The 144,179-nt window shown below is 36.9% G+C and overlaps 1 protein-coding gene across 2 annotated transcripts; it reads left to right on the top strand.

Moving 5' to 3' along the window:
• The first annotated feature begins 59,610 nt into the window (after nt 1-59,610).
• On the top strand, nt 59,611-142,996 carry CLVS2 (clavesin 2). Of its 2 annotated transcripts, none has more exons than XM_044249628.1 (6): nt 59,611-61,195; nt 70,623-70,797; nt 109,711-109,821; nt 117,954-118,174; nt 125,616-125,740; nt 142,523-142,996. In XM_044249628.1, the coding sequence occupies exons 1-5, from the start codon at nt 60,807-60,809 to the stop codon at nt 125,701-125,703; spliced, it is 984 nt and encodes a 327-aa protein (XP_044105563.1). In that variant the 5' UTR covers nt 59,611-60,806; the 3' UTR covers nt 125,704-125,740; nt 142,523-142,996. The 2 variants fall into 2 exon arrangements, with proteins under 2 accessions (XP_044105563.1, XP_044105553.1); XM_044249618.1 differs by lacking the exon at nt 142,523-142,996 and having other exon boundaries at nt 59,611-59,784; nt 60,272-61,195; nt 125,616-130,456.
• The last annotated feature ends 1,183 nt before the right edge of the window (nt 142,997-144,179 follow it).

The following is a 144,179-nucleotide window of genomic DNA, read 5'->3' as shown; positions in this document are numbered from 1 at the left end:
GGGCCCAAGGGCTGAACTTTCTCCTACTTTGCTTTAGTTCTAAGAACCCCCACCCTGCTTTGGTTCCAGAGACTCCCACCCTGCTTTGGTTCCAGAGACCCCCACCCTACTTTAGTAACATGAATCCCCACCCTGCTTTAGTAACAAGAGCCCATAAATACCCCTGCCTTAACTAAGCTTGGGGTCCAAGTCCCTACTCCGCTGTGTTGGGTATACTTGGGCCCAAGCTTAAGCTTGTCAAATAAACCCTCGTGTGATTGCATCGGTGTTGGCTTCTTGGTGGTCTCTTGGACGCAAAAACTCGGGTGCAACAAAGAACATTCTGGAGACAGAGGAAACAACACACAAGAAGGCACAGAGGGTGAAACCAATTGGTGCTTTCTGGGAACTTGAAGTAAAGATATTAAGTTATTGAGTGACTCGAGCAGATTTGTATTTTAAAAATATCACCCTGCGGCCAGAGAATGGGCTGGTTTGGGGGGGATCTTTGGCAGCTGAAGGTTTGTCAGGAGGTTTCCAAATGGGAAATGGTGAGGGCTGTCTGTGGTCGCAGGGGAGGGGACAGTATTAAGGATGAGAAATAAACAGGATTTACTGATATATCAAAATCGTGAGTGAAAGAGGGTGAGATTAGAACACTCTCGTTTTCGTGGCAGCTTTCATTTGGCTATCTCCAGAAGGGTTGTAAGGGGCCATTGGAAGTCTTGGTTGCTATGTTCTGGGGTAGGGGAAGTACAGGGGAAATAAGAAGGGAAAATGAACCTTAGACCAACCACTTGGAGGAATGAACACTTGCTTGCATTTCTCCAAGACCAGAGCGAACTCGGAATGGGCCTAGGTATCCACGGTAGAAAGGTGGCTTGCTTTGGCATCAGGCTTGGTTTGGAGGGCTTCACTTACTTTCAAACACCAACTTTTTTCCTCTCTTTTTTCTGCCTTCACTCATCTGCACACCTCAGCCACCTCCTTTTCTTGTGCTGAGAGGAACAGCACCCAATGAAAATTGGTTACTTATATTTTTACTCTCTGAGGACATATTTAGTACTACATACACTTAAACAAAGTATGTTGTTATCTTTGTCTGGTCTCTGGAGTTGGGAGTCTTTCATTGCTGTTCTACGAAGAGTTAGTAGAAAAAACCAGAAACACTAGGGCTGATCTATGGGAAATTCCAAGTTTCCTTGTACTTCTTTCTATCTCTTCCTCATTCAGCAGTGTCCCTGAGGCCTCTCTGCTCAGGACACTGAGCTATCCTGGGCTTCCCTCCAGGGTGCCACCCTCACATGAGCCCTAAGCTCTCCCAAGTACTGCTCCCTAAGTGACCTAGACATTAATCTCCCAATTCTCTTTACTTTCAATCAAAAGCAAGCTGATATATATATAATTAACAGCAAGGACAAATCCATACTTCTCACACATAAAGAGAATATGGTCTATTTTTTTAAAGTAGATTTTCCCCATGTTGACTTTATAATTACTATCACAATATTATTTTTAAAATCTATAAACATATTACCCAGTATAAATTTTTTATACTTACTGGTTTTAATACAACTATAAATTATAACCATAAAACATTTATAAATCAAATACAAACAAAGCCAGAAAATTCAAATAACATTAATATTATATAATGAATGATCTTTGGCTGAAATTAAATAATTGATGTTGGGTTTAATAGTAGAAAAATGTTATTGATGTATTTTTTTTATTTCACTTATTATTAGCTCAATCCTTCAGATTTTTGAAGATGAGACCATTAATGGTGTCACTTGTATTTTTATTAGTTTTCCTTTTCAAAAGGAACTAATTTTTTTAACCATCAATCATTATTCTGAAGAGCCAATTCACTTAACAGTGTATCTCAAAATAAAACCCTGAAAAATATTTTGTTTTAAAGATTTTATTCATTTATTTGACAGACAGAGATCACAAGCAGACAGAGAGGCGGGCAGAGAGAGAGGAGGAAGCAGGCTCCCTGCTGAGCAGAGAGCCCGATGTGGGGCTCGATCCCAGGACCCTGAGATCATGACCTGAGTCGAAGGCAGCAGCTTAACCCACTGAGCCACCCAGGTGCCCCAAAACCCTGAAAAATATTTTTCTGTTTTAGTGGTAATCAGCTGTTATTAGTTAACATATTAATAGGCTATCCGAAGTTGGTACTTAAAACAACAGAGTCTGCATGGTACATCTATTCTTCTTGGGAAGGAGGAAGGGCTGCTGTGAGGAAAGTTCTTTGGAATTTGATCATTCCACCCCACTCTGAGTTATGCAATGACTCCATTCTCCCATCAGCTTTATTCTACTTGAGCAGCAGAGAAAGTCTGTTCAAATCCTTGTAGGGATTCCCATTTCACTCAAAAACTGTCAAGTACTTACAAGTATCCGTGAGGCCATTCACAATTTACTCCCCTTCCTCCATGTGTTACCCTTCTGATCCTAAGTCCCAATTTTCTTTGAAGGCCTCTATCTTTCCTTTTTTCACTGTAGAATTTTATTGTCAGTCTTCTGCTATACTACAAGCTGCACAAAATCATGGATCATTGTCCATTTTGTTCACTGATATATTACAATAGAATAGTGCCTGTAATATATAGATACTCACTTTGACCCAACCATTTACTTAATGATAGAATTTCCCCTACTTACAGTATTTCCTTACAGTATGACCACCTCACCTCTATATGAATACCTCTAATGAATAATTTTCTTGTAAATCACCTCATTCCACCACTAAATGGCACTGTGTGAAAGTCTTCTCTAATATAAAACTAGATCTATTCCATCATAATTCTAATGATTAATTCTCGCAAATTCTCCTAGAGCTACTTCTAATAATTTGAAGACAGCTCACATTCCAAGATACAGAAGAGGAAATACCAGGAAATGAAACAAGAAGCTACCTTATATTAATGGCTGGAAGGAAACAAAGGTACATATTGACAGAACAATGAAAGGAAAAGAATGAGACTCAGAGCAAGACCAAAGGCATGAGATAATCTGATGAACTGGAACCAAAGAACATGTGGGAGTCCCTGAATTCACAGAATGACACTTGACCTTCAGGGGGTAAAGCTGAGTGGAGCTCTGCAGAGCTTATTGGGATGTCTAAGGGAAAGCAGAATCAATCAGGTGGTTAGTGAGTAAAGTGACCATAGAAAGGGTGAGCTGATGCTTTGGTGACACAAGGTAGATTTGTCCAACAAAAAGAGATGTTCTGTGATGGTCATGGCACCCCACTGTCAAGGCAACTATATCATCACCTAGTGAGATTATCGGGAAATGTTTCTTCCTCTTCTTTAAGCAGGCATATGGGATGAGAAAGTGTCCTTATATAATTAAAGATAATGCATTTGTATTAGGATTATAATATCCTATATTGATATTCATGGTTATCAAATACACACACACACACACACACACACAGACAACCAACAGACTGAATAGAGTTTTCGTTACCAAGAAAGTGTGGGCAAGCATATTTTGATGATGTACACTCTTTGAGTCATAACTGAGCTAGGCAGGCAATGACGCAGATCACACCACTATACGTCTGTATGTGTGGCTGTTTTCTCCTAAAGGTCTCTTCTCAAGAACACTTTCTGTTTCCTTGAATTTGGCAGCCAGCAGCTTACCACCACTTGAGTATTCTTAATCCCCCGAAGTAGGCTGAAGGCTGGAGGACACTGAAGACTTCTAATATAAAAGACTTCTAATATAAAGAAGATCAGAAGTCCCTCAAGGACCTGGGATTATTTAATTTAGGTTATACTTAGTAATAGGTGGTCTAGGTGTTTATGATAAACACTGGCCCCTGAGAAAGATCCACATCCTAATCCCTGGAACCTGTAAATGTTACTCTAGATGGCAAAAATAACTTTGCTAATATGATTAAGAATTTTGAGATTGGGAGAGTATTCTGGATCATCATGATGGGCCCTAAACGTAATTATTGCTTGTAAGGGTAATGCAGAAGATCAGGGCCAATACTAGAAAATGTAAAGAAGGAAGCAAGAAATCCAAATTGTGTGGCCAAAGGACAAGGAATGCAGGCAGCCTGTAGAAGTTGGAAGTGTCACGAAACGGGTTCTCCCCTGGACACTGAAGGAGAAACAAGCCTTTTCAAAACCTTGATTTTAGCCTTGAAAGACTTATTTTGGATTTCTGTCCTCCAGAACTATGAGAAAATAAATTAAAATTTTTTAAATCTCTAAGTTAATGGTAACTTGTTAGGGCAGCACTAAGGATAAATACCAACACAATATTTCATATGTTTTCTATGGACTTAACTTCTTTCTATGATTCTAGTAGAAGAGCATTTGTTTCTACATCAGATGTTCCCAGGGTGCTGTGAGAGGAAGTAGTTTGGAGGACTATGCATTCAATCATACAACAGTGCACGAAACTAAATTGTATCAGTCAAGGTCCATTAGCTGTAAAGGATCACAAAGCGAATCTGACAGATTTAAGCAGAAAATGAATTTACTGAGAGGATATTGGGAACATTATTGACTGTAGGATTTGAAAAATAAAAAGAACAAGGAATCCAGGCATCAACTAACACCTAAAAGTTTCCATTAGGCTTTTATTTTATTCATTAGCTTTCTGAACTCTATCTAACACACTTGGTTTTGAGATAGTGTTTATTTAAAATTTTAGCTTGGGTATTGAGACAATTACAATGATACAGTGAGATTAAATTACACTTGCACATTTAGGTGGAGGGTGGGAAGGGTGCTGCAAAGTCACTAAGTGAATTCCATGACTCTCGTCTAATGAATTAAATTGCCATTGAAGACTTTAGTACTTAAGAATATTTATAGTAGGTAAGGTATAACTCATTCTTTGCCCTTCCTCCTTTCTCCTGTATTCTTTGTCAAAAAAAGCTAGGCTATGCTGGTTTTATTTCTTCAACTTGCTCTACCCTCCCAGCACATCTCTGAAAGTTCCTCAGACCTTGGGGACTCAAGCTTCTGTGTGTGTGTGTGTGTGTGTGTGTACTGGGGGGAGGGTTTGAAATTTCTTTTTTTTTTTTAAACTTTGTAATTGGAAAATATAGCATACATGAACAATAGCATTGCTAAATATCTGTACCCTTATGACATAATCATCTCCCAAAGTCCCCACCTTCAAATACCATCACATTGAGGTTAGGATTTTAACATATAAATTTCATGAGAGAGGGACACAAACATTTAGTCTATAGCATACACACCCAGTCCATCAACAAAATATACTCAGCATCTACCCATTTCTCATCATTCCTGCTTTTACAACCCTGTAACTAACCACCATTATCTTGCCTCTGGATTGATAGAATCATCTCCTAATTGGCTTCATTCATTCCCCATTCCTTCTTTATACAACACAGTATAGCCAGAGGATCTCATTAGAAAAAAATTCAAACCAATCCTTTATTGAAAACACTACAACAGTTCCCATCTCATGGAGGGTAAATGCCAAAGTCCTTGCCATAGTCTAGGAGGTCCTATTCAGCATGCTACTCTATCTCTGACTTCATTTCTTGCTATCTTTTCTTTGTATTGCACCAGCCATCTTGGACTCTCTGTTGTTCCATGAACAGGCCCGAAGTGCTCCCACCATAGGACTTTGTTATTGGAATTCTTGTCCTTAAGGTAACCTCATAATCCATCTTCTCAACTCTTTTGGGTCTTTACACATTCCGTCTTTCCAGTGAGATTCTTTCTTGACTCCCTACTTAAAATTGTACCTCCGAGGGGTGCCTGGGTGGCTCAGTGTGTTAAGCCGCTGCCTTCGGCTCAGGTCATGATCTCAGGGTCCTGGAATCGAGTCCCGCATCGGGCTCTCTGCTCAGCAGGGAGCCTGCTTCCCTTCCTCTCTCTCTGCCTGCCTCTCTGCCTGCTTGTGATTTCTCTCTGTCAAATAAATAAATAAAATCTTAAGAAAAAAAATTGTACCTCTGATTCCTACTAGTCTCAAATTGTATTTACCAAACCTTCCTATAATCTTGATAGAATGTATAAACTCTTCTCCCCAAGTAACCACTTTTTGAAAAAAAAGCTATCATTTATATAGTCAGTAAACATCTACTGAATGCATACCATGTATTATGTACTATGTTAGGTTCTAGATAAACTGAATGTATGAAACTTACTTCTTATCCTCCATCTTCTGGCATCACAATTTTTGGCTCAAGCATTAGCAATATTATCACTATCATTTCATGGATGAGAAATTAAGACTTGGAGATTTTAAGTAATATTTACCCAGATTCCCATGGTTATAAATATAGATGCAAGATTCAAATTCAGGCCTGAATCCTCAGCATCTACATCAAATTTTTATGGAAATCTTCAATGGTGTTGCATTTCCTGCTTTTCTGCCCAGTGGAGAATTAGGTTCAATGGAGGATACTAAAACTTGTTTGTCTCCAAAAGTGATAAGAAATATTTTATCAGATTGGTATGTCTGACAATCACAATGTAAATGTAAAGTTATGATTTTTTTTTTGGTCTCAGATCTTGTATATAGGCAATTGAAAAAGAAGTTTCAAATATATATTGAGTACTGACAGCCTCCCTGGAATGAATATGTATATTATAGTTTTCCAAGGTGAATTTTTCTTAGAAAAATAGCTTTCAATAATATGTGCAAGTTCTCTGGTTTCAAAAAGATATCTTATTACTATTTAGTTTTTAAAAAGAGAGAGAGTGGGGAGGGGAGGGGCAGAGGAGGGGCGAGAGACAATTTTACACAGATTCCACACCCAGCATGGAGCGCAAAGTGGGGCTCAATCTCATGACATCATAAGCCAAAATCAAGAGTGAAGCTTAGTCAACTGAACCACCCAGATGCCCCAGAAAAGGTATCTTATTTTCTCACCATTAGTCCAGGAAGGATTTTAAGAAGAAATAACTGAACTCTATTACTCATCATTACCAACTTAGGCCAATTAGTTTATATTAATTTCTGTTACTTAGACAACCCAAGGAGAATGAAAGGACAGCAAGCTTTCAAACACTAAGCAAAAGACATTCTGAAATATAATAGGTCTACCATAATTTTGACATAAATGTGTGTTTGTGTAATTGGGTAATAAAAAGATTAGGATCTATAGCATCTCAAAACATTTTTTTTTCAATATTTTGATTTGGGCTTTGGATCAGGCTTCTTTAGACTGTAGTGTTTTTAACAGAAAGAAAATGTGCTCTTTCTTTGTGCTTTTTTTCTTTTTAGCACATAACATTTATTTATCTTCATTGTTTGCTCACCATGTCATTCTTAAGGTGGTTTTCTGTCCCTTCATATCTTTCTGGATCATCATTTCAAATATAATAAATAAGTGTCCCTTCATTCTTGTTCAGAAGCACAGACAAATACCATCTGTTCCTTGAACTGTTCCAGGTACAGTGACCACCTATTGGTCTCCATCTGTCAGTTGTACGTTTATCTATGGCATCTGTGCTCTTTGTTTGTTCTACACTTGAAGACACTAACAATAGTTTTCTGCATTTCATTTTATGTTTGGTAAAGTGCAGAATTTTCATTTACAAATAAAATATGAAACTATAGGACAATGAATACAGTTTCCCAAGTTTCCTGGAAGGACAGTTCGAAGGAGGATTTCCAAAAATGATGACAACCCAACTGGCATATGTGTTTAGCATTTCAGTGTGAATTGTTTGGATGGTGACACTCACTGGATGTTTACTGTTCAGTAAGTCAAGCTTTAAAACAGTAAATCTTTCTGTTTTATTATCATTACTCTAGAAGTAAATACTATAATAGTAACTATATTAGACAAACTTAAATAAAGGTAAGCATTTAATAAACAAAAATTTAGGATTGTCCCCTCCCAATTTTAAGTAGCTCTTATTAGAACATTAAAACTGCTATTGAAGCAAAATTCAAATTTAAAATTTTGTCTCAAAATTTAAGTTAAATGAAGCTAAGGGTGAGTACTCTACAAATCATAGGGCAATTGACTACAGTGTTTAGGCTTTTAACAATCTATTAAAATAACTCTATTTGTCCTTATAGTTGAATAAGTTAGAGATCTTTAAAAAGTTATAAAATGTATCTTTACAGAAGGAGTTCATGAACAAAAGGGTCCCACAAAAATGGCAGAACACAAAGTCCCAGGCTTCATTGTCCACAGAAACACAATTTAACAATATTTATGAACCAAATAACTTTACAAGAAGCCCAGAATCCAGTTTAAAAAATTGCCATAATTCAGATGAGTACAAAACTGAGAACAGCTATGTTAAAATGGGTAAGAGTGATCGTACTTTTCCTGCATCAGCCCCTCCCCAAGATGGCACATCTCTATACTTGGGATGGAGAGAAAGGAGCATGCCTCCAAAAGCCCAGTCTGTGGTGCAATACCCTAGGTCCAGTTTCTGTCTCATTTCACCTGGAGATCTGATGGAATTAACCTAGTACAGATGCCTCCATTCAGTTAAGAACAAAGAAAAAAGAGCAAGTAGCTTTAATGGCTGACACAGATCTGTGAGATTAAGAGAAGACATAGAACCTGGGGCGTCTTTCCCAAGAGGGAGTGTCTGGAGCACTCCCCCACTAAACCTAACCTTTCAGGGTTTTGCCTGAGGGCCTGGTTTCTGTCTCGTCTCACCCAGAGCTGGACAGAACCTGCACAGTTTGGTGGGAGCAGCTAGGAACAAAGGAAAAGAACCCGAGACTTGCTGCACCCACCACAGCTCTGTGAGATTGGGAGAAGGCACAGAATTTGAGGCTTCTCTCCACAGGGAAGGAAGGAGAGGAGTAGAATAAGTATCCTCCCACATCTCAGCCCAGCAGCGTGGTTAGACACTAGAGGGAACAAGAGATTATGGACTCCTGAGGAGGAAAAACAAAAAGGAACCCAGTAAAACCCCTTTAATTCTGAATCTACATACATAAGAGCCAAGAAGACAGTATCTATAGAAAAGATATGAGGATTCCAGAGTCTCTGGGTTGGCTGATTGGCGAAAGGAATTTTCTGTAGAGACTAGTTCATAAAAACCAGGAGAGGTGACTGTGCTTCAAAATGCAGGCACTAAAAAAATAAAAAAATAAATAAATAAATAAAAATTTAAAAAATGCAGGCACTAATGCCAAGCTAGAGGGAATAAAAAGAAAATCAGAAAAACATAACAAAATCAAAAGAACAGAATACATCTCCAGTAAATGACCCCGGAGATTGAAGAGCTATTCATTGCCTGTCAATGAAAAATAATTGTCTTAAGGAAACTCAGTGAAATTATAAGAGAAAACCAGTAGGCCACAAAATGAATTCAGGAAAATGATACATGAACAAAAGAAGAATACCAACAAATATTTAAACTATAAAAAAGGAAACATACAGAAATTCTGGAGGTGAAAATGTAATAATCGAACTACAAAATAGACTAGAGGGCTTCAGTATTAAACTAGGTTATTAGAAGAAAGAATTAGTAAACTCAAAAGTCATTTGATATTATCCAGCCAGAGAAGCAAAAAGAAAAAGAATGAAAAATGGTGAAGAAAGCATACAGAACTTTGAGACACCATCCAAAGAAACTGTATGTGCATTATAGAAGTCTCAGAAAGAAAAGAGAGAGAGAAAAGGGGGCAGAAAGCTTATTTGAAGAAATAATGGCAAAAAACTTCCCAAATCTTGGAAGGGAAATGGACATCCAGATTTGTGAAGCCCCCCCCCAAAAAAAAACCTGGAACAGGATGATTTTAAATAAATATACTGAGATACAAATGATAATCAAACTGTTGAAAGTCAAAGATGAAGATTTTGAAAGCAACAAAAGAAAAGTGACTTCTTACATAAAAGTGAGCTCCCATAAGACTCAGTGGATTCTCAGAAGAAACTTTGCATGCAAGAAGGCAGTGGGATGCTATATTCAAAGTGTGATAAGAAAAAAAAAATACTGACAAGCAAGAATATTATATCTGGGAAAACCGACTTTGAAAAATAAAGGAAAGATAAGTTTTATTGAGACAAACAAAAGCTGAAAAAATTTTTTACTACCAGAACTGTCATTCAAGAAATGCTAAAGAGAGCTCTTTAAGTTGAAACAGTGGGTGCTTAACAGCAATGAAAATGTATATGAAAGTCTATAACTCACTGATAAAGGTAGATGGAATGACAAATACAGAACCTGTGGATTGACCTACTCTGTATTTTCCAGGTGCACTGGAAAACTCTAAAGGTGGTATATAAATTACTTTTAATCTAGTATTAAAATTAGAAGACAAAAGAATTAAGAATAACTATACACAAACTCATTAATAATTACACAATATAAAAAGATGTAAATGGTAACATCAAGAACAAAGTATTGGTTGAGAGAATTAAAAGTGTAGTTTTGGTATGCAATTGAAGTTAAATTGCTTCAGCTTAAAACAGACTATTATAACTACAAAATATATTATGTAAACCATGATAATGACAAAAACATACTTATAAAAGATACACACAAAAACATAAAGGCATCAAAGGACATTACTTAAAAAAAAAAAGTCAATGAATCACAAAGGAAGACAGAAGAGAGGCAAAGAACAAAAGAACTACCAAACAGACAAAAAATATGAAAAAATAGTGATAGTGAGTCTTTAATCATGTCAAAAGTAAACAGATTAAACTCCCTAATAACAGCCATAGAGTGGCTGACTAGATTTAAAAAAAAAGAGAAAAGGAAAAAAGATCCAACTAAATGCTGTCTACAAGAGACTCACCTAATTTAATTTTTTGAAGATATTATTTATTTATTTGAGAGAGAGAGAGAAAGACTGAGCATGAGCAGAGGGGAGGTGCAGAAGGAGAGGGAGAGGCAGACTCTCCGCTGAGCAGGCAGCCTGCCTCCCATGGGCTCAGTCTCAGGACCCCAGGGCCATGAGCTGAGCCAAAATCAGAAGCTTAACTGACTGAGCCACCCAGGCACCCCTATAAGAGACTCCTTTAGATTTAAGGACACATACAGCCTGGAAAAAAGGGAATATATATACATACATATATCAGAAAAAATTACTCATAACTGTCAAAGGAGATAAAGAAGGTTATTAAATGACAGAGTCAATGCCCTGGAAGATAAAGCATTATAAATATATATGCACCCGACATCAAAGCACCCAAATATATGAAGCAAACATTGGCAAAAGCTGAAGGGAAAAATAGACAACAATACAATAATAATAGGTTTCAATACCCAACTTTCAATAATAGGCAGAACATCCAGCTAGATGAGTCAGGACCCAGAGGACTTGAAGTCTATAGACCAAAGGAGCCAGTCTTTTACTGTTTTAATTTTATGGCTCTTTGTCTTAGATATGCCCTTAGTTTTGTTTCCTTTTCTCTAGTCTTTGTGAAGAAGAGGAAACCAATGTATAATTTATTCCAATTCATATATCAATTGGCATACACCAATTATGCCAATGCATAGATACATTTGAGAAAATGTTACAAGAAGGGTGAAATAGTACTTATTTCATCATGTTGCTGGAAATAAAAGTTCCTAAAGCAGGGTTCTAAAAGGAATGAACTACTTCGTGTAGATTTTGCTGTCATTTTTGAAAGCTTGAATGATCTCATTTGTTTCTCCTTCATTTACTGTCATGTTCTACACTGCTCTCCATCTTTTACTGAAAAAGTTGATTCACACTCATGGTGGAAGTAAAGGGTATTATAAGGCATGTCAACTCTGAGATACACAGTTCACCAGGGATTTCTGTTCCAAAGTCTTTTACTCTATCAGAGTCAAATCAGAGAATTTACACCAAACGCTTCAATGTTTGGGCTTAGATTATTTGATAGGAAAGTCTGCTGACCACACAACAGCAGATGTAACAACATAAAAGACATCAGGAATAAATAGACAGTCAGATGGCACTGAGATGTGTCTTAAGTCTGCCTGTGTTATGGAATTAAAAGGAAATTCTTTCTGTAATATTTCTTTTAGACCTATGAATAAATTAGAACCCCAAGGTATTTATATTTGGGTTCAGTATCCTTCAAAAATTACTATTTTTTAATTAAAAGCGTATTTTTTCTTCAGGCCTTATCTTTAATCAGTAAGTGAATCCTTGTTACTTCTCCCAGAAATATTAAGCTCAAATGAAAACACCTTTTTATTATGAAATCAGCAACAACCAAAAACCCCTCATTATGAAAAGGTAAGGACATTGGCATACTTATAAATAAATGTCTTTTTCTTTAAATTTCCTGTTTTCTATAATAAATTTAAAGTCTAGATCAAGCTCTGAGTTGGCTGTGAAAGAGTAGGTCAACATGGCAGTAGATGAATCTGTTTCAGATTTATATTCTTAAGCCCTTGGAAAAAGTATTCAAGGCAGAAAATACCAGTGAGGCATTCCCTGAAGGATAAGAATTCATCCAGTTATTGTATTTATTGTGTAAGAAATGAAATTGTGGCACCGTATTCCCCAGTTTATGATCTTTAATCTCAACATTAAAGAAGACAAGTTTAAGTGGTTAAAAAAGTGGATTGAGGGTAGTAAATGTCATCACAAAGAAAACACAGAAAATTTTAAATATAGTCTCAAAAACTATGTATAAAAAATCCATATTTGACTATTAATAATGCCTTGTTAAAAGACAACTTGATGACTTTTAAGTCTTTGAACTGTTTCTTCTATGATTGTTTTTAATGTCTAAGGAATATCCTCCTATTGATATGTTGTATGTTATCTTGGGCCTCATATTCTGATTTCTTGCTATGTTGGCTTATTTACACCATTTCATCCCCCTCCTTCATTTATTCATTCAGGAAATATTCACTGAGGCATACTATGACCCAGGTTGTGGGGATACAACTAATGAGACACATAGGTTTCCTTCTCTGAAAGAGCGTATGGTCCAGTGAGGAGAGAAATTAACATGTAAGTGAATTAATCAGAAAATTCAGATGTTAGTGAGCGAAATGAAGACAACACAGCATGGTAATTTTCAGGGAAAAAAGTGGTTGAAACCACAGTACAGCTTTACATAGGCATGTCACTGAAGGCTTTCGTAGGAAGAGCTCTTGGGCTAGGGCCTGAGTGGAGATGGATTCCCCTTACATAAGTCTGGACAGCACATTAAGACTATAGGGACAGCAATGGCAAAGACTCTGCGATGGGAATTTTCTATCAAGATTATAATTACCTATTCCATAAATTTTAGTATATTTCTATACTTACTTTTTTTGGTACCAATTAAAGATAGCATATCTTCATTGCTCAGTATCTAGGGTAAGGATTTCAGTGTTTTCAAATTTCTTTTCCATCCTTTTCATTTAACGGTTTGTCATCTAAACTTTTAAATTGTTAGTAACAACTCTGGTATGCTCTGTAATCAAAATTAAGTCATTCAGTTCTTCCATGAGTTAATTCTAAGAATTCAAAAGAAGTGTTTACCTTATTGTGAATCATACGATCTTGTTCTTTACAGAACCACGTGTTTTCCATGAGATGTTTTTCTTGCGTGTATAGTCTGCTTTCTAGCAAGTTCTCTTGCCTTTTTCCCTTCATACCATTTGGTTTCTCATATTTTTATTTAATTTAACTTATTTATTTTTTTTAAAATATTTTGTTTATTTGAGAGAGAGAGAGAGAGAGAGAGAGAATGGACAGGAGGGGCAGAAGGAGAGGGAGAATCTCGAGCAGACTCAAGGCTGAGCATGGAGCCTGACCTGGGGTTCCATCCCAGGACCCTGAGATCGTGACCTGAAGTAAACCAAGAATCAGATGTTTAACTGACTGCTCCACTTAGGTGCCCCTATTTTTTTTTTTTTTAATTTCATTACCAAGTGCTTTTATCTTCTATTTTAGTTTTCTTTTTTAATGTATTTAAATTCTAATTAGCTAAAATACAATGTAATATTAGTTTTAGGTGTACAATAGAGTGATTCAACACTTATGTGCATCACCCAGTGCTCATCACAAGTTCCCTCCTTAATTCTCATCACCTATTTAACACCCTCCCCCACTCCCTTCTGGTAATCATCAGTTTGTTCTCTGTAGGTAAGAATCTGTTTCCAGTACTTTTATTTTTTGATCTCCCTACCAATCAAGAATTCTATTAACATCCCCTTTTCCCTAGAGACTCTCTTCTGAATGCTTGCTGTCCTTGTTTGCTTCCTAGACCTATTGCATAACTATCATTTTGAGATTTTCTTTATCTTCCATCTTTTATTTCACAGTTGCCTGAATCCCATACCTTTATCTTGTGTCAGTAGAATAATGGGAACAAGTAACAGGAAAACATACCCAGGTGACTTAAGTGATTACGGAAATAATCAGTTCACACAAAAGGAGGCCCGAGATTTGGTAATTCCAGGGTTGTCTACTTAAGCAACAAAATGAAACTAAGATCACAATTTTCTTTCCATCTTCCTGCTCTGCCGTCCTCAGCACATCATATTTGTCCAACTCTTTTATTGCTGTCCGTGTGAAAACCTGGGTGCCATAGTTCTAAGTATCACATGTAGGCCATGGACATATCCAGAGTTTCTTTTTTTTATTCTCTATTTCAGGATTAACAAAACCTTCCCTAGAAGCCATTGTGCAGATTTCTGCTCATCTCACTCCTAAGCCAATTATTGGCAAGGAAAATGGAATTGTTATGGTGGTTTAAATAATCAAAATTTACCCACAAGGTAGGAGCTAGAATCACCATTCCAAGATCATCTGGAAGAGAGAGAGAGAGAGAGAGAGAGAGACAGCCTTCTGGTGACCTACCCCAACCCCACCCCCGCCAAAAGCAGGGATAATAGAAAGATTGGCTTTTGAAATGTGACCGCTGCACTTGTCTGTGGCTGAGATCTTTGTTGATTGGACCACAATGCCTTAAATAACATCCTAAAGAAAAGTGTGTGGATGTGAGGTTTTTGCATTTCTGCATTTGTGAAAATGTCTCAATTTTATCATTAAAAGGATTGATAACTGTCTAATTTTGGACTCCTAGAATTAAGAAGTGTTTCCTCAGAACTTTGAAGGGATTGCTCTATGTCTACCATGCTCTAGTGATGAGAATTTACATACAGAACTTCGCAAGTGATCAACTTCATCCTCAGGAAGCTTTCATGAAGTGTTCTTTTTTCTTGGTGTGGTATGGTTTCATAATGAGGTGTCATGTTTTGTTTTTTCTTTCAGTGCTGTCCATCTTTGAATCTAAGGTCTTTTATCCTACTTCCACTCTGGGATATTTGTTTTTTATTGTTTAAATGATAAGTTCCTCCCCCTTTTTTCTTCATTGTTTCTTTCTAGAATTTCTAATGACTGCACGTTTGTATTATGAATTGGTCTTTCTCATTTTTTTATCTTTCCTCTCACATTTTCACTTTTTTCTAATTGTTCTGATTTCTGGGAGATAATCTCTGTTATCATTTAATTCCTAATTGAATTTTTATTTCAGTCACCATATTTGTAAGTTTTATGATCATTTTTTAAAATTTACTCTCGGGACGCCTGGGTGGCTCAGTTGGTTAAGCAGCTGCCTTCGGCTCAGGTCATGATCCCAGCGTCCTGGGATCGAGTCCCACATAGGGCTCCTTGCTCGGCAGGGAGCCTGCTTCTCCCTCTGCCTCTGCCTGCCTCTCTGTCTGCCTGTGCTCGCTCTCTCTCCCTCTCTCTCTGACAAATAAATAAATAAAATCTTTAAAAAAAATAAATAAAATAAAATTTACTCTCATTTTTCCCTTTCTCATTGTACACAAAATTTGTTTTAGTTATAGACACAGAATCTCCTCTAGTCTAAACCAGCCTAAAATGTATATTAAAGTCAAACCCTCTCATTATTTACTACTAACATACAGAGAGTCTGAAAGGAAACTTCAATGGCTCTATTTCTATACAGAGGTATTGCCTCTATAAAGCTAGTACTCCTTGGCAGACAAGACTAATTCAGGCAGAGTGAAGAATGTTGTATATGGGGATCAACGGTGTATGCCGGATTTGTGCTGAGAGTTCTTTTGGTTCTCTTTTCCATTCTGTATTGGCATTTCCCCAATTTTCTCCTCAAACTGGTTACTGCTGTCAAATTGTTTACTCCGAGACCCAACATAGGCCTTTCTTTCCCCAAAGTCCACCTAGCTTATTATTCTATTCTTCTTTTATTAAATCTGCCAGTCTGTTGCAAGAAATATATCAAAATTAACTTATTAATTCATGCATAGATGTGAATGATTGATGGTCTAAAGAGAGGACTTGAAAACTTCATAATCTTTAATTGACATAACTGAGAAGGAAGAATATTTTTGAGAGCCTTTCCAGAACCTCTTTTTTTTTTTTCTAGGCAGACTCTCAAAAGCTCTGTCCCAGACACATTAAAATAGTACTCAGCAACTTAATGTATTAATTCTGAAAGAGGTTTATATTACCACACGTGGTGTGTAAATTCATTCAGCTGCTATAAATCCGTATATACATTACATAGACAATCATAATCATCCTTTATTTTAAGTCAAAATAGTATATTTGCCTTTGCAAGTTTTTCAAGATCCAGGTAGAATTATAGCTGATCTTTTTACAATAAAGTCTGCAGAGAGAAAGAGTTAACAATAAATTGTTATACCTGGTATCTTTCCTTCCCAAAAGTATTTAACACCAGGGCGCCCGGGTGGTGTAGTCAGTTGGTCCCTGACTCTTGGTTTCAGTTTGGGTCCTGGTCTCCGGGTGGGGGATGGAGCCCCCTGCATTGGCTCTGCTCTCAGTCAGAGTCGGCTTGGGATTATCTCTCCTTCTGCCCCTCTCCCCTGCACACGCTCTCTCTAAAAGTAAATAAATAAATCTTAAAAAAAAATCTAACATCATTTTGATTACAACTTGCTGTCCTCTCTAATACTGAATAAAGGAATCGACTAGCTAGATGATAAATGGGAGTGCTGTACTTTGTCACGTACTGATTACCGACCTAGGAGTGCATTTGGAAACATAAACCTTGTTCAGTCTGTTTATTATAAACAACTTGCAATATAGGAACCACAGCTGCACTGATGAATAAATGTTAGTTATATAACCAGAACAGAGTTACATGAGTAACATGAAACTAAGGGGTTTCCTTTAGTTGAACTTGCCCTTAATTAACTCATTATCCTGGAACTTCAATATTTCACAGTGTGGGAAGTGGACACAGGAATCTGGATCCGACAGTTGGAAGCCTCTGTTATATTGATGCTGGACATGGTACTTTAGTTGTCATATCTTTTGCTAATCGTCAGCGAAGCCTGGTTGCTGGTTAAGACTTAAGTTTTGGAACAGTCTATCTGATGTTCTCAGCCCTTGTGATTATACAGTCTGTGTATGTGCAGACATCTGCTATTTATGGTGTCTTTAGAAGAAAAATGTATTCAGGCAAATGCATACATCCCCAACTGTTTTGAATATAAGCACAAAAGAGAGGAATTGTATAATTTGAAGAATAAGAACTTTGTAATTGGACTTAGGCTTGAAAATCACTTTTGTAATTAATGAGTGTGTACATTTTAGCAAGCCACTTACCTCTCTGGATGTCAGTTTCCTCATTAGCAAGAAGAGGACAAACTAGTAATCTTATGGCAATTAAACAGAATAATTTATTGATGGTACTTCAGTCTCATCAGATAGTAGATTCTTAAAATGCCTAATTTTCTCCTTCTCTTTATTCCTCACAGGTTACACTTGGAAACCAGGCTTTTCTGGTATTGCTGTTATGCTGTTGCAGACTGGTATATATAAATACACCGAATTAGGCATATTCTGACATAAATGTATGCGCTTATATTTATTGGAGGCATTTGACGACCGACCATAAATAACGATAACGAAATAGGTAGAAAGCAAAGAAAAATTTCTTTAAAATACAAGGATCAATGATGTGCAGTAGACTCAATTGTCAAAAGCTGAATATTAAGTGAAGAATCAAGCTTTTCCATTACAATGCAGCTGTCACCAGATAAGAAATTTGAAAAGATAGATCTAGGTTTTCAGTTTGGAATTATTTTTAACCATGCACTCTATCCATTTCTATACCTAACCCATTTGTAGTTCATATGCTCATGTCATGCCTCTGCCTATCACTGCATAACCTGGGACAACACAGGGCCTAGAATGGCCTTCTTGGTGCCTGTCATACAACTAGAGTGGGAAGTTTTAAAATGCCGAAATCTGTTGGCTGCTAGATGATTAGGAATTATTATAATTAAGAAGTGTCAGCAAAAGATAGATTATTTGTCATTGTGATTACTGAAAGCATATTAGTGTTACTGATGTTTTTTGGAAGAGTTGCCTTTTTTTCCCCTTTCTCCAAATTCTTATTTAAATTCCAGTTAGTTAACATACACCGTGGTATTAGTTTCAGGTGTACAAGATGGTGATTCAGCAATTCCATACAACACCCAGTCCTCATCAAGATAAGTGCCCTCCTTAATCCCCATCACCCATTTAACCCTTTCTCCTCCTTCTCCCCTCCTCTCTGGTAACCATCAGTTTGTTCTTTATAATTAAGAGTCTGTTTCTTGGTTTGCGTCTCTTCCCCTTCCTGACCTTGTTCATTTGCTTTGTTTCTTAAATTCCACACACAAGTTTAATCATATGGTTTAAGCTATTTCTAAGTTATTTCACTTAGCATAATATTTCCTAGACCATCCACATCATTGCAAATGATAAGAATTCCATTCTTCGAAAGTTTTGTCTTGACATCACTTCCGGAAAGATATAAACCTAAAAATCATAATTATATGGGGTATATAGTCTAGTAAGTACAGGATACTTAAAATTTCACATGAGTACATATTTTTAAATGCTTAATTGTTTCCAATTATAATTTTAGTTATAGTGTGCATTGAACTATTTCTGGTAACTCCTTTGCTAAGAAAACAAAACAACAGTTTACATAACTTGAAGTACTGATTTTGACTGATACAGTGGGAATTCCCACTTGAGTTCAAACTATGTTCTTATCTGGGAATCAGACATATATGCACATTTCTGGAAAACTGGTGGAACAATCATATGAAAGTCCATTTTTAAAAATTGTAATTCATCCTAAGAAGGGGAAACAATGCACAAAAGAATTGACTTAGTAAAAAAGCTTAAAGTAAGAGTGAATTTTTTTCTATGAAATATCAGATTCCTATGGAACTTTGGCATTTTGAAGACAGCAGTGGAGCTCCTTTGGTGGAGAAAAAGTGAAGATTAGATATTTTAAGATACAGGAAAGAATTTTTGGAGATCATGTCAACTTGGAATCACTTGCGAAACAAAGACCTGTGTGGAACCCAGTGAGCACAGTCTGGAGAGGGAAGCTATGAATAATCCAGACCTTAAAGTGAATTTTAATTTGTTCTGTATGTGGAGGGAACTCAAGAGGGTACTGCTAGAAAGCAGAGGCTTTCCCCCAACACATGACTCAAACACACTCTCCAGGATCAATCTTTCCTTTCACTTTTCAGCATTTGGAAATGATTTTACAGCTTTTCACTCATTTTCAGATACTAAAAAATAAAATTGAGTGTAAATCAAAATTCCAACCTTAGCTGCTATTTAATGTTTATCTCCTTTCCTTAGTTCAAGCCTACCCCAAGGCTTAAGAAAAAGGATAGGAAAGAGGTTGAGAAAGAGCGAGAGAGAGATTGAGAGAGAACATGTAGGCTGGTGCTTAAGGTGAGGTTACTATTTAAGAAAGAACCACACATGGATGCAGAAAACTTTCCTTTAGTACGGCAACAGAGTGGCATTTATAACACAGTTTGAAAAAAAAAATAATCCAGACATTTCTGCTTAGATCATTAAAATGTAACAACCGAAATCTGTTTTATTCCTTCTCAAGCCATTTCTCCTGTGGCATTGTGCAAAATGATTTAAATGAGTGATAATGAGAGCAGAAGGTTTTCATAGTATACCAAATGTTTAGAGTGTATATGTGAAAACATAAATAATACACCCTCATCCCTGCAAAATTGAAGTGTGGAAAAAGAAAGCCTGAAGTTGGTGGGTGGTGATATAGATTGAGGTTACCCTGGAGGGAAATAAGACAAGCTAATAAATATTTATGTTCTCAATAAATATGTGAAGAATTTCTACTATGGGTATATGGTTAAAATTCCTATACTGAGCTAAAGTTAGAGGCAACAAGAAACAGAAACATTTGAATGTGAATGATATTCAATTGGCAATAGCTATTTTACAAACATCTAATGAGCATTCCTTCCAGAAAATAAAAATTAATGTTAATGTCATGATGCATACATATTTAAATTTTTGTGCTTTCCCTGTAAATGTTTGAATTAAGGTTATTTTTTCCTGGTCTTAAAAATTATATGTAATAATGCCCATTATTTACAATTAGGAAAAAAATTTAACAAAAAAATTAGGGACACCTGAGTGGCTCGGTCAGTTGAGCAACAGACTCTCGATTTTGCTGCAGGTCATTATCTCAGGGTCATGGGATCCAGCCTCATGTGGGGCTCCATGCTCTGCACAGAGTCAGCTTGTCCTTCTCCCTCTGCTCTTCCCCCAACTTCTCTCTCTCAAATAAAGAAATAAAATCTTTCAAAAAATTTAAAAATTAACATCACCTGGATTCTACCTTTGAGAAATAACAAATTTATAAATAGTGCTACAGTAAAAACTCTTGCACATAAACCTTGGGTGCTATTGCGATCTGAATATTTGTATAAGGGATTTTGTCTTAACTTTTATTTTGTTTAAAATTAACATGCTACTGGGGCACCTGGGTGGCTCAGTCAGTTAAGCGGCTGCCTTTGGCTCAGATCAGGATCCCAGGGTCCTGGGATCGAGCCTCATATTGGGCTCCCGGCTCAATGGAGAGCCTGCTTCTCCCTCTCCCTTTGCCTGCCACTCTGCCTACTTGTGCTCTCTCTCTCTCTAAAAAATAAATAAAATCTTAAAAAAAATTAACATGCTGCTTTGACTTTCTTTTGGTTAGTTTTTGCAAAATATGTTTCCCCCATCATTTTATATTCCATGTATATGTATACATGTATATGTATACATGTATGTATATGTATATGTATATGTATATGTATATGTATATGTATATGTATGTATGTGTGTGAGTGTTCTGGATGTTTCTTTTGTCAGTAGCACAGAGGTGGATTTCTTTAAAAAAATCTAATCCAACAATCTGTTTTTGTTTTGTATTTTTTTTTCCAACAGGTGGATTTAAGCCAATTATATGTTTTGGAGCTAATGATTATAATTACTGGCTAATTATATGGATTTAATTTTTGCAACTTATTTTGTATTTTCTGTTTTGTATTTTCTTTTTTTTCCCTGCTTCCCTGCTTTCTGTTGGTTCTTTTTAATCCTCTATTATTTTAGAAATTTCATTCAGTTCAATATTAATTTGACATTTTATGTGTATTACACTAACTATATATTAACTAATCATTTCAAAGAGCTCCATGAGAATACACTATTGGTATGCTCATTTTATGGATAAGGGAACATGAGTTTTAAAGAGATTAAATAATTAGACTAAAGGCATGCAGTCAGTGGTAAAAGAACCAGAATTCAACTCAGACATTTTTGCTCCAGAATCTATCTATGCCCTTCCTAACCACCAAGATAAATCAGTGTCATGGAGCGAAATACAGGGTTTTGGACAAGGTTGTGGGAAGGTCTCAATATCACATACCATAATAATAAATAAACATGGTAAGAAAGGTCTGACTCAGAAGGTCTTATTTGAGCAGAGATTTGAAGGAGGTAAGGAAGCAAGTCATAGAGATATCTGGGGAAATAGAAATCTGGGTAGAAACAAGTACTAAACCTTGTGGTATAGCCACAAACAAGGAGTCTTGATGTTGGTGAGCAAGCAAGAATCCAATGATGATAGCGGGTAAATAGAGGCTAGGTCAGAGAGCCTTGTCGGTTACAGGAAAAACTTTCGTTGGAACACAGCCACACCCATTCATTTGTGTATTGTAGATCTAAACAGACACTATAGGGTCTCTTCAGACCTTAAAATATGTACTATCTGACTTTTTACAGAAAAAAAAAATGTCAACCTGTTTTCTTCTCCACAAATGGTTGTTGAGTGACTGAGTAAAACAACTAGATTTTGGTGCCTTATCACAAATTATTATAGACGATAAATGTATATTACATAATAAATGTATATTAAATGTAAATAAGCAACATATACATATATACATATAAATATATATGTAACTATATACTACTTGTATATTAGACACATCAAAGTATGTTATATAATATATAAATAATATATAATTATGTAATGATATGTTACATAATTATCTATAACTATATAATAATATATAATTATAGCTCTATAAAACTCTGTATAAAATATATACACATACACATATATATCCAAAAATTTTATCCTCCTTTCTCAACTAAATTCTAAAGGAAGACCTATGCCTTATAATTTATTACTGTCTTCCCAATTTAGTCTGGAGCTACAGTATTTCTTTCTATTTTTCTCTCTCTTTCTTTCTTAGATTTTATTTATTTCTTTGAGAGAGAAAGAAAGAGAAAGCACGTATGCACACAAGCAGGGGGAAGGGGCAGAGGGAGAAGCACACTCCCCATCGAGCGTGGAGCTCGATGCGGGGCTCAGTTCCAGGACCCTGAGATCATGACCTGAGCAGAAGGCAGAGGTTTAACCAACTGAGCCACCCAGGACGCTGGTGCTACAGAATTTAATAAATAGCTCAGTTGACATGAAATTGTTTAAACTATATTAATTCTTAACCTATTGACCTATTATAACCTTTTGCTCCTAAATTGAAGGCATCTATCAGAGATCTGGAAGACAGGTATGAACAACTATTTATGTGCAGGATAAGTACAAGTTCCTTTGTAAATCATGAGTAAGCAGTCTCAGATTAATGAATTTAAAATGCCTTATTCGCAACAGTTATACATGAGGAGGATCCAGTTGATAGGCTCTGTCAGACCTTTCTAGGTTAGGTTTATATGCTTCCTTTCCACAGAGGTTTCGGTCCATTTTAAAAGGTGCGGACATTGATGGATTAAAAGATAATATGATCAATATTTGAAACCATGCAGTCTCCAACTGGATGTTACATTAAAGCTGCTTAAAGAAGTGTAGCTCTTGTCTAAAAAGAAAACGTAGGTAGGAAAAATAAAAACAACTTTGTAGGAAGCTAAATCTGTAAGTGAAGGGCAGTGATGTGCATTAAGTTGGAAAAAAAATACCTTTGATAATGCGTTCTGAGAGCAAAAATCTATAGCAGAGTTATAGTAGAGCTAGCTGTCTCTTCAATTACAATTTGTCACTAGCTGTGTGGAAGTTTTAAAGTATCATAAACACAGCCTGACAACACACAAAATTAAGAATCTTCTCTATGTTACACAATGGGCACCATTTGTATCAATGTCATTTATCCAATGACTCCACAAACCATATAAATGATACAGTTCATAAAGGCACTAATCTTTCATGAGGGGGCATGAAATGTTAAACTTTAATTACATCAGCTTAAATCTGTTCTAGCTTATTACCTGGCATAGTGTCCCTCTATGGTTGACGTTCCAAGGTCTCTATGAAAAAAGGTGAGAGTTTATATCAGGGTGGAAGTTACAGAACCAATTGATCCCTCATACTACAAATGGGAATCTGCAGGACCTCAAATCTCCCACTACTTTTGCATTTTTGCATTCTTGTGCACTAAAACCCAGGGTCTAGTCCAGTGTCTACCATCTTAGTACTTTTTCTTTTTTGCTCTTATGTAAAAACTGCTGCCTAAATAGAATCTGTCGGGTTTGCTGGGAGAACTTTTTTCTTCCCTTAGATTTGGAACACGAACTGTCAGCTTTAGATGCTACACCCCAATTTTTATAACACAATGAACAACAATTCTTTTGCACATAGAGACTTAAAATTTTGTTAAAAAAAAAAAAAAAAGAATGAGTCTGAGGCATAGGGGTGGGAATTGACAAGGGATTTATACTAATCTTGTTCCTGGGAACAAAAGAGAAAAGAAAATATACATTTTTTTCTGTCAGAGAAATTGTACTCCTTCCTTTTGGGAACCATGTGAGATTTGTTTTTATCTTAGCAAACAAGAAACAGAAAGCACTTCCTTTGATAAGTCTAAAAGTATGTGGAGAAAGAAATACTGAGTTTCATTATACAAAAAAGAAGAGTGTACTAATACTTAATGAGAATTGAATGTGTGACACTGATAGAATCTTTGCAAATATTATCCCATTTAATCATGACAAGGGCCTTACAGATCAGAGAACTGAGCTCTAGAGATATTGACATTCTCTGATTCATCCTATGCATATGCTTTGGTCTGCAGCAATCCGAATAGATGACTCAAACTTATACAAGAAGTTTCCACACTCCATGAAATCCAAAGCTAAGTGTGGGCTTTCATGTTGATGGATTCAATAACTAAATATGTTATCAAGAACTCTGGTCCCTTGGTTTGTCTGTGCAGTGATACACAGTTTGGGTTTTGACCCAAGTCCAGTTCTTTCATGGCCCCAAGATGCCTGCAAGTAGACAATGAGCTTTATGCTTCCTCATTCACACTCAGGAGGAGTGAGAGAGAGCATCACTTCTGGAGGCTCTCTCAGAAGTAGGCTGACTGTCCTAGAAATTTCCAACAATAGTAGCCTTTTGTTTGAAATTCATTGGCCTAAACCCAACTAACCTTATCACAGGCAAAAGAGATGAGATGATTCCTTTAGGAGTCAGATCCACTCCTGAGGATGGTGGGTGAAGTCCGTTCTCTTGAGAGTTGGGGACTGAATGGATGGAATTGAAAAGTGAATAAAATTGAGTTCTGTTAGAGCAAGATGGTAGACTAGGAGGCCCCAAACCTACCTTCTCCTGCAGAGACACTGAAAAACACAAAGACCAATTTCCTTTGTGATAAACCTATAAACGAGTTAAGAAACTCCTGTGCTCCCGGCAAGTATGGAAACTGCTGCATGGAAGCTGGTGCTCACTCACCATACTCCCACCTCCCTGGTACAGTGCAACATGATCGGGAGAACACTCCCAGCTTCTGGCTTCTCCCTGGGGGGAAGCTGACAGGATCTGGCACACTCTAAAAGCCTTGGGGCCACTGAGAACACTAGAGGGTGGCTTGTGGTAGCTCCAGAGAACCTATAGTACTATGTGCAGACAACAGAAGAAACACGAGATTACAAACTGCTAAGAAAAATGGAAAATCCCTATAATTGGGAATTTACATATCCAAGTTCAGAGATGACACATCAACAGGAAAGGTTTTAGAAGCCCCTAAAATCTATAGTTGGACTGATTGGTGAAAATATTTTCCTGTATGAAGCTAGTCTGTAAAGACTAGGAGACCTGGGTGTTTTTTCAAATGTATAAATTCCAACACAAAGGAGAAAAAATATTTTTTGAAAACTGACCCTAAAGGTATGGAGGCATATGAATTACCTGACAGAGAATAACTGTCATAAAGTTGCTAAACCAGCTCGAGATAATGATGTCCGCACCAAATGAAAATGTCGACCAAGAAAAAGAAAACATAACATGGAACAAAGCAGAAATTTTGGAGCTGAAGAATACAACTTCATTGAAAAATGAAAGAAAAAGCATGAAGACAGCCTATGGGACTTAATGAAATATCATCCAGTGAATCAATATACTTTATAGGCATCCAGGAAGGAAAAGAGAGAGAAGAAAGGCAGAAAGATTATTTGAGGAAATAATGTTGAAAATCCCCAAATCTGGCAGAAGGAAATGGACATCTAGATTAAATAAGCTGAACAGATTCTAACTAGAATGATTCAAAGGTGTCTGTACTGAGGTACATTATAATCAAGTTGTCAAAAGTCAAAAACAAAGGTCTAATTTTAAAGGCAGCAAGAAAGGGGATTTGCCAAGTATAGGTAAACCCCCATAAGACTATCAGATTTCTCAAAAGAAACCTTGCTGGTCAGAAGGGACAGAAATGATATATTGAAAACTCTGAAGATAAAAGCTGCCAACTAAGAATATTATATCCACTAAAACTGTCCTTCAAAAATGGATAAATAAAGCCTTTCCCAGATACACAAAAGTAGATGGAATTCATTATCACTAGACCTGCCTTGTAAAAAGTGCTAAGGAGAGTCCTCAAGGTGAAATGAAAGGGTACTAGGCAGCAACACAAAAATATGAAAGTATAAAGTTTGCTGATAAAGATACATATGTAGAAAAATACAGAATACTGTAATGCTATAGATGACACATAAGTTATATAATGCATTTTTGAGACACATTTCGCTTAACACATCCTGTAAGAAGTACTAGCCATCAGGGAGATTCAAATTAAAACCACATTGAGATATCACCTTACACCAGTTAGAATGGCCAAAATTAACAAGACAGGAAACAACATGTGTTGGAGGGGATGTGGAGAAAGGGGAACCCTCTTACACTGTTGGCGGGAATGCAAGTTGGTGCAGCCTCTTTGGAGAACAGTGTGGAGATTCCTCAAGAAATTAAAAATAGAACTTCCCTATGACCCTGCAATTGCACTCCTGGGTATTTACCCCAAAGACACAGATGTAGTGAAAAGAAGGGCCATCTGTACCCCAATGTTTATAGCAGCAATGGCCATGGTCACCATACTGTGGAAAGTACCAAGATGCCCTTCAACGGACGAATGGATAAGGAAGATGTGGTGCATATACACTATGGAGTATTATGCCTCCATCAGAAAGGATGAATACCCAACTTTTGTAGCACCATGGATGGGACTGGAAGAGACTATGCTGAGTGAAATAAGTCAAGCAGAGAGAGTCAATTATCATATGGTTTCACTTATTTGTGGAGTATAACAAATAGCATGGAGGACATGGGGAGTTAGAGAGGAGAAGGGAGTTGGGGGAAGTTGGAAGGGGAGGTGAACCATGAGAGACTATGGACTCTAAAAAACAATCTGAGGGGTTTGAATTGACGGGTGGGTGGGAGGTTGGGGTACCAGGTGGTGGGTATTATAGAGGGCATGGATTGCATGGAGCATTGGGTGTGGTGAAAAAATAATGAATACTGTTATGCTGAAAATAAATAAAAAATAAATTAAAAAAAAAGAATTATGTGTAAGCATTAGGGAATGGCCATGTTTTCAGTCACATGCTTATACATAATTCTTGAAGAACACTTCTTACAAGATGTATCTAAGCTGCTATTTGAAAGACAAATTAAGATACATTAATTGCAGTGTTATTGCACTGAGTTAAATACAAGGTATGGAATTTGAAATTCTAAAGTATAAAAAATAAATATAACTCTAAAATATGTTAATGGATACAAAATTTAAAAAATGGTATATGTGATATCATTGAAACAAAATGTGTGATAAGGGAGTTAGAAGTAAAAGAGTAGAGTTTTTGTATGTGAATCAAATTGTTATCAGCTAAAAATGGATGATTATAAGATGCTTTATGTAATCTCCATGATAATGCAAGAAAAGTTACTGTAAAAGATGTACAAAAGAAAATGAGAAAGAATTCAAAGCATGTTGCTACAAAATATCACCAAATACTAAAAGAAAAGAACTGCATAGGAAAAAAAGAACAACAAATCTACAGGACAGAAAGACAATTAATAAAATGGCAAGATTAAGTCCTTCCTTTTCTGTAATTATTTTAAACATAAACAGATTAAACTTTCCAATCAAAAGACATGGAGTGGCTAAATGGATTTTAAAAAAAGAGAGAGAGAGATCTAACTATATGTCGTCTAGAAGATACTCACTTTGGATGTAAGGAGACACATAGGCTGAAAGTGAAGGGATAGAAAAGATATTCCAAGCTAATAATCACCAAATGAGAGTAAGAATTGCTGTATTTGTAACAGACAAAAAAAAAAAAAAAGTCAGAAACTATTGCAAGAAACAAAGAAAAATATTATGTGATGATAAATGGGTCAAATCAATAGGAAAATCTAACAGCAATAAATAAATATGCACCCAACATCAGAGCACCCAAAATATGAAGCAATCATTGCCAGACCTACAGGCAGAGATAGACAGCAACATAAGAATAGAAGATTTTAATACCCAATTTTCAGTAATAGATAGAACACCAGAGAGATCAAGAAGGAAATGAAGGACTTGAAAAACACTAGAGATTAAATGAATCTGACAGATATATACCAAATGTTCCACCTAACAGCAGAAGAATATACATTTTTCTCAAGTACACATGGATATTCTCCAGGGTAGATCACATATTCAGTAATGAAACAAATCTTGACAAATAAATGAAGATGGAAACTCATACTATCTGATGATACGTGAATGAAATCAGAAATCGATAGCTAGAGGAAAAACAGAAGACATACAAATGTTTGGAATTTAGATAATACATCCTTGATCAACAAATGGATGAAATTAAAAAACTAAAAGGAAATTAAAAATATTTTGAGACAAATGAAAATAAAAACATAAAATCTCAAAACTTATGGGATGTGGCAAAAACAGTACTAAGAGAAAAGCATATAGCAGAAAATGCCTCTTCAGTAAGCAGAAAGATTTCAAATAAACTAAATTTATATGTCAAGAAACTTCAAAAGAACAATAATCTAAGCCCAGAGTTAGCAGAACAGAGGACACAATAAAGATAATAACGGAAATAAATGAAATGAAGAATAGAAAAACAATTGAAAAAAATCAATGAAACTGAGTTGTATTTTGAAAAAAACAACAACAAAGCTGACAAATCTTTAGCTAGATATTAAAAAAAGAGAGAGAAAACCCAAATAAATGAAATAAAAAATGAAAGAGGATCCATTACAGTAGATACCACAGAAATAAAAAAGCATTATACAAACTTCAATGAATAATTATAAATCAACATATTGGATAACCTAGAAGAAATGAATAAATATGACCTACAAATGCTGAATTATGAAGAAATAGAAAATTTAACAGAACTTTAACTACTAAAAGGATTGAATCAGTAATCAGAAACTTTCAACAAAAAAAAGAGAAACTTTTTTTTAAGATTTTTTTTAATTTTTAATTTTTTATAAACATATATTTTTATCCCCAGGGGTACAGGTCTGTGAATCGCCAGGTTTACACACTTCACAGCACTCACCAAAGATTTTTTTTTATTTATTTGACAGAGACAGATTAAGCAAGCACAAGCAGGGCGAGATGCAGTGGGAGAGAGAGAAGCAGGTTTCCCGCTGAGCAGAGAGCCCAAAGTGGGGCTACATCTCAGGACCCTGGGATCATGACTTGAGCCAAAGGCAGATGCTTAACCCACTGAGCCACCCAGGTAGCCCCTTCAAGTAAAGAAAAGCTCAAGACCAGATGGCTTCATTGGCAAATTCTACCAAAAACTTAAGGAAAAGTTAACACCAGTTCTCCTCAAGTTCTTCAAAAAAAAAAAAGAAGACAGGGGAGGCAACACTTCTCATTCTATGAGACCAACATTTCCCTGATATCAAAGCCAGACAAAAGTACTTCAAGAAAATAAAACTAAAGCCAACAACCCCAATGAATATAGATGCAAAAATCCTCAGCAAAATACTAGCGAATGAAACTCAGCTGCATATTAAAAGGATCATAACCATGACCTTTTGGGATTTATCCCTGGAAAGTAAGCATAGTTAAACCTATGAAATGAATCAGTGTGATACACTACATTAACGGAACAAAGGATAAAAATCACATTATAAGTAGACACAGAAAAAGTATTTGACAAAATTCAAACATGATTTCATGATAAAAACACCCAAGAATCTAAGAATAGAAGGATATATGTCAGTTTTTAACACACGCACACACACACACATAAACTAACTTTATCTCAGGTTAGAGATAAAGAGTTCATAGCTAGCATCATTTCAGTGGCAAAACCTAGAAACTTTTATTTTAACATCAGGAATAAGGCAGTGATGCTCACTGTTAGAACTTCTACTCAACATAGTAAATAAAAATCCTAGTTAGAACACTCAAGCAAGAAAAAGAAATGAAAGTTATCAAAATTGGAAAGTAAGGGGACTTCTGGGTGACTCAGTTGGTTAAGGATCTGCCTTCTGCTCAGGTTGTTGTCTCAGCATCCTAGGATTGAGCCCCATGTCAGGCTCCCTCCTAAAACGGGAGTCTGCTTCCTTCCTCTCTTTCTACACCCCCTCCTCTGCTCATGCTTCCTCTCTCCTTCCTCTCGCTCAAATAAACTAACTAAATAAATAAATAAAATCTTTTTAAAAATTGGAAAATAAGAAGAAAATTTCTTTCTGTTCACAGATGACATTATCTTATATGTAGAAAAACCTAAAGACTAATAAAAAACCTGTTAAACTTAATAAATTCAGGCAAGTTTACAGTTACAAAATCAATATATAAAAATCATTTGTGCTTCTATACAACAAAATGAATAATTGTAAGAGGAAATTAAGGAAACAATCCCATTTACAATAACATCTAAAAGAATAAAGTAGGTAAGAATAAACTTAATCAAGAAGGTGAAATACTTGTACACTGAAAACTTTATAACATTGCAAAAGAAATTAGACAAATAAATGGAACGACATTTATTTTCATGGATTAGAGGAGTTAGTATTGTTAAAATATCTACACAAGTGTGCCACGACTACCCAATGGGGGAAAAGGTAATCTTTTTAACAAATGGTGTTGGGAAAGCTGGATTTCTGCATATCTTTTGCATGATATCCTAATGTGAAAGAATGAAATCGGACGCTTATTTTATATCACATGTTAAAATCAACTCAAAATGAATTAAAGACCTAAAAACTAGTCCTGAAACTATACAACTCCTAGAAGAAAACATATGGGCAATGCTCATAACGTTACCTTGGCAATGATTTCTTGGACATTACACCAAAAACACAGTTAACTAAAGCAATAAAACAAAAACTCCTCAAAACCCCAAGTAGGATTACTTCAAACAAAGTTTTGTATGGCAAAGGAAGTAATCAACAGGGTGATAACGCAGTCCATTGAGTGGGAGAAAATATTTGAAAACTATATACCTGATAAGAGGTTAGTATAAAAAAAAACTGGGACTTCCTACAACTCAATAGTACAAAAACAAAGAAACCAATTAAAAAGTGGGCTAAGGACCTGGATAGACATTTCTCCAAAAAGGAAATGCAAATGACCAAAATGTGTATTTAAAAAATGCTCAATAACACTAACCATCAGGGAAATGCAAATCAAAACCTCCTGCCATCTATTAGGATGGCCATTATAAATAAAAGGAAAATACAAGCCAGTGTGAAGAAATTGGAAATTTTGTATGCTATTGGTAGGAATGTAAAATGGTTGTAGCCACTATGGGAAACAGTAATAAGTTTCCTCAAAGAATTATGATCCAGTCATCCCATTTCTGGATATATATTCAAAAAAATTGAAAACAGGATCTAAAAGAAGTATTTGCCTTCCCATGTTCATTGCAGCATTATTCACAATGGCCATGATGTAGAAACAACCTAAACTTCCATCAATAGATGAAAATATTTAAAAAAGTGGTATGTATGTGTGTGTGTACACACACACACACACACACATACACACACAATGGAATATTACTGATCTTTAAAAAAGGAGAAAATTTTGTCTTATGCTACAAAATAGACAAATCTTGAGGACAGTATGTGAAACAATGGGTCGCAGAGGATAAATACTGTTATCCTTCTTACATGAGGTATGTAAAGTAGGCCAACTTACGGAAGCAGGAAGTAGAATGGTAGTTGCTGTTGGAGGGATGGGAAATGGAGAGCTGCATTTTAGCGGGAATAGTTTTAGTCATACCAGATGACAAAGTTGTAGAGATTTGCTGTACAACAATGAACATATAGCTAACAGCACTGTACTACATACATAAAAATTTAAACAAAAAAAAATTTGAAAACAAAAAACAACTGAGTCCTGTTAGGAAGAATGAAGAGACTTCGGATAGATTCTAGGTAAGTAAACAATGATGTTGATTATACTCAATTAAAATAGGATCTTTGATTCCTGGAGAATCAAGACTGTATGTCAGCATTAGCAGTGAGATGTGTTGGTCTGTGACTAACCAGTTTTCATTTAAAATAGAAAGAAAAATTAATTTAGAAAAAAGGAATTCATGAGCTATTGAACAGAATATTATTAAGTACTATTTACTAAATACCAGCTTTGTGTCAAATTCTTCAGTAAGCTCTTTACTTGTGTTACCTAATTTAACCCTCCCAAAACGCCTATAAAAGTAGATACAATTATGTCCATTTTACCTGTACAAATATTAAGATCAGAGAGTTTAAGCAACATGCTCCCACTAAGTAAGGTGTGGAAGACTTCAAGCCGGAGCAGCCCAACTGCAGAGTCCACTCCCTTAAAACACTAAAGAAGACTCTATTAGGAGAAAATCTACATTAGAGTTAGCCTACCTTAAATGACTGGCAAAATCACTGTAACAGCTTAAAAACAACAGAAATATTAACATTGATTCTCAGCATCTTGTGTGATCACTTGAAGGTAAAGGGGAGAACTAAGAACAATCCTAATGTTCATACTTTGTCTCTCCTAATGCTGCTCTAACTTGCATTCTCTTCTTCAGTGTTCAAGTGTGGTATGCTCCTGACTTCCTGAAAAAAACTGAATTCTATTTGCCTTAGTTAATGCAGAAACAATTAGAAACTATTAATGTTTCTATTTTCCTCTCTTAACTTCTGCCGAATTTGATAGACATAGACTGCAGTTAGACGCTCAGTGTGGTGGCCATGAATCATTGAAAGTAGTTTAGCTGCTCTCCGTAGAAAGTCTGTGTGTTTTCAGAAGAAATTAGAAAAATTGTCTTTTTCCCAGAGGATGTGTAATCTCTTGTGCCAAGTGTTACTCTTGGGTTACAATGGATGGGGACAGGCTTGATGTTTCACACCTCCATTTTTATTTTTCAATTCTTGCTTTACATTTCTTTCCCTTCACAGGTGGCATGCTGAGGGCTATCCTGCCTACTCTGTGGGATAACCATAAAGAACCCTAGCCATTTTCATCCTTTCCTATGTTGCCATATAAGGGTCTCAGAATATTTGTCTGACATCATGATTTTCAAGGCCAAATTTTTCATTTTTCTTAATATATATTATATGTGCACATGTTCTTGGTTTTATTGTCAATCATTTAAAATATTCTTTAAGTTCTGTTAAAAAATCTTAAATTTAAAGTGTGTCAAACAATAGTATATAGAATTTTAAAATGACATAGCCAAATGTTATTTTTTTTAAGATTTTATTTATTTATTTGAAAGAGAGAGATCACAAGTAGGCAGAGAGGCAGGCAGAGAGAGAGGGGGAAGCAGGCTCCCCACTGAGCAGAGAGCCCAATGCGGGACTCCACCCAGGACCCTGAGATCATGACCCAAGCTGAAAGCAGAGGCTCAACCCACGGAGCAACCCAGGCACACTATGAGAAGGAATTTTAATGTTTGTTTTTAAGGCCTAATTTTACCTTGGACTGTTTGTTTGGTTAGACCACAGAATAATTTGAACACTTTGGAAAGTGAAAGCTTTATTTATTGAAAGGGAATGAATTTCACCAGAATATCCTGGTCTAAAATTCTAAGAGGTATAATCTTGGACCTTCTCCAAACTTAGTCTCCTGTCAGCATCAGAAGGAAACTTCTACTTGAATAATTTACCAGGTATGCTCCCAAGTGGCTGTTTCAAGATCCTCTTTATTTTCTTTAACTTTTCATTATGGGGATTTTCAAACATGAACAACAATTGAGCATAACAGTCACAAATATCCATAACCCAGCTTCAACAATTATCAACCTTTTTTCCATTGCTTTTAAAATTTCCACGACTCTCAGTTTTTTCCCCAGCATATTTCAAAGTAAATCCCAGACATCATGTCATTTTACCTGTCAATAATTTTATCTGCATAGAGTCCTTGTTAAAAGGTAAGAATTATGCAAGAGAATATTCAAATGAATATGACAATCATAGTTATTCCTCTAGATATGCTCATGTTCTAGAGAGTAGAAAGGAGACTTTGCAAGCTTTTGGTTCCCTTGAGTGACCAGTCCTAACTCGGGCACATACTAACAATGGAGTTTCAGTCATGCACCTTGACCTCTGTGTCCTCAGTTCTCATTTGGAATGTGACAATTTAAAAATATCTTTTACCTCAGAGTCAAATACTGGGTTGTTACAAGGATGCAACATGTAAAGAATGCAAATTGGCTTTGTAAACCTCAAATACAAAGGCATGTTTTATCAAGGCTTGAGCGTGTAAGCACCAAATAAATATGTGTTAAATGGAAGAAAGAGCATGTAAAAAATGAATTAAAGACATAATCTGTACAAGGTTGTATGAAAAGTATAAAGTGAGTCACTTCAACTGACATCAAGTAGGTAGCCATTTAGAAATAGCAATTGAATATATGGTATATATAAAATATACCTTTTAGACCATTTGACATTTTAGTCTTTTGTCAGTAAAACACCATATAATTGGCAGACATTTTCATTTTTCACTTAGATGTTTATTATAACATAGTAATAGCAAGAAAAATGCCATGTTTTGGGCATTGCTGCTTACATTAAAACATCAGGTTTTTACATTTAATTTAAAAACTGTGTATTTTAGGTGCATTGTTGCCTAACATGGTGACTAAATGAATCTTTTCACACGGACTCTTAAGAGATCACTGGGTGTTTGTTCATGGTGAATACAGTGTTTGACTGTTTGTAAGAAATAATGCTTTTTCCTAAATGATTTTTAAAAAGGAAGATTATTTTAGACTGGTTAAAGTAATTTTTTGTGTGTGTGGTTGTAAGGGATGAAAAAACCTCTTAAAGGCAGTGCCCTTTAAGAGCTTGCAATCCTGTCATAGAGAAAAACATTTAAAAAAAATGTTCTGCTGCTAGACAGAATAAAACGTGCACTTTAAGGAGGTACAGATACGTTCGGACAAAGTAAGGAACAATTAAATCCAGAGGAAGAGAAGAGTGTGAAAGAAAACTAATGGGTTGCCATTTGTATCCAGAATCTGAGAAAATAAAATATAAGGTAATATAATTTCTTGCCTTGCGAGACCATTAAAAAAAATAGCGTGAAGCAAGTGTGAGGTCTGAAGAAATATACATAGATTTTTCCTTTCTTCTTTTTATCCACAAATTGAAAGGTAATAGAAAACTTTTTTTTTTAAATAAAAATAAGAGAAGAGAGGATTGTAATCAGTAGTTTTTCTAAACATCCTATATAAAATCGTATAATTAAACAGTTTCTGTGTGTGTGTGTTGGGGGAAATGGCATAGAATTACAGTAAGCTTTTTAGTCAAAGCAGCTGCTGTCTGGATTTTGCTTCAGGTTTCCTGAGTTCACACGGCCCAGAGAGCTTTTGCAGGCACCACGGCGGCTCGCCCCTGTTTTCTCATATTGTCTATGTAAACCATGATAGGCTGAGAACATCTAATAAATGGAGTTGATGAGATTTAAAGCTCTTGTTTTTGCCATTCTAGTGCTGTATCACAAACTATGGAGACCTGAGATTTTTTTTTTTTTCCATTTAAAAAATACATTTGGGCAAACTTTGAGTGACCAGTAGCAGCATTAGGAGGATGTATTGCGCAGTCCTCATCGCTGCGAGGGATACGTCAATAGCCAACATTTCAGAAAGCATGTATTTCATGCTTTTGCCCTGAGGAGTGCACAGCACCTGGCTAAAATGGGAGACGGGCCTCTTTTGCCCCTCACCCAAATGCTCCCTCCCTAGTGCAGTCTTCTTGAATGGAGAACATGGAGAAGCTGGGTGTCTCCCCGGGGGCCACCACAGCACGGAGTTCCCTCTACCGTTCCCTCTTCAGACCAGCTAGCCCCTAAGTGGAGTGGAGCATGTATGCTGGCCTGTGTCTATTTTTAACTTGCCCACACATTCTTTGGACTGTTCAGCTTTCCCGAACTTCAGTACAGTGCTGCGTGACATGCAGAGAACCTCTCCTTCCCTCAGCCATCTTCATAGCTCCATTCTCCGAGACAGTGAGGGGAGGATCAAGCTTATTATATGGATAGAGTCAATTGATTTCCATTCAGTGTGAGTCATGTTTGCTTTAATTGGTACATAATCAATGTCCATTCTACTAAAGCAGTCAGTATGCTCTCTTGATGAATTGCTTTTAATTTTGCTCTGACAGTTTGTGGATAGATTCTCAAAGGTGATATTACCTTGTTCATCTAAAACTGAAAGTTCTACATCTATAAGCCATATGGCAACGTTCTGACATTAAATCATACTCATTTGAAGAAGTATAATACTAACATTTTGAATTCCCCATGCCAGCTTCTGTATCGCTCTAATCAAAGAAGGTAATGCATGAAAAGGTACTAATAAAACACACAGCCAGACAACAGGTCATTCAATTGATAAGTAAATTTCTATCTAAAGTTGAATCATAGTAATTAAAATTGAATTAGAAGTGTAGATTTAAAATTGGGTTTCAGGTCACCATTTATAGTTGAGACAAACTGTGCTCCAATTCAATTATATTTCAAAATTACATTTTTCCATTCTGTAGCAAAAACACAAGACACAAAGCAATATATAAAGAGAGTATGAAAGATATTTAGTCAAACCATGATGACTTATAAAGATAAATATTTTTTCCATTACTCCCACTTTACACAACTGAATAGAAGTAAATAAAACATATTGTTAGTTAAGCAGTTTGGTAAGCATTTGTACTTAACATATATTCTACTTACATTTTATGTTATTATCTGAGTAAAGGATTCTAAGTTTGAAAGAAATGTTAGAAATCATTTAATTGAACACTCTTACTTTATAAGTGAAGAAAAAGTGGTTAAGTGATCTTAAATAATATAGCCTAATAGCATAGCAAGTAAGAGAGACATAACTAATATCTGGTCTCTTGACTCTTACTAATAAAATTTCTACCATATAATTTATAAAGCTATTTCTCATCTGTTTTAAATCACTGTTATTATATTTTATTTGATATACTTATTTGAGCTTTTGTATTCCCTGAGAAACCTGGGATATTCCCTAAACCAGAAAACCAAATGATGTTATTCATACATTCAATGTGCGTTTATCATATCCCTACAAGACAAAGCCCTCGCTTTACAGAACTTACACGCACTAGAGAACAAGATAAAAAAGGAGAGGGGCACCTGGGTGGCTCAGTGGGTTAAACCTCTGCTTTCGGCTCAGGTCATGATCTCAGGGTCCTGGGATCAAGCCCCGCATTGGGCTCTCTGCTCAGCAGGGAGCCGGCTTCCCTTCTCTCTGTGCCTGCCTCTCTGCCTACTTGTGATCTCCCTCTCTCTCTGTGTGTGTCAAATAAATAAATAAAATCTTGAAAAAAAATAAAGGAGAAAGTAGGCCATTGCACTACAGCATGATAGGTGATATGAGTTTATCATACAGTGTTGCGAGTACAGAACGGGAAGACAGATCAGTCTTGGATAAAAGTGGGTAGGTCTTATAATGAGGTTGCTTTCACGTTGAGTCCTGAATGATCAGTAGTTGTTACCATGACAGTGAAGAAGGGTGCAGGAAGTGTGTTCCAGGATTGGGGTGCAGACTGTGGATCAGAGTGTGCAAAGACTCAGAGGCAAGACTGTGCCATACTCTTGCTTTCGAGAATGTGCTAGGAGATTGATTTTGTTGAAGCTGAGTCAATGACAAGAGAAATGAGCAGAGAAGTAAGTCAGGATCAGATAACAGCTGGACTTTAAGCTGAGGGAAATAGAGAACTATTGAAGGGTCTTCAAGAGGAGATAGAAAGTTCACTCTAATTGAAGGGCAGGGACTGGCCCTGAGCGGCCAGTGCAACCATCTTACTATGTGACTTTCCTGCTTTTGGTCATGCAGTGGCTCCCAGCCTCCACGGGACAGAGTCTAACTAATCTCCTCACAAAACATACAGGGATCTGCCTCTGTTTCTCCCACCCTCAGGCCAAATATTAGCCATACTGCAAAAGGGTGTTTAATGCTAAGACCAGCTTCTGGGATATTGAAAATGGTGTTTCCTACCTGGAACATTTCTCACCTTCCTCTTTGTCCAGGCAGCACATACTCATACTTTAGGCTTCAACTCAAGTGTCACTTCTTCCAGGAGACCTTCCCTGAAATTTCCCAGTACCACTTAAGCTGGTTTTTATCTACTCTATGTCTTTAAGACCAACTATATTATCACTACCATATCACTGTCATGCTATAATATAATTGCGTTAAGATCCTTGTGTTCTTAAAAATATATAATTTTTAAGATATATAATAATGAATTATATTATAATTATAATTCATTAATTATATTTCAATAATTATAATTCAATAATTATATTGAATTATAATAATGAATAATATGTATGTGATATTATATGGGATATGAATAATAAAGCTGACACTGATGGAAACAGAAGTTATAACTACAAATCTACTTATTTTTCTCCCCACTGGCTATAACCTAGGGTCTGTAAATACTTGTTGAACAAATGAATTGGCATAAAGCTGGGACAATGAAACCAATACAAGGTGGTTACAGATGTGATGGAGGGCCCGAGCAAGAGAATGGAAATGAAGTTGGTTGAAAGTGGAGGAGCTCCATAGCTGTGAAGGAGACACAAGGGAAGACCAGACTGGACCAGAGATCAGTTGTGAAGGATGGTGGAGGAACAGTGGTTGATCTTCAGGTTTCTGGCTTGTGCAATGGCTTGACAGTAGTACTTGATCCTGAAGTAGGGGACCCAGAGGCAGAGTACTTATGGAGGTCAAGATGAAGACATTGATTTTTTAGCCCTGAAGGATCTACATGCAGAAATATACTTGAGACTCTGGTAAGGGAGTCTGGAACTTCTTAGGGTAATTTGGCTAGAGAGGTGTTAGTCTTTGGCATAGGAGTGGCAGGGTACGTGCATAGAGTAAGAAGGAAGGAGCTGACAATGCAACCTTAAGGAACCTAAACATTTTAGTATTGGAGAAGAATACTACTACAAAGATTCAGTGAGTTAACAATGATAGTTTAAATTTGTCTTGGGCTTTCCGTAGACCATAGGGCTAAGCACTTTATCATTTAATCAATCTGACAACAATGATGTCTATTATATCCCTATTTCTCATTTTCTCTTCCATATTATATGGCTATCAAAGTAATGCATGCTTTCACAAAGTTCACAATGATATAAATACATAATTTAGAAGGTACCTCTATATTCCATTCCATAAAAAAACTTTTGGTAAAGTTTAGTGCATATCCTTCTAAATTTTCCTATACTTTGCACATTTGTATTATTATTGATCATTCTTTTAAAGGATTGTGTTACTTTTGTGCAACTTAATTTAACCAGATGGTTGCAATTGATTTGTTTTATATTTTAAAATAGCTACTTGGTGTTCTATTGTATGGATACAATGAACAGTCCAAGTAATGCTACAGTGATCTTTACAGTGAAGAAAAAAAACTTAAGTAAAAATAAACTTAGGGTAAAACCGTCAAGGGAAAATGGCTAATAAATGGTAGAAACAGGATTCAACAGAGAGAAACTAAATAAATATCAGATCTGAGAAACCTAAAGAAGACTGTGAATATGACAAGAAAGATGGGGATATTAACAGTGCAAAAGCTATAAAGATTAAGTAATATTTAGCAAGAATTTGTTAGTGACAACCAATAATTCCTGGTGAATACATTTTATTGGAGCAGGTCAGACAGCATGGTCAAGGGCGGGTGGAAGATGACTAGGATGAGATGGGGACTTAAGCAGCTTTTCCAAAATGTTTAAAGAAGAGAAGAGGAAAAGGGGTGGGGGTTAGAGGGATTTGTGAGGTTGAAGAACTCTATCAGTGAGGCCATTTGTTAAAATCCAAGGCCATTTTGATAACTCATCAAAATGTTTTCTTTTGATTTGTAACTGGATGAACATAAAAACATAATAGAGGATGGGTGAAACAACAAAATACACAATATTAAATAAAATACTAAATACTGTACAAAATACTAAATACTAAATAAATGTGCATCACATACCTTGACTTATATATAAAGGTCACTGAAGTACGTGTATGATTAAAGCAACCCTGATGGCTCCTTACTTAAAAGTTTATTGTTAAACATTTAAAACACAGAAACAGAAAAAAAAATACCATGAGGAAATCCTTACACCACTAACATATTAAGAAAATAAAATAGTGCCAGAGCCACGGGGAGGAGTCAAGATGGCGGAGAAGTAGCAGGCTGAGACTACCTCAGCTAGCAGGAGATCAGCTAGAGAGCTTATCTAAAGATTGCAAACACCTGCAAATCCATCGGCAGATCGAGGAGAAGAACAGCAATTCTAGAAACAGAAAAACAACCACTTTCTGAAAGGTAGGACTGGCGGAGAAGTGAATCCAAAGCGACGGGAAGATAGACCCCGGGGGGAGGGGCCGGCTCCCGGCAAGCGGCGGAGCAACGGAGCACAAAATCAGGACTTTTAAAAGTCTGTTCCGCTGAGGGACATTGCTCCGGAGGCTAAACCGGGGCGAAGCCCACACAGGGTCGGCGTGACATCCGGTCCTGCGGGATCACAGAAGGATCGGGGGTGTCCGAGTGTCGCAGAGCTTGCGGATATTGGAACGGGAAAGCCGGCTGCAGAGACAGAGCTGACAGTGAGCTCGCAGCTCGGAGTTGCCTTGAACTGGCCGCAAGCTCAGTGAGCTCGGAGCGCTGCCGGAGGTTGGGCAGACGCGAGTTACTGGGAGCTGTTCGCTGAGGGCGCACAGGGGAGCGGGGCCCCGGGCTCTCGGCTCCTCTGGGCCGGAGACCAGGAGGCCGCCATTTCTATTCCCGTCCTCCAGAACTCTACGGAAAGCGCTCAGGGAACAAAAGCTCCTGAAAGCAAAGTCGAGCAGATCACTCAGCCCGGCCCCTGGTAAGGGCGGTGTAATTCCGCCTGGGGCAAAGACACTTGAGAATCACTACACCAGGCCACTCCCCCAGAAGATCAACAAGAAATCCAGGCAAGACCAAGTTCATCTACCAAGGAGTGCAGTTTCAATACCAAGGAGAGAGCAGCAGAATTCCAGAGGAGGAGAAAACAAACCACGGAACTCATGGCTTTCTGCCTGTGATTTTTCAGTCTTGCAGTTAATTTAATTTTTTTCTTTTTCATTTTTTTTCTCTTCTTCTGCTAAAATTTTTTATAACTTTTACCCTTTTCTCTTTTAACATTTTTTAACTAGATTATCTAATATATATATTTTTCTTTTTTATACTTTTGTTTATTCATTTTCTTTTTTTTTTATTCTTTTTTTATTCTTTTTTTTCTTTCTTTCTTTTTGAACCTTTTTTTATCCCCAAATCAGAAGAGATCCTAATCTCTTCAATCTTTTTTTTCTTAATTCTTTTTTAAATTCTTGATTGAATTTTTAATTCAATCTCTTTTTTTTAATTCTTTCTTTCTTTTTTTTCTTTCTTTCTTTTTGAACCTCTTTTTATCCCCAAATCAGAAGAGATCCCAATCAGAAAAGATTGGGAGATCCCAATCAGAAGAGATTGGGAGATCCCAATCAAAGGAGATCCCAATCAGAGGAGATCCCTCACCCAATCGTGAGGGGCGAGAAATCCCCCCTCACGATTTGGGATCTCTTCTGATTTGGTTAAAGCATATTTTCCTGGGATTGTTGCCACCCTTTTAGTATTTTACTTGCTCCTTCATATACTCTTAGCTGGACAAAATGACAAGGCGGAAAAATCCACAACAAAAAAAAGAACAAGAGGCAGTACCGAAGGCTAGGGACCTAATCAACACAGACATTGGTAATATGTCAGATCTAGAGTTCAAAATGACAATTCTCAAGGTTATAGCCGGGCTTGAAAAAGGCATGGAAGATATTAGAGAAACCCTCTCCAGAGATATAAAAGCCCTTTCTGGAGAAATAAAAGAACTAAAATCTAACCAAGTTGAAATCAAAAAAGCTATTAATGAAGTTCAATCAAAAATGGAGGCTCTCACTGCTAGGATAAATGAGGCAGAAGAAAGAATTAGCGATATAGAAGACCAAATGACAGAGAATAAAGAAGCTGAGCAAAAGAGGGACAAACAGCTACTGGACCATGAGGGGAGAATTCGAGAGATAAGTGACACCATTAGACGAAACAACATTAGAATAATTGGGATTCCAGAAGAAGAAGAAAGAGAGAGGGGAGCAGAAGGTATACTGGAGAGAATTATTGGGGAGAATTTCCCCAATATGGCAAAGGGAACGAGTATCAAAATACAGGAGGTTCAGAGAACGCCCCTCAAAATCAATAAGAATAGGCCCACACCCCGTCACCTAATAGTAAAATTTACAAGCCTTAGTGACAAAGAGAAAATCCTGAAAGCAGCCCGGGAAAAGAAGTCTGTAACATACAATGGTAAAAGTATTAGATTGGCAGCTGACTTATCCACAGAGACCTGGAGGCCAGAAAGAGCTGGCATGACATTTTCAGAGCACTAAACGAGAAAAACATGCAGCCAAGAATACTATATCCAGCTAGGCTATCATTGAAAATAGAAGGAGAGATTAAAAGCTTCCAGGACAAACAAAAACTGAAAGAATTTGCAAACACCAAACCAGCTCTACAGGAAATACTGAAAGGGGTCCTCTAAGCAAAGAGAGAGCCTACAAGTGGTAGATCAGAAAGGAACAGAGACAATATACAGTAACAGTCACCTTACAGGCAATACAATGGCACTAAAATCATATCTCTCAATAGTTACCCTGAATGTTAATGGGCTAAATGCCCCAATCAAAAGACACAGGGTATCAGAATGGATAAAGAAACAAAACCCATCTATATGTTGCCTCCAAGAAACTCATTTTAAACCCAAAGACACCTCCAGACTTAAAGTGAGGGGGTGGAAAAGAATTTACCATGCTAATGGACATCAGAAAAAAGCAGGAGTGGCAATCCTTATATCAGATCAATTAGATTTTAAGCCAAAGACTATAATAAGAGATGAGGAAGGACACTATATCATACTCAAAGGGTCTGTCCAACAAGAAGATCTAACAATTTTAAATATCTATGCCCCCAACGTGGGCGCAGCCAACTATATAAACCAATTAATAACAAAATCAAAGAAACACATCAACAATAATACAATAATAGTAGGGGACTTTAACACTCCCCTCACTGAAATGGACAGATCATCCAAGCAAAAGATCAACAGGGAAATAAAGGCCTTAAATGATACACTGGATGAGATGGACATCACAGATATATTCAGAACATTTCATCCCAAAGCAACAGAATACACATTCTTCTCTAGTGCACATGGAACATTCTCCAGAATAGATCACATCCTCGGTCCTAAATCAGGACTCAACCGGTATCAAAAGATTGGGATCATTCCCTGCATATTTTCAGACCACAATGCTCTGAAGCTAGAACTCAACCACAAGAGGAAGTTTGGAAAGAACACAAATACATGGAGACTAAACAGCATCCTTCTAAAGAATGAATGGGTCAACCGGGAAATTAAAGAAGAATTGAAAAAAATCATGGAAACAAATGATAATGAAAATACAATGGTTCAAAATCTGTGGGACACAACAAAGGCAGTCCTGAGAGGAAAATATATAGCGGTACAAGCTTTTCTCAAGAAACAAGAAAGGTCTCAGGTACACAACCCAACCCTACACCTAAAGGAGCTGGAGAAAGAACAAGAAAGAAACCCTAAGCCCAGCAGGAGAAGAGAAATCATAAAGATCAGAGCAGAAATCAATGAAATAGAAACCAAAAAAACAATAGAACAAATCAACCAAACTAGGAGCTGGTTCTTTGAAAGAATTAATAAAATTGATAAACCCTTGGCCAGACTTATCCAAAAGAAAAGAGAAAGGACCCAAATCAATAAAATCATGAATGAAAGAGGAGAGATCACAACTAACACCAAAGAAATACAAACTATTATAAGAACATACTATGAGCAACTCTACGCCAACAAATTTGACAATCTGGAAGAAATGGATGCATTCCTAGAAACATATAAACTACCAAAATTGAACCAGGAAGAAATAGAAAGCCTGAACAGACCCATAACCGTTAAGGAGATTGAAACAGTCATTAAAAATCTCCAAACAAACAAAAGCCCAGGGCCAGACGGCTTCCCGGGGGAATTCTACCAAACATTTAAAGAGGAACTAATTCCTATTCTCCTGAAACTGTTCCAAAAAATAGAAATGGAAGGAAAACTCCCAAACTCATTTTATGAGGCCAGCATCACCTTGATCCCAAAACCAGACAAGGATCCCATCAAAAAAGAGAGCTATAGACCAATATCCTTGATGAACACAGATGCAAAAATTCTCACCAAAATACTAGCCAATAGGATTCAACAGTACATTAAAAGGATTATTCACCACGACCAAGTGGGATTTATTCCAGGGCTGCAAGGTTGGTTCAACATCCGCAAATCAGTCAATGTGATACAACACATCAATAAAAGAAAGAACAAGAACCATATGATACTCTCAATAGATGCTGAAAAAGCATTTGACAAAGTACAGCATCCCTTCCTGATCAAAACCCTTCAAAGTGTAGGGATAGAGGGCACATACCTCAATATCATCAAAGCCATCTATGAAAAACCCACTGCAATATCATTCTCAATGGAGAAAAACTGAAAGCTTTTCCACTAAGGTCAGGAACACGGCAGGGATGTCCATTATCACCACTGCTATTCAACATAGTACTAGAAGTCCTAGCCTCAGCAATCAGACAACAAAAGGAAATTAAAGGCATCCAAATCGGCAAAGAAGAAGTCAAATTATCACTCTTCGCAGATGATATGATACTCTATGTGGAAAACCCAAAAGACTCCACTCCAAAACTGCTAGAACTTATACAGGAATTCAGTAAAGTGTCAGGATATAAGATCAATGCACAGAAATCAGTTGCACTTCTCTACACCAACAACAAGACAGAAGAAAGAGAAATTAAGGAGTCAATCCCATTTACAGTTGCACCCCAAACCATAAGATACCTAGGAATAAACCTAACCAAAGAGGCTAAGAATCTATACTCAGAAAACTATAAAGTACTCATGAAAGAAATTGAGGAAGACACAAAGAAATGGAAAAATGTTCCATGCTCCTGGATTGGAAGAATAAATATTGTGAAAATGTCTATGCTACCTAAAGCAATCTACACATTTAATGCAATTCCTATCAAAGTACCATCCATCTTTTTCAAAGAAATGGAACAAATAATTTTAAAATTTATATGGAACCAGAAAAGACCTCGAATAGCCAAAGGGATATTGAAAAACAAAGCCAAAGTTGGTGGCATCACAATTCCGGACTTCAAGCTTTATTACAAAGCTGTCATCATCAAGACAGCATGGTACTGGCACAAAAACAGACACATAGACCAATGGAACAGAATAGAGAGCCCAGAAATAGACCCTCAACTCTATGGTCAACTAATCTTCGACAAAGCAGGAAAGAATGTCCAATGGAAAAAAGACAGCCTCTTCAATAAATGGTGTTGGGAAAATTGGACAGCCACGTGCAGAAAAATGAAATTGGACCATTTCCTTACACCACACACAAAAATAGATTCAAAATGGATGAAGGACCTCAATGTGAGAAAGGAATCCATCAAAATCCTTGAGGAGAACACAGGCAGCAACCTCTTCGACCTCAGCCGCAGCAACATCTTCCTAGGAACATCGCCAAAGGCAAGGGAAGCAAGGGCAAAAATGAACTATTGGGATTTCATCAAGATCAAAAGCTTTTGCACAGCAAAGGAAACAGTTAACAAAACCAAAAGACAACTGACAGAATGGGAGAAGATATTTGCAAACGACATATCAGATAAAGGACTAGTGTCCAAAATCTATAAAGAACTTAACAAACTCAACACCCAAAGAACAAATAATCCAATCAAGAAATGGGCAGAGGACATGAACAGACGTTTCTGCCAAGAAGACATCCAGATGGCCAACAGACATATGAAAAAGTGCTCCATATCACTCGGCATCAGGGAAATACAAATCAAAACCACAATGAGATATCACCTCACACCAGTCAGAATGGCTAAAATCAACAAGTCAGGAAATGACAGATGCTGGCGAGGATGCGGAGAAAGGGGAACCCTCCTACACTGTTGGTGGGAATGCAAGCTGGTGCAACCACTCTGGAAAACAGCATGGAGGTTCCTCAAAATGTTGAAAATAGAACTGCCCTATGACCCAGCAATTGCACTACTGGGAATTTACCCTAAAGATACAAACGTAGTGATCCAAAGGGGCACGTGCACCCGAATGTTTATAGCAGCAATGTCCACAATAGCCAAACTATGGAAAGAACCTAGATGTCCATCAACAGATGAATGGATCAAGAAGATGTGGTATATATACACAATGGAATACTATGCAGCCATCAAAAGAAACGAAATCTTGCCATTTGCTACAACATGGATGGAACTAGAGCGTATCATGCTTAGCGAAATAAGTCAAGCGGAGAAAGACAACTATCATATGATCTCCCTGATATGAGGGAGTGGTGATGCAACATGGGGGCTTAAGTGGGTAGGAGAAGAATCCATGAAACAAGATGGGATAGGGAGGGAGACAAACCATAAGTGACTCTTAATCTCACGAAACAAACTGTGGGTTGCTGGGGGGAGGGGGGTTGGGAGAAGGGGGGAAGGTTATGGACATTGGGGAGGGTATGTGCTTTTGGGTAAATTGGAAGGGGAGATGAACCATGAGAGACTATGGACTCTGAAAAACAGTCTGAGGGGTTTGAAGTGGCGGGGGGGTGGGAGGTTGGGGTACCAGGTGGTGGGTATTATAGAGGGCACAGCTTGCATGGAGCACTGGGTGTGGTGAAAAAATAATGAATACTGTTTTTCTGAAAATAAATAAATTGGAAAAAAAAAAAAAAGAAAATAAAATAGTGCCAAATTATTTAAATGGTATCCCCTCTTTGATCTTATCTCTCTGTTTTCATCTGAACAGTTACTTGTATTATGAATTTGGTGATTTCTCTGCAGGAGGTAAAATTTTTTGTAAGAATACATTTTCATTATGTCATTTTCATGGAAGTATGATGATAGCTGATAGGTATTAGCATAATATTGATCTATTATTTGACATTATAAGAAATGGCCCATTTTGAAAAAGTTTAAAATATATTTTTACATAAGTAGTAGAATGAACTTTAGAAGGTGATGTAAGCCACACCAGCTAAGTTAATTTTTTATGTAACCCAGACCATCTGGGCATTATAGTCAAAGATAAAGCTTATGAAATAAGCTAAAGCTTTTGCTTTAACTGATGCTCCTAATTGTATTCCATTTTCTTATTCTCATAGTGCCTCACATAATATTTTATGCTCAAAATAATTTTGCTTCCAAGTTGAGCCTCTGGGGCTGAAGCACCAGTCTTCCTTGTGCATTTTGCTGTTCATTTAGTGGAAAGCACATTTCAAAGGCTGAGATCACACTCAAATACACATTTAGCTCATTCACTGTGTTTCTTTGAACTTTCTTCTTTCCAGTTCTCAGTTTCCTTTGCAGGAGATGGAGGTATGTCTTGGACTTTGTCCTGCTTCTGAGAGTCAAGGCATTCATGTAAGTTGGACCAGACAAATCAAGTAAGTGGCTTCCCAGGCTGCAGACAACTTATTGACTTTCTGTACAAAGTTCCCCTCCAATCCACTGCTCATACTCTCCATCACACTCTTAGTCCTACAGACATTCGCTTACCTGACCACTGAGTGCAAGGTCATCTCCATGATCTTGCCCACCAGCTTCTTCCCCCATTTCTTCCCTGTTTCCATTTCTATTTCTTATATTGGTAAAATAGCCCCTAATTTTTTTAGTCTAAGAGTGTCTTTCTACAGTCAACAGATTTCTCAACTAGGTCTGCCAAATAAAAGATAGGATATTCAGTTAGATTTGAATTTAATTAAAAAAATTTTTGCATAAAAAATTTTTGTATAAGTATGCCTCAAGTATTTCATGGGACATATTTATGCTAAAAAAAGTTTTATTTGCTGTTTATCTGCAATTTAAATTTATTTGAGCATCTTTTTCCCCCCTCTAAAATAAGCAACCCTGCTTTCAACTGGCATTAGTTAGGTAGCCCAGAGCCCAGGTGACCATCTCACCTTTGGCCCCTAGCTGTTACTCAAGCTCTAGCAAGTTTGCAGCTCCCTCTGCAGAATACATTCTGAAGCCAGAATACATCTGGCTGTAGCACCACTCTGAAGCAGGAAGCAGGAAGCAGGGGGTAAATGGGTTGTCCCAGGAGAAAGCATGTAATGCTTATAGGGGGTAATGAACAAATCCATATGTATGAAACAAGGGCTATTTTGAAGAGCTGAGCTGAAAGGGGTATTCTGAAGAGTTGAGCTGCCTTCCCCCACCTCAGTTCTTTTATATTTTGAGAGTTTTTATAGCCTTACAGACTTACTTATTCTTTGATTAATTTGAAATTGTGACATCAGTATTTTATTTCTTCTGCTTCATAGTGGGTATCCATCGAACTCTTCTGATATCCCCTAGTAACTTGGATCCCAGAAAACTTACAACTATCTTTGAAGCTCTGTTTTTGCAGCTTCTAGAGCATTACAGGATCAGAAGTAAAAGTAGGATATTATTTTCAGTGGTTAGTGTTCTGATTATACAGTTTGAAAACTCTAGCTGGATAAAATTGCTATTAACAGTTCTTTTCTTATTATGATATTATCGTCTTACTATGTTTTGCCTCATTGGGAAAGCTGTTCAAATGTTTTTCCATAGTAACATACTGCAACTTCACTGAGGTATGGGAAACATAAATATAAATATGTCTCTTAACCCTTGTAACCAAATAGTGTGAAAATGAACAGCTAACAGTTTGAGCTCATTGCCACATTAAGGCTTATTCTGGGCTACTCAAGGTATATTCTCCCTTGAACTACAATTTTGATGGATTCCCAGAACAATGTTGGTTGAGTAAAGAAAGGAAGATGGAGCCCCCAAAATCTACTCTTTGAGATGTTACTGAGCCACCAACACTTTTCTGGAGGATCTGTTCTCTCTCCCACACAGTGTTGGAAGAGAAATAGGCTTTTTAACCATGATTCCAGAAGCAGTGGGTTCTGGGACTTACTACCTGTTCAGGTAGTAAGGTGTAGCCTTACATTCAGAAGTCAGAGAGTCCATGGTCACCTTCTGGAGACATGGCCTATTGATGGCTGGTGCCTGGTATCAGATAAAAGTCAATATTCTGACCACAGAAGAGCAACCAGAGTAAGCAAAGCCAGGACACCAGACAGCCAGTGAATACATAAGGGTCTGCGACATACTTCATGGCTCATTCCTGTGGACTGGGTCCAGGAGTGGATCAAATACAAGGCAGTTCTGAGGTCTGTGACCTGGGGAAGACACAGATACTGGCTAAGGCCAGGTTCTGGCATCACATGACCCTGGGAGGTGAGTCACTAAAGCAACGGAGGTCGTGGGGGGAGGACAGTGAGCAGCACAACTTGAGTATGCAGAAGGTAGAGTGGGCGGAAACCTTAGGTCGGAAGCGCCATAGAGGAGGAGCTTGGGCAGAAAAATATTAGTTAATGTCAAAGGTTGCAAATGGGCAACTTGTTCTGGTGGCCCACATGGTGTGAAAAGAAATCAGTGTGCTCTGAATTGGGCCATTTACCTACAGGCTCTGTGGCCCTACCCAACTGCTTCCCATTTTCAGATACCCTGCTGCTGCGTCCTTCATGCCATTTGAAATTGGAATGTCCTGTTGGCAACTTACTTTGGTTTTGATTGATCTGGGAAGTTGTAAAGGGCCAGAGTCTTCGGAAGCACCCTGTTGGGATTTGTGGCTATGAGGAGCTGGGTCAAACAGAGGCAGAAACACCAAGGTAGCAGCTGATGTAACTAAAAACTGTCATCAGCAGTATTATTATCAAACAAAGATATCTAACCATTCAGACACAAAAACTAAATACATTTCACTTCACGTGATGAGGCCAAGGCCAAGGCTAGCAGATCATAGTTACAGAGAGCCAACAGACACATTTGGCAAAGATCAGGTGTGAGGTGTATCACATCTCATGGTTGCCAAGAAGACTTAGAGAACTGACATTTGGAAATTATTTCTCTTCACACATATAAACAGAGAGGAGGATTTGGGGTTGGGTTGTTATAACTCCATTTTCCTTTTGGACATACTATTTTTGAGAGGAAGAATACTGGATAAGGCAAACTTTCCAGGGATTGCACAAAACTCGAAGGCCTATCTTATCTACGAGTTTGTGGGATGATATCTAAAACAGGCCAAGAAAACCTGTGTGGAATGGCTATGAAAAGTTGAGCTGCTTTTAAAGGATGCTAAAAGGGGAACTTTCTGGTTATAATGTCAATTTGAAAGACTAGAATATCACCGGTAGGGTCATTATCCTGAAGGATTCTATTTAAATGTATAGAACTATGCCTATCTTAAACCAGAAAACATGATCTTAGCTATATGAGGCTTTGACAAAATAAGCCTCTAATAGTTCAGATAATTTATATGTAGTATATCCTACCAAGCTGAAAATGAAGCAGATGCCTTGCATAAGGCACACATCGTAACTGGTTCTCAATAAATATTTGGTGAAAGAATAAATGAGTTAGAAAGGGACTGAAGATCCATTTGCATCTTTAAACAACCTTTTTTTTTTTTTTTCAAACTTCATGGGAGGATCATTCTATGACTTCCTAGAATGATTTTTTAAAGCATTCTTTGTATCACTAAGATAGCTGGCTAGACAGTTTCAAGGCTTTCTCCTACAATAATAATCCTCTTTAGTAAGCTAAAAGATAAAGAGTTTGGGAAAAGCACGTGGATGTCTGTACCTGCAGCTTGAGAGGAAGTGAGCTACTGAAAATCTAAGAGAAACACCTTCAAAGGATGATTTAAGTGAACTGCAAAAAAAGAAATCATAGAAAAACCGATTTATAACACATGGAGTCAAATGTCAAAGACAAATGCTTTTAAGAATCTAAAATGTGTTCCTTGTATATTTTGAGGACTACTTCCACTTAAAAAAAATGACCTCCAGATGAAGCACGTAGGGATTTTTTTTTATATTTTAACTTTACAAGTTTCATTTTTCTTCCACTTGTCATTAGTGGCCTTTTGAGTTTTAATGTGTGTTGAGCATTGGGGTTGCAAGGCAGGGCAAACATACATATGGTTTCTATGTGCTTGTTGTAGAAAACTGACTTCCAATGCTTGTGAAATTTAGCTGATTATATTCCATTAAAACAAACCTCGGTCTTATCAGATGATTATTAGTAGATTTGACACAGTCACAGAATTATTAATATTTTTTTAAGATTATTTATTTTAGAGAGAGAGTGTGTGTATGTGTGCAAGCAGAGGTGAATGCGAGAGTTCGAGGGAGAGACAGAGGGAGAGAGAGACGCTCAGGCGGACTCAGCACTCAGCACTGAGCCTGGAGCATGATTTGTGCCTCCATCTCAGAACCCTGAGATCATGACCTGAGCCAAAACCAAGAGCCCCCACTTAACCAAATGAGCCACCCACTTGCCCCAGACTGTCAATATTTTTAAGAACAAAATCATTCCTGAGAAAATGAAAGAGATTTAAGTTTGAACAGTTGGTATGAAAATGTGTTACAACTGAAATAATATGCCTCAAAACAAGAGCAATGAGGCAGAACTGAATTTGTTCTTATCTACTGATGAGACATCACCAACAGGGTGACATTTAGTCGCTGGCATGTTCACTACGTCGACAAGCTTGGATACAACCGCATTCATTTAAGAAATGACAACTCTGGGAAAGCCAGCAAAATTGTAGTTTTCCACATATTTATCTTTTACAGTATCTTCACCCTGACAGACTCTTTAGTATCATAAATCGGGGAACTCATTTTAGAGGAGTTAGTATTGTTGATCCCAAACTGCTACCCAGAGAATGAGCACATTTCTGCTTATTATGATAAAAATAGCTGAGGCTTATATACATCCATTCAGAACTTCATTGCTCTTTTTAACCTGTGCACACACATACACACCCATATACACACAGACACCTCTTAATCTTTTATAGAGTGTTTTTCCTTGAGGTGGTCCTTAATGATTATTGTAATCTAGTTTCACCTGGGCTATTATATTGGAACAATTGACACATGGAGTTAAGTGACCTGGGCAAAGTATATCCATTTAAAAATATTTATTGAAAGTAGAGAGAAACTTTGCAAAATAAAATCAAATAACTAAAAGATTAATTTAATACAGATCTATGATATGAAATGATATTAAAATAGCCATGTATATTATTTATTTTAATTTTTAATTAAACTTGTCAGATTAAGAAGATTTAATAGAATCATGTCCTTAACTACATTTACTTCTCAGAAATAAAGAAGAGCAATACAATCACCTCCATTGCATCTAAAAGGGTTTCTGGGAAGCATTTGTATCATCAGGGGAATAGCTGGATCAATTTCCTATTACTGGTTTCTGTGAAGGTGTGATATCATTGCTAACACAACACTAAGATGAAATGAGAATTTGCCAACTACATCTGCAACACCTAGTCAATGTAATGCTTTTTAGAGGTAATACCTTTGTTTTAATTTTTAACTTACCTGTAGTATTACATAGATATGAGAAAATGTAGAAAAATAAAAATAAACCTCTGGAAAAAAGAATTTTGCTATTAACTACCACAATGGAGATTGTGTACTATAATTGTGACAATGGAAATTGTCAAGATAGTACTTCAAAGTTCTCTTAATGCTCTCTTGTGTTAGGGAGACTACTAGTTATGAATCCTGTAATTGTGGAAGGAAGAAAATTCTAAAATCTTGGTACATTTAGATATATTAAGGACACAGCTTTTGGGGTCTGGGAGTTAAGCAGAGCTTATAGAAGTGGGTTGTGGCTATAAAAGGCTAACAGGAGGGATCCTCATGGTGACTGAAATGTCTGTCTCTTGACTGTTATCAATGTCAGTATCCTGATTATGATGTGTTACCATCGGGAGAAACTGTACTAAGGGTGCATGAGATCTAATGTTTAAATAAATTTTTATTCTTTTCATGAATATGTGAGCTCCTAGGAGTGATTTAATAATGCAGGCATTGTTCCTGCAGGTAAAATAGACTCATATATCTCTTAATTATACATTATAGATGTAGATATAAAATTATGGTCTCCAACATTAAAAAAAAGTCAGTATTAAGGACATTTGGAAACTGGTTTAAATTATCCTACAGTGCTAAGAAAAAAGACTCTGGGTATTTTAGAGATTGATAGGAGTGATAAGGACATCTAAAAATGACAATCAACAAAAATAAAACCTGCTTAAAGATATGAGAAAAACTGTAATAGGGGATCGGGGGAAGTAAGAGCAGGGATGTCCAGTATTGGAGGCTACTTTTTCTTGAGAGGCACTTTATGATTAAAGAGAGAGCTTGAGAAGCTAAGCAGTACTTCTGACAGCTTCAAAAGTCTGGAAGATAGGTGTTAGATTCCATGGTTCACCACAGGGAAGTAAACTAGAAATGCACTTGCCCTTATAGAGCCTGCAGCTTAGTTGCAGATAATTTCATTCCCTGAAATAGGCTTAGGTTGATCTGTAGTTCTAGTGCCCAATTGTTCACATGTATGGACTTAAGGGCACTGATAAAAGCCACAGTAACAACTCTTTGGACTAATATAACATCATTCTAGATCTTAATTTATTACTATAAATACTTTTTGTTAGTTCAGTGACCAGGATGTAATTTTTTAAAATAGGCAGAAACTCAAGGAGATAATATAATAAAAAATGAAAACCAGCAGAAACAATGGAAACAATAATTAATAATAGAGCAGATCCACCAGAAACCCAGATATTGGAGTTAACAAAAAATGTAAAATCACTATGTCTATTATATCTACAGAGATAAAAATTGAGATTGCTAATTCCAACATAATTGACATACATCTGTGTATCTAAGTAATCTTAGAACTAGAAATACTGAATTAAGAACTGAACAAGAGACAGCTGAGACATAAAATGACAGACTAACAGGAGTTGAAGTAAACTGAAATCAGTTTGGACAGAAAATATCCAAAAGGAAAGACAAGGAGAAAGTTGATGGAAAATGCAGAGCTATATAAGAATATGCAGAGGAAACAGTGAGGAGATATAATACATGTATAATTGGAATTCCAAAAGCGGAGGAGAAAGAAAATGGAATAGAAGCAACATATGAGGATATTATGACTTAGATCACTCCAAAAACACATAAAAGCCATCAAGATAGCATCAGGAAGTTCTCTAAATCTCAAGAAGGATTTTTTAAGTGTATAAAGTAATACAAAAATAAAATAGTAGTAAAAGAGCAAAGTGGTCAAAAGAAACTGCTAAAAATGAAAGACAAGGAGAAAAAATAAAATCAGCTAGAGAAAAATAGAGACTGCTTTCAAAAGAATATTGAGAAGAGTGAGGGCTAATTTTGCAACAAAAATAATACAAGCCAGAAAAAAATGGATTGCAATATTTAAAGTGCTGAAAGAACACAGCTGCAAATTCAGGCTCTCATACCTAGCAAAAATATTCTTCGACAGGGAAAGCAAGAGAAACTGGCTTTCAGGCAAACAAAACAAGTAATTTTTGGCACTCAGATCTGCACTGAGAGACATAGTAAAAGCTATGCTTCAGGTAAAAGAATAACATTTCTTTATGGAAACAGAGGTACAAAAAGGAAGAAAGAACAATAGAAAGGATAAATATATATGTATATCTAGGGCAATGATTCTCAAAAAATGAAAATTAGAGTCATGTGAAAAGCTGGCCAGCGACATCATGAAATCCCATACTGGGATTTTTGATTCAGGATGTCAGAGGTGGGAATTTACATTCTTAACAAGTTCCCAGGTGATGCTAATACTGCTGGCCTGAAGCTCACTCTTTGAGAACCACTGAGGAACACTAGTTTATAGAACAGTGAAGTCTTGTGGGACTTAAAATTTACATTGAATTAAATCTATACTTATATGGACAATTATTTTGTGACAATGGTAACTCTTCTGTTCACTTAGAAAAACATTATCTTTTTGGGGTGCCTGGGTGGCTCAGTGGGTGAAAGCCTCTGCCTTCGGCTCAGGTCATGATCCCAGGGTCCTGGGATGGAGCCCTGCATCCAACTCTCTGCTCAGCAGGGAGCCTGCTTCCCCCCCGACCCCACCGCCTGACTCTGCCTAATTGTGATCTCTCTCTGTGTCAAATAAATAAATAAATAAATAAGAAAAAGATTATCTTTTCATTAAACAGTCTCAATAAATGGTGTTGAGTCATATTCATATAAAAAAATACTCTCAGATCCATGGGGAGCCTGCTTCCTCCTCTCTCTCTGCCTGCCTCTCTGCCTACTTGTAATCTCTGTCTGTCAAATAGATAAATGGCATCTTTAAGAAAAAAAAAAAAAAACTCCATTACTTTCTCATGCCACGCACTAAACTCAGTCTCAGAAGAATTGTAGGTTTAAATGAAAGGCAAAAACAATAAAACTTCTAGAAGGTAATATCAGGTGACCTTAGGTAAGGTAAAATTCTCTTAAATCAGACCCAGAATTAACTACTCATTAAAGAAGAATTGAACTATATTAAAATTTAAAATGATGCTAGTCAAGACATTATTAAGCAATGTCACTTCACACAAAAGTTTATACAAACAACCAAAAAAGTATGAAAACTTGCTCAACCTCATTAGCAATTGTGGAAATTACACCCAACTCACCATGTGATACACCTGTTCAGAATCAGAAGGGATAAGGTTAAAATGATGGGTAAGAGTGAGATATGAGAGAATGTGGCATGGTGAGAACCCTTATATACTTCTGCTGGAAGGGTAGCACAACCATTAGCACAAACATTAGCACAACAAATAACACAACCATTTGGAAAATAGTTTGGCATCATTTAGTGAATTTGAAGATGCTCAACCCATATGACCCAGCACTTTCATTCCAACATATGTCCATGTGCACCAAGAGATGTAGATCAGAATGTTTATACATCATGACTCATGAGAGCCCTAAATAGAAAAACAACTCAAATCTCCATCAGCAGTGGAACAGATAAGCATATTGTTTATAAAATGGAATTCCATGCGTCATCACTGAATATGGATGAACAAACTACATGCAACTTGAGGAAAAAGACTCTTATTTCACAAACATAATATTGAATGAAAGCAGCCAATCACAAAATTACAATGAATGATTACATTCATTTAAGTTAAAAAAAAAACACAGGAAAACTAAATTATAGTGCATAGTCATATAGCTTGTAAAATTTCAAAGAAAAACAAGGAAGTGGTTATTTTCAAAATGAAGATGGTGTGGCTTCCTTTGTTGGGAGGCAAGGCAAGTGGTTAGGAGGGAAGGAAGGAGGGGCTTTATGGGTACTAACAGTGTTCTATTCCCTAACCAGGGTGGGTATTTGCATAAGTGGTTGCTTTGCGATATGCCACAGAGCTATACATCTTACTTTGTGCCCCTTTCCATATGTATACTTTATTTAACAATAGATGGGATAAAATATTTTAAAATGCATATTAATTATGACAGTAAACCAAACCACTTTCAGCTACCTTGAAAATATCAGAGGTTCTTAATTTAATTATTTTTCCAACAATATTTTAATGAATCCTTTGTTTAGTTAATTTTCTCCTATTCTAGTTCCTACATTACTTTGCATTAATTTGGCAAAGTAAATTAATATTAATTGGGAATCAAATGCTCTGAAGTCATCTGATAGACACCTTAATTCTTAGAATACTCTGTATATTTATTTTGGTTTCAGAACTGATTTTAAATATTAAAGTAGAGAGAGAATAGTAGTAAAATTATTGGAGTAAGGACTTAGTAGTTTTTACGTATAATGAAAAGATTCCTATATATACACACTTGACCTACTACAACAAACCTACTGAATGAGAGAAGTGATTTATATCATATATTGATAGAATTAAAATGAACCTTATTTAAAGCAAATCTGTCACTGATAAATAATAAAAACACCCTCACTAAAGATAGGTCACACCATACCTTGGACCAACAAATTCTATCTTCTAGTACCTTTCTAAAAATACGGTTTACTGGTTCTATCTCAGAGAATAAAATTAAGTTATTGGTTTTTAAGCCCCTGTAGGTTCTAAGATGTAATCCTACTTGCAAGCGAACAGCTCACCTGGCCAGAGTTTCACGTCTGTGGTAGAAGTGGCAAAACCCTTGGGTTAGACATAAACAACTTTATTACCCAGGCACAGAAGCGGTCTAAGCACCAGCATACTTTATGCTTGCTTCCTGAGCCCTGACACCCACAAGTCTAAGAGAAGAGGGTCAAATGTTATTGGTACATATAGTGAGGAACATCACAGGATAGTAGCTTGGAGATCAGGGAACCAAAATAAACCTGCCTGCCCTTTGCTCAGAAGGGAGATACTACCTCTCCCTTCCAAAGCTCTAAGCAAACCTTTCATTCAGATGGAGGTACTATCTCTAGCTCCCAAGGCTCCTTCAAGGCTGTGCACTATATATACTGTACACACAGCCTTGAACAGATAGTCTAAAAAACCCAGATAGTCTAAAAAAAAGACAGTTCATGTCTTCCTCCTAAGACCTTCAGAAACACAAGAGATCCACGGAGAACTCTCAATATTGGTGAAACCTCTTTATAAATCCTCTTAATACAGTTCACACAAGACATATTTTCTTCAAGTTCTAGAATATTGGCCAAAAAGAAATTTTTCAAAATTTTTGAACTGTGAACTGAAATATTTTAATAGTTCATATTACATTCAAAATGCTTTTGAAGAGTCACAATTATATGAAGTCCTAGAAAGACCTTATATATGTGTGTATGAGTGTGTATAATTTTCTGCCTTCCTTATTTAAAGTGTAAATTCCTTGGGAATAATGACTGTGTGTGTGTGTGTGTGTGTGTGTGTGTGTGTGTGTGTTGTAATCTCTTTTCCTGGTTCTTACTGAACTTTGCACTTACTTATTTAATAAAACACAGAATTCTGCCATCCCTCTTCTTTTTTTTTTTTTTCTTTTCGTGAACACCATTGGTAAAGAACAACAGCTATGCCTGTAATCTGAGTGTTCCAATGGTCATCAAGGATGACAAAAATCTTTTTTTTTTTTAAAGATTTTATTTATTTATTTGACAGAGAGAGATCACAAGGCAGAAAGAGAGGAGGAAGCAGGCTCACTGCTGAGCAGAGAGCCCGATAAGGGACTTGATCCCAGGATCCTGAGACCATGACCTGAGCTGAAGGCAGCAGCTTAACCCACTGAGCCACCCAGGCGCCCAAGTCCACCTATTCTATCCATAGACCCAAGGCAATGCCCACCACACAGGGGAGCTCAGGAAATATTTGCTGCATTGTGTTGACTTGGAATTAGGATCCCATGCTAGTTGGTAAGCCAAAGTTGCTCTTAGTGACATGCTCAGTAATACATGCTGAGCTTTGAAAAGAGAAAACATTCCTTTTCTTCAAACCCTTAGACAGTCGTGTTAAGCTCAGAGAATCCTGTCCGTTTATGATGCTTCTAGTATACAGATGTATAAAACTAAAAGGAATGATGGCATGTGTCTCTGCAAATATTTGCTTTATCATGACGAGAAATGGGTCCAGGGGTGTCTATTTTTTTCCTTCCTCTCGGACTGTTTGTGGGGTTTTGTTTTGTTTTGTTTTGTTGTTTGTTTGTTTTGTTTTGTTTTGCCCCGGTGCTCATTTCCATTCTCTACAACAATAATCCAACAGCCCGACTTCATGGCTGAAATACTCTCCATATAAGTTCCTCCGGAGGTTTAGTCATCCACACAATGCTTTGGAACCACTCTGGTCTTCTTTGCTAAATCAAACATTTCTGTCAACAACAAACGCAGCAAGTAACAAAATATTTCCGTACCCTTTCCGGATCAAAGTGATCTCCTCTGGGACCTAGAAAACGTGTGTGCATGTGAATTACCATCCACAACGGTCACTCGCCAGCCGCTCTGGGGTCTCGCACACACAAAGGGTGAGAGAGGGGTGTGGGGAGGCTGCAAGGCGTCGCAGCCCCGCCTGGCCAGGTGATGCCCGCTCGAGGAGCCTGCGGGAGAGTGCGGACGAGGAGAGGAAGGCTAAAGTTGGGGCTCAGGATATGTGAATGCCGCGGAAATTGTCGTCCTACCCAGCCGAGCCAGGGCGAGGGGAGCGGGGTGCGTGCGCGATCTGAGTGAGCGCTTACGTCGCAGCTAGATCTGTGCTGGGATAATTAGAGAGGAGTTGGGCTGAGCCGAGTCCTCTTTTAGCCGCGGCAGCCGGAGCCGCAGCAGCAGCAGCAGCAGCAACAGCAACAGCAGCAGCAGGAGCAGCTGCCCGGAGGGGCGCGCCTGACTCCCGCTGCCCGGCGCGCACCGGGAGAGGCCCGCGCCCCGCGGCAGCCGCCCCGCCGCGCCCACCGCCCCGCCGCTGGGGCGCACAAAGGCGGCGGCCGCCCGCGTGGCCTTCCCCATCCAGGCATTCGAACCCCGCTCCCTCCCTTCTGCTCTCCCGGGGACGCGAATAGCAGGGCCAGGCGAGGACCTGGGACGCCGGTGGCCCTAGCTCTGCACCCCCACCCTCCTACTGGGAGAGGCAGCGGGCTGCTGGCGGACGATGTGGTCACGGCTGCTCCCCAGTGCGTCTTGGGCCCGGGTCCCAGCTGCCGCCCCTCTTCTCTTCTCGCTCCATCCCACGGAGAGGAGTTGATGCTGCTGTCGCCGCCGCCGCCGCCGAAGCCGGGGCTGATGGATGCCAGGGAGTGCCGCATTGCTTAGCGTCCCCGCCTCCGGGTTTGCTGGTAGGAGCCTGCTGCTCTTCTCTCTTGCTTTGGGGTTTTATAGAAAAGGTAGAGACATTTTAATTTTATTCTTCACTCCTCTTCTCTACCTTCTCCCCTGCCCCCAACCTCGCATTTGAAATGTATATTGTGGGAGAGAGCCCCCTCCTCCCTGCGCACTCCCCACCCCGGGATAATTCCGTTGAAATAAAGGGCTAGAGGAAGGCAGAAGTTGCGGGTGGGGCTGGGGAGGGGGAAGCCCACGCTGGTGCCAACGCCACCGAAAACCCTTCTGGTGCCTTCTGAGATCACGGTGTGTTTAGGAGGGGAGGAGGGAAGGTGCGCTATCTGCAGAGTCTCCACCTAATTGGATCATAATCATTTTAAACAAAATCCTACAAATGTTTTTTTTTTTTTTTTAAATAACATCTTTGAATAAGCAGAAGGAAAAATAAGCTCCTTTCCCTACCACCCCCCTCCCCTTTCTCTCTTTTTCTTCCTGGCAAAGACGCTCTCTCCCCGCCCTGGAGCTCAGCGCTGAAGAGCCACCTTATTATTAATCAGAATTCCCATCGTTATCCCTGGCAGGCGCATCCTTCAGTAGGGCCCGCAGAAGCATCACAGAGCTGGGGCTGAGATGTGCGTGGGGGTTGTTTTTGTTACATCTTGGAAGAGAAGAGGACAGGACCAAGATCAGTGCCAAGCAAGCTGGGTGGGCTTGGGGGCGTTGTGTTAGGATTGAGGAGAGACAAGGAGTGTTGGGCCCGCCAGAGGTCCACATCTCTTTAAAGGAAAGGGAAGAGGGAACCAAAGTGAGGCATTGTTTTTAAGGGGTGGGAAAAGTTTATATCCCCCAGAAAAAAAGCTGCGGGAGAGCAGGAGCAACAGGGTACTAGTCTGGACACCAAGACAAATAATTTCCTGTACAGAAGAGGAAGCAGGCAGCAGTGAAGTCCAGAGGCCAGAGCCCGGTAGTGGCCAAGGCCAGGTTTGTTGTGGGACAGTCAGCAAGAGGAACGGAAGGTTCAGGAATAAGCAGAACAATGACTCATTTACAAGCTGGTCTCTCTCCTGAGACCCTGGAGAAAGCTCGCTTGGAGCTCAACGAGAACCCAGACACACTGCACCAGGACATCCAGGAGGTGAGGGATATGGTCATCACCAGGCCGGACATTGGCTTTCTGCGCACAGATGATGCCTTCATCTTACGCTTCTTGCGGGCCAGGAAGTTTCATCACTTTGAGGCCTTCCGCCTCCTGGCCCAGTACTTTGAGTACCGGCAGCAGAACCTGGACATGTTCAAAAGCTTCAAGGCCACTGACCCGGGCATCAAGCAGGCACTGAAGGATGGCTTCCCTGGGGGCCTGGCCAATCTGGACCACTATGGCAGGAAGATTCTAGTCCTTTTTGCAGCCAACTGGGATCAGAGCAGGTAAATCTTAAATTCAAACTTGTACTAGGGATTCTCTTACCCTCCCATTTTCCAGAATTTACCCTGAGTAGTGTCATGGTTTTATAGCTTTGCTGTGTTTGTTTATTTGGCTGGGGGAGAAGAGAAACTGGAACAGCAAAATGAGGTCCAGGTGGGCATCCTAGGGGTGGGAGAAAGGCTTTTCTTCCCACCTTTGAAACTCTTACTTCATGAGCACCTAGTTTCTACTGCAGCTTTAAGTGCTTCCTGAGCCCTATTTTTGTGCTGCAGTGTAAATCATTCAACTTCTAAATAAAGCTGCTAAATTTTCACCTCTTGAGTAAGTTTGCTGTTCTGTGGAGAAATGGGGATGAGAAGGGAGGCAACTTTTCCTCCTTCCCCCAATGAAATTCATAAACTAGGTTCATTATCATCATCACCATCACCATTGCCATCATGGTCACCATCATCATCATCTGTCTCCTTAGCACTGAGGTTTTATTTTTAAAGACTAGCCTGACATTCAGCCGCGATCAAGTACTTCTGTTGCTTGGGAACTTTTCTGCTTGGTGATGTGTAGATGGAGGAATAATATGATGTGTGTCACTTCAGTGAAAAGGAAGAGTTGTACCCTCTGTCGCTGAGCATGCCTACTGACACCGAAAATAACGGCTGACTGGTACGCTCGTTCTACACCTGTCACTAATCTAAAGAATGTGTTTCCTGTCTGATGTGATTTTTCATCTTTTGTAAGGAAGTGGAAAATGTTCAGACATGTCAGTTAGTAGACTTTTTGAGTTCTATTGCCTTATAACGGAGGAGAAATTATATTCTTATTTCATCTACATTGTAACAGAAAAATGCAGAGAGGGACTATTCTACTTTCTCAATCAAAATTATTTTCTTGAACTGAAACACACAAAAAATTATGAAAGGGTCTTGTGTAAGGTAGTTTCAATTAAGTTCAAAGCTAAATATATTCCATGGGATTTGAAAATGTTACCAGAACTATGAATCATGAAGAGCTGGTTGTTATAACATTGGTGTATTTTTAGTTCTGTGAATGGTGACTTTTGATGCATCTGGTTAGTTGAAAACATCTCTGGAACAATTGTAAAAGACTTTTACAGTTACTGAGAAGGCTTATTGATCTTATGGCTTTCTGTTGGAATCTTAGAATGTAAGTATTTTTAACAACTTTTTATTCTTTAGTTACCTGTTCCTTGTAATTCTAAGTTGAGAACTACTCTGATTTCTTTTAGGTAGATATAAAGATACATTACTATCTAAGGAATCATAAAGCTAAGAAACTTCTGGAGTTAGCTGTTGAGGGGGAATGAAGTTTATTTTTTATTTTGGTTACTTATAAAGATCTCATTCTATTTTTTATCAGGTGACAAAGTTTAAAGACACACGGAATGCCATCTTTTGACCACAATTTTTCTTTAAGAAGCACCCCCCCACACACCTGAGATGTTGATTGTAGAGTCATGCAAACCAATTATTGTGTATATCAAAATTGAAAAAAACAAAACTATTCAAGAAGGAACGTAATGCATATGTCAGTTAGACTGGCATTTTGTTTATTGAACTACAGGGAGTAGTTCAATGGGAGCTGTGGAAATTTTATATTTAAATATATCTCAGAGTCTGTCAAAAATACCATTAGAGAGGCAGATTCATTCAGAGAGACATACATATAGAACAGAACTTTTTTCACTTATTTTTGTAAGTGAACTAATATTCATATTGATTTATAAGCCTAATTAAGATGAAAGCCACTTATAGTTTTCATGTGTATGGGAAGCTGATTACTCCAGAGTTACTAAAGAAACTGTTTTAGTTGTCTGTCTTATTCTTTCATATAAAAGATAGGTTACTAGTAATGAAAATCTATTTCCTTGGGAATCTACAATGCGAGATAATTTATTAATTAGTATGTAAATATTTTTATTAAACCTACACAAAAATCCTTAATGTTAGAATTTCATATATGTGAAGTTAAAATGAGAAGCTATGTTCTGTAAAAATACTCTATCGGGACCTATAGACTAAAAATTGTGAATTCTACTTCTGTGGTTGGAAATACTGTTTATACCTGTTGTATAGTCAAAAAGTTATCCTATGTCAAGATCAGAAGGCATAGGAGTTATTTAGAGCTTGTCTAAAATTCCTCCTGTGTTCTTAGGAAAAAAAAAAAATCATTCTCTCCTTCTTCCTACGTGCCCCTCATCTCAGATCTGCATATATCCAGTAACAAGGACTAGTAGATAAACAGCTCTATCCTCTTGATATAGTCTGTATATCAAGTATATATCTGTATGTATAACTTCCCTCATTGGGATATGTGTATAAGAACAGCTCTGAAGCCTCAGGATGGTCTCTGGCAGTTCCCTTCCTGGCAGCATCAGGGGTCATCAGCCCCTTTCCTATCTTGGAACTGAATCCCTTTCCTTTCCACACTCCGCAGCTTTAATTCTTATCTGATTTGACTTAAAAAAAAATTTTACTAACATATAATGCATTATTTGTTTCAGGGGTACAGGTCTGTGGTTCATCAGTCTTACACAATTCACAACGCTCACCAATAGGACATACCCTCCCCAATGTCTAACAACCAGCCACCGTATCCGCCCCATCATACCTCCCCTCCAGCAACCCTCAGTCTGTTTCCTGAGATTAAGAGTCTCTTATGGTTTATCTCCCTCTCTGGTTTCATATTGTTTCATTTTTCTCTCCCTATCCCTATGATCCTCTGTCTTGTTTCTCAAATTCCTTATATCAGTGAGATCATATGACAATTGTCTTTCTCTGACTGACTTATTTCATTTAGCATAATACCCTCCGGGTATCTGACTTGACTTTTAATGGAGTCTGTGCCACCTTCCTCCATGTTTACCATACTGCTGTTCTGTTAGGTGGATCGGCCAAATGCCAGATCTCGTGGTCCCCATGTCTCTCCTGTTCTGTGCATTGGGTCCTGCGGTCCTCCTACTAGACCAAACAACCTGACTCTCAGACTGCATATCTGATCATAATTCTGGCCACATTCCTTGAGTTGTTCAGTGAATTGCCTGGCTTTCAACAATCTTCTTCTTTTTCTTTTTCCTCTTCTTCTTCTTCTTTTTTTAAGTAGCATTGTTTTAAGAAAGTGAAATAGGATTGTTTTAAAAGACAATTGGTGGGAATGTCCAGGATTACACAGGGAAATTCCAGAAATGAGGTAGAAGAAAATGTCCCCTTTATTTCAAAACCGCTTATTTCCAACTTCCCAAAGGGAAAAGCAAGATTTTTTTAATTGAATTTTGAAAATTTCTGTAAAGATCTCAGAAATAACTAATCTGTATAACAAACAAACAAAAAACCATCTTATGTTATTGTATTTATAATAGCATGTGAACTAGAGTTAATGTTAGTTGGTATTTTTTGAGTTGGTATGAGTTATGTATTGAAAAAAAGAGTCTAAGTAGGAAGTTTTCTGATGTATACTTTCTCTTACGTGAAATTTGTAGGGCAGTTTTCTGTGCTTTTCAGGAGACTAGCAACAGTAAATGTGTGTGAGAAGGTGACTATAAATAAAATAGTGTCTCTTTATACTGCAATGTGGTGCAGGTCAGTTTCAGGTTGTTACAAAGAACTGGACCATTTCCAAAGCTTTTACAGGAGACATGGAATCTTCAAGAAGACTAAGGTAAAATAATACTATTTAGAGTGTACCTGCCTTCTAACAAATATATAAAAAGTAATTGAAATACTGAAATGTCAGAATGACTTTCAATATGGTCTGTAGTTTTTCTAACAAGGATAGAACAGGGTCAGATGATTTATTACTTTTGTTGAACAGACGATACCTTGGTAAAGAGTCATACAATTTTATGTCATTTCTTTCAGATTGTGTAACATAATTTCTGAAAACAAGAATAAATTCCAAAAAATTAAAAGCAATTGAATTTTACACTACATTGCTAAGACTCGGTAGTCTTCCATGCTTATATACTGTTTCCTTCCTGAATGATTGTACCCTGCTCAGGACTCAGCAGATACCTTCAAACTGTCCACCTGATTTCAGCAGTAAAGTGTGAGGATAGTGTAACGTGAAGCTGGGAGAGCTTATACTATCTTAAGAAAAGAAAGTTTGGAGTTAAAGTAGATCCTGGTTTAGACACTGGAGCATGGAATGAGGTATCTGAGAAGTTGAAATTCACTGGAACATACTTCTTGTGAGTATTCATGTAAATTGGGCTCCTGAAACAAAATGATGGCATGCATTCTGATAGTTGGCCTGTAGGTGTAAGTAATATTTTACCTCATTAGAATTATAAAGTAGTTCTCTATAGTTTTGTACATCAAACAAGCATTTATTTAGAATATGGTTAATAGCCATTAGAAAACAATTAAATATAGCTAAACCAAAATGATTTCTAATATAGTGGCAATTCCCAAGCATTGACCATCTTGCACTGTCTGGCTTATCATGATGGACATTGGTGATCACTTATAGTATTGAAGCTCTGGAAGGAGTAAAGACCGGAGGGCCAAACATCATGCCATGATTCTCTGATTTATTGGAATTTGCCTGAAAAACATATTATTTTGGTTTATTTATTCCTATTGTGTGGCTTTTTCATGAAAAAGAAAATAATGATATTTGCAAGTTCTGATTGACTTGTGAATATGTAAAATATTGTGGTCAGGGGTGCCTGGGTGTCTCAGTGGGTTAGGCATCTGCCTTCAGCTCAAGTCCTGATTCTAGGGTCCTGGGATTGAGCCATGCATGGGGCTCCTTGCTCAGTGGGGAGCCTGCTTCTCCCCCTCCCTGCTGCTCTGCCTGCTTGCTCTTTCTCTCTGCCAAATAAATAAATAAAATCTTAAAAAAAATAATGTGGTCAGTCTCCAAATTCAAAGAAGTTTATGTTGATAACTGATTAACATTTTAAAACAGCCATAGACTATACAAATTTGTTTTAATCCCAGTCACAAAGTTGCATTCTCCTCTGGAAGTACACTAAAATAAATAAAACTAAATAAAGTAAAAATTACTAGGAATAGTCAAGGGCAATTAACTAGGCAATTAGGGAGAAACACTCATACTCAGTAATCTTAAAACAAACAAACAAACAAAAGAATATAGGCTTAATTTTGAGGCCTGATTTTTGAAGATTTCTTGTTTCAGTTTATTAAAGTTTGTATTTGTTTATATTTATTTTATATGTTTCAACGTTTCTTTTTACAGTGTTACATATTGTATCAAGTTCAGGAATCCTTACCCTTCAAATCCTGGAGGCTTCTTGTGCTGTGTTTTGGGTGGATTTTGAGATTCGGTCAAAACTGGAATTGGCAAGTGTGGCTTCCCTGGGACTTCTGTCCCGGCAGAGCTTCCATTCTGCTTCCTTATAAGGAGGCTCTTTTAACAAATATTCTGGAAACTGCAGCTTATTCCAGACTATGCCCTTGGTTCATACCATGGAAATAGGAATAAAAACAAAAAATTTGTCCTGAGAAATGTTAGTGTAATATTGGAACAAATCTGTGGAAAAAAAAATAGGACGGTCTTTAGAAACTGGGGCAATTATACAGTAATTAGTGAAATAATGATGAAATAACGGCAAAGACCAAGGGTGCCAAACTTAAAGTAGGATGTTGATGGGGTCTGGCTTGAACCGGGCTATTTTCATATTTTAGACATGCAACTTTAGAAAAATTGAAGAGAAGCAAATGATTTGAGGTTACTACACTGCCTTGAAAGGATGCCTCAAAAGAAATGTTCAAAGATATTTTAAAAACAGAAGCCAACGGTTAGTAAATTAATGGTATTCTTAGTGAATGAATAAAATTCATCCATTCTGGGGAAAGTTGAGCTCTTTTACATCACTGAGAGCAGGTGCATATACTTTACTAACATATAAAACAACACTCCTGACTGGGGCAGGGTGGGGGGGGGAACGTTCCTGTCAGATCTTTATAACAACAAGTGACAAACTGAGCAAACAGTACTCAGTTCAAATAATTAGAAAAAAAAAGTATGCATTTGTTACATACATAGAAATTAGTAGGTGCCAGGGGCAACTACAGGGCACATTCTTTGTACCAGAGGAGGGCATTTGACCCCCCCGGGGAAGAAAAAAACACAAGGCCCTAAATAACTGTAAGTGCTTAATGAGGGTACTGTTTGGCCGTGCTGAAGTTCAGAACTAAGGGGCACCTGTGGGCTCCTCAGTGCTGTGCAGAGAGAACATCGCCTTTTCATTAACTGAATTTAAACTTCTATTGTTTCATTTTAATTCATTAATTAATTACTTCATTTATTCGTTTGTTTAACACATTTTTATAGCATGTGTGATGTGCCAGGTACTTTTCTAAGCCCTTCATAAACATTAATCTATTAAATCTTTTTTTAAAAGATCTTATTTATTTATTTATTTGACAGACAGAGATCACAAGTAGGCAGAGAGGCAGGCAGAGAGAGAGGAGGAAGCAAGCTCCCCGAGGAGCAGAGAGCCCGATGCAGGACTCGATCCCAGGACCGTGAGACCATGACCTCAGAGAACTGAGGTGTCAGAGGACCTGGCTCTTCTCATCCAGGCTCCCTGCTTTACTGCCAGGGTGATCCTGGGCGAACCATTTGATTTCTCTGACACCCTGTGTCCTCATCTCCAAAATAACAGGAACAAAGTGAGCATAGAGACTTTGGGCTTGTTTTGAGATTAAGGTAATGCATTGAAATTGCCTTGCAAATCTTAAACGATTACACAGATAGAGGTATTATTATTATTACCACTCAGTAATATAAAACACCTAGATAGGTCCATCAGTTTTAGCAGTGATGATACCCTGAGGCATTAATAGAGGCAATTCTTTCCCTTTGTCTTTCCCCTCAGCACCTTTCTAATAGGAAGTGCTTCAGATGTGAGAAACGTGGCTTAATGAAAACCAAGGGGCGGGGGCAGCCTTAATGAAGAATTTAATAACGGCTGATTGATTTAGTGACAAAGGGAAATTGCTCGCTGTTGGGCTGTTCAATGTGATGCCCAGATGCCAGTTTTTCCTTGTCAGGCTGAAAGAAAAGGGTGGGGATTGGGACGGAAATGACCTGTTTGTGATTCAGGTTGCGCTTTGCACGGATTGTAAATTGCAGATGACGCCATGCTGTAAACCCCAGGACAGCCCAGGCCCACTGGCACCCCTGATCCTAGCATGGCCAGATGCAAGAGAACAAGCTTCCCCGCTCTTGATTGTATCGGTGCAAAGAGGAGATACAGGTGTCCTTTTTGTCTTCTCCATACAGTTTTTATGCATTATCGCAGCTCTGCTGTCTTTCGAGAGCAATGGTCTCTATAGTCTGGCGTCCCAGTTGTAAAATCCCTTACTGGTGTTTTTATTTCTTCTTACTACATGCCATGCATCATCCTCTCCAAGTTGATTTCAAATGCAGGCTTTAGTTAATGCTGTTTTGGGAAGCACAATCAAGACTCGAGAGCTGCATTAATGTGCTAGTTTGTTATTTAGGGCTTTCTTCCAGCATACAAGGGAAGAATAGCAATGGTAGATCTCCTACCGTTGCAAGACAAGCCTCCAACACGAGCACACTTATTGTAGTGGCCTCAGATTTGTAGATTAAAACAGTGAAAAATAACTTCAAAGAGAAGAATGAAGGCAGGGTTCCTGAAGATATAAAATTCATAAAATCCTCCATCTCTTGGGAAGATGTTTGACAGACCTTGGCAAGATCTCATGTAATAATATTCTGCCTATAAGAGCCTGCTGGGCTGTTAATGGTGATAATGTGACATGTTTGACAACAGAGGACTGGAGTGTCAAGAGTGGTTTTGACCTGCCCTTTGAGTGTGGTTAGCTAAGAGGTTTTAATGTGTCTTCTCTTCAATTTGGAGATCAAAATGATTTATATAAAGACCATTTGATTCTCCTTTTGAAGAAAGATATTAAATTTTAAAACTCGGTGGAATTTGTTCTTGAAAACTTTGCAAACCTGCTTGTCTTCATTGCTGATCATGGGATTTGCCTTATATTCCCCTGGGAATAAATGATGCATCTGTACATTTTTCTCTCGATTTGGCCTCAGTTTTGGAAAACCATACTTAAACTGTGTTATCTAAAACAAATTGCCTCTTGATGTCTGCTGTTGTTGGTACTAGGGTTTATTCTCACCATGGCATTACTGTCTTCCTGGTGAGCCCATCACTTCCACTCCATGCTATCGATTTCTACCCCTAATCCACCAACCCTCCCCATCACCTGTTCCCTGAGGTCAGCATTTCTTTCTCTAACTTTCCTAGAGGTCTTTGTCTGATTATCTGAGGGGAAGAAACTTGAAATGTTAACATTTTCATAAATTTGGTGATTCCTCTTGCTGGGATTCCCTTCTTGAACCACTACTTCATTTTCTTCTCAGCTCTGACTACATAACCTCCTTCACTTACTTGAACTTAGGATCTGTGTGTTTTTGACTCTGGAATTTTCCCCCTTGAGCTTTCTTCTCAGTTTAGGATCTACTTTTTGAGATGTTTACTTGATATATATTTCTGGGTGTACTACATACTTCTCACTGACGCTACAGTGGGCTTTATTCCAAATTCTACTTTTCCAGCCATCCTCCAACTGTATCCTCTTCTTGCATTATTGACTTCGATGAAAGATTTTACCATTTACCCAGGCTCTGAATCTAGAAAATCTTTGTGTCATCTTTTACTCTTCCTTCGATCTAGGTCTCTGTGCCCAGTTATCAAATTTTAACAAATTTACCCCCAAAAGACTTCTCAGCTCTTCCTTCTGCTGCCTTGCTCTACAGTTAGTGTCTTTGCGCTCTAGGCTACTTCATTCTACAGGAACTTAGAGAGCATTCATTGGGTTCCTACAAGGTGCCAGGCACTGTGTTAAGGTGGAAGGCTGAAAAATATAAAGACTTTATCCCATACCCTTCTTTCTTTTATTGCATCTTTGTGATATAAACTCCATATGAGAAATTAAAATCTGCTGACATTTTTAACCATAGCTGTTTAACCCAGTGTTCTTGTTTATTGGTGAAACTTCTTCGAATCCCATTCTCAAAATTTTCAGATGTGAAGATGTGAAATATCAATATTCCTGAGGGCATTCTTGCTGCTTCAAAAGTTCCATACCTACTTCTCAGGATAGTTGAGGTGAGATTTTAGAAAATCATAGGAAGGACTGGAGGTAAAGGACATCATTGTAAAATATGAAACAAAGTGTTTTCAAAAGCATTTTAGTTTGTTTTGGTAGAATACATGTTAAATTCTAATATGTCCCCAGAGTGCAGCAAATACATTTCCTCTTGGAAGAAGATTTCTAAACAAAATGATTTTCAGACTCCTGAGGTATTTTAAAGGGAGTTTTCAGTGTGCAAAACACTTTCTACAGTGTTAACCAAAGTTGTTGTTAGATTAATGCCGTCCATTTCTGTTGCTGATAGGTACACACTGGTGGATATTTTGCGTGCCATCTTACTTTCTTTAGAAGCCATGATTGAAGATCCTGAGCTTCAAGTGAATGGATTTGTTTTAATCATAGACTGGAGTAACTTCACCTTCAAGCAAGCCTCCAAACTTACACCAAGCATGCTGCGATTGGCTATTGAAGGCCTTCAGGTAAAGATTTACAAATTACCCCGTTTCTCAGTCTTTCCTGGTTGCCTTCTCTTATCTAATGTGTTAGAATGACAAAATGTCTTACTGAAAGCATAATAAAAACATTTTTAAAAATAGTTCTTAAGCACCAGCACTAAAACACTAATTGGGGAAAGGTTTATGGAAGAAAAGTTCAAAGATGTGGACCTTGTAATAGATGGGGTTTGTACTCCTGGGTACAAACCTCACTATAGCTAAGTATAAATGTGGGTGAAGACCTGAGATTTTTATCTTGATAATCAGAACAAAGAGCATGTTTTGGATTTTAATTATTAGCTATTTAGACTTTTTTGTTTTGTTTCTCTTTCTTTTTCTGTGCATATTAATAATTAGCTCAATATTTGCTTTACTATTCCATTTAACCTCCTGAAGTAGGGATATGATCATTAATATCTTCGTGTTGCCCAAGAAACTGTTAGAAAGGCAGTCAATCAATATGTACTTTGATATTTAATATTTGGAATCACTGTTCTGAGTTACTTCCCTAGACTTAATTTGGGTTTTTGTTTCTGTTTTGGTGGAAGGGCGCTTCTTCCAGTGAATGACACTTACCTGGTTAGGAACTGTAAAATGGAAAATCAATTATTAATTAGTGACATGTCATAAACCTACTATTGACTATTTCTTTTTAAGTTTTCGGATGTCCTTCTGCTTTCTGTAGTTTGCTTCATGGTACTTTGCATACAATAGTTGTGGAGTAAATTTTAAATTCTTTTAAAAATTTGCAAGTTAACTCTTGAGCGATATTAGTTGCTATTTATTTTCTGTATATTCAACATGCATTTTAGAATGCATGTTGCAAGTCAACAGTGAATTTTTGTAACTTTCACTACTGAAAATATCACTTGTTTTAAAATGACTAATTATACCTTTGTCACTCATTAGACCAGAATGCTAGACTTTTATTTTTTTTTATATTGAATAGCCAAAATTATGCAGATCTCTGTTCCATAGTAATTTCTGACTGTGTCTGTAGGCCCCTAAATTGATGGCTGATGACTCACTAAAAATGGCCCACTTCTTCAGGCAGTAGGACATCTTAACCAAATTGAATTCACAGTTTGGATTTTACCTCTGAAGTGAATAAGGCACCCTGGTCCTTTTGCTCTGTATAACTTTTTCCTGATGCAGGTTTCCTGACTTGCTCTGGGTGAGTCAGCCTTCCTCCTGTCTTATCTTAAACAGTATCTTTTTAAAAACTCAAAACTCCATAGAGCTAGTTAATATGGGCTGAGAGAGAACACAGGATAAGCATGTTTGGAAATGCATATATCATGTAGAATCAGTCCTAACTCTGCTCTATTGTCAGCAGTGTGTAAAGTGTTCTTCACTTTACAAAAAAAAATAAAAAAATAAAAAAATAAAAAAATTTGCTACCACAACCATGTTACTTAGGACAGAATGGTAATCCAGCCTTTTACAATTGTGTGTGTGTGTGTGTGTGTGTGTTTAATTTAACCTGCCAACTTTTTTCATGAGGGTTGGGCTAGCTTTCAGCTACAAAGAACTGGAGAACTCATGTTATTTGTAAGAAATTAAAAACAAACAAACAAACAAACAACAAAACCTATGTCAAGAATAGACTCAGGAGACACCTGGATGGCTCAGTTGGTTAAGCGGTTGCCTTCCGCTCAGGTCATGATCCCAGCGTCCTGGGATTGAGTCCTACATCGGGCTCCTTGCTCCGCAGGGAGCCTGCTTCTGCCTCTACCACTCTGTCTGCCTGTGCACTCTCTCTCTCTCTCTCTCTGACAAATAAATAAATAAAAATCTTCAAAAAAAAAAAAAAAAAAGAATAGACTCAGTATCTTTCTCTTTGCCAACTTACATGCTTTAAGGAGTCATGTAATAGTAATGTTATAAGTCAGTCCAGGAGATAGAACTGACAAGTGGGATGTGTTTGGGGGCTTCCCCATTAGCTATGGCCACAATCCGAATTTCTTTAAGTGCTAAATGTTAGCATGATAGGAGCTACAGTCAATTTAAATCTCTGTGTTTGTGTTGGGGAGAGAAAGAATCCCCTTCTCAGGCAGCGACCTGTGCTGGCTGCCTTTTTTCTATTCCCTATGAATGTTTCAGTCCCCTTTCCTTTCTCCCAGGACCCAGATTGAGGAAACAGGGCTAATTTCCCCTGATTGCCAATTGGGAAGTCACCTAAAAGAAAGGAACTCTTTATGGAGAATAAATTTGACACGTTACTAACCTTTAACTCATTAAAAAAAAAAAAAAGATTTTATTTATTTGAGAGAGAAAGAGGCAAGAGACAGAGCATGAGCGGAGAGGAGGATGGGAGAGGATGGTTGCGGAATGGGGAGGAGAAAGAGCGAAAGGTAGAGTCCGACTGCCTGCTGAGCAGGGAGCCCTACACAGGGTTCAGTCCCCTGGGATCATGACCTGAGCTGAAGGCAGATGCTTAACCAACTGAGTCCTCCAGGGGCCCCTGTTACTAACCTTTAAACTTAGTTTTTCTCCAGTTTGGATTGATTTTTTAAATGCTTTGTATCTATGTGTCTATCTTATGTCTATGTCTATATCTATATCTAGATTTTTAAAAATAGTAATTCCAAATAAGAATAGAGGATGCGCTTAAAATGTTCCATTCATTGAGACATACATGATTTCCTAGCTTGTCTTCTACTGAAGGAACATTTTGACTTTGCTAATTATTTCTCTGTTTTACTTTGCAAAGGCTCTGTGAGAAACATTGTTGCGTATTAATCCATGCTTCATGCAAAATGTCAATAAACTCTTTTTTTAAAATTGACATAAGACCAAAAAACGTTTGAAGTAAGATATGTATGCAATTTTAGGTCGCCAAACACAACTACTACCATCACCAAGACTCCCAGCACTACCAATAGTAAACACCTTCCAATGAGCCCAGTCAAGGGAATTAGGAGATGAGGACATTTTAAATAACTCAATGATAATTTATATCATGCTATAACCTTGCTATAATATGTTATATTTATTTAGGCAAAAATAAAAAATATTCTAAGGAGTTGAAATAAAAATAAGAAAGGTCCTCACTGGATCTAGTTCCAGGAAGAAAACTTATTTTAATGGTGTATATTATTAATGGGATGATGTAACTGTGCTTTCAAGAGGCTCCATTTTTTTCTTCTTTAGGTGGTTATATAACCTGTCTAAACGCACACACCAACCCCATTTTTCTCAAGCAAGAGGATTTTGAGTGACCTGGCTAGAGATAGCACCTGAAACCTGGGAGACCATTGCTTTTAAGACCTACCTATGATCAAAGGGCAAGGTCAATAGAGAGAGAATGTGGAAGGGTGAAAACAGAATGGGCTTTAGAAGCAGATAGGGCTGGGTTTTGGTGACAAGCCTCCTGCATACTAAATAATTGGACAAATTACTTACCTTCTCTGAATCTCAGTGTATTCCTTTATACCAATTTTAAAGTATTAAGTGAGAAATGATACATCTTGTACCTAACAGGTGACAGCAGTGCTCAAAGTAATTGATGTGGATGAGCTCATTTTTCAGGTGGCATTTTCTTCTGCACGTGTACTGGTTTTCCAGGGGCTACCTAGACTTAAAGCTGATCAACTTTGAGAATCTGAATAACATGATACTTTGCCTTTAGTGCTTAGGTTATCAGTACACAGATTGCATTTTTTAAAAAATAACTTCACTGTGTGGTTAAGTAACAACTAGATATTTTCACGTGCCAAATAAAATTTTTTTTTTCATGTTGGAAGCCAAGTGAAAAATGAGATTGTTTCACCTGGTGCAGATTAATCTTTGTTTTCTTGGGGAGAAACTCCAGGCACAGTTGGGAAGGTAGCAATTGTGGGGATATCTTTGGCCTGGAAGAATGAGCAAGAGTTTGTTAAGTGGACAAGGATAGGAAGAAAATTTGGGGCAGGAAAACCTCAGGGAGGTGCTTTGAACAAACATACAGCTGTAAGGCATTGAAGGTACATGATAAATCTGTTTCGAGGTAGCTAGACCAAGAAATGGATTGAGGCAAATGACCTCAAGAGGTGAGGTAAGCAAGGTTGGCTGAGAACTGTTCCAAAGGGGTGGAGGATGGCATTCTGTGTGGGCTAGCCTGTGTTCAGCAGGCATGGGGAGGTTTGGGAAGGCAAATGACTTGGTCACTCCTTTGTTTTGGAAAAATCTCTTGAGCAGAAGAAAGGACTTAGAAGAATGGAGAAGTTAGATTTAGAGAGCCCCCATACTACCATGGAGGTAACTATATTGATCTCATTTTGTAGGACAGGAAATGAAACTTCAGGGAGTTTAAGAGACTTAACCAAATTCTCTCAAATGACAAAGAGTTGAGTCCAGGTTGACTTGTCTGACTCCCAAGACCAGTGTCTCTCCAGAATCTTGTTTCTATTGTTTGTAGGGCTGAGTTTAAGAAAAAGCAGGTAGGCTCAGATTGAAGTAACTGTGCTCCCCCATGCCAAATCCTCATGCTATACTACAAGTGAAATTTGTTTTGGGGATAGGGAGTACAATTCTAACTAAAGAAGTCACAATGGCTGGCCTGTGGCAGAATGATTTTCCTCTTCCGAGTGAAAATCCTCCTTGAATGACTGCCAGCCTCTCAGTTCCTTGTAATAAAGGCCAAGTGAAAGGCACTTTTCCATAGCCAAAGAGAACTTTTATCAACACAACCCAGACTGATAAGGTCATGATATTGGTCCAAGACAATTCTGTATGCTTTCTTTTTTTTTTTTTTTTTTTTTTTTTCCCAATTTATTTATTTTCAGAAAAACAGTATTCATTATTTTTTCACCACACCCAGTGCTCCATGCAAGCTGTGCCCTCTATAATACCCACCACCTGGTACCCCAACCTCCCACCCCCCCGCCTCTTCAAACCCCTCAGACTGTTTTTCAGAGTCCATAGTCTCTCATGGTTCACCTCCCCTTCCAATTTACCCAAATTCCCTACTACTCTCTAACACCCCTTGTCTGTATGCTTTCTCTGTGCAAAATCTCTAAACACGTTTTTAAATGAAAGGCCTCAAACATTTTTACCAACATAATGTTGTTCCTTGACAGATAAGAGGTAACAACAGATATTTTTGTGAAAATAAATTATTTAGACTTCACTGGAAAAAAAAAAACAAGAAAGAAAATTATCTTGCTACTTATAAGAAGTTAATTGATTGGGGTAGTCATAGTAACAGGAATCATCTTAGAATATCAATACAAGATTAAGTGGATGTGACTTGTAGCCCTGGGAAGCCAATTAAAACATGAAATGTTTGGAAATACCTGGAACAACTTAGACTGTTTGAATTTATGGTGAAGCAATGTTCTTTTTAATATTTCTTGTCCTTGTTGTTTTATTTTTATTTTTTTCTCATAAAATATGACCATTCTTTAAACTGTTCAGCAATGAAAAAAACTCTTATGGAACCAGAATCTCTTGTCTTTTTTTTTTTTTTTTTTTGACTTAATACTAACACTACCTGTGTTGTTCATTGCTCTTTGGACATATTTATCTGTTTTTCCCTCTTAGCTCTGTCCTGCTGTGTCTCAGTGCTTTTGTTTCGCAATTTCACAGGAATCCCCAAACTCCATCTGTTGAAAAGTACATAATGTAGTCAAGGCGCAGCTCACTGTCAGGAGGCTGGACTGTAACAAGGAACTGAATAGCTCTTTGAGTTGCTACATAAAACTCAGATGTAAGGGCCATCCCCAAATGCCTAAATCAGTGCCAGATATTTTAAGAGTCCTTACTAAATAGGACTTGTGAAAGAATAAAGAATATGTAATCAATTCACACTACTTAATGCCAGTCCTTTCTTCCATCTAAAGGGTCTAGTGTTAGGAGCAGCCACCAATCTGCTAGCTCTGGGAGCGCTGGTCATTCATGTGGAAGGCAGAAAGTGCTGCTGCTACAAATTCTGGCTCTGACTGTTTAGAAGCCCAGTCCTACCAGGGGGAGCTGGCCAAAAACAGAGCACATGCTAATGACTTGGAACATCACTGTCCAAGGCTAGCGGGTGAGGAGCCCCATTAACTTCAGTCCAGCATTAGTTTGTGCAGTCCTCTAAATTCTGTCTGCAGTTTCTGGCAACTTCCAAATTGCCTGTGTGTGTGCGTGTGTGTGCGTGTGTGTGTGTGTGTGTGTGATGGTTAAGAGAGAATATCAAAAAAGAACTCAGTGAGGTATGGAGTGCATTAGGAATTTGTAACAAAACAAAAGGACTCTGTGCTTTGCAACAGTGTTCTTTGCAATGGTTGTTAACCTGCCAATAGTTTTCAGAGTTAAAATGCTTTGGACAGTAGCAGACACTTCTTGCATTCAAGCTACCTTGTAAACTTAAGGCAACATTATGGTGCATTGATGGGTAAGGGCTGAAACAATGCCCATCTTTTTTTAAAAATGAACTGTATTCATTCAGACAGACTGAAGGTGGGAGCATTTATTTCCACATCTTGTATGCACAGGCAGAACCATATTGAGAAACAGTGACAAGGGCAGTGTGTAAAAAAAAGTGACATTATGTTCATCACATGCATAGCTGTCTGAGCTAAGTGTGCTTCCTTTCAGTTGTTACTTAACCTAAAACAAATGAGTGAAACCCTTCAAGTTGCTTTATTTCATGGTGTGAGAATGTGGTGGTTTGGCTGAGAGGTTTAGTTCCCAGAAGTAGGACGTTGAAGTCCTTTTAAAAGCTGACAATAGGCATGTAAAAGCTATATATAATATTCAGTTCAGCAAGCAGGCTAAGGATTATATAACCTTTGATAGTGGGCTAGGATAATTCTGTGTACGTATATATGTAATACATATATATACATGTAAATGTGTGTATATATATAAATACATTACTATTTTTTCTTGTATTACAATTGCTATTTTTAAAAAGATTTTATTTATTTATTTGACAGATAGAGATCACAAGTAGGCAGAGAGGCAGGCAGAGAGAGAGAGGAGGAAGCAGGCTCCCTGCTGAGCAGAGAGCCCAATGTGGGCTTGATCCCAGGACCCTAGGATCATGACCTGAGCTGAAGGCAGAGGCTTTAAACCACTGAGCCACTCAGGAACCCCTACAATTGCTATTTTATGATTTGACTAGCAGCTAAATCTGTTTAAAATGTCTAGTTGTAGGAAGTAGGAGTCAACCTTGACAAAATATGAAGAGATGGGTGCTCTAGAGTTACTTAACACATACTTGCTGGACTTAGAGTATTAGTAATTATCAATACAATTTAATACCTATACATTACTGAAGAAGAGTGTATTTGCCTCAAATAACCAAACAATTGGAGTGACAAAAGGGAAAGAAGCAAACAGCAATCTTTTGGTCTGAGTCAGTGAGATTATGATAAATGGATAGAAAGTAATTATCTATAATGAAAAACTGAACAAACCATATAAGCCGTTCTGCATTTCATTTTATTGGCTATGTTTAGATATGTCCTTAAGGAGAGAACAAAAAAGATGAGTAAGTGCAAGTTCTCTTTTATTCTTTTTAGTAGCAATGCAAATGCATCTTGATATATCCTTCTCCCCCAATGGGAATTATTTCTTCATTCTCTTCAGTTCTAAACTACAAAATGTGAACAGCCACTTATCCTTTCGAAGAATTAGTTCTGATACAATGGGATACTACTCAACTTTATAAAAGTAGGAAATCCTGCCTTTTGCAGCATGAACCTAGAAATATTATGCTATGTGAAATAAGCCAGGCACAGAAAGACAAATGACTGCATGATCTTACTTGTATGTGGAATCTAAAAAAAAAAAAAAAAAAAAAAAAAAAAAAATCATAGTAGCAGGAGTAGAATGGTGGTCATTAGGGACTGGGAGGTGAGAGAGATGGAAGATGCTAGTCAAAGGGTACAAACTCTCAGTTATAACATGAATAAATCCAGGACCTAATGTATAGCTTAGTCTGACTATTGTTAGTAACAATTTACTGTATTCTTGAAATTAACAAAGGAAGTCGATCTCAAGGGTTTTTACCATACACCCCCCCCCACAGTCATTATGTGAGGTAGCAGATGTGTTAATTAGCTTGATTGTGGTAATGATTTTACAATATATGTGTATAACAAAACATGTTGTATATCTTAAATATATACAATTTTTATTTGTCAATCATATTTTTTAAAGATTTTAATTATTTGACAGAAATCATAGATAGGCAGAGAGGCAGGCAGAGAGAGAGGAAGGGAAGCAGGCTCCCTGCTGAGCAGAGAGCCCGATGCGGGGCTGGATCCAAGGGCCCCAGGATCATGACCTGAGCTGAAGTCAGAGGCTTTAACCCACTGAGCCACCCAGGTGCCCCATATTTGTCAATCATATCTTAATAATGCTGGAAGAAGATTAGGATGTTAATGTCATCAGATTTTCCTACAGATGTTGATAAAGTTAATATGCTTATTTTTCCAAATGTTTAGTCATTTTGCCTTCATAAATATAACCTCAGGTACATCTAAATCAAAAATTTTTGAAATCTCAAACTAAGGTGTCATTTTTGTTTTCATAAATTCTAAAATTCTGGTACCATATTTCCAGAATCATTCAGGTGACTGATTCTTCTGTCTCTTGTTATATTTTCCAAAGTTTGATTTGGAAGGAAAATACTCTTTATCCTTCATCATAACTGTTCCAAAGATCTGTTTTTAATGGGCTTAGTTTTCTTCACATATGCAATCGGAGAAACTACAATAAACTTATAATAGGAGTGGCTCCTAGACAACTATTTCATGCACGATTAATAAAAGTGTGTTTTTTAAAAGATTTTATATATTTATTTGAGAGAGAGAGAGAGGGAGCTGGAGCAGGGGCAGGTGCACAGAAAGGGGGACAAGCAGGCTCCCACTGAGCAGAGAGCCTGATGTGGGGCTTGATCCCCAGGACCCTGAGATTACAACCTGCGTTGAAGGCAGACGCTTATCAGACTGAACTAACCAGATGCCCCCACAGTGTGTTTCTAGAGCTTGACATCAACTGTATTTTTGCAGGGTCCCATTTAGTTTGAATTTTAAGATGTGGGTAAGTGTGAGGTAGTTACATAAGGTAGTAATAGCTGCCAAAACAAACAAACCAAGACATGTACTTTGACTCAGCCATCTTGCCATGAAGTCCAATAAAGTGCTGCTCCTGGTGAGTCAATGACCCATGTTTCTTCCACCTTGTTTTCAAGGTCACTTTGCTCAATTCCATTCCATTTTCCTATATGGTAAAATAGTATGGAGGTTCACACATGATATATTTTTACGGGCCACACCTGAAAACAGTGCACATAGCTTTCTTTCAAATTTTGTTGGCTAGAAAACTCAGTCAAGTAGATACCCATAACTAAAAAGGAGGTGAAGAACCGTAGTCTAGCTGTGATCCCAGGAAGAAGTGGAATGATGGACTTCGTGTATTCTCTTCCACAAAACTGATTCTCTAATACAGCTTTTCTTTTTATGTTTGCTTATGTTTTCTGAAAGGAAGAGGTGAGAATTAGTGTTTCAGGGAAGTTTGTTACATTCAAGCACAATGGAATAAGTGCATCTTTCCTACAATTCATTCTATGTACTGACTGCAGTTTCTGTACCTGACTAGTTTTGCCTAGATAAAGGGGTTGCCTGGATAACTTCTATATATCTCTACAAAGGTAACATGGCTGTGATTCAATCAGTTCAACTTCCCTAAGATGAGTATTTCCCAAACATGCTGGATTTAAAGGGAGAAAAAGCTAAATAATTCCTACATAGTCTTAAGACTAAGTGTCCAAGACAACTATAGTGATATTGTTGCTTTAGCTTAAAGTTAGAAGTTCTCTGAATTTGAGACTTAATTTTCATAAAATGAGAATGACTTTTTTGGAAAAGTGAGAAGGAGAATACTTTTTTAACGAGGTGACTTAACTTAAGGAACTCCCAGAAAATATTATTAGCTTCTAAAACACTGGAAGGATTCCTACTATGCAGTCTGGTTGTAAGGACAGAGAATAGAATCTCTGTAAGACTAAGATGTAGAGTCCACCAGCCTCCAATATTTATCAAGTACTTTAAAAACCAGTTGGAGTTTTACTTATGGTTCAGTCACACAGGGAATGCATGCAGAAGTCAGTATAATTTTAGTCAGTACAGAAATTAATAAAGTAAAAGTTACATCATCACAGTTTTTCAATCTGTACTTTCAATGTCCAGCATTAGTTGTAAGTTAGGGAGCCACATTCCTCTTGAAGGTATTCTAGGAGCTCTTTATTTCATGTTATGACTTTTACTTATATCAATCTGTCATCTTAGAAAATTTTAAAAATTTTACTTGGGTTAACTGTTTCTGGGATTTCATTTCCTCAAGTCTTTGTATTTTTTCTAATTTTTGTTTGTTGTTGTTTGTTTTACCTGAAAGAGTACAGGGGAGTAAAATGTCAGAATATTTGAATTCTCTTAAATGTGTTTATTCCATTTTCATTTTGGTTGATAGTTTTGCTGGATATAGAAATATGAATTCAAATTTAAAATAATTTCCCTTGGTACTTTGAAATCATTATTTCATAGTTATTAAACATCCATTATTTTTGTTAAGCCTGACTTCAGATAAATCCTTGTTGTTTTGAAGGTATTTATACTTTGTTAAAGATTTTAGTATCTTTCTTCATCTTTGGCATTTGCAAGCACATGCTTAGAAGCAGATCTTCTATGTGTCTACCAGACTATAATGAAACATTTTAATTATTCTTTCAGTTGGAAAAAGAAAGATTTTTATTCTTTATTCTGCAATTTTCTCTGATCCCTTTTCTCATATTCCTATAGCATGAACTTTGTATCTGTCATCTTAATCCTTTGTATATCATAATGTTTTATGATCACATGTATTTATTAAACTTTTAAATTTTATTTTGAGATCATCGAGGATTCATGTGCAGTTGTAAGTAGTAGTACAGAAAAATCTGTTCCCCTCATAGTAATGTCTTATAAAAATACTGTACAGTCTCACAACTGGGCATTAACGATGATATAGTAGAGAATAAAAGTCCTGACTGCTCCCTCACTCCTCTCTGACCACCACAGTGAGGGGGCAGGGTGCCCCATACAAGGCTAGAAAAGGTGTCATTCTAGACTTCCCTCTCATCTTTGTTGGTGCGGGTTCTTGTCTTTTCTTGTCTTGTCTTTTTTTCCCCCTCCCAATGTGGTGTATGGCTGGAGTAGAGTAGTTATTACCTAAAAATTTTGTATGTTGTGAGTGTGCACCTTTCCTGGTCCTTTGCCCAATGAGAGCAAATTTTTGTTAGGGCTTTTTTTTTGTTTTGTTTTGTTTGTGCCCACTGAAATTTCCAGTTGTCAGTTTTCTGAGCTCTAAGTTTGAGATACATGAGGCAAAATCAAACCCAGGGTACTTGGTCATTCTTTGGATCTTAAGTTTTCTAGCTGGTGTGCTTTCAACTTTCCTAGTCTTCTTATGTTTGTTTTATATCTAATGCTCAGTTTTTAAAGTTATACCTAATGGGAAAAATAAGAAAATTATGAGTACCCCATCTTCTTAGACATGGAGGTCAAAACTACATGTATTTTTCATATTTTAAAATTTTATCAAATATATGATTTATTAATGCTACTTTTCTTCTTTCACAATGCTTTTGTAAATTTACTATAAATTTATTATTGTTTGTGCTGTTTACTGTCATTTAATTTGTAGGGGGGGTGAGGACATTGAGCTACTGTATTGACTTAGAAGTTCCTTAATGCCTTAAAGCCAATCATTATATAGTTTATGAACATATGGGTCTAGAGAGAAATTATTATTCTTTGTATGGTTGTAGTTTTGTTATTATTATGTTTTTAATCTAAATTCCCAGGTATATATTTTTCTGGGGTGAAATACTGAATATATTTATTTCCAAAATCAAAATTCTAAGGGATAGACTCACACTTTTCCTTTTTTTTTTTTTTTTTGCAAATATGCAAATAAGTATAGACCCACCCTACCTAAGACTCTGAAGCTCAGAAAACCACAAATAAGAATAGACCCACGGAACTTAAGACTCTAAAGCTCAGAAAACCAGATTTATTTGCTGCCCTATAGTGATTCAGGCAGATAGACAACTTTATTAAGTGGTTTCTAAAGAAGATCTCGAAGAGATGCCTCTGGACATTCCATTATCTCTGCTAATATGGCTAAGAAAAGCACTTTCTACTCCACATAGGACAACAACGGATTGCTACAGAGCTGGTAAAAACTACACTTAGTGGTAACTGAGGACTGCTGTCTCAAACCAGGTAGTCTAGTGAGTTACTGCTAGGTGCTAAACTTAGATATGTAATTAAGTTAGTAAAAGAAGAGTCAAAGCACTCTGTTTTGTGCCAATCATAAGAGGCTGTTTTCTAGTTTTATAAATATTTAGATCTGGAAAGGACCTTAGCCCAAAGTAGAGCTAAGGAGACAGCTGTGCTGCATGGAAACATCAGAGGAGGCTTAGGCTGACGTGAGCAGCACCACGGAGAGCTCCTAGAAATTCCGTTGTTATGATTTGTAATTTTCTGCTTTCCAGTTTTGATTTTCTCTAGTCATCACTGCCTTTAAAGTAAGTCCATCTGTTTTTAGAATAGGTCACAATCCCTGCTGAAGTAGAGTTTTTTTGTTTTTGGTTTTTTCCTTCATTATCCTGAATAACATAGTTTATTTGTTTGAGTTAAGGCTACATTTTTTATGCAGCTCAGGGTTCTCCTTGTAAGATGTTTCCTTTGTTATTTAGCTCCTGTTTGGGGATTTGTTTACTGGAAGCTCATGTATCAGCATTGCCTTCCCCTTTCTTTCTTCTTGGAGGCTTCCCACATGTTTTTATAACCTAATTTTAAGAATATGAGCCATTCTTAAGTTGGATTCAGGATAAGAGAAGTGACACTGTGAGTTATTTTTATCATGAGCCCAGGTAAAGAAGAAAGAGATAATTTTCTTTCACTCAAGCAAACTGTTCAGAAAGTCATGTTTGATTATCTGCTCTCTTTATAGAGTTGTTTGGAGAGCAATTATAGAGTATATAGTTAAAAGCAAAATTGTCTCCTCCCGATACTTGCTAGAATAGGTCAGACTTTAGAATCAGGTATTCCTGGACTTAAATCTTGCATCTGCCACATCCAGATTTCAATTTCAGATAGACTGCTTAACTGATCTCAGTATTTGTTATCACATCTTTAAAAATGGGATTAATACGTTCCATCTGGTATGAGGATCAAGCAAGATATCATATATGAGAGAGATTGGCATGATACCTAGTCAGAGAAGGCACTTGGTTAAATCATTTCAGTCCATGAATTTCTTCCTTGCCCTGTGCTCCAGAAGAGAATCTAAGCAAAATTACATAAAAGGAAGATTACTCTTTTAGACTGAAGTATGATTTTTACATAGAGTAATTAAGCAGCCTACCTTGACAGATCATACAAAACTGACCAACTGAAGTCATGTGGGAAGAACTCCCCTACACAACATTTCTTGCAAAAGACATACCTTTTAACAGTTTTCTCGTAGAAGTTTATAGCCCCTGCCTTTGTCCTTCTTGGCTATAAACAGGTTATGATTGTGATAAGTCTTGGTGCTTTATGCACATGGATCTCATTAGTTTATTCTTAGGATGTAAGACTCTTGAGATTTTCACTCTTGGAAATATCACAAATATTTTCTGCTGAAACCACATGAAGAGACTTGTATAGATATGATTAATACACATGTCTCTCCTCACTGTTCTCAGCCATACAGTAAGCTCCTCAAAGGCAAGAGTGACATTTAGTTCAGTTAAATAACTCACAAGCTGGTTGGCAAGGAGGATCATATCACTGGTTTTGGGTGGACTAAAGGCATATTGTAGAGCTGCAGCTCTTGAAACTTTCACCTGTGGTGAAGTAGGTTGGGGTACTTTTGGGAGAGCATACTTTGGAGGGTGTAACATCTCAGGCATTTAAGAGATTCAGGGGAAGTGGTAATCCAAAGAACTGTGGGGAGAAGAGAAATTAGAGAATCAGAGAAAGTCACTAAAAGGACTTTGTGACCAATAGGAATGGTAGGATTCAGAAATAATACTAGCCAGGTGATGGCATTGAAACATCAGAAGTGTACTGAGAGCAGTTATTACAATGAGTGGCAAGGCTAGAGCAGTATTCATAAGGGCCTGCCCTTTGTAGATATGGTGTTCTTATGGGAAAGATAGATGAGAAGACAATAAGTGTTGCTTGAAATATTCAGCTAAAACAAATGAAAAGGAATGAAGACAGCTATCCCAATGTAAGGTTAGGATACCATGTCTAGTTTCCTGACCTGAGCCAGTTCTTGGGCTCAGAATCCATGACCAGAAGTAGAATATGGATCCTCATAAAGAAAGACACTGCAACACCAAGTTGTTTCTACCGTGGATGATCTATCAAGTGTTAAGAGTAATGTTTGCAAAGAGTTCGTAATAAAATGGACAATAGTTATGTATAATGTTAAATAAAATATATATGATCTAAACAAAGGTAAAATATGGTCACATTTATATTAATGTTTTAAAAAAGAAAAAAATGTATTGGAATGTAGACAATTATTACATGAGAGTGATAGGACTATAGTAAATTTTTCTTTTTTCTACTTTCTACATTTTATATAGTTTACCATTGGGGACATAGTATTTTTATTATAAAATATTTATTTCAAGTAACTGTGATATATAGTAGACAAAAAAGCAAATTATTTAACAAATACATATACAATATGCTATCTTAAAAAAGATAGTTTCTATTTTAAAATAATATTAACATAGGGTGATGAGTAAATTAATAGAACCAGGCAGCTACTGCTGCTCATCTTAAGAAAATTATGCAGTGCTAACACAGAAAGCTGTGATGGGTCACGTTTGGGGACAAAAAAATCTGCAGCAAGATTTCAGGGAAGCCGTGTCAGTGGAAATGTAAATATGCTTTGTAGTAAAAGATCAGACATGTTTAAAAAACCATGTTTTATGAAGTTACTAGGCTGGTATGTAATGGGAAACATTATACTAATATACCTGGCATGTATTAACTAGTTTTTGATAGGAAGAAGGAAAGAAATTGAATTTCAACAGCTATCAATCAGACTTATTTAAATAAAATTCATATAAATCTGAATAAGATAGAGATGAATTAAAAGACAAAAAAGTGGACAGAAATTACATCTTATAAAGACAATCATGTTTTTTTTTTAAGATTTTATTTATTTATTCGACGGAGAGAGATCACAAGCGGGCAGAGGCAGGCAGAGAGAGAGAGAGGAGGAAGCAGGCTCCCTGCTGAGCAGAGAGCCCGAAGCAGGGCTCGATCCCAGAACTCTGGAATCATGGCCTGAGTCTAACCCACTGAACCACTCAGGCACCCTGACACAATCATGCTTTTTAAAGAATACATGCTATTTCTGACTGTCAGTTATATCCTTCAGTTATTAAAATCAATTAAATAAATGGCAAAATAAATTTTACAGACAGAAATTGCTTAACATTTTAGAGGATGGCATTATGTTATATGACTAAAAATGCTATAAAGGTATTATGGAAGAGTTGAAAATTGAGCTAGATAGTCAAGGATGGCATGATATGGGTATGTAGGGAGACATAAGGAAAGAAACAGCAGAGCTAAGGTTTGGAGGTGTAAATGCTTAGACAGCATTTAGACTACGTAATAAGTCTAGGTAGTCTGATGTAAAGGGTTGATACAAGGTAGGCAAGAAAGGTAAGCTGAAGGAATCTGGTAGGTTAGGACCAAAATAGAAAGGACTCTGAATTTAAACTGTATTTTATGAAGAATGGAGAATCAGGTATTATGAAAAAAGCAAATCACGAAAACGGCCAATACAAAAATTAATGTGACATCATTCCATTTGTTCATGATTCCACTGTACAAATATCTGTTGTGTGGGGTGATTTTAAAGAAATCATTAGGAAAAGTGGGAATTTAGGAGGCTCTTGTAGTAATCCAGCCCAGAGATGCTGGAAGTCCCCTGTAGTACAGGCCAAGTAATAATGGAAAAGAAGGGGACGTACTTTTTGTCTGTGTCCTTTCCTAGCCAGCTTTCCTTCCTGTCCTCATTGAAATATTCTTTCTTGCCTTGGTTATCTCAAAAGACAAGTGAGTGGCCCTGAGTCCAACTTGTCCCTGTCCAGTCCCTCCTTGACATGATGATTACAGTTTTCTTCCTAAAACATGATCTTATACAGTCTGATGTGTTGTTATTTGTATGCTTTAAATATATAAGGGTTACAGGTATGTAGTTGGATTTTTTTTTCCCCTATAGACTCTCTAGGCTAATACTAAGTGCAGTTGAATGTACACCTGAGTCTTAAAATATCAGAGAGCTTCCTAATGTGATTTTTCTTATCTAATAGGGATGCTATTTTTTGCCATTTTATGTGATTCTTTATTGGGCTGTTAGCCAATCTACACAGATCTAAATCAGTTTTAATAGGTGCACAACACAGGAGCAAATACTATGTCAGATGCTGTAATGAAAAGCTAAGCATGGACATGTCTAGAATCTTAGAATCTTAGCAATTTAAAGGAACTTAAAAATCACACAGGCCATCTTACATAAGAATTACTTCTGTGGTAGTCCTAAGAGATGATTATGCAATTTCTGTTTATACACATTCAAAGCCTGCTAGTGCAGCTTCTTACAAGACAGACCTTGTCATTTGGCACCAAAGCTTTTTCTTAAATTCAGCTAAAACGTGCCTCTGAATCTTGCACTTTATGCCACCTCTTGTAACAACTCTTGAACACAGGATTAATTCCACTTTACCTAATACACTATCTTTTACATAAAAATATTTCATAAGCATAGAATGTGTGTTCCTTTGAACATTAGAAATTATCTGATATTTTATATTTTATAATTTCCTTCTCCAAATACATATCACCTGTTCTTCCATCCTTTCATGACATAGTCTCCGAATTGACATTCTGGTTGACTACTAAACTTGAAAAATTTTGTTAGTTTATCCCTGAGTAAAAGTATAATTATTCCACATGTATTTTGATCAGTTGGGCAGATATTTCCCACTATTGGAAAGTGTTATATTTTATATTTTAATATATATTATTATATCGTATTATATCATTGTAGTATATATTATTTCTTTTACTTAGTATATTACTAAATAGGCAGTTGATCTGTAAAAGTGAAAAGAACAGGGCAATTATACCTTACTTAGGGAAAAGATTGAGAAAAGTTATCCATGAAAGGTCCTAGAAGGATTTTGAAAGGAGGAAAATGCATTGTTAAAAATATTATAGGGGCACCTGGGAGGCTCAGTCGATTAAATGTCCACTTTCAGTTCAAGTTGTGATTCTGGGGTCCTGGGATCAAGTCCCCTGCTCAGCAGGGAGCCTGCTTCTGCCTCTGTCCCTCCACTCCCTGCCCCCTGTTTGTGCTCTCTCTCTCATTTGTCTGAAATAAATAAATAAAATCTTAAAAAAAAAACAAAACCCACACATTATAGTCTGAGAACGGTTGGGGAAAAAACAGAGGTGACGATGTACACAATACATTTGGATATTAGCAAGTAGGTTAATTTAGTCAATCTCAAAATTCCTGAAGAAGTAAAATAGGGAATAAGATTGCCAAAGTTAGTTAATACTTAATAGTAGAAGGTCACGAATGCCATTAAGTTTTTGAGTTTTTTCTGTAGGTGATCAGTCAACTTTCAACTTGACACGGTAAGTCTATTTTGATAGATAAGCCTAGTGGTTCTGGATTAAACAGAAGGAAACATGTTGCAACATGCTGTTGGTTCACGCTAAGCATAGTGTCAACCGTAATTCTAAGCATGGTGTCAACTGTAATTCTAACAAATACTTACTGATGATGAATTCATAGGTAACAAGGAATCAGTGTATTAAAACACAAGATTGATGAGGCAGTTTTTGTCAAAAGCCCTTTGAGAATTATTCCCGTGAGTCATCTTACATGGAGAATGCCGTTCGACCTGAAGATAGATCACCCTCACTTAGAGAAATGCTCATAACCTCCGCACACTGGACAGGTAGCAAGCCATTCGGAGAGCATGGAGCGCTGTCAAAGCCCTGCAGATGCTCACTGTCTAAAAAGGCAGGAAGTTACATTTATCTCTATCACAGGGTTGTCTTATAATATCCCAATGTCTCCTTTTATATTATTTTTTCTTAGTTCTTTGAAACAGGTTTTTAAATAGGCTGTTAATAAAAGCGTGTAAATTTAGTTCTTTTCTTGTTCAATGCTATCTGTGCCTGATCTTTGATCTCATGGTCCTATGGAGCTTTAATAAGAGACAGGTGAGAGGCAGGATTCTTGAATCCATTGTGTAATGTTTAATCTTCAGTGGAGTCCCAGTTATCCAAGAATCTTGTCTCATATTCTGTTTGAATGTTCTCAAAGCTCTAGCAGTAAGTAGTAGGAATGAGTCACTTTGAAGTCAAGCTTTATGTCACCTGAAACTATGTGTTGTTCAGACTCCTATATGAATGCTGAAGATGGTTCACTTCCTGCTGGCTAAGCGTAAAGGTTGCCCCCTATCTTCAGTAACATCAGTACTTCATACTGTCTCTTTCCATAGCTCCAAACTGAACTTTGGTGTTCAGGTAATACTGGAGTGGAACCAAGCTGTGCAGATCCAAATGACAGCACAGACTTCCTTCTTCACGTTAGTATCTGAAACTCAAACTACTTCTGCCAAACCACATGGAATAAATCCTAGGGCCTCGCATGCTGCATGCTAGGATGAAGTGGAAGTAATTTTATAAGGAGCGTCTTAATCCTGCCTGGAAGGTTATCGTTTAGTATATCACAGAGCAGAGGACGGATACATTTCTGTTGCATTAGGTGTCTCTGTTAAGTCACTTCTCTTTTCTCAAGCCAATGCCAGTTCTAACTCCAGCTCATATATTTGGTAAAGAATCTGATAATCTTTTAAGAGGCCATTTTCAGAATATTGTCAGGGAGTACAACTCCAAATTCTGATGCTAAAACTCTTGGGGGTGTATTTGCGCATTTTTTATTGCATTAGTTTCATGATTCAGGCTCCTCGTCTTATTTTTCCTTCTTTTATATTTAACTTCACTCAAAAATATTGTACCAGGGGACACCTGGCTGGCAGTTGGTTAAGTGTTCTAATCTTGATCTCAGTTCAAGTCTCGATCTCAGGGTTGTGAGTTCAAGCCTCACAGAAAAAAAAAAAAAAAATATATATATATATATATATATATATATATCTCAGGTAAGATATTTACTTCTTCATAAAAGAATAACAAACAAGAGCTTATAATTAAAAGTAAAAGAGTTTTGCCCCCTATTCACTGCCAGTATCTTATGGTTTTCTTTTCATAGTATTTACTCATGAAATTTCTTCTGTTCCTTCAAAAACCATTCTCATTTAGCCCTTTCTATTCTAATTTGTCTAATTGCTTTCTAGTTTTGCTGGAGGGCTGTCACTTTGGATCATTTTTCACTGGACTCCTGGTTTAAACCCCCACCATTTCTTGATGAATATCCCAGTCCTGCCACCCCTGGTTTTCACACTTATATTGCTTCTGTTTTATTCATTAGACTTTTATCTCCTCCTCTTTTAAACATGCTTTGAAATAATTTATGCCATGATAGTTTTTCTCCACCTCTCTCACTATTGACAGTTCTCATTTCCTTTTAAAAATATTCACCTTTCATCACGTTCAGTGATGTCTCAGAAGTAAGGGAGACACACACATGTATATACATATGCTTGGTCCTTTTAAATTGGAAAATTCTCATCTACTTTTTTTTTTCAAAGATTTTATTTTTAAATAATCTCTACACCCAACATGGGGCTCAAACCCACAACTCCAAGATCAAGAGTCACATGCTCCACTGACTGAGCCAGTTAGGTGCCTCAATACTCATCTACTTTTAAATAATTTTATGTGTCCTTATAAGCCACGGAAATCCTCCCTGGTAAAAGTGAGTGCAAAAATTTTATTTCAACTGAGTGACAAAATCCACAGGTGGCAGGGATGGTGTCTTAATGTCACTAAGGGAATGCCAAAAAATGGGGTTTAACACATGTTATCTCATCAATAAAACTTGATTTTCTTTGTCTCAACTAAGAACATGAAAAAGGTGGATGTTAGTTATAGAGTGATTAAAGCCATGTCACTATTGTAAGAGTGTGTGCCGTATTTTCTTAGGATGATAGTTAGTGCTAGTTTAATATGTAAATTTTGATCTCCTTTGCACTTACTAATGAATAAAAACTTACAGCGGAGTGGAGTAAAAGGAAGATTTGAAACTGTGGTACAGTCTTTGCTCACCTTGAGCAGTAACAGCTCGATTAGAGCTTTATTCCTCCGAATCTTTAAGCTTCTTGTTCCCATTTCTCCCAGTTAAAAATGGTGCAGTGACAGTCTGGTCCAAGAGACTATGGGCATCTATAAATCATAAACATTGAAAGTTTATTTGTTGTCTCTTGTTTCTTTATCTTTGTGAGATTTTTTTTTTAAGATTTTATTTATTTATTTAAAAGAGTGAGAGAGCACAAGCCTGGCAGGGGGTGGGAGGCAGGCAGAGGAAGAGGGAGAAGCAGGCTCACCGCTGAGCTGGGAGCCCTATGCAGGGCTCAATCGTAGGACCCTGAGATCATGATCAGAGCTGAAGGTAGACGCTTTAGGACTGAGTCACTCAGGCACTCCGATGTGAGACTTTTTAAAATTAATTATTCCTTAAGGCTGTGTTTTTTCCTACTAATTTCTTTTCAATCTTTTGTTGTATAACTTTGACTTAAGACTGTGGTTTATCTTTTTTGTGTTGGCATACTAACCTTTTAAAAAAATTCTAGGATCTATTTATTAAGAGAGAGAGAGAGAGAATACACACATAAGTGGGGGGGAGGGGCAGGGGAGAGGAATATGATCTTAAGCAGACTCCTCCTGAGCACAGAACCTAATATGGGGCTAGTCCCAGGACCCTGAGATCATGACCTGAGATGAAATCAAGTCAGACACTTTAACTAACTGAGCCACCCAGGTTCCCCTCTTTTTTTGTTTTAAAGGAAACATTTCAAACAAAAAATTATTTGGTTCATGAAATTCAAAGATTTAAAATAACAAGCTAATTGTTTAGCATTTTCTTGGTAAGGTATTGTTTCCTTAAAAATCCACTTTTATTTAATGTTAAGAGAAGGACATAAGGTTATATTTAGAAAATATTTTACATTTACAAAACTGATATCATCTAAATAGACTCTGTGGATTGTACCAATATCAAATTCCTGGATTTGATGGCATATTCTAATAAAGCATTCCATTGAGGTAGGCCGGGTAGGGGTGCATGGGATCTCCTTGTTCAGTTTTACAACTTCTTTTGAGTCTATAAATATTTCAAAATTAAAAAAAAATAGTGGATAGATATGGATACCTTATGAATGGTGAAAAAAGTGACCTATTACAGAGTCTAGGTCCTATGACCAGCATTGTGCCAATATATAGTAGAAACGATAAATAATTGTTGAATGAGAATGAAGAGATAATGTCTATCATCTGTTTTGATGAACACCATAGCATAATATTTAGAAAAGCATTTTTTATTTTGAATCATTAAAAGGAGTTGGATTGTTTTTTGCTGTTTCATATTGACTTCGATTATATCTATATGACAGAAAGAATATTAGAGATAAAAGCGTAAGTCTTCAAAGTAAAATCATCTGTTAACATTTATATGTAAAAGAACATTTTGATGGCTTTACCTAAATTTGGGGATTATTTCTTCTTACTACATGAATCTTCAAAGGAACTTTCCTTTGGACACACACACACACACACACGCAATTACATGAACACGATAAGACCTGTATTGAAGGAATGGGAAGCAGATGATAGGAGAAAAGGATTATCATCAAGGTTTGATCTAATGGCAAACTATATAGATGGGATTGGGAGAGTGTTGAAGATAAAGATTTTGGAGAAAAGAAGTAACTGTGTTTTATCTACAGAATTTCTAGAATCCGCCTAAATTGTAACTCACAGGTGAGCCGTGGTTTATTTTCAAAAGTAGAGTGACTTTAAAAAAAAATTATATAAATCAATATAGCAGCCTAAATATGTCATATACTTGAATGTCTAAAATGACACGCATTACCCTAGTCAGATTCACATGTTATATAAAGCAGATAATTTACCAACTTTGTCATAGTTCAGAATTATTGTGTTCACTTGTGTTTCAAGGGTGGGTGAAGGCAAGGAATGTAATCTCTTGCTTACACTCATGAACTGCAAGAAAGGTCAAAGCCAGGAAGCTCTCCTAAGCACACAAGTAAACATCCACACACAGCAATAGCTGGAAACATTTCTTTATCCAGAAAAATCTGTGTTTCCTTGAGATCTTATGCAACTTTATGGAGCTGGGCTGGAAATTCTGTTTTTTTTTTTTAATTTAGTTTTATTTTTTATTCATATACCATTACTGAGATTATGGAAAGAAAGATTGCAGATGTGTGTGATTGTTCTGATGTGAATACTTGATCAGATAGAGATGCTCGCACATCTTGTTTATACAGATTGGCAGACCAAGGACTAACATGAACTCTCTAATTACATTGCAAGTTTCCAGAAAGAATGCAGACCTTAAGTGCTCAGTACTGCTATGGGGAGATAGTAAAGCAAATCATTGACATTGCTATTCCAGTAAGATGCACCATGTCAAAGACTTGTTGAGTATTTCTTCCTAAGGTACTTTATTTATAGGAAGACTTTACAATAATGGGAAGGAAAACTTCTACGGAATAGCTCTGGATGATTATTATTTGCCAATAAAGTAACAAGGGATAAAGCAAAAGCAAAAAATCTTTTGTAGGCCACATGAATTTGCAGGTGGCTGAATTAGAATATTCTCAAATTAACCAAATTGGTACATATCCATAGAATTTTGTGATCAACACAAGAAAAGCGAAGTGAAAACTTTGAGGCATTGACTTAAAAGTTCTTTTTGTAGTTAGAGATACACTCACTAAGTATTTTTGAATTTCGGAGAAGGGATAGTGATCCCAATCTGAACCCTTCCTTCCTTCCTGTTGTAAAACTAACAAGTAATAGAAGGTAAATATTCCAAGATTAGCTCAACTGAGGCATCTCTTTCCTTATCCCCAGCCTTGCAGGAGTGTTCAGAGACTGAATGGGAATTCCTCATTAGCAGTCATGCAGAGGGGGACTGCCTACACTGTGCGTGAGCCCTAGTCGTGCTATTTTTCATGTGTGCTTCTTTGAAGGACACGTGCCTGAAACATCTTTAGACTCTCTCAAGCTGTCTTTATAATCCACTGCCTCACAACCCATATGGACATCACACAGTCTTGGAAGGCAGTGGTAGAGCTAAAAGTGTTCTGGCAAATGATTGGAAAACATCATTCTGGCTTCAGTGACCTCTTCTCTCCAACTCCTTACTCAAGTCAGCTCCGTGATATTGGTCAGGAAATTAAATTAGGGAGAAAATCTGTATTATTATTGTTTTAATAGTATACAGATTACTGTAGCCTTTCAATGTAGTCATTAATCTTAATTTTTTTGCTCTGTTTCTGCTTTCTATATCTTTACTTCAGTGTGAGCTATCCAAGCTTTTGGATATCTTCACATGGACTACTAATACTGAAATCTCAACATATCAGAATTCCTCTTAAATCCTTTCCCTTTTTTGTATCAGTTTCTAGTACAATTAGTGGTGAACTAACCACGATTAAAAAGTAACAACCTACTTTCAGCCATTCTGTGGTAGGTCCCCTCTGCATCCAACCATTTGTTATGCTGTATCTTCCCCATATTTTTAACATGTGTAACTTATTTTCCTTTTATGGTTTCAGATCTTGATAGGACTCAAATTCAGGCTCTAGTTACATGTATAGTGCTAATAGATTTGACTGCATGTCTCCATCTTCTTGTAATCAGGTAAAGTAGGACATTTTTGCAAGTGTTTCCTCAAACAAACTGGGCAAGTCAAAACATCAAGTCATCATTTTCTATTTCAAGAATTATGCATCAGAAACACCCATAACCCTTATTCCATCCTTATCTCTAACTGTTCCCTAGTCTAACTCCAGCCCTCCCATCCCTAACCTTCACCACCTCATTCCTGCTGCCTCGTCGTGGGTAGCCATGACAAAAGACCTGGAAGATGGTGGCTCATACCTTACCTGGTCATTTTTAAAAAATTAAGCTAAAATTCTAACTGGATTTTTTTTTTTTTTTTTTTTTTAGTTTTTAACCTGAGATAAAATATCTCTACATTAGAGTTGTACTAAAACATAAATATAAAATATCAGATTTCTATGACAAACTACACACCCATGCTACACTAATGTTTCAACAATGCAACTATAATAGACAACTCTGTTCTCAAGAATGCCTTTGGCAAGATAACCTGGACGGTCCAGGTAGACTCCACAACTATCTTCTTAACCACACTGCCAACATTTCCTCACACTTACCCTCAACTCTTGACAAATACTCCCGGCAACTGTATCTTAAAGGTGGCCCAGTCTACCCATCTCTGGTCGTACTACTCCTTCTCCCCAGGACACTCTTCCACTTGCTCCATTGCCTCATCCACAACTACCAGATTTTCACTGATAACCCAAAGTCTATTTCATAGTCTACTTTTGGGAGGACTTTCATCATGATTCTTATTTTTCTCTTTGGTCTCTGGCATCGTTTCTTTCCTTCAAACCTAACCACACCTTGTGGAAATTATTTTTCTTGATTTATGTTACTTACTCTCTTTCCCAGTAGCACATAAATTCCTTCAAAGTAAAGTGTCTGCTTCATTCACATCCCCTTTACATTTCCCAGGTTAGAGTAATGCTCAGTAAATATTTGCTAAGTTTAATAGATACTTAGAGGGCTATTTTGTGGTCTTTATGTTGATTTTTTTAAGCATATGATGTTTTTACCATTAGACATATTTGCAAGTTTGTGAGTATGTGTGTGCGTGTTCTTGTGCGGTACATGGTCATATAAGAACATTTGAAAAATATAAAATATACGAAGCATAAAATAAAAGTCATCTATTATTCAATTACAGAGGATTAACCAGGTGAGTATTTTGATATGTTTCTAAATCTTTAATATTCCTTTTTAAAATAAATGATTTTTTTCCTGATTTATTGACTTAATGTATTTTGATTATTTTCTTTCATTAAGAATTCTTTGAAAATACCATTTTAGTTGCTCTTAAACATTATATATTATAAACACATTATTCATTTATTCACTGTTTTGTTAAAGTAACTTTAAATTGATCCCAATGTTTTCCTCATTACAAAATATATATAAAACATTGTTATACATAAAATTTTACTCTAATTAACGATGATTTCCTCGTAATTGGTTTCTAGAACTGGCATTAGGGGACAAAAGCAGTATATTTTGAGGTTTCTTCCAGGAATGTTTTACCCATTTATATTCCCTCAACAGAATCTGACGGCTCCTGTCTTGCCAAACTCTTGCAGCATTGAGTTTCATCATTAAAAACAATCTGGTCTAGTTTCACATGCCTGATGTAGGCAGGAGTGTCCTGAAATATCCACTTAAGGATTTCTGCCTAATTCTTTTTATAATGTGCTCTTCTCAATTCCTCCAGCCCGACGTTCTGTGGCTTACCTCCCCTTTGGCAATTTTGAATATGAGATTGTCAGCGCTTCTGAACGTGTGCCACTGAGGTAGTTTAGAAGTCTCGTGAAAGACCTAATCCATTATTGATACACTGGCTGGGGTAATAGTAAGATCATCTGCAGTTGACTTACAGATTGGAGCTCGAGGCCTCAAGATACAGGTCACAGAAAATTACTACATATTCTATTTTGATTAGAAGTGGTGCAATTGTTTGTTACCCTTATTATGCATTCACTTTTTTAATTGTTTCTAATTTCTAATAACATTCAATTTCTAATAACAATGTTTAGATGATCGATATATATATTTTTATATTTTATTTTTTTTAATTTTTAATTTTTTATAAACATATAATATATTTTTATCCCCAGGGGTACAGGTCTGTGAATCGCCAGGTTTACATACTTCACAGCACTCACCAAAGCACATACCCTCCCCAATGTCCATAACCCCACCCCACTTCTCCCAGCCCCCCTCCCCCCAGCAACCCTCAGTTTGTTTTGTGAGATTCAGAGTCACTTATGGTTTGTCTCCCTCCCAATCCCTTCTTGTTTCATTTATTCTTTTCCTACCCACTTAAGATTTGAGGAAGTGGTGATGCAATATGCATTCACTTTTAATAGAAGAGCCTGACTTGGGAACATGATGATGTAAACAATTTTATAAGTTGGCAATTTATACTTTGGGTTCTCTCCTGCTGTTATACTTGACTGAAATTGGTATTTCATGGATGGTGAAGAGGTGTGAGAATGGCCTTGTATCGTGTTCTGCAGGCCTTGTGTTATGTGTCTTGCCTCCTGTGTGTACAAGGCACACACCAGCAGCAACTAACTTAAGTAAGCCTTGTGTCTTTGTGTTAAGGCTCTGTGGCTGTGATTTGCTTCAATCTGTTATCAACCTTCTCTGACAGAAAAAGTAGCTGGGGAGAACACCATACTTATTTTGCTCACAAAAGAAGGATCTTCCTGCCTGTTATGTGATGACTAAACATGTTCCAATTAGTTTTCCGGGTTGGTTTTACTTTAAGAAATAGTTTTAGCTAGGAAGAGCTCTTTTGAGGAGGAATATTTTATATAATATCCCACTAAGCTGCGTCAACACTCAGACATTCCTCTCTCCACGCAGAGTTGATGCCACTGAATCACCAGTGTAATTTAAGAGTTTTATCCAGGTGTAGGGATTTCTCTAAACTAATAAACCAGCATTTGTATTCCAAGGACCCTTGTCGGGTGAGGAGGGTCGTGTTTGAAGCAAAGTTACCCAACACCAACTGATTAAAGGTGGGCACAGGAAAAAAAAAAAAATATATATATATATATATATATAATGATTTGTCTAGAATTAGAGTATACTAGAGACTTTGAGATAGATTAGTCAGTTCTAGCCCACAGACTGCAGAGTCCCTGACCATATAGTCATAGGGGACTCTAGGAAGCTTTCTCTCTATAGTATCCCTCTGTTGTATTTAGTAATTCTGTGTTTGTGGCAGGGATTCTTTTGTTGACAGGAATGCATTTATCTTATGAGTAAGTAGATTCATCACTGGAACCTAGAAGCCAAGTGTATGGATTACTTCAATACAAGTGTTCAAAACTAGCAGGAAAAGGAAAAAAAAAAAGGGATAATTTTTTTTTCATCCGTGGCATCCGTGTATAACAAGTTATTATGCTATTATTTGTAATATATTTACATGTTATTTACAAGTGACTGTTATGTTTACTTATTATTTGCAAATGATAAATTACTTGTCGAAAAGGAAGTGGGGTTATTCTTTGTAGATTTAAACAAACCAACTATACTGTTATTTAAGATTTTTAAAACAAAATTAAAAATTTAGAAATTCTGGTCTATATTAAGATTACAGCAATGATAAGAAGATCACAAAACACTCATTTTCACTTGAGCAGATGATAATCATGTGTGTCTTGGATGAGGAAAGGGTAACTCCTTGCTTTTCTCTGGGTCCGTGGCATTTGAAACTGGAGAAGCCCTTGACCACCACTGTGTCCTGAGTGACCTGAGAAGATTCCCTCTAGTCTTCTTGAGTGAAAGTTAAGAGTAAATTCTGATTGTAGAATCATGAAAATGATTCTATGTAATAAAATCCTTGTATTCAAAATGTTGGTGTGAGACCTGAGCTTCCCACAGCATATATCCACTCACAATTAAAGGTCATGATTATTCAACACCTTAGAATCCTATGGCAGGTTTCCTAGTTATTTGCATTGAGAACATACAGGCCTTTGGTAAGTCCCTCTATGCTTTCTTTCATGCACCCTATAAAGGAGACTATCAGGCAACTTCATTATACACAGGCATCATTTCTAATTAACTTAAAAATGAAACCAGAGGACACCCTCAGACAAAACTGAAAAAGAGCAAATCTAGCACATCTTTATAAAGGGAACTGAATTTCATACAAGGACAATGACAGAGCAAAAGTGAATTATTAGGAGTCACAGTGTCATGAAGCCTTCATTAGCTAAATATTGATGTATATAGGAGGATGGGGAGAAATGGCTACTTTTTAAATAGAAATGTCAAAAATGATATATATTTGCCTTTGGGTAGAACATACTCTGTTGACCGCTCCTAAGAGAAATATATGTTGACGCACTTATATTCATGATAGACAATTTAAACAATAGCTGACATTTTGCCAAAGGTCTTAGAACAAACAGATATTGTAAAGTATTTCATGCAAATCTAGGGATATTAATTTTAAAAATTTAATCTAAAAAGCTATCTATATTTTAGTACATATTTAGATTAGGATTTTAATATTTGGGAGGGCAAAATCATTTCAAAATATATTCATATCTTAAAAATTTTAAGATATGATATGATTAAGATATGATATATGATATTTTAATTCTAAAAAGAATTTTTACCTACAATGCTACATATTAATGGGAAATTAATGTATACTGTTACTTTTTTAAATGATCTGTCATGATTAATCCATGTTTCTTAAAACCCTTATTAAAATTAAGATGTAGTTTTCTGAGGAATCATTACAAATTAAGTCTGTAATTTATGTGCATTTTGTTTCAGAGATTGCTCATCAAATAGGAAATCTTGCTAAGTGATTATTTTGAAATACAATGTGATATATCTTTGAAGGCTGACTTGTTTCCTCTAGTAAGAACTGATTACTCATTTTTTAACCATTTAATTATTTTTTTCTCTTTTCTCAAACTCCCACTTGTTAAGTAAACCTAGAAAATGTTAATAATTATTGTTTCTCTACATATCAGAGCAGTCACCTCTTTTGGTTAAATTTTGTTTCTATACAATTCTTTGCATTTAACCCAGTTCCTTTACTATCTGCTTACCTGGATAGCATGAAGTTTTACCAGGCAGTTAGAAGTTAAGAGGTTGGAGGTGAGGCACCCTCCTGCATTTGTACAATCCCAGTTTAAAAACTTAGCTCTGTGGGCACCTGTATGGCTCAGGCAGTTAAGCATCTGCCTTGGACTCAGATCATGATCCCAGGGTCCTGGAATCAAGCCCCACATTGGGTATCTTGCTCAGCAGAGAGCCTGTTTATTCCTCTCCCTTTGCAGGCTTCTGCTCCCCCTGCTTGTGCTCTGTCTCTGTCAAATTAAATACATAAAATCTTGAAGAAAAAAAAAAAACCCATACCTGTGTACCAGGTCAAGAGCCTTTGTTTTCAATCTGTTATTTGCCTCCATTTACATACAGCTCGTTACCAGTTATGAGGCAGGCATAGAAAAAGACATTCCAATTAGCTGGTCATTAAATAGTTTACTGGCTGCTCTTTCTTAATTTGGCAAAATACATTAGTTAGAATATTTTGGTAAAAATCCTTGTTTCCCTCATGAAAGCAATGAAATGACTTGCCTAGGTCTGCCTGCCCAATATTAATGAGGCTACAAATAAGGAGTTGCAGCTATAGCTCTGTTCTCTTTAGGTCCAGATACTGCACAGAATACTAGAGGTGGGAAATGGAAGCAGAACTCTGGAACTAGGACAGAAATGATTTCCTTCAGGAATCTTAATCTTTAAGAAAATAGGTAGGATGGATATACAAATAGCTTACCCAACATTCTAAAAGATAGATATGAGTATACAAATGCTATTATGCCCAAAAGTCATATTTAGGAAAATATGGTGTGGTTAGTATGTCAAGGCACATCAGTTTTTTTCTTTTTTTCCTTGCCTTGCCCCCCCTTCCTTCCTTTATTCCTTCCTTCCTTACTTCCATGTGCTCATTTTCATTATTAGATTAGCTAAGAGAGTTTTTATTAAAATTTTCTGAATTCTCTATTAACAGAACTCTTAACTGAGACCTTCCTACAACTATCCAGAATGTTAAACCTGTATTCTCCACATTGGCAAACTTTCACTGTGTACTCTTCCATTTCCAGTCTATTCTCTTCAATATTCTGGGCTGCATTTTAGATCTGTGCTTCCCGGGGATGTCTTCCTCATCTTCCCCCTCTTCCTAACACTTCTCTATAAAGCAGACCAGTCTTAAGTTTCAACATATCTGAAGGACGCTAATATTGGTGCAATCTAAGGAGCTAGTAGTACCGGCTGCTGTAGTAGTCACCTTCTACTTTCTATACCTAGGCACACTTTTAGAAGGTGTGATATTATTATATATGTTTTATACCTATGAAGCAATGTAAAAATTATTCTCATAATTCCAGACTTTTATATAAAATTTCATGTCATCGATATAAAACTTAACTGAAAAAAATTAGAAGCATACCTTAAGATTGCTTTTGTCTCTGGTTGGTAAGGTTATGAGTAACTTTTTTTTATTACACTTTATTTGATATTCAGAATTTCTACAATAATTATGTCCAATATCTATACTAAAATCAGCATAAAAGAATAGTGCAATATATTTAATCTTAGTATAATTTTAGGGATAGAATTATGGAATTAAAAGTGTAATTTCTAGGTGTTGTATGCTATGATTTATCATTATATGCACTTTGGCATCATGCATATAATAGTTGAAATTATATGCTTCAAAAAAGTGCAGTAAAAGTAGAAAAGAAAAACAAACATTAAAAAAAAAAACAACAAAAAAAAAACTAAGCGGGATGCCAGTTTGGTGCAGTCCCTTAAACATCTGACTCTTGGTTTTGGCTAAGGTTGTGATCTAAGGGTCATGATATTATGCCCCGCATTGAACTCTGAGCTCAGTGGGGAGTCTGCCTGGGACTCTCTCTCCCTCTCCCTCTGTAACCACCCTAAAATCAATCAGTCAATCAATCTATCTATCTTTAAAAGGCTAATGAGTTTAATTTTGAATGAGTGAGTTGCACATACTATTTTTGCCTATGTTTACACTGAGGTCAGTTCTTAACACTTTTGATCATTTCAGGAACCCTAGACAGTCTTGTGAAACAAGACCAAAGTTGTATTTTTAATTCTCATAAAAAACCTTCATTTTACTTATTTATGGCTGCAAACTGTACTTTGATTGTACCAGAAATTATATTGATTTATATTGTTCTCAAATGTTATAATTTACTTGTAATAGTATTTTATAATTTTTTTGTATTTCATCAAAATCAATTAAAGAATTTAATAATTTATTAATAATTCATTCTCCAGTTTTTCTTCTTGAATAGCTAGATTCCTGAGGCAAACATATTTTTGCTAAAAATATATCAATAACTTACCTATGTACATTTGAATCAGATACATATATTTACCTCTCTATAGAGTGCCCACAGCGCCAGTATCTATAGTGTCTATACAGTTTATATGCCAATGAGAAGAAAGTAGAGGCTTTGCTTTGATTGATATCATTTTGTAATCGTTGGCAATAGCAATCAACTTTTAAGGAAACTCACATATTATGTGAAGGAAATGCTTCCAAATCCGTCGTCTCCCAAAGAAAGATGTTTACTTGAGTGTATGGTCAACAGAGCCTTGGGGAGATGTTGAATTCCACTAGAGCTTTGGCAGGGCAAGTTTCCATGAACTCAGTGTTCAGTCAAGAAAATCTGTACATACAGAAGAAAGTGTACCACTCAAGAAGAAAATGAATGGGAACAGGTGAATTACCAGAAGTTATTAGTAGGTAGAAATTCTGTTAACTTTCTTCCACCCATCTTGGCTGTACTCTCACTAATTACAAGGTGCTTCTTACTTCATAATCTCCAATGAAGACTATTGTGGCCAGCAGTCAGTGATCAGTGTATTGTATGTTGTATTCTATTCTATTCAAGATTTCATTTATTTTAGAAGAAGAGAGGAGATAGTGAGAGGGGGAGTCACAGGAGCAGGGGGAGGGCAGAGGAAGAGGGAGAAGCAGAGTACTTGCTCAGCAGGGGAGCCTGATGCGGGACTTGATCCCAGGACCCTGAGATGACGACCTGAGTCAAAGGCAGATGCTTATTTGACTGAGCCACACAGGCACCCCTGTAAGCTGTTATTTTAATTATTATTTTGTACTATGTAGTGTTTTAGGACCAAACAACGTCTCATTAAACCATTATAAAATTACTTCCATGGTCGTTTCTATGTGTGTAGTGAAAACTGATACTTAATACGGTGGCCCAGTATTTGGAGGTATGCTTAATGATTAACTGCTATGATTGGCCATTACCAGTCCTAATAAATGTTTCCATTTTGCAGATAAGGAAACTGTGGCTCAGTTTACTTAAATAGTTTACTTAAGTGGTAAATTCCAGAATCTATTTTATTCAAAAAACATTCACCTAGCTCTGCTCTGGGATACACACACACACACACACATAAACACACGCTGAAGTTTTTAAAATGTTAGGAATGTAAAGAAGAATCACACACGGTCTGGATCTGAGTTCAGTGCACAAAACAAATCTCTCTTGATAACTCAATGACAAATGGATTTACATTGGAAACGTGGGCGGAATTACATTGTCACTAGGGGACTGCGTCTGCTTTCTTCCTTCTGAGGTCCCAACCCTGCAGATGTGATCCAGAGGTCAAGAAACCGCTGTCTCCACCCTGTCACTACTGCCATCCCAGCAGCCTCTCACCTAGTGATACCTAGATAGTGGAGGGTAGTATCCACATAGTGCCATGAACCGTTGTCCCACTGGACTGTGCCTAGCAGCTGTTACTGCAGCAAAAAAAATATGTTGCCTCCACTTGGTCCTTTAAATCTTGCTCGCATGCTTCTAATCGACAGAACTCTTATTTAGAAGCCCAGCTGTCAGATTCTTTTGTTTTCGCCTTCCATCCCCTGCCCTGTTGGTTGGGGCATGAAGTGAGTGAAGATGGATGCAGGTCCAGCACCCACAGACCATATAAAACTCACAATCAAGCAGTTTAAGAGCTCCCAGTTTAATGGTTGAGGTGGACAAATGAAGAGACAATTTCAGGGTCATATGGGCAAGAGCAGTGAGAGACCTAGGCACTGTGCTCATGATGGCAGAGATGGGCTTTCAAGGGAGGACAGGGCATGGAAAAGTGAGAGAAGGGATGGAGAAGAGCTTCCTGGAGATGCTATCACCTAAAGTAAGTCTTAAAAGATCAACTTTAAAAGACAATAGGAAAAGGGAGGGAAAGCCATGCCAGGCACTTGGGAGAGAACAGTCAACAAGCTATAAAACCACACATGAACATTAATAGACGTGACAAGGGTACAGGCGAGCAGGGGAGAGGACACAGTGGATTTGGGGCTTTACTGTGATCATGAGGGTGAATGTGGAAATATGAAGCTACAAAGAGCTAAGGATATAAATGTTGCAGGGCTTGGGGCATGATAGAGGTAAGAAGATCAGACTTCTGGTTTCCAGTTCTGCTTGTAGGAAGCGTGGAAGATGCGACTTTGTCCTAACCACAAACAGCTGGACAGCCTGAAAGAGCAACAACTCTTATTAGATTCATAGAGAGGTGAGGTAGCACCTCTGTCACCAAGACTGGAGGGATAGACGGGTGAACGCAGGGAGTCTTGGCTTACTGGAGCAGAGGCTCGTAAGGGTCTACAGACCTTGGTGGGAACTAATGCTGGGACAGGACATCGTGAATGTTAAATGACAAATTGCTGGAGGCTCGTTGGGAATGGGGCTGAGAGTTAAAAATTCCAGGGGGCCCAGTCATAGGGGGCCCTCCACATTTTTCTGAGATTTACTTCCAGGAGCTGGGCCAGGTTTTCAGTAAATATTAGGAAAAAATCCCCTTGTGCTTCTGTCAGAGGGAAAGGAAAAGAAACCATTTCAAAATACGTCAGAGCACTCTGTTGTTGTTGTTGCTTTTCTCCAAGTTTTTATTTAAATTCCACTTAGCACACATACAGTGTATTATGAGTTTCACGTATAGAAGTCAGTAATTCAACACTTACTACAACACCTGGTGCTCATCACAAGTGCCCTCCTCTGTTCTTTTTTTTTTTTTCAGATTTTATTTATTTATTTGACAGAGATCACGAGTAGGCAGAGAGGCAGGCAGAGAGAGAAAGAGAGAGAGAGAGGAGGAAGCAGGCTCCCCGCAGAGCAGAAAGCCCGATGTGGGGCTCGATCCCAAGACCCTGGGATCATGACCTGAGCCGAAGGCAGAGGCTTTAACCCACTGAGCCACCCAGGCGCCCCGCCCTCCTCTGATCTTAACAGGGTTTGCCCGCAGGAGAAAGTTAACCAGAGCCTATTGTTAGAAACTGGCTTGGGAGTAGAAGGTACCCAATTCTAGCCTTCCACATGGGAAAAGAGAAATACCCAACTCTAGGCTACCTGTCCCACCTAAGGGAAGAGAAAAAAACGGAGAAACTCTTGGGAGTTCACAGTCTAGAGGCACTGACTCACTAGCAGACTAAGACCTCATCACAGGACTGTGGAACACTTCCCTCCCCCCACGCCTCACCAACGCATTACAGTTGGCCGACTTACAGCAGTTCCTTTTATCTGGTACATCATGTCTGGCTATCAAGAAGCAAATTATAAAGCATACTAGAAAAAAATAAAAAAAACCCCACAACTTGAAGAGAAACAGCAAGCATCAGAACCAGACCTGGCAGGAATGTTGGAATTATCAGACTGGGGACTTTAAACAACTTTGATCGATAGGCTAAATGCACTAATGGGTAAAGTAGACAACATGCAAAAACAGATGGACAGTATAAGCAGAGAGATGGAAAGTCTAAGAAAGAAGAAAAAATATCTAGAGATCAGAAACACTGTAACAGAAACGATGCCTTTGGTGGACTTATTAGTAGACTGGACTTGACTAAAGAAAGAATTTCTAAGCTTAAGAATATATCAATAAAAAGCCCCAGAACTGAAAAAAAAGAAAGAACACTGAGCAAAAAAGGTGGAACAGAGTATCCAAGGACCTCAATGGCTACAGAAGGCATAACATGCATAACATGCGAGTCATTGTAGTGCCACAAAGAGACTAGAAAGGAAAAACGATGGGCAATAACAGTGAGGAGAAGGAGGGAATCAAGGGTTATATTGTCCTTGTTTTGAACTTTGATGCCTGAGAGGTGGCCCTGAATCCGAATTTTAACCTAGATGAATTTCACTGCAAAGTCAGGGGTTTCCCTTCTCTTTTGCCCTCTCTCAACTGCTTTTTGGTGCTGATCACATCCTTCCTTATATAAAGATATACCCAAGAAAGTCCATGAACTCATATGTAAGTTTTGTGTGTATGTGTGCATGTTCATTTTTCGATAAAGGTGCATGAGCTCCACGTGATTGTCGGTTTAAAAATACTGAGCTAAAACATTTAGCTTCACAGCTTGATAGCTGATGTTTATTCACTTTTGTTCTAGAGATTAAATGCCCATTCGGGAGCATATTTTAAAAGCATTCCAAGTGGTTCTGCTTCAGGTAGTGCGGTAGGTTAAAAATTCTTGAAGATCTTCCTGCCATGAAACACAGAGGTGTTAGATAAATCCCAACAAAAATATTTTCACATCCTTTGCTGAACTCTAGGGAGCATGAGAGAAGTCACCACCCCTCACCGGCCCCTGAACTGTGAGGCAAGAACACTAAGTCTTCTGGAAAAACAAAGCAAAACAAAAACCAGGAGAATTAAGTGAAGCCTAGGTGGTTCTGGAGGCAAGTGTTGACTGCGGGAACCTGCCACTTTCGAGGGTAACGATTGCCTAAGGCCTGGGGTGGGCAGAAGCCAAGATGAGGCTTGCCTCAGCTGAGACTAAGGGCAAATGGGGACTAAATGTGAGACTCTGCATTCCTCCAGGGAAGATTTGTGCTAGGAAAATCCCTGCTGGCTAGGAAACTTTAAATAAACCTCTCCTTCTCTCCCATAAGTGGGTAGAAAAATAATAGTAATAATAATATTGGTATTAATAATAATAATAGTCTTCTCTGATAATCTGAGACCATAATTTTCTCATGTGAGTTTGAGATTTGAATATGCACTGTACTATCAGAGGAATCCCAAAATGGCAAATTACATTAAAGCCAAACCAGGTTGATAGCTGGTAGGAGTAGGAGTAGGAGCTAGTAGGAGCTGATACAGACCTTATCTGGAAGAAGGCATCTTCAAGCGACCTACTTCAGGATTCCCAATGATTAATATAAGCCACATAAGAGTTCACCATAGACAAGATACTGTAAGCAAGATCAGCAGATACAGTAACCAAATTCAGGCGCTCAAGGACTAAGAAAATACCTATGTATTAAATAGTTATATTATTAAATAATGTTATTAATGATGGAATTAAAATAAGCAAAGACAAAGTAACTAGGGAATTAAAGTTACATGAAAATCTATCTCATAACCCATAAATTGGCAAAATTAAACAGATTGACAATACTAAGTGCAGTATGTGGAAGAGCTGGAACCTTTCTTATTGGGGGGAGGAGGGGTGGAAATTGATATAATTGCTGTTACCAATCATGTAAAGTTGAAGTATGTACACTCTATGACTCAACGTTAACACTTTAGAGATACACGCCACACAAACACTCGAACATGCCCGAGAGACATGTACAAGATGAAGTCTGCACAGCAGCAGGGTTGGTGATGGCAAAGCAGACCAAATATTTGGAAAACAATATGCACTGACAAAAGAAAATAAATTATGATGTACTGTACAATAGTAGACTATATACAACCGTGACAATGAACTACAGCTGCGCATGTATAAAACTCAAATATGAGGAGCCTCAAAAACAATGTAATGTGACAACAGAAGAATACATTCATTACGGTGACATATTTATAAAGTGTAAGTACTTAGAAAAACCTAACTATATTTTAGAGATGTTTGTATGTATACGCAGAACAAATTATAAAATATAAAAATAAATAAAATATACAAAATTATAAAAGAACAGATAAAATATAAATTTATAATATTACCAAAATAAAAACCAGAAAATTACAATAGGAAATTTTAAAATGTGGGAAAGGGCCAGAGAATATGAATACAGTGAACTTTAAGGTTACTAGCTATGTTCTAGTTCTTAAGCTGAATGGAGGGCACTTGCATGTTTATCTTAGCATTCTCTAAATTGTATATACGTTATTCTCTCTTCATGTATAAAAATGTCATGACTTAAAAAATATTATATCTGTATTTCTAGCTGATTCATTTCTATTACTCTAACAACTTCTTGAGGAATGAAAAGTATGTGTTTATTAAGGAAGTAAGGCACTGACATAAAAGGAGACATATTTTACCTTCAGATATTCTAATGTATTTATTTATTTAAGTACTGTTATCTTTTATGGTGTGCTACTCCAGAGATAGACATTGCTTTGCAAAAAGAAACATTTATTAGCTCTGAAAATGAACATAGAAAACCATGAATTAATTATTAATGCTTCTAAGTGTCCCCCCAAAATTAGAACACTTTAATGGGATTATACCATGCATGTTTTTGACTAGACAATCTAATATAAGAAAAAATTTAGGGGCGCCTGGATGGCTTAGTCATTAAGCATCTGCCTTTGGCTCTTCAGGCTCCTTGCTCAGCAGGAAGCCTGCCTCTCCCTCTCCCACTTCTCTCTCTGTGTCAAATACATAAAATCTTAAAAAAAAAAAGAAAAAAAAGAAAGAAGATAAAGTCTAAATTTAGAAAATGCATCTATGATTATTTCAGTTCCTTTGCTTTTCCTTTGTTCCCATTCATGCTCTGAATAGAATCCAAAAGAATTCCAGTTACTGTGATAACTTGAGAGATGCTTCTAGTGGTATAGTTTGTTTAATAAGACTTTTGTAGTCCATTCAGTGTGGGGTTTTGAACTAGTAGCGGGAATCAGTCCATTTATGTGGAATCCGTAGCATACTCAAGCGAGGTCAGATGTTGCAATTCATTCAGTTAAGGATTTCCTTCGTATTATGGAGTGAAGTGGGATGTACCTGTTTAGTTGCACAGAAAGAAAACACCTCTCTAAATCACTTCACATGCAAAACTTACACAAGAGAGGTCTTTCTGAAGAGGGGGTTGGCTTTACAATAGACCCAATTTCTTCCTGTGGGGTGCGCTATGAGGGTGTTGACTTAATTTAACCTAGCAAAATGCATCCTCACATTTCTTAGGCTACAACACTAAGCTTTAATTTTGTTTTCGCATTATTCCCTGCCCTTTTTTAATGGCTGAAATAAGGGAAGGAGAATGTTTATAATGAAGTCGGTAAGATAGAATAAAGTGAGTTTTCTTTTTTAAAGATTTTATTTATTCATTTTGAGAGAGAGAAAGTCTGAGAGAGAGCATGAGCAGGGAGAATGGCAGAATGAGAGAGGGAAGCAGACCCCCCCTACAGAGCCAGGAGCCCAACGTGGGACTCAATCCCAGAATCTGGAACTAATAACCTGAGCTGAAGGCAGATGCTTAACCACCTGAGTCACCCAGGCCCCCCTGAAGTGAGTTTTGATATATGACAGTGCTCACATTGTAGATAACTATAGTGAAATTTTTAAAAATATTTTAATATAAATACATTTTAGAACAGAAATAATTTAAATGAAACACTTACCTAATGTAAATTCAGTATTTGACAAATCCCTAAGGTCTTTTATTTCTGTTTCTTGGCCTATAATGACTGTTTACAGTTTGTAGGCTTTAATTATGGCACTTCCTAAAAATGTTGAAGTTCTTAACAATAAACTGTGCTGAAGAAGGATTTGCTCTATTACATATTGCTTCAGTTTAGGTCTGAAAGTTACAGTGTTTCATGCAGTAAGATTCTTCCTTCTTTCTAATTCATTTTAACTGTACAAATCGTCTCATTTAAGCATGTGGAAAAACAAATTTATATACCTTATGACCTTCCTCAAGCCTTCTCAATATACTGAAGCATGTGTTGATTTTCTCCCCGCTCCGTGTCTCTTTAGGATAGTTTCCCAGCACGATTTGGAGGAATTCATTTTGTCAATCAGCCGTGGTATATCCATGCCCTGTACACCGTGATCCGGCCTTTCCTAAAGGAGAAGACTCGGAAAAGGGTATTTGTTTGTTTCTTTGTTTATATATTCTTTCTCCTCCCACATTCAATGAATTATACCGTATAACGTGTACGTAATATTGGCTGTGGTCACATGTGCCTCTATATTGCATATAAATATTCAACATACAAGACATTTAAAAATTCTTGAAGACCTTATGATTAATTCTGATCACTGTATATATGAAAGAAATATTTAAAAGTCTGCTTCTCTACTCTCGCACAAATTGGGAGAACATTTCAGTACATTCATTAGATATTAAAGCGTAGGTTTAAGTAAAAAAAAAAATTGTTGTGTCATGTTTCTAGATTATTAGTATACTTAATTTCAAGTGAGACCTAGAGAAAAGTTGTAACTTTATAAGCTGATATATGAATGTTAGTTATTTCACAATATGTATCAAATTGAGTATAGTGAATTTTGTAATCTCTAATGTAACTTTATAGTGATTGTCATGATCACTCACACATTTCAGAAAGAATGCTGCTTTGTAGAAATATTAACATTTCTTTTTTTTTTAATAATTTTTTTATTTTTTATAAACATATATTTTTATCCCCAGGGGTACAGGTCTGTGAATTGCCAGGTTTACACACTTCACAGCACTCACCAAAGCACATACCCTCCCCAATGTCCATAACCCCACCCCCCCTTCTCCCAACTTCCCTCCCCCCAGCAACCCTCAGTTTGTTTTGTGAGATTAAGAGTCACTTATGGTTTGTCTCCCTCCCAATCCCATCTTGTTTCATTTATTCTTCTCCTACCTACTTAAGCCCCCATGTTGCATCACCACTTCCTCACATCAGGGAGATCATATGATAGTTGTCTTTCTCTGCTTGACTTATTTCACTAAGCATGATACGCTCTAGTTCCATCCATGTTGTCGCAAATGGCAAGATTTCATTTCTTTTGATGGCTGCATAGTATTCCATTGTGTATATATACCACATCTTCTTTATCCATTCATCTGTTGATGGACATCTAGGTTCTTTCCATAGTTTGGCTATTGTGGACATTGCTGCTATAAACATTCGGGTGCACGTGCCCCTTTGGATCACTACGTTTGTATCTTTAGGGTAAATACCCAGTAGAGCAATTGCTGGGTCATAGGGCAGTTCTATTTTCAACATTTTGAGGAACCTCCAGGCTGTTTTCCAGAGTGGTTGCACCAGCTTGCATTCCCACCAACAGTGTAGGAGGGTTCCCCTTTCTCCGCATCCTCGCCAGCATCTGTCATTTCCTGACTTGTTGATTTTAGCCATTCTCACTGGTGTGAGGTGATATCTCATTGTGGTTTTGATTTGTATTTCCCTGATGCCGAGTGATATGGAGCACTTTTTCATGTGTCTGTTGGCCATCTGGATGTCTTCTTTGCAGAAATGTCTGTTCATGTCCTCTGCCCATTTCTTGATTGGATTGTTTGTTCTTTGGATGTTGAATTTGCTAAGTTCTTTATAGATTTTGGACACTAGTCCTTTATCTGATATGTCGTTTGCAAATATCTTCTCCCATTCTGTCAGTTGTCTTTTGATTTTGTTAACTGTTTCCTTTGCTGTGCAAAAGCTTTTGATCTTGATGAAATCCCAATAGTTCATTTTTGCCCTTGCTTCCCTTGCCTTTGGCGATGTTCCTAGGAAGATGTTGCTGCGGCTGAGGTCGAAGAGGTTGCTGCCTGTGTTCTCCTCAAGGATTTTGATGGATTCCTTTCTCACATTGAGGTCCTTCATCCATTTTGAGTCTATTTTTGTGTGTGGTGTAAGGAAATGGTCCAATTTCATTTTTTCTGCATGTGGCTGTCCAATTTTCCCAACATCATTTATTAAAGAGGCTGTCTTTTTTCCATTGGACATTCTTTCCTGCTTTGTCAAAGATTAGTTGACCATAGAGTAGAGGGTCTATTTCTGGGCTCTCTATTCTGTTCCATTGATCTATGTGTCTGTTTTTGTGCCAGTACCATGCTGTCTTGATGATGACAGCTTTGTAATAGAGCTTGAAGTCCGGAATTGTGATGCCACCAACTTTGGCTTTCTTTTTCAATATCCCTTTGGCTATTCGAGGTCTTTTCTGGCTCCATATAAATTTTAGAATTATTTGTTCCATTTCTTTGAAAAAGATGGATGGTACTTTGATAGGAATTGCATTAAATGTGTAGATTGCTTTAGGTAGCATAGACATTAGAAATATTAACATTTCTTTAATGGCAAGTTACTTGAGTTCCAAGACTGATTTTTATCTAACAATGAGGATATTCAAAGTACATACAACAAAATAATCATCTTTTTTCTGTGAATAAGACAATTTATATAAAGTATTTAGCACAGTGCATGGTACATGGTAAATGCTGAGCACATTTATCATTATGATTAATAATATAGGTTTTAAGATGGATTTTAATATCCCTTATTTCATTTTATCCAAAAGGTTGGGAAGAGTAAATGTAGGAAGCCTGAGCTCCTATTTCAGAGCTGGGAAAACTAAGTCTGTAGATGGTTAAGTAACTTGCTTCTTCATTTACAGAACTGTAGTGTTGTAGAGCTAATATATGAATTGAAATATCTCCAGATTTAGTGCTATTTTTACCACTGCGCTGTGACCAATTCTCAAATGATTAGTTCCAAAATAAAATATACTTTATGTAAATGTGTACTGAAGGTAATTTTTCATGTTTCTCAATGAATGAGAAGGCACTTCAGGTGTTTCTGAGTCTGTTCTAGAAACCTCATTGCGAGCATAGAGGAGAAATAATTGTTAAGTATGTGTTTGTATCAAACACTGAGCCAAAGGTCTTCTGAATATGAATTTGTTGAAATGTTCCGTAGTATAGGAGGAAGGCTTCTGTAAATAATTACAGTTTATATCAGGAATTGTTTCTACTGGTGAGAATCATATCAATTTACATGTTAGACTTCAGAAAAATGTAATGATTTGCTTCACAAATAACACTTTCAAACTCTGTTTTATGAAGAGTTGATCAGGTGATCCAAAACACCTGCTGAGGTTTTAGTACATATTATACTGGTGAATGCTTCTGTAGTAGTCACTCTGTGCCACATGCTGTTCTAAGCACTTTACATATGGTAACTTATTTACTCCTTACAAGGAAGGCTCTAGGGGAAGCATTGTTATTTTTCTCCTTCTGTAGATGGGACAATGAGGCACAAAAGGTTAAACAAATTGCTCTAAATCACAGCTAGGAGGTAGTAGAGCTGAAAATGTGGATTTGGGGGGAAGACAGTTTCAGACAGAGGGCATAGTAAAGACGAAGGTCCTCAGGTAGAAACATGCCTGGTATACTTGCCAAACAGCAAGAAGGCGCAGAAAGCTGGAGCAGAATGAACTACTGATGAGGGTAGTAGATGATGGGATAGAAGGGAATATGGTGGGCCAGATCATAGGGGGTCTTGTATTCCATTGCAAGGGTCTGGGCTTTCAGTCAGAGTGAAGTGAGAAATACTTGAAAGACTGAATACCAGGGTGACTTGTTCTGAGCACAGTGTACTGCTCTGTTGAAAAAGAACTAAGGGGGATCAAGTCTAACCCCAAGCTCCAGGTTTGAAGTTATTTGATTGAATTAGATAATTTTGACAATGCCTAGAAAAATTCATGAATAGCTTTATTCTAGATGGAAGTGAGGTATCTGAGCTTTGCCATTTTAATTAAGACTATATGACTTGTAAATCTTCATAAGAGAAAATAGTTATAGGTTAAAACACTTTTGATTTCTACTTATATATATATATAAAATCAATATAAAGTACAAAGCTATTATATATCTTTACAGGTATTCCAAGTGATTCAGCATCATAATATTACTCAAGCATTCTATACTTTAGATGCTACAAATCTGTGCTCTAAAAAACTGGCAAAGAAAAACCCAAGGAATAATTGTGCATCTTTTGTCACAAAAAGGAAACACCTGGTTCTTCTTCTTCTTTTTTTTTTAACTAAATGAAATCTTTGAGTCTTTACCATATTGGACTGCTGATGGGAATAGTAACCCTAGGTGGTAGAGGAATCCTTTCTCAAATTCTCATCAATATCTAGAATATTTCTTCTTTCTTTTTAAGATTTTATTTATTTATTTGAGAGAACATGAGAGGGGAGAGGGTCAGAGGGAGAAGCAGGCTTCCTGCTGAGCAGGGAGCCCAATGTAGGACTCAATCCCAGGACTCCAGGACAATGACCTGAGCCATTAGGCTCCCCTCTAGAACCTTTCATGTGGAACGAAACTTCCATCCAGGATGGCTGCTTCTGACATCCTCACTATTCAAGTCAGTATTAGTTTCTTGAATTAAGGTCTCCTTCTGCTTCTGAGTTGTCTGTGAAAAAGGAAAATAGCATCTTCACTAAAGCTGGAACCTAATGCCTAGGCTTCAACCTCCATGCACTCTTCAGTTATTCCAGGGTTGTGGTCTTGTCACTCCCAAGAGCTGACAGGAAACAGGCTTCCTCACTGATTGGTGCAACTTTCTACCTGTTTCTCAATATGGTGGACTCTCTCTTCGATTCCTTGCTCATTCCCAAATGTATTTCTCTTTTCCCCCTTCCACTCAGGTGACCTACCATAATCTCTTTAATGGCACAGTGTAGAGAAATAAAATGAAAGTATTATTTAGGCTAATTCTTAGAATAGTAAGTTACTCTGAGGCAAGGGAGCCCACATGGGCAAGACTTCTTGCATGAAATGGTGACAGAGAAAAAATGTAAGGAGATAAAAACATCAAAACTTTAATAAATGGGGGCGCCTGGGTGGCTCAGTGGGTTAAGCCACTGCCTTCGGCTCAGGTCATGATCTCGGGGTCCTGGGATCAAGTCCCGCATTGGGCTCTCTGCTCAGCAGGGAGCCTGCTTCCCTCTCTCTCTCTGCCTGCCTCTCCATCTACTTGTGATTTCTCTGTCAAATAAATAAATAAAATCTTTAAAAAAAAACTTTAATAAATGAAAATCTTACAAGATATGGGAGGATAAGCCTTGGGAATAATTAAAGGCAAAAATCAACAGACAGAAGAAACATCCTCTGCAAATGTCCTGAGACAAATGTGTGCATATTGTGTTTCAGCAGGGAGGAATTAGTAGATGTGTTCAAAAAAGTTTATGGAAGGCCTTATAGGATATACTCTAAAGAGAAAGGAGAAGCCAGTGGGGAATTGTGAGCAGAATGACATGATATGACTAACATTGTGACATGGTCATTCTGGCTGCTGTGTTGAGAACAGAGTGTAGGTGGCAAGAGTGGAAGTGGGGAGAACAATTAGAAGGTTAGTGCAGTAATACAGTTTGTAGGATGACAGTAGCATGACTTAGGGTTGTAGGGGTGGAACTGGTCAGATGTTCAAATTCATGATATATTCTGAATGAAGAATCAAAAGGATTTACTGACAACTTAGGATGAATTGAAGACTTTAGCCTGAGAAACCAGAAGCAGTCCTACCACTGATGTTGAAAACAGGGAAGAGGTGATTTTGGGGAAGAAAGTTGTAGTTCAACTTTGGATATAGTAAGTTTGAGATGGCCATTGACCTCTTAAATGGAGATGTCAAGTAGAGAGTGGAAATAGCAATATGAAGTTCAGAGGAATGGTCTAGATATAAATTTTCAGTGTGCGAACAATATTTAGGGCCCTAGACAGAATGAGATCACCAAGGAGTAAGTACACTTAGAGAAGAGAATAAATCCAAGAACTGAAGTCTGGAGCTCTGTGATATTAAGATGTTGAGGTGATGAGGAATAATCAGCAAAAGAGACTGAAAAGAAGCATCTGTCAAAGTAGGAGAAAATCAAGAGATGCTGGGAGTAAATGTTGCAATGACAAGAGTCATTTATATCCATTGCTGCTGAGAGTTCAAGAAAAATAAGGGCTGAGAATTGGACACTGAATTTAGCAATGAGAAAGAACCTCACAAGAACTATCTTCATGCTCTACTGGAAAGCAAGGCCTGGTTTATTTAGACTGGACTCCGGAAAAATAGGACTAGAGTATTTGGACAGTGAAACAACTCTTTTGATGAGTTTTGTAATTAACTGAAGGAGAGAAATAGTATAATAACTGGAAGTAGAAATCTGGTCAAGAGAGGTTTTGTGCGTCTGTTTGAAGGGGGATGGGAGGAGAGGGATTGGCAAGTTTGCTCTGATGGGAAAGATCTCCCAGACAGAGGAAATTTGATGATACGAGAGAGACAGAAGAGCATTTTGCTTGAGCAATATAACTGAGTAGGAGAGAGGATGGCTTCTAGGACACAGGTGGAGAGGTTGGCCTTTGTAGAATTTATCTTTCCATTGAACTAGGAGCAGAGGCACAGCATACAGACACAGATGCTGGTGGGTGGGTCTCATCTGGTTGCCCTATTTTTTCAGTGAGAGAGGAAATAAGGCCAAAGCTGAAAGTGATGTTGAGGGAGGATGTAGCAGAATGTTAGCAAGGAGAGAGGAAGTGGTGTGCTAGGATAAATCTCTAAAGATTTATTATGATAAGTCGTGCATGACTTGAAGAGGTTTCTTACATGAAGAAACATATCTAATGAAATAAAGTTGTATAACTAATAAAACAAGAGTTTCAGTTGTTAGAACTTAACTACCCCCTCCCAAATTATTTTGATTTCTTATGAGAAGAAACTGTGTGTGTGTGTGTGTGTGTGTGTGTGGTGGGGGGGCTCTTGTGCTATGCAAAGAGGAGCAGGAATGTGTAAAGTTTGCAATTAACCTAATGTGCTTTGGGGCAGACAGCATCTTCCACCTCTGTAGGCTCCATATAAAATATTTCAGGTAGCTGTTTACTCTGCCTATTGTGGCCAGTGACCTGCTGTCATGTTTTTAGTAGTTCATAATCTGTTGAAATTACTTGTTGATTTATAATTCCCATCCCTATTACTTTGTTGGGTGTTGTAGACTAGTTTTTCTTTGTTGTCCTATATATTTATTTCAGTGGACTCTAAAATGACAGAAAGCAAAGATAATTATGTTAGCCTGTTCATCATAAACTTCAAGTATGAGTCACTTAGAAACTATGACTGACTATTTCTAAGTGACTTATAAACTATAATCCTTAAATCTTATATAAATTATATGAGATGACACAAGTGCTTTTTCAGGGAAGACTGATCCACAGTTTTGAGATTGAAATGAAAGAAGAGAAAAGAGGTAAAATTGATGGAGAAACAAATCTTGAATATGTACCTTGAATAATTTTTCAGTTTAAAGGTTATTTATGAGAGAGAGAGAGAGTTGGGAGAGTGGCAGAAGGAGGTTGAGAGGATGAATCCCAAGCGGAGTCCATGCTGAGTGAGGAGCCTGATGTGGGGATTGATCACATGACTGTGAGATCACAACCTGAACCAAAACCAAGAGTCTGACACTCAACCAACTGAGCCACCCAGGTGTCCCAGTGATTTTTTAGTTTCAAAAAAAAGCTCTAGGTAATACCAATAATTAATGTATACATACAGCTTTACATTTTCACTCCATTATTCCATTTTTTATTTAAATAATAAGCATGGAAACCTCTAGTAGAGAAGATGCTGGCAGCATTATAGAATGTAAGTCCTTTGGGATGTAAACCTTCACTCAACCTTACATTATGATAATGCTAATTTGCTTTTATTTACATCAAACACTTTGCATTACAAAGCAGTAATTTAGTGGTTACAGTATTCTTATTTTTATTGATGATAAAAGAGAAAGCCATACTGGTAACAGCTTTTGGGCTTAATAACTTGGATGGGCTCTACAGTTGATGAGTCCCTTATGAGAACGGTCTATTTTAACAGCATTTATTATGCACATCGTTAGCTTTGCATAACTAACATCAAGATGATGTACAGATCAAAATGCCCATTGGATTCTGCTCATGTCTTCACTATAAAGTAGGAAACCAAATTTCAGGTTCCAGCTCTTTAACCCAACCACTATCTGACTTTCTAGGAACTACCTAAGATTCCTACGCCTCAGGATTTTTATATGACATATTAGGATAACAGTACCATCCCTGTCTGTTTCACAGAGTGGATGAAGGAACATTTTAACAGACATGGAAAAATCTTGTTTTTGCTTTTCCTAGCCTCACTTCCTCCTCTTATTATTTGGATGGTATTTATTCTCTTGTGTGTGTTTCTCTTCTCCCCTTCTTGCGTTTGTAGATATTTTTGCATGGTAACAACCTGAACAGTCTACACCAACTAATTCATCCTGAGATCCTGCCTTCTGAGTTTGGAGGAATGCTGCCCCCTTATGACATGGGAACATGGGCAAGAACACTGCTAGACCACGAGTATGATGATGATAGTGAATACAATGTAGACTCCTACAGCATGCCCATGAAGGAGGTGGAAAAGGAACTCTCCCCCAAGTCCATGAAGAGGTATGCTGGAGGTGGCTGGGAAGTGAGCTGTAGCCAGTGTGGGGATGCCCCAAGTGAACTCCAGGGGAGTTCTCTTGGGGAGTATATATTCAGTGGGATTTTTAAATCCTTTTATGCCCCTATGATTAGACATCTAGGAATTTTGAGCCAAAGATAAAGTCATTCAAGGCAATGTCAACTCAGTTTTGTTCCATGTTCAGAGACAATCTGACAAGGCTGTTAGGGGGTCACCAAATCTAGTGGATTTTCAAACTGTACCTTTAGAATTCTGGAGGAGTACCTTAGGCCCAGCAGGTGGGTTAAAGACAGTGCCCATCTCCACAATGAGAAGAACTCCTCTTCTATCTAAGCAATTTACTGGACTTTTGTATAAAATTTCATTTGAAGAAAGGGATCCATAGCAAACACACACACACACACACACATTTCAAACAGTACATTTAAAACATATATTCTCTTCAAGTATCTCAGTCCCAGTTATTTAAAACATACTTTCTCTTCCAGTATCTCTGCCTTGTCTGATTTAAAGGTCTAGCCATTCCTGGGGCAAAACAGTCTATTTTCCTACAGCTTTACTCTTTATAAAGTTCATTTTTGAGTGAGATTCTGATTCCTCGCTTTGACTCTCATGGTATTTTTATGCCTGTTTTCTTTTAGTCAATGCATGTTTATTGAACACATGCTCTGTAATGGATACTTCCCTAGGTGCTTTGGATTCCCTGTGAATATATACATATCCAGCCATAGCTCAGTGACGATGGAGGATGGGGGAGTTGCTGAACATGCCCAAATGGATGACTGCCTCTGAGTTTGCCTTCTGTAGCGAACCAAAAGATATCTAATTGTCAGGCTCCCCCAGGCCACAGCAACCTAGAGTTCACTTGGATAATAGCAATGAATATTATTTCTCTGTTCATTTCCCACCACAGAAATATAAGAACACTCCCTATAAGTCTCTTTTCACTAGACCAGGGAGAATCCAGGCATCACCCCTATTATCCCTCACACTGTCTTGCATCTTTCTCTGATGAAAACCCATGGTCCTTTGGTCATACTTATGTTCATGAACGGCCACCACTGTCCTCAGAGGCAGGCCTTCTTGTGCTGCTGTTGCTGTTGCTGCTACTGTTGTTGGTGTGTGTGATGTTCTCCTCTACCCAGGCTGCTCCGTGATGCCTTGGAGAGAAAGGAAAGGCTGGAGACATCTCCTGCTTTAATTTTTCCATGAATCAACAAGATTATGTGTAAGCCAAGTCTGGGCTTCTCAACTCCTTTCTCTTTAAAAAGGGCTACTTACTGTGAGTTCTATGCTCCCCTATCAAGTCAGTCCATGGATGGGCTCTCAGAGGAGTCTGCTAACTGCTAAAATTTATATTAAAAATTGTATGTGTATGTGTGTGCAGGTGTAGGTATTTTGTGTATTTTTCTGGAGGAAAAGAATATATTTCATCAACTTCTTAAAAAAGTTTTCTAAAACAAAAATATTTAAAAGACAGTTGCCTAAGAATAGCTTCCTTCCTTCCTTCCTTTTTTTTTTTTTTTTTTTGAGATTTTTATTTATTTATTTGAAAGAAGAGAAAGCAAAGGGAGAGGCAGAAGAAGAAGCAGGTTCCCTAACAAGCAGGGAGCCCAGTGTGGAGCTTGATTTTAGGATTCTGTGATAATAACCTGAGCCAAAAGTAGATGCTTAACCGACTGAACCACCCAGGTGCCCCAGAATAACTTTCTTCTAATAAAAATAATAATCCTAATTGTTGTTACAATCTGTGGTTTACTATGTACTTATCATGAGTCTCAGGTCCTGTCTACGTATTTTTTTGTAACATTAATTTATTTTATCCTCACATCAACCCTGTTAAACAGATGTTGGATCCTCAAAGTCACATAGTCTATAATTAGTGGACCAGGGTTCCATCCATGAGGTATAGAATAAACCTTCCTTGTCTACCCTCTGAGACAGCACAGTGTAAAGCTGTCACCCTGGAACTAAGCTACATAAGGATTTGAAAACAGCTGTCACAGGTGATTCCCTGATCTTTGCCTTTCCCAGCAAACAATGCTCAATGCTCATTTCCTTCAACCACTTCTGCCACTTGTTGGCTAACACGGTCCTTTCCGCAGAGCACATGTGTCTCCACATCTTCCACGTCCTGGGGGTACCCTATCACCTGCAGTCTGCATGGCTGCCCTCCTCCCAAACTTCTTACCTGGTGTCGTGGCCTCTACCCTTACCCTGCTCCCCTGGCTCCAACTTACTACCCATATGGCAATCTAAAACATCTCTCAACTTTTGGTCAGATCACTTCACTTCTCTGCTTTAAATTTTTTAACGACTGCTGGTTATACAGTGAATGAAATCAATTCTGTAACATGGCTTCCAAAGTGCTCTATGATCTGACCCCGCCCCCTCACTCATCTAAGTGTATCCCACCGTCTCTTTCCTCTCTTTCAGCCACAGTCTCCTTCCTTCTGCTTTTGCAGCCTTCCTCTCCAGCTTGTTCCTCTCTAAAAGCCTTTCCACTTGTCCCTGCTGCATGGCGCTCTTTTCCTGCATCTCCCATTCAAAGTCACCTCCCTGAGAGAGTGGTGAGGTCTTTAACAACCACTAGGTCTTGATCAACTCTACATCCTCCTCATGCTTGTCTCTCCATATCAGTCGCTTCCTTTATTTTCTGCCTGCCAAATGATTCATTTTATTTAACATTATGTCCCCTCCCCAGATTCAGGCTTCATGAAGACTTCAGTGACTTTGTCTATTCCATTCTCTGAATCTCCAGCACCTGGAGTAGGGCCTAAAACACAGAGGGTGCCCACTGGGGACCAGTGGAGTGAATGAAGGAGCACTCTGCTGTCTGTCAGTGGCCCCTTTTAAGTGAGAACAACTTGAATAGGTGACATATGATGCTATCACTACTTCCATCTAAGTTCCAGAACCCTAGCTTTGCCCAACCCCACCCCCATCCCCTCACCCCCTTGGCTTCCTTTGGTTTCTGTTGACTCTGTTGCTGTGGTTCAGGCAGCCAAAGCACATTGCTGACTCATACTGAGCTCCCTAGCACTAAAAGGTTCTTTACGTATAGATCCGTACCCTCATAATTCTCTTTTTATGTTTAGCTTTTTCCTTCAAGCAGATAATTTTAATTGATTAACACCATCTTGTTAGACTTGGCTCAATCTGTCCACCTTTTGAAGTCTTTTTGGATCCTGATTTTCTTCTCCAATTAATTAGACCATTCTGTCCTCTGCAGACTTGGCTCACAGCACGTTGACCTCCCCAACCCGGAGTTTCTTGCTTTTGACGTAGATTGATTAGAATTTCAGACATCCTTTGTTTGGTGTACATTTTGTATCATATGAAGATTTTCAGGTTCTGTCTGAAAACTTGTGAAGAAAGAGCTTAAGAAAGTTATTTCATTCAATTCTGACCTTCTGTGTATCAGGGAGTGCCAGTTCCCCATCAAGGATGGAGAGAATTATTCCTAATTTTCCCTTGCTCTCCTCTCCTCCAACCCCCCCCATTTTGTAATATCATTAGATTGAGAGGGAGAAAAATGATTCCTTCACCAGAGACTTGTAGATATTTCCTCCTTCAGAATTAAGGAGATGTGGGTGAAGAAGGGTTTGTTTTCCTGGGTCGATTTGTGGAGGAATAGCATGGTCACATGAAAAGAAACAAAGTTCAGTAGATTGTGGGGGCCTTATACTAGGGGAACATCTTTTACCTTCTGTCTCTACTACCTAGGGTAGTGTCTGGGATAGGCACATAACAGCTGCAGTGAGCAGCTATTATACTAGATATTAACATTATATAGATATTAACATTGCTATTGTAATATGAACTCTGAGTTTATCGAATAATATTCAACATCTATTGTTACTACATGTCAAATTCCATCTAATGTTTTGTATATATTGACTTCTTTGCTTCTGTAAACAATTAATCAGGCAGTGCTCTTCCCCTTTCATTGGTGAGGAGACCCAGATGCAGAGAGGGTAAGTATCTTCCACCTGGGACATAGCTGCAAAGTAACACTGCTAATATCTGAAAACAGGCCACAAGATTCCATAAGTCATCTCCCCAAGTGTTACTATTTGCTATCTGCCAGAATCTGTGCTGCAGTTTCTGCATGCATTATTGAATTTGATCCTCAGTACATCTGTATGATGTAGGTTATTTTTCTCCCATCTTGTAGTTAAAAGAGTAAAATCTAGGAAGTTTAAGTAGCCTCCTCCTGGTCACAACTGCTAGCAAATAACAGAACTGGAATAGGAATCTCCTTCTGTCCAAAATCTATCCTCTTAAACACGAAGGTATAGTGCCATATTGTGGATGCACAATAAATGAAAAAAAAATGATATCTGAATAATTAAACTTAAGTGATTGGGTTCCATGAAAACAAAATACAAGTTACTCATTGCAAAGCCAGCAGAGGCTATGTGGAGACCACTGAGATACACTATGAGTTAATGATCAACAACTCCTTTTGTTGCAGTGGAAACAGAACAATGCACTGACCAGTTGTGGTCCTGCACAAATAGCCCTGTTGTTTTGGATAAGACAGAAAAAAAAATCTGGACTTAAATAACAGTACATCTGGGACAATTAAATACTAAAAAACACACACACACACAAAAAAAAAAACACCACACAACTTAATCAGAAATCATTTCTGCCTGGCTTGTTTTATTGAACAATTATTCTACATATGGAGCCAGTATTCATCATCCAACAATTCTGATACTGGTCGTGCATGAGAAAAGCAAACTAGGAATTTAGTTTATCCAGGTGGATAGTGCACTATAATTTAAAATATTTCATTAAAATCACCATACCCTCTAATCATTTTTTTTAATAGTCAAGGAACATAAGGATTTAAAAGATTGTGTGTGGGTGTGTATGCCCATGTGTGTGCATGATATATGTTTTAATAGAACCTTACGACAAATGCCCAAATTCTGTACTTTGTGCTGTCTGAAGAGCTTTGGTGTGCACTGATTGATACTATTAGGATATGCTTCAACATTTACAGAATAAATCCAACTTTGTAAGAATTTTGAAACCTGTTTTCTATTAAGAATTTCTTTTTTGGGGGCACCTGGGTTGTGCAGTCGGTTAAGCATCTGCCTTCTGTTCAGGTGGGGTTGAGCCCCACATCAGGCTCCCTGGTCTGCGAGGAGCCTGCTTCCCCTTTTCCCCCACGGGGTGCTCTCTAGCTCTTTCTCTGTATCTCTCCAATAAATAAACAAAATCTTTAAAAAAAAAAAAGAATTTCTTTTTTTATAGGATAAATTGCTTTATCTTTATTACTCTTAGTTTTAAATGCCTAACACCAAACTTCTTTCAATATTGGAAACTATTTCTTGGATAGAATTGAAGATACTGAGATTCGGTTGTGTAACGGATTCTGTAATACATGTTGTGTTCACTGTAAGGAGAAAAACTGATGAAGTCCCTGCTCATGGAACTTGTAGTTGAGTGGGTACCAGTTGTCAAGTTAATATTTCAGTACAGAACATTCAATGAACTTTTTTTGTGATTTAGCACAGATTTTTCTTGGGAAATAATTCTTTTTGGTTGAACCTAAGTAAAATAGTGGTAAAGCTCTAATTCCTAAGTGTTTTGTACAATTGTCCACTGTGTTAAAATGTATTTTATTCATGAGATAAAGGATTTTTCCTAAGATAAATTATTATTGCATTTAAAAGTGATACAAAATCTTTTATTCCTCCTACTCTTCTTCCCCTCCTCCTTCTCCTTCTCTCTCTCGCTCGCTCGCTCTCACGCATCTGCTGATTCAACTTTAATTGATCTCCTTTCTGATATAGACATATCTAACTATTATTGAGATAAAATAGTGAAAATGACTTAGGAAATAAAGCATTCTTGTTTTAATGCTCTCACCTTCCTTTTTGTTCGCTCTTTGGAATCAAATGTAAGTTTATTTAAATGAATGAGTCAATTAATCAGTTAATCCTATAAGTATTTTTGCTTTGATAATTAGTTCCATTGCTGTTCTTTTTCATTAGCATGTGCAGTTGTATTTTAGCTTATAGTCTTTCTTTCTGAGAGTTAATGAGGTTTGCTAAGAGGCATATTGCTGCAGCAATAGCCAATTGGCTGGAATGCAGCAGCAGGGGGAAAATTCATTACTGAGGAGAGTTTTAAAAGGGCAGCTGCTTCTTTAATGCCATAGCTATTAAGAAAGCAGTTTCCTGCCATAATAGTAGCATGTTTCATTGACTTTCCTCCTTCCCAGTTTCATGTTGTTTTCTAATGATGAATTGAGATATAATTCCCACCTACTATCAAAAGTGGGTGTAAGGAGTTCAAATTATTTGTTCTCCTAATCAGAAAGTGTCTCTGCCTATATAAGAGGGTTTTTTTTTTTTTAAGGTCTTAAATAATTCCCTGAAACTTTCCAGAGTAAAACTGATTTTATTCAGGTGTCCTAGTGGGAAATTTAACAAAAACTCTCAAATTTTGATTGTTTTTTTCTAATGTGGTCATTAGAAATAAAACATGATGGCTAAAAAAATGCACATTCATGTTGAATTTGTTTCACTGAGGTTTTTTTTTAAAATATTTATTTATTTATTTATTTGAGAGAGATAGAGGTTGCATGCAAGCTGGGGGAGGGCAGAGGGCAAGGGAGAGAGAGAGAGAGAGAGAGAGAAAGAGAGAGAATATCAAGCAGGCTCCATACCCAGCATGGAACCCAGAACAGGGCTCTATCTCATCACCCTGCAATCATGACCTGAGCCAAAATCAAGAGTCCTGGCTTAACCAGCCTCAGATCATAGAGTTCTTTAAGACAGGAATCAAGACTCCTATCATTTCTATTTCATTTCTCATAGAAGTAGTTTCACTGTAATAATTTCCCACTTGGAGATGTTCTATCATCATCCATCTGTCCTATACTATAAATTCTTACTTTCAAAGAGAAGACTCTTGGGCGCTTGGGTGGCTCAGTGGGTTAAGCCGCTGCCTTCGGCTCAGGTCATGATCTCAGGGTCCTGGGATCGAGTCCCGCATCGGGCTCTCTGCTCAGCAGGGAGCCTGCTTCCTCCTCTCTCTCTCTGCCTGCCTCTCTGCCTACTTGTGATCTCTCTCTGTCAAATAAATAAATAAAATCTTTAAAAAAAAAAAAGAGAAGACTCTTGATCAGTGTGAAGAGAAGAACTTAAGCCTATTATCGTTCATTTAGAAAACTTTCCTGCTCATTATTCTATTTAGAGCTCAAAGGGGATTGTTTTCTCCCTCTGATAAAAAACCTACTGTAAATATATCCCTCCCTAAAACATGCAGCATTCTCAGTTCATAAATCTCTTGTTGAAGGGAAGATAATCCTCATCCATGAGAGAAGTAATAATGGAGAAAAGGCAGAGAAGGCAATGTGATTATTTGGTAATAACTCACTGACATTGGCCCTATCATTTCCAGATCCCAATCGGTAGTGGATCCTACAGTATTAAAACGCATGGATAAAAACGAGGAAGAAAACATGCAGCCTTTGCTCTCCCTGGACTGATAACTTCTCTGCACTCCCCATGGATTAGGAATGGAAGGTACTTGTTTTCAGCAACAGGGACAGCACTATGGAGGAATGACCAGCTGGAAACTTATTTATTCATGTTAATGTAGCATAATATAAAATAAGGCATTGGGCTTTCCCATTCGCTTGAACCATGGGTGCCCTGGTCTGGAGTTAAAGAAAAAAAGTCAATAATTTATTCTGTAAGTGCCAAGTTCTCTGTAAATATAATGTAATCTTCACGTCAAGTTTGTAAACTTTGGTAGTAACTGAAATTGGAAAAGATTGGCTCATGAATCCATGCCAGTGATATGAACTATAACAAAAACCAGAAAAGACACATATACAATGGAAGCTAATTAAATGTAGCTCTGTTTCCTATGAAGCCATATTTCAGCTCTCATAGTGATTGTTTCAATGTTTTTCTCTGAAACTGTCATATTCCAATGTACTTTTAATGGACACAGGTAACTAGATGATTCTAGGAAATTAGTATGATAAATGTCTAGTGATTTCCTGTCTAGTGATTTTCATTTCACAGAAAATGTGTCCTAGTGACTATCACTGGCCTTGAATTTTGGAGACAAGGAATGGCAGAGGAGCTGGTAAACTAAACACTTGAACTCCTCTGTGTTGTTTAATTTCTGGAGTCTTGTGAAAAGATATGTTTCCCAAATTAAGATGTGGAATTCTGAAAACGAGTGGATTTTTTTTTAAATTTATGTCTTCACAGTGTGTCTTTTATTTGAGATCCTATTGTATCCATGTTTGATGTACTTTAAGGACGTTTTCCCAAAAAAACTCTTGAACAAAGAGAAAGAGAACTCATACGTGAATAGTGTTTTGACAACTAACTTTGGACATAAAAGTTGCCATGTACAGATAAGGGGCTAATTTCTAATTCTTGTGCACTGGTTGGAAATATATATATATATATATATATATTCACATGCACATATATATTTTTATTGAGCTCTAATAAATCCTTGATGTGACAGGCTTATAAAATAAATCATACATATTCAATGGTCTTAGAGATTATAAATGATTATGTGAGATACTAACTCTGGAAAACTGCTTCCACTAAAGTTAATGAAAATGAGGTATAATGAAACAGACTTTCAGTGAACCTGTTTTAAGGGAATTCTAATTTGATTTGTAATGCAATCTTGAGTCTGTGCCATTTTAGTGAAATATATTTTTCCTTCACAAAACAACAGTTCTCAACATGATGTAGGCAGTACCAGGTGACCAAGAGTAATATAATTTCTCTCAAATTCAAGTTAATTATCTTAATGGTCCTATAAGTACAGATTTTCTTTTCAGAAAAGATTGAAAGAACATACTGCATCCATAAGACATAACGAAAGCATCTGAGGGAATCTGAGATAGCATATTATAGTTTAAATCTAGATGTGGAATCCTTATGTTAGTTTTTATTTCATAAAAATTCTACAATTATAGAACATTTAAAAAATCTTACTTTAAATTTCAAATTCCAGTGTGAAAAAGCAAGATTTTTACCACCTTTTCAGAGTGCTAATTTTTGAGATTGAAAATTTACCACTGAAATATTCTTTTGAAAGAAAAATATCTCAAGGAACTCTTGGAAACCAACAGAAATAAAGGCATGTAGCAGCCTTTATATACTCTTTAGCCAAAAGCTTCAAAAATTCCACTTACAGTTCTATACCAAAATTCTTAAAATCAAGATCAGTACACCAACTTATGGTATCACGAATGGACTATCCAGTGTTGGTAAAAATACATAAGCATATGTAAATAATAGGATTAAAATATACCTTAAAAATGCCAACCTTAAATCAAGTCTGGAAGAATAACAAGTGTCAGACCCTCTGCTCTACCCACAAATATTATATAGAGATCAGAATGAATTAGAGATAAAAAGCCACAGCAACTCTTATCTTTGTAAGTACCCTAACCACAGGATTCTTATATTTGGCCTACCTGACATACATTTTATAGTCTTAGACTTTATATATGATAGAAGCAAGTGTTAGGCAATATGATGTATTAGGATAAAATAGAAACAAAGTACAGAAAGATGGTCAACTTTTCATTCTCCTGTGTTTCTCTTGATATACATTGTTTATTGCCAATTTTTAGAATTCTACCAGCTTCAGATGTCAACTAGCATAGCCAGCTTCTTTCCCCTCTCATAAGGGTAGTGTTGTAAGGTATAAAAATAACGAGAAGGGCATATTGTACGTGTATACCTGTCTAACTATGATTCCCATCATCTCCCTTACCCAACATCTGGAAATTTTACATCCCATTGCTACGTGTCTGCTCTTCTTCAAATGAGCAATTGAGAATTGGTTGCATTGTGTAGAATATTTTTAAATGAATGAACAAATTACAACAATGATGCCTTTTGAAATTGCTTTATCTAATTCAATCTGTGAGTAAACTCATTGTCCAGGAATGTTTTTGGACCTGCTTTTAGTCAAGGGATATTTGATCAACTTTATAAATTTCCTTTCAGAATCAGCTAACTAGCAGCATTTAGAGATATTTTCCACTAGTATTTCCTGTTATGTAGCTATGTCTGTTGTCACATAACTTAGTAAATAAGCACCACTCTATGTCATTTTAATTGTGATAATGCTCTCTCTCTGTTTTGTGCATGACTAAGTGTGCACACACGGCTGTTTGCCCTCATGAATTTGCCTAGTTTGAAATCTATGCTTTCCTTCATAGCTGTCTTGTTAAAAGGATTACCACATTTGATCTGGAATGGACCAGTAGTTCTGCTTCTCTCACCCTGCCTGTTCCACCAGCTCTTTCCTATATCCTTTCTTTCTTCCCTTGTTTCAGGGGCTGCTGCTTCCAAAGCTGGTTTAAAAATAAATCACTTTCCTTTTATGGTCAGTGATATTTGCACACATTTTGCCTGATATCGTCAAAGAAAGAGATTATCGTGAAAATATACTCTAAGAAATATGAAGAAGTGCCTCTTTGAAAATGAGATAAAGCAGTGATACTAGAATATGGATTCTATTTGTAGTCTTCTCCTGAAAGTAAATACATGCATCTAAATCATAAGTGTGAAACTTGAACATTCCCAGACAGCTTTAAGTCTTTATTGCATCAGTTCAATACCATAATTTGAAGACATTATTTACAAATCTGGCGTTACACTAGAATATACAAGTCCTTGCAAGGAAGTTTTTAAAGTAGGCATGCATGACTTCTTTTATTTCAGTAATAGTTTGCATAGTGTAGGCAGACATTCCTTAAGTCTTTTCCCATAAAATGCTTATTTATTTTACAGGACTGAAAATTCATACCTTCCTAAGCAGGAAAGCCAGGGAGCTAGGTTCTCTTTAATATTGTTAACTGGGTCACATTGTTAAATTAAACATTTGAAGTTTCTGTAATATTCCTGAGGGGGCAACGATCCCTTTAATGCATCAAGAAAATGAAGCATTGTTTTAGGCCTTGGGGAGCATGTTTATCACTCACACACACACACACACAAACCCTTAGAGCCATGGCAGTGTATCTCCAGAAACTGACTTCCTTTCCTTCTCCAAACAACCTAAAGGTTTATGGATATGTCTATGGTCCTTGAGAGAAATTATATCAAGAAAACCTGCTGTGAGGCTATGTACACTTCCATTGCTTTATCTAAATGTCTAACTCGTCTGGTTAATACTTTTTTTGATTATTTCATGTGTATTTATTAATGGTTACTTGAAAGTTGCCATCAGCCATCAGGACTTTTTTAGAATGATTTTCAACCCATAAAATAAAAGGAGCAGAGCTCTGGCATGATATTTGAATTTTTCAGATATAGTATCATCAAAAAGCTCATAGGCAAATATTCCATTTAAATATGCTATATAGCTATGTAGCCTAAAAATAGTGGTACATTTTAAATTTATGAGGCTTTTAGATCACGTAAGAATCAGCAAGTTGTATAAAATATATTTGGCACAAACGTGGAAGATTGGTTAATTATTCAGGATGCATAATTATCTTCAGTAGTAAAAAAGATTTTTTTCTTTGTTTTAGTTGAAAAAACTTATTTTCAATATGCTATTGGAACTATTTAGCACTACCTACTATTTGAAAGGTGACAAGTAAGAATACAAAAGGAAGCTTGACTTTGAAACATTATTATATCATATCTTCATGGCTTAAAGACATAATTTTTCACAAATTCACGTTTTGATTTGGTAAACATCCATAGGTTAACCCCACACATGGAGATGCTATTAGGAAGTCTATTCTATGATGAGTGTGGAAATGTATTCCTTTGGATTTGGGGAAAAAAAATGTATAGCAGCAATTCTGTGGACTGAAATAACCAAATTGTACTATTTTTCAAAGATGGAGGATGCAAATGATACTGTTGAAATTCAAACAAAAAAAAGTATAGATTATGCACTTTTATAATAGAGAGTAAACATTGTTACAATGAAGAAGGTGTTTGGTCAGTATTGGACTAGTTTCAAGTTTCAATACAAATATCTGTGTCTTTAATGATATCAATATGATTTATTTTGTCAAAACTATTTTTGTGGTGAATGAGAGGGACCTAGATGAAAAATCGAAATAAATGTTAATGGAACTTTTAAGAGTGAACTAATTCTCAATAACTTTAAAAAATTGCAGTGGATGATAACTGGTTTACATATAGCAGAGATTTCAAGCACTGTCTTTGTTCTAATCCAGCTTTCAGTTTTCAACTTATTTAAAAGATAAATAAAATTCTAAAACCAAATAGTTTTTGTTTTCAAAACTGTTCATAAAAAAAGGATGTCTAAAAGGTAATTATACAAGTCCTTGATAAGGATATAAGCACACTGTTTACTATTTGAGGGAGCTATTTATTACAATACAATAGTAAAACTGGTATAATAAAATTTTTGAATGAATACACATTTCTGCTTTTAAAAAAGCATTCATTTTGCATATGGTGAACATTGAATTTGATAGTACTGGATCTGTTGCACCTGTGAAATGTAAATTTCTAAAATGGCATCTAAAAATGAACAATAACTATTTCTTAAAGAAATTTTAGTTAGCTATTTAGGTTAGAATATCTGAGATTTTTCTGACACTTCTATGTTTGGAGCTTAAAGGAGAAACAGAATTCATTCAATCAAAATGTCATTTTTTTAGTATTCTATAACTTTTAGACAAGATTTCAAGGGATAGTATGAATGAAGAAGTAAATCACCATTTAAGTTGCATATAACAATGGGAATGACCAGTAAATATTTCACTCTTTGTTTGAAGAGTGGCATTAAAAAAATAAAATAAAGTTGTGGCATTAGACATAAATTCAAAATTATAAAAAAGCATTGATTTCAATAAATTCTATTGAAATACCCCATTTCAAAATATAAAATAAAGTTATTCAATAAATAAATACACTCAATAAACACTCAATAAATACACATTTGTATCTTCTGCTAGTTTTCCTCATTTAACCTATCTGTAGATGAAAAGTTATCTAACGAGGGAAAAGAGACTTTTTTTTCAAAAAATTTTCTTTTTTTATTTGACAGAGAGAGAGAGTGTGTACAAGCAGGGAATGGGGCAGAGGAAGAGGGAGAAGCAGGCTCCCCACTGAGCAGGGAGCCCATCTTTGGAACTTGATCCCAGGACCCTGGGATCATGACCTGTGCTGAAGGCAGTCATTTAACCAACTGAGCCACCCAGGTGCCCTAATGAGAGAAAAGAGACTTTTACCTAGAACACTCTTTTATACATTTTATGACTTTCTCTGGCTCGAAGCAGATGACTTCCCTGTAATCAGCTTTTGAACTTATCAAGAATCATTATTGCCACCTCTTTGTGAAGCCATATCAGGAGGAGGCTATGTTTCTAGTAGCTACTGAAGAAGCATCTTGAGTGGGAGTAAACCTAAGGCAACCAGAGCATGCATAAAAAGCCAGAGATATGCAATTCACTCCTCACTAAAAAGTGCATTAAAGTGTATTGAAGTATACTAAAGGGTACATGCAGAACATGACTTCAAAATGTCAAGGGTTTCTGTTATCAAGAGTTAAATACTTGGCCAATAAAAAGAGTCTATGAGGACACGATGGTCAGGGATCTGATGTGTATTCTGTCTTCACACAGCAATAATATCAGAAACCCTGTCTCTGAATATCACTTCTCTCTGAAAATGAAAATGACTTTGCTCTCTTCTTCCCCCTTTTTTTTGTAACTGGAATCATAAAACTATTGGACAGAAACCACAAACACTCTGTTGTCTTTTAAGAAAAAGTGTGACATTATATACATATAAACATAATTCACTCAGTTGCATAGGATTGAATGCTTGCTTGTTGATTTATAAATTTTTATCTGGAAGTTTTTCAAAAATATGTAAGATTCTAGTGCTAGAAAATTATGAAAAATTTTTTGGATCTGCCATTCATGGAGAAGACCAATAATATCTTTCCTTTGAAATCAGGTGTCTAAACATTTCTCTGTAGATGTCTAATGAACATCTCACATTTAACATTTACAAAAAACCAAACTTCTCTTCTTTCATCCTGAACCTGCTTCTCCTTTAACCTTTTCATCTCCCTAAGTGTCAACTCAACCTTCCAGGCTCCAGGGCTGAAAACGTTTCAATCATCCTCTTTCTCCTGTCTTTCTCTCTCTTTCAACCACATCTAAAATCAGCTAGCTCATACTGTGGTCTCTCCTACAAAATGTAATATCCACACTCTGACCACTTCTCTAACCATGAAATCATTACCTTGTTGCAAGACTTCAGCATTTTCCATCTAGAATATTTTAATAATCTGAAAACTAATCTCTTTGCTTCTGCCCTTGGCCTCTAGAGTGGATTTGTAATACTTTAGCAAGAGTGAGCTCAGATCATTTCACTCTTCTGAAAGCCTGCAAGAATAAAAACCAATGTCCTTATAGTGGAGACTGAGGAGAATTGGTAGGGAAGTCTGTAAGCACCAGCAGAGCAGAATGTTGTATTTTCTGACTGAGTTGGGCTTTCACCTGTATCATGCAAAAGTAATTGTTAAATACTTTAATTTCTTGCTTTTAAAGTTCTACATAATACACCTTCTCACCCCTGACCTGGACTTTTCTTAGAGATTTCTTAAGAATATTTCTTCTACTCTATTCTCTTGCCAAATTGTCATCCTTGCTGTGCCAAGAGTTTGCCAGTCATCCTTCCAGCTCAGAACCTTTGCACTTTGCCTCTTTCCAACCTCCCCCATATCCAGATAGTTCATTCCCCCATGTCCTTCATCTTTGTTAAAATGTCACCTTCTGGGGCGCCTGGGTGGCTCAGTGGGTTAAGCTGCTGCCTTCGGCTCAGGTCATGATCTCAGGGTCCTGGGATCGAGTCCCGCATCGGGCTCTCTGCTCAGCAGGGAGCCTGCTTCCTTCTCTCTCTGTCTGCCTCTCCATCTACTTGTGATTTCTCTCTGTCAAATAAATAAATAAAATCTTTAAAAAAATAAAATAAAATAAAATGTCACCTTCTTAGAGAGAATGGTCTAAATTTTCATACTTAAAATTACATGGCCCTATGGTTCTTCACACTTCCCTTTTCTACTCTTTTTCTTCCCCATAGCTTTTATCATCTTCTAATATTCCACATAGCATATATTTTTGTTTATTTTACACTTTTTCTTAATAGAATATGAACACACAAGCAGGGATTTTGTCTGTCTTGTTTAGTGTTGCATTACTGGTGCCTTAATAGTGCCTGGAATTTAGTCGCAAATCCAAAAACATTTCATAAAGATCTTCATTAGTTTCAACATGTAATGTTATGTAGTAGCCAGTAGTATGCATTTAAGGAGAAGTGTTTTGTTTTTTGTTTTTGTTTTTGTTTTTTCTTAATAAGAAACATCTTTTTGTTATTCATCTTCAAAGGGAAAATTTTCCCCTCTGATGATGGTGGAAACATGAACCAAAAATTATGTTCCATTCCTCAAGTCTGGTGTCTGCCCCGGGGCCCAAGTTGGTCTTTGGAAGTTACTCTAAGATCATTGGACCTTTTATCTATAATATGCATGGCTTACCCTTACGTTTGGAGAGACTACAAGACAACTCAGATGAAAAGTTATTTTGAGCTCAAAATCATCGTAAATTTTTCTTTGTTGATTATCCTAGTTAGTTCCAATTTAAAATTTGCAAGAGGTTGAAAGACCATAATTCTTCCAATATTGGAAACCAGAGTAAGGGAAAATGCCAAGACAGTTACCTCAGGTGGAAAGAAGAAAGAAGGAGGTGGGGGAAAAATTATGATCACTCCTTCTCTGAATATAAGTGAAACTTTTTGGTGTTTCTAAAATCTTCCCAGGATCTTAGAAATATATATTACTACCATTTAGTCTGGTTGGTTTAATAGAAGTCCTATCAGTTGAGTTGTGTGTTTGATATCTTTGTATATTTTTTTACTTTGAAGGTTTATAGTTCTGATACCACATGACAGGAACTGCTCTTGTTGGTATATCCTGACTGGTTCTTCCCCTTCTCTGCATTTCAATAGTAGCTATTATTTTCTGAACCTTACAATCACATTATTATCCTTGACTATCCTCATATTTTTGTCCCCTACAATTTGGACTGACTTCATCATAATTTTAGTTACTAAATATCTTAGATTTTCATCCTTGGCAGTTTATCAAACTCATTCTTATCAAACCTATGCTATTTCCTTCCCTTCACAACCCTGTGTGCCTTTCTCTACATTGTAATAATTCAAGCTTCTGGTTTTACCACCTCCAATCAGGTCTTCTATTAAGAAGACACTGAAAAGAAGTGTGGCGTCGAAGTGAAATTGAAGAAGGAATTGTAACCTGAAGAATAAGAATAGATGTTTGAAAATGTTTTCAGAAGACAATCAATCTTTTAGTGGCTTTATAATGAGTATTCTGTAGCATATTGGCAATCAATGCAGATTATGTTTCTTGCCAACTACACAAATATATGCAGTCAGGGTTAATGTGTAATTTGGAAAAACTTCTATAGAGAAGAAACTAAATGGCCCATGCTTGGGAGAAGGGTAGACTTTTCTTCGTTTCTTACTTTTTTATCGTTAGCCATCTGGACAGTCGAAGGCATTTGCCTCTGTGACACCCTTTTTTTCCAGTCTTCAAGAATGTGTGTAGCATCACTTCAGAAATAGAGTTCAAGTGCACACACACACACAGTGCATGGGAGATACTGTAGTTTGTGTCATCTTCTACCAAATTTTGTTGTTTTTTTAATGCATTATTTTTATGATTGAATCTTAGGAATATATTCATTGGTAAATTTTATTAATTCTATCCATCTTTAAATGGATTTAGAAATTTTACAAGTCCTCTATTATATTCTTAAAACCATAGTATTAACGTTTCACTTTATGTCAAGGTTATTTCATATCCCTCTTGATCTCTGAGGATGAATGGAATTCTGCTAAATGTTACTAAATGAAATTTTGGATTCAGAAATGTGAATGTGCATATGTCCCTTTCGATCTTTTTATCATAAACTAAATTTCTGTAAATTTGGAAAATATATCATATTAAATAGCTATGAATAAATTTGTCATTAAAATATGGAGATATGACATTGGTGTTAGTATTTGGGAGTTTATATTGCTTTCAAACAGCTTTTAAATGTGTGTGGGCATATTGTAATGCTATTTTGATTTATTGTTGACTTGATCCAATGTATTTGATAAAACTGGTGTAACTCCAAATCACTATCAAGTCACTTCTTGACTTCTAGGACGACAGAATGAATGAACACACAAGCCAGTGTCAGTTACAAAGTTCACCCCTTGAAGCAATGGAGTGGATTGAATGATGATTTCAGTTTATTTCATTTCAACATTAACAAATATTTATTTAGCACTTGTTCCACCCCAGATACTGTTCTAAACTCCAGGGATATGGCAGGAAAACAAAGCCCCTGTTCTGAAAGTCACATTTTAGGGAGAAGACATACAAACAGCAGATAAGCAGTTATGTACTATCATGTGGTGTTTTCAATGTGATGAAAAGTTGCCTAGTTTAATTTTGTGAGACTGCTGGCACTCTGTTTCCTCATCTATGAAATGGGGCAATGATTGTATCCACAATGTGAGCTAATTTTTGATAACTGGCCCATTCCTTCTCATGGAAAAGTGCAATATCTTCTTCTCATATTTGTGCTGTTTGGGGGATGACTATTATGGTTTTTTGGTTCCTTCCTTTCTGCTGGGGGTGGACGTAGTTGCAGGGACTGTTGACCCTCAGGGGTAATGCTGCTCACAATCTGCTTTTCAGGGTGGTCCAGAGGTGCCGGCTTCTCTGCTATTTTGTCCCTTTTCAGGTAGATACCTTACCACTCTGACTCATTAAAATTGAAAAGCAAACATTGATTTTCATCAGAAAAGACAAAAGGAACCAAAGATAAGCAAATTCTGACAGACTATATGATTTAATCTTTCCATTTAATCTGTTAGTTTCCTTTATCCACAGAGAACCACAAGCCCATTGTTTTCCTGGACAGGTTTGTGTATATTCTATGTACCACAGTTAAAGGAAGCTCTGACCATTGTAGTTCCAGAGGTACTAACTTAGGTAGTATTAAAAGGGTTATTTCCTACTGGTATGTGAAGTTTAGTGAGAAGTTTTGCTTCTTAAAAAGCAAAGTCACATTATAAAATACCTAGAGAAACTCATCAGGAGAAATCTTCAAAATATAGGTAGACTAGAATATACCATGAATACTGATTATAATTCATCTAGGAGGAGCCATGAGTAAATAAGTTTCTCTTATGAAATATAGGGAAAAAATCCCAACAAATGACTTCTATCTTAAGGAAATGTGGAGCTCCTCTATTTCTGTTCATATAGAAAAACATTAAAGGAATGTGTCTGTGTTAGGGCAGACTAGATGGCATGTTCATCGATATACAGAAAAACTGAGTTATTTCACATACTGACTTTTATAAAAAAATTTAAGAACATTAAGAAGTGACTCATTATGTTTATGAAGAAAAAACATAATTTATTATGGCAGTAATAAAACATCTTGATTCTAGAAGGAAGAAGGTATAGACACCCTTCAGATGGCCTACTTTTTGAAACTTGTTTATGAAGTCTCTATAAATTTATTTCCCTCATTGATTATATACTGAAGATTTTAGTTGATCTTAGAAAAAAACAGTGATTTTTACACAACTTATTTACTAAAGGGTAATTGAAAGCATTTTTCTAGAGCAAAGTATTTTAAACCTTATTTTGCCACAATTGCTCTTTTGTCATTTAATGGACATCATAAACATGTTTTAGCAAACTTTTCTCAAGAGTAGTAGAACAAACAGTATACTTAAAGACTTAAACAAAAAACTGTAAATATTTTAACTTGGAATAATTATGAGACTATTTACTAATTATAAATATATGTGATTAATGGAGACTGACATTATCATTAACACTTCAGTAAAAAAACAATAAAAGAAATTTTGTTATTATCCCTCAGGTATGGCCCTCTTACCTCAAACAAAAACTACCTCTGTTCTTACATTCCTTGAGAATAATAGATGCTACTACTGGAAGATTGTTCAGATATTAAATAATCCAAATTGCTTATTTTGTTAGTACATAAATGGAGACCTATAAATAGTCTGTCTTGTTAGAAGTCATACAAAAAATTAAGGGTAGAACCAAGGCTCAATCAGTCCAGTGATACTGTTATTGCTTTTAAGAACTTTCCCCTTATTCTCCTAACCATTGTTCTATTTAACTCTCTTCTGCCTGCATATGAACATATTTCATTTTCTCTATTTCTTGGGATTCTTCACCATTATTACATTAGATAAAATATATTCATTCAAAGAGGGCAACACTCAGGGACTTCAAATTAGATACAGACTATATATATCCACTATTCCCAAACTTTCAGAATCTTAGCAATCAATAGCTTCAGGATAAGCCCAGTTCTACAGGAAGATGAAACTTTATCAACTTATCTCTAAATGAAATAGTCATTTAATAAAACCAACTATAGTGTTTAGAAGCATGTGTTCCTTGATATCAAGAAGAAAGTGGGATGTGGAGCATCTCAGCCCAGCTACTCCATTTAGCTCTTGACCATCTTCTCTACATTTGTCAGTGCATTAGGGCAAGTAGGACAGGATGTTACTTCCAAAATGGCTCCCAAACCACCATTCAGATATATGGGAGAGCTATGGTTCTGTTTGGGAGAGTTTCCCATGAATCAGTTCAGGTGTTTCCTCTACTCTATTTATTTATGTTGTGCAGTTCTCATAAGACCTACTATAGGAATTTTGTGGACTGGAGTATTTAGCAGATTGGATTTTCTGAAATCCTTAAAAAAAATGGAGAGATGTGTGGATCTTAGAAAATTGGCTAATCTAAGCATAAACATATTTAAGTCAGTTCACTAAAAGGGAGTAAAAGGGCTCAGCATCAGATTTTACTTGAGATTATTTCAGCATTGCTATTGTTGAGTTTGGAAAGGCTGACTTTGGAATTACTTGGCCGCTATTATTTTATGTGACTTTTTAACTGCTTTTTTTTTAGCTTTTAAAACAATATGTAAAGACATTGTATTAGGGGCACACTGAAAATATAAATGATGCACAGAGTCATGCTCTTTTAAAGCATTTTAAAAAGATGTACCTATGATACTATTGTATTCTAAGTTATCTAGTTATCTAGTTTAGATATGATTGCTCTTTGGGAAAAGAAATTATGATTAAAAACAGTATAGTGTCATATATAATATTATATGAGTGTCATACATAATATTATATGTTATGATAAATTTCAAATATATTAAAAATTTTAAATTAAGAAAAAGGGAACCACAGAAGTATCGGTAGAAAGCAAGAAAGAATGCCTTGATAATCTTGGAATAAAGGCCTTTATACTATGACTCAAATTTCAGAAAGTTAAAAAAAGGTTACATTTGATTCAATGAAAAAATAAAATTCAAATATTTTTGCATGGAAAAAAATCATAAGCAAAGTCAAAAGGCAAATGAGAAACTGGGAAAATTTTCAACTTATATCACAGACACAGTCAGGCTTTCCAACATAGTAAGAGGTTTCTAGAAATTGATAAGAAAAGGAAAAACCCTATAGAAAAAAGGGCAGTTGATATGAACAGATGGATTACAGAAAAGAAAATATAGTATCTTTAAAAATATGAAAAAATGCTATGCCATACTCAAAATGAGAGAAATAGAAATTCAAACTATGGAGTAGTCTGATAATATACTCTTTCTCAAGGAAGCTATGAAGAAATAACCTCTCCTCATATTCCTTTTAGAAAGGATTGTAGATAGATATTTGGCAATATCTATCAAAATTATAAATGGGAGTATACTCTGATCCAGCTACTCTTTTGGGAATTTATCCTTCAGACATGCACACATGAGAAATATTTCAGAAGATATATTCAAATATTTTCCCAAATATAAATATTTCCAAAGATATTTATAGAGTAATTGTTTGCAGGAACAAAAATTTGGGAAGAAAAACTTAAAAATATATGATAGATCCACAGAAAGGATACTATGCAGATTTGATATAATCTGTATAAATAAACAAGAACTCTATACAAATCTAAAAGAAAATGAGAAAACACTTTATGTGCTGAAATAGATCTCTAAATATATTATTGAGAAAAACAGCCAGGACAGAATATTGTACAGAATATGTTATGGTTAATGTAAAAAAGTGGGTTGGAAAAAAAATACTCATATTTGCTTATATAGTAAGAAAATGCAGATGAACCTAAGGGATTAATAACATCTGTTGTGTGTTGGGAGAGTTGGAAATTGCATGGATTAAGACAGGGCAAGAAGGAAATTTTCATTTTTCAGCTTTCTACATTTTTTATTGTTGAATTTTGTGAATGTATTATTTATTGAAAAATCAAATTAAAAAACTTAAGAATTTTTTATTGTCTTAAAGCGTTTTGACATTACTGAAGGTTGAAAAGTTTGTAGTACAATATACGTACAGAATATCAGAAAGAGCACCCATGTGCCAAATACTCAGCTTAAGATAAAGACCGTTACCAATAGTTTAGATCTTCCTTTAGGTCTGTACATGACACCCTCTGATTTCTGCTTAATGGTAGCCATCTCAAATTATGTTGACTATTAACTTTACTTTCTCTGTAGTTTACCACTTAAGTGTGTATCTCTGAAAAACATCGTTTTGCAAATAGTTCATGTTAGATTGGGGTATCTCTTATGTGAATGTCTGGCAGAATTTAGTCAAAATGATTTGGATTTGGGACTAGTATTTTCCTCATGTAAATATTTAAACTCTTAATCCTATATCCTCAATGATTTGGGGACTATTGAAGTTTCCAGTTTATAGTTAAGTCAGTTTTAGTTACTCTATTCCTTTTTCTAGAAATTTGCTAATTTTCAATGAAGTTTTCAAGTTGATTTGCATAGATTTATAATAATCTTCACTTTTTAACATACATACATAGTGTTTGTATTCATCTCCCCTTTCTACTCCTCAGATGATTCATATATGTCTCATTAACACTGTCATAAACCTTCTTTATATAGCTTTTTGAGTTTATGTAGCTCAGTTGAAACTATTGTACCTCTGCTTCCTATTTCATTAATTTCACTATGTCCTTTTTTTTTATTTGCCTGTCCTTTGTGTTAAATTTTGTGAATCTTGTCTTTTTAATATAAATTTCCTATTTGCATTTTAAACTATTGATCTTTCCTATTTTCTAATAAAAATTGTTAAAGCTATGGATTTTACCTATAGGAAATTATTTTTTCCTCTCTTTTTTTTCCAAAGTGTTATACATGTTTGCCTTTGATATTTAATCCTTGACCTCAGTGGAATTGATGTTTCCATGTAGAGAATGATGGAGATCAAATATTGTTTCCCCTATCAGGTGTCTAACAGTCTAATATAGTCCTGCCTTCATTCATTGTTCTGTGTTTCAAATGCTTGAGCCTTGTAAGTGTCCCCTTATTTATCTCCTATACATTCAGTAACTATTCAAACCAAAAATAGGTTTTGGTGAAATAGGATTTGTAAAAGATCCCAGGTCAATGGTTTTTCATCAATCTTTGAAAGATATTTTAATTTTTAAGTAATCTCTGTCATTAATCCTTGATATCTTTCCTTGGAATCTCACATTGTCTTAGAGTTATCATCGGGGATCCCTTATTTTATTGCCAGTTTAGCATTATTTAAATAGTATTTTTTAATATAGCTTTTCTATATGTTCTCTAGAGGGAGGGACTGCAAGAGTACTACATACCAATAGTGCAAAGAGTCAAATTTTAATTTGATTGTTAATTTATGAACTTTGAACTCTAACAGAATAAGATCATTAGAATAAAAGCCTAATTTAGGTTTTTAAGAAATGTACATTGAAGGAAAATTGCTATTTCCTTTGTGATATGTTTTTTTTAATCACTAACACTTTTGACATGTGCTTCAATGCAATGTGCTCCAATATTACAAATTAAAGAAAGAAAAGAACATAATATGGGCATAGGAAGCTAAGTACCTACTAATTTGATAATAAATGTAATAATAAATAAATGAAATAAATAATAAATAAATAAAAGAGTCATCATTTGTGAACCAACATGAAAACGGAAGTTTCTGAAGTTACTCAGAACCTAAGTGACTTTCATTCCTAAATAACGCTCTACAATGATCTGGAGAAAAAAGTTGAAAATAACCGTATAGATTAGAACAACACATACATATTGAGAAATTGGGAACAAAGAAAAACAACCATGTAAGCCATGCTACTCTAGACTAGTTGTTAGCACTGTGATCTCTCAGGTCAGACCCTCTGAGTTTAAGTTCTTTTTATTAGTTTACTAAGTCTGCCTTAACAAAATACCATAGATTGGGTAGCTTAAACAACACATTTATTTTCTTGTCATTCTGGAGGCAGAAGTCCAAGATCAAGATGTTGGCCTGTTTTGTTTCTTTAAGAGGCCTCTCTCCTTGATTTGCAGACGGTTGCCTTCTTGCTGTGTCCTCACATAGTCTCTGCTTTGTTCACACAAGCCTCTGGTGTTTCTCCATGTCCCAATTTCCTCCTCTTATAAAACAGGAGTCAGACTGGATTAAAACTCACCCTAAGAACCTCATTTTTTACCTAATTACTACTTTAAAGGCACTATCTTCAAATGCAGTCACATTCTTTGGTACTGTGTATTAGGGTTTCAATATAAGAATTTGGGATCGGGGGGACATAATTCACACTATAACATCCTTGCTTATCATTCATCAGCTGTGCAACATCAGGATAATTTTTTAAATCTTTTTGTACTTATTAGGGTTGTTGTGACTATTAAAAATAAGAAACATACTAAACACTTAGGATAGTACCTGGTATATAAATAGCAAATGTTAATTATTAGTGTTAACAATGGAAACTTCCCATTTTTACATTTAGGTAAAACATTATAAAATATGAAGTGTTCTGAAGATGTCAGTTAAGTATACTGGGTCTCTAGTGTTCATGTATTCCATTTCCTGATTGATCTTTTGTTAGGCTGTTTTATCCATTATTGAAACTATAATATCGAAGACTATAGTGATTACTAATGAATAGTCTATTCTATTATTTCCTTTAATTCTGTCAGTTTTTACTTCATGTATTTGGGCACTCTTAGGTACTTGAAGTTATATAATTTGCATGTCTTCTTGAGAGACTGACCCTTTTATCATGGTAAACCGATCATCTATAAAGAACGTCTATAATAGGAAATCATAAACTCAGTGCCTCTTTTGATCCAAATACTTTTTTTATCTTTTATATTTCTATATATGGTAACCCTTTTCCAGGCCTCCAGACCCCAGTTGAAGAAAGAGGAAAATACAACAGTGCTTTTGACCAATGTTTCCTGAGTTATAGACCAACCATCCTTGTGTTCTTACCACTATCCATTGCCCTATCAATGGAGAATGCAACTTACCAAGGCGGAATGGGGAATTGGGAAACAGCAACAGTGTCATGAAACTGAACTAGAAATCAAAGAACCTCAAGGCCCTTCTGTTTGAGATGAGTATTATTAAGCAACATTGAAAATTCTGACAAAGTCTGCAAATACAAATGAATGTTAAATTATCTTTTGTTAATCCATTCACTATCAATATTATTTTTGTTTATTCCATTTAGTTAACATAAAGTGTAATATTAGTTTTGGGTGTACAATATAGTGATTCAAAACTTCAATACATCCCCTGGTGCTCATCGCAAGTGCCCTCCTTAATACATCCCCCAACTCATCTCCCTTCTGGTAACCATCAGTTTGTTCTTTACAGTTAAGAGTCTATTTTTTGATGTATCTGTCTCATTCTTTTTTCCTCTTTGCTCATTTTATTTCTTAAATTCCGTATGTGAGTGAAATCATATGGTATTTCTTTCTCTGACTTATTTCAGTTAGCATAATACTAACTCCATCCATGTTGTTGCAAATGGCAAGATTTCATTCTTTCTTAAGGCTAAGTAATATTCCATTGTGTATGTATATCACTTCTTTTTTATCCATTCATCAGTTGATGGATACTGGGCAATTTCCCCAATTTGGCTATCGTAGGTAATGCTACTATAAATATCAGGATGCATATATCCCTTTGAATTAGTATTTCCCCCCCTTTGTGTAAATACCTAGTAGTGTGATTGCTGGATCGTAGTTCCATTTTAAACTTTTTGATGAACTTCCATACTGTTTTTCAGAGTGGCAGCTCTAGTTTGCATTCCCACCAGCAGTGCAAGAAGGCTCCCCTTTCTCCACACACTTGCCAACACCTGTTATTTCTTTTGTTGTTGATTTTAGCCACTCTTACAGGTGTGAGGTGATATCTCATTGTAGTTTTGATTTGCATTTCTCTGATGACAAGTGATATTGAGCATGTTTTCATGTGTGTGTTGGCCATTTATATGCCTTCTTTGGAAAAAAAATGTCTATTCATGTTTTCTGCCCATTTTTAATTGGATTACTTGTTTTTGGGGTGTTGAGTTTTATGAGTTCTTTATGTATTTTGGATACTAATACTTTATCAGATATGTCATTTGCAAATATCCTCTCCCATTCTGTAGGTTGTCTTTTAGTTTTGTTGATTGTTTCCTTCACTGTGCAGAAGCCTTTTGTTTTGATATAGGCTCAATAGTTTATTTTTGTTTTCAATATTATCAGTAACACAGATAATGCTATTGGACTAAAGAGACAGAATCGTATTACTTTACCTTAAGTATTATTTAATACATAGCTTATTCTACTTTTTAAAGGTCTCTAATAAACACAGAAGAAGAGAAAATATTATGTGTCAAGTAGATTTTTAGTTGAAATAAGGTATTTTTAACTCATGCTTCACTTTGATGAAAGTAAAGATTTTTTGTGAAGATGAGTTCAGAGTAGTAAGTGGAAGGAGCAGGATTCTAAAACATGGTTATGTCGTAATTAAGTTATTTCTACTATAATTTTCTGCTACTTAAAGA

The sequence above is a fragment of the Neovison vison genome, chromosome 1 (assembly GCF_020171115.1).
Source record: "Neovison vison isolate M4711 chromosome 1, ASM_NN_V1, whole genome shotgun sequence".
In the NCBI taxonomy this organism is placed as follows: domain Eukaryota; kingdom Metazoa; phylum Chordata; class Mammalia; order Carnivora; family Mustelidae; genus Neogale; species Neogale vison.
The sequence above is the reverse complement of the archived record's forward strand: the minus strand, read 5'-3'. Positions and strand labels throughout refer to the sequence as shown.

Bases quoted from the DNA above. Each gene is read 5' to 3' on its own strand.
- CLVS2 (XM_044249628.1), top strand. From the start codon at position 60,807: ATGACTCATTTACAAGCTGGTCTCTCTCCTGAGACCCTGGAGAAAGCT. The intron at 109,822-117,953 runs GTATTTGTTTGT...TTGCGTTTGTAG, and splicing joins AGGAGAAGACTCGGAAAAGG to ATATTTTTGCATGGTAACAA. The intron at 118,175-125,615 runs GTATGCTGGAGG...TATCATTTCCAG, and splicing joins TCCCCCAAGTCCATGAAGAG to ATCCCAATCGGTAGTGGATC.